This window comes from Haliotis rufescens, unplaced genomic scaffold (assembly GCF_023055435.1).
Source record: "Haliotis rufescens isolate VD_foot unplaced genomic scaffold, xgHalRufe1.0.p SCAF_10, whole genome shotgun sequence".
NCBI lineage: Eukaryota > Metazoa > Mollusca > Gastropoda > Lepetellida > Haliotidae > Haliotis > Haliotis rufescens.
In genome coordinates this window covers 27677096-27815981 of record NW_025963780.1, presented here as the reverse complement: position 1 = coordinate 27815981, position 138886 = coordinate 27677096, and the positions used below count along the sequence as shown (strand labels likewise).

The window sequence follows — 138886 nt, the reverse complement described above, 5'->3', positions numbered from 1 at the left end:
CATCATTCTATTAATCCTCGTGAACATTTCAAAACGTCATGTACATATATAGGCCCTATATTTTAACTGACGTGGTATACTTTCCAGGCTGCCTTGGGTGCGCTGCGTGCATTATTCCTGTCGGGTTTCTGGACCACGAGAATCGAACTCTGGCTGTGATTCTGTTGATACTTGGTTTGTCCCTGCAGAACTGTACATCTGTCGCCTTCAGAATCAATCACCTCGATATAGCACCAAGGTTGGTGCTACTTCTCAACTTTTATAATAAACTGACGTCCAAAAGAAACTTTACCAGAGTTTGAAATTACTCTTGCTCAAAAACAACACAACATACATGCATGAAGTAAAGTGTATTAAGAAGATCAATATATCAACATAATCAACACTGAAAATGACAATCATACCGCAACCGAGAATGACGCTTTCAAAATCATGGACAATAGGCAGAGTACATAAACAATCGCTCACGTTCAATAACAAGGCATTAGTAGCGTGTGTGACCACCAAATGCCTCAATACACGCAAAAAACTCTTCGACGCACAGAAAAAGTCAGTCGTCTGATGAGGTCACGTTGGATTTGACGCCATTCTTCTTGGATGGCCAAGATCAGTTCTTGCCGGTTGGCTGGAAAGTATGGACGTTGTCGAATACGACGATCCATCAAGTCCCAGAGGTGTTCTATGGGGGACATGTCGGGTGAGCGTGCAGGCCACGGCAGGGCGTTGACGTTGTTGGCTGCGAGGAAGTTAGTGACAGTTCAGGCTGTATAGGCTCTAGCGTTGTGATGCTGATAAATGACACCACGTGGCTGCTGTTGGAGAAATGGTAGGACAACTGGACGAAGAATGTTATCCATGTAACGCTGAGCTGTCAAGTTTCCGTCAACGATGACCAGCGGTGTCCTCTCCTGCCCACAGATCCCTCCCCACACCATGACACTCCCTCCTCCATATGGTACGACCTCCTGCACGCAACACGTCGCCGTTCGTTCACCCCTTCGGCGGTAAACACGTTGTCGTCAATCAGCCCTAAACATACAGAATCGACTTTCGTCAGTGAAGATAACCCTCTGCCAGTGACGTCGTCTCCAACGTCGTACAGTCCGGGCTCATCTCAATCGCAGACGACGATGTTGCGCTGTCAATAGCTGTCCTCTGTATGGTCTAAAAGCCCTGATTCCATGAGCCCTGAGTCTCCTGGCCACTGTCTGTCGACTAACCCTGTGACCTAAGGCATTTGCGCCGATGACGTCACTGTCAGGAAGCGATTTCGGAGGTGCAAGGTACGCAAGTACCGGTCATCATGGGGCGTGGCCACCCTGGGTCTGCCTGTTCTTGGCCTGTCAGCGGTCCGCCCTGTCTGTCTGTAACGTTGCATCAAGTTGGTAACGGCAACACGGGAGCGACCGGAGGTTCGTGCAATATGGGCGTGGGTGGCTCCCATCTGTACCATACCCAAGGCTCGTTCACGTTGTTCGGCATTTCTTTTGTGTGTTTTTTTTATGTCTGACTTGCCGTTGCAATCGTTTTTTACCCTTACCCGCACGTGCATTTGCAGTTGTCCGTTGTGCACGTGTTTTTCACTTTTTCGCGTGTTATCTCGCAAACATGTTACAGACGATTAACATTTTCTGCATCCACTATTGTTGTATTTAGGTTATGTGTTTTAGATAGACTTCATCGAAAAAAAAATTATACTTTGTCTGAAGTTTATATTTTCAGTTGGTAAAGTTTCTTTTGGACGTCAGTTAATTATTTATGTATATCTTCTATTGTGTGGAACATCAGGCAGTGGTAGGTGAGGTGAGGTGAGGTGAAATTTGGTTTAACGTCGCGTCCAATATTATTGCACTTATATAGCGACGTGCATGCACGTGTGTATGTGGCTGCTTGTACTAATCCGGACTGATGCCGATTTATAGTGCTAGCCCACTGAGATACCATGCCGCAGTTTAACATGAATATCCCATTCAGACACAGTATACTGACTACGAGCCGACCAGTCCATATTTTAGCCCAAAATGCCGAGCGCCAGACAGACTAACGACAAGTACCATCTTTTAACGTCTTTTGGTATGACGCGGCCGGGGATCGAACCCTGAACCTTCCGCCCTCCGGGGGGACGCTCTACCACTCTACCGGCGGTCACAGGCAATAGTGACAATAGCGGTAATAGTAGTAGGTATTGAAGTACAGATCTGTAGTAATGCTTATTACAAAATGGACTCTTTGTATCAGTCGCAAACGTTAGTGGGTTTTGTCTAACGTCACTTAAACGCCTGTCTGTGTCAGCTGAGAGGTGAGAAGAATGCTCTGGAATGCTTAATCTGGACGAATATGGATTCGAACCCACGATCATAGGTTATTGGTAGCCTAACGGTAGCATCTCGCTTAATACGGCGCCCTTAGCGACAGGGCCACTCATTGGTTACGGTCACGGTTGAAGCAGCAATAACCATGGTAACGTTGGGAAGAGAAACAGATGTGGCAATGGCATCAGCTGTGACAGCAGATGGTGTAGTAACAGTAAACTTCACATACTAAGAACTTTGTTGGTTCACACTGATGCACACAAAACGTGTGGTTCACACAGCATGGAAGTTATCTCAGGCAAATCCCTTGTGCAGAGCTGAAGTTTCTAATTCATATCTGTGTCTCTTTAAGAGATCTTAACGACGTGACATTCCCCTGTGATACTTGTGGTAGAACCTACAGTGACCATGCGTCCATGCAGTTCACTGACCATAATGATATACGGGATCTTTGGCAAAGGGCAGTAACTCTCGCGGACAGACCGGTGGATTGCCGCGAAAGGCAACTGAAGTCAAAAACAATTTCTGTAGGCAATTGTTGTTTTGTGTATATGTTGTTTCGCCGCCACTGTATAAGAAACAGATTTCAGTTGGAACTATATTGGCTACTGTCACTGTCCGACTGTCACATCACTAACCGTGTGACTATATATACAGTAAACTACGGTTATAACGAACTCAAAGGGACCACTAATTTTAATTCGTTATAACCGTAGATCGTTATAAGCAAATGTACGGAATATACACAGCAAATGGACAGGACCAAAAAAATAGTTCGTTATATCCTTCAGTTCGTTATAAGCGTGTTCGTTATAAACGTAGTTTACTGTATATTAATGCGCACATTCCAGGAAAAATTGCAATGTTTCGGTAATGTTTGTGAGAGATGCAAAGCGATTTTCAAGCACAGAATTTAGGAATGACATTATATGATTAAGAGGTTATCACGCTTGTGTGTTTGGGGATGGTAAATATCCTGTATTAGGAATAAACACTATGTATTTAGCTCGCCAAGGCTCGCTAAAAACAATGTTTACAAGTAACACATATGGTAGTAGTAACAGAAAATGTAGAAGTAGTGGTAACAGAATGTGTTGGGGTGATGGTAACAGAAGGTATAGAAGTAGTGGTAACAGACTGTGTTGGGGTGATGGTAACAGAAGGTATAGAAGTAGTGGTAACAGACTGTGTTGGGGTGATGGTAACAGAAGGTATAGAAGTAGTGGAAACAGAATGTGTTGAGGTGATGGTAACAGAAGGTATAGAAGTAGTGGTAACAGAATGTGTTTGGTGATGGTAACAGAAGGTATAAAAGTAGTGGTAACAGAATGTGTTGAGGTGATGGTAACAGAAGGTATAGAAGTAGTGGTAACAGAACGTGTTGATGTGATGGTAACAGAAGGTAAAGAAGTAGTGGTATTAGAATTTGTTCGGGTGATGGTAACAGAAGGTAAATAAATTGTGGTAACAGAATGTGTTGAGGTGATGGTAACAGAAGGTATAGAAGTAGTGGTAACAGAATGTGTCGGGGTGATGGTAACAGAAGGTATAGAAGCAGTGGTAACAGAATGTGTTGAGGTGATGGTAACAGAAGGTAAAGAAGTAGTGGTAACAGAATGTGTTGGGGTGATGGTAACAGAAGGTATAGAAGTAGTGGTAACAAAATGTGTTGAGGTGATGGTAACAGAAGGTATAGAAGTAGTGGTAACAGAATGGGTTGAGGTGATGGTAACAGACGGTATAGAAGCAGTGGTAACAGAATGTGTTGGGATGATGGTAACAGAAGGTATAGAAGCAGTGGTAACAGAATGTGTTGGGGGTGATGGTTACAGAAGGTATAGAAGTAGTGGTAACAGAATGGGTTGAGGTGATGGTAACAGAAGGTATAGAAGCAGTGGTAACAGAATGTGTTGAGGTGATGGTAACAGAAGGTATAGAAGCAGTGGTAACAGAATGTGTTGAGGTGATGGTTACAGAAGGTATAGAAGCAGTGGTAACAGAATGTGTTAAGGTGATGGAAACAGAAGGTATAGAAGTAGTGGTAACAGAATGTGTTGGGTGATGGTAACAGAAGGTATAGAAGCAGTGGTAACAGAATGTGTTGGGATGATGGTAACAGAAGGTATAGAAGCAGTGGTAACAGAATGTGTTGAGGTGATGGTAACAGAAGGTAAAGAAGCAGTGGTAACAGAATGTGTTGAGGTGATGGTAACAGAAGGTAAAGAAGCAGTGGTAACAGAATGTGTTGAGGTGATGGTAACAGAAGGTATAGAAGCAGTGGTAACAGAATGTGTTGGGGGTGATGGTTACAGAAGGTATAGAAGCAGTGGTAACAGAATGTGTTGAGGTGATGGTAACAGAAGGTATAGAAGTAGTGGTCACAGAATGTGTTGATGTGATGGTAACAGAAGGTATAGAAGCAGTGGTAACAGAATGTGTTGGGATGATGGTAACAGAAGGTATAGAAGTAGTGGTAACAGAATGTGTTGGGTGATGGTAACAGAAGGTATAGAAGCATTGGTAACAGAATGTGTTGGGATGATGGTAACAGAAGGTATAGAAGCAGTGGTAACAGAATGTGTTGAGGTGATGGTAACAGAAGGTAAAGAAGCAGTGGTAACAGAATGTGTTGAGGTGATGGTTACAGAAGGTAAAGAAGCAGTGGTAACAGAATGTGTTGGGGTGATGGTAACAGAAGGTATAGAAGTAGTGGTAACAGACTGTGTTGAGGTGATGGTAACAGAAGGCATAGAAGCAGTGGTAACAGAATGTGCTGTGGTGATGGTGACAGAAGGTATAGAAGCAGTGGTAACAGAATGTGTTGAGGTGATGGTAACAGAAGGTATAGAAGTAGTGGTAACAGAATGTGTTGGGTGATGGTAACAGAAGGTATAGAAGCAGTGGTAACAGAATGTGTTGGGATGATGGTAACAGAAGGTATAGAAGCAGTGGTAACAGAATGTGTTGAGGTGATGGTAACAGAAGGTAAAGAAGCAGTGGTAACAGAATGTGTTGAGGTGATGGTTACAAAAGGTATAGAAGTAGTGGTAACAGAATGTGTTCGGGTGATGGTAACAGAAGGTATAGAAGCAGTGGTAACAGACTGTGTTGGGATGATGGTAACAGACGGTATAGAAGCAGTGGTAACAGAATGTGTTGGGGTGATGGTAACAGACGGTATAGAAGCAGTGGTAACAGAATGTGTTGAGGTGATGGTTACAGAAGGTATAGAAGTAGTGGTAACATAATGTGCTGTGGTGATGGTAACAGAAGGTATAGAAGCAGTGGTAACAGAATGTGTTGGGTGATGGTAACAGAAGGCATAGAAGCAGTGGTAACAGAATGTGTTGGGGGTGATGGTTACATAAGGTATAGAAGCAGTGGTAACAGAATGTGTTGAGGTAATGGTAACAGAAGGTATAGAAGTAGTGGTAACAGAATATGTTGAGGTGATGGTAACAGACGGTATAGAAGTAGTGGTAACAGAATGTGTGGAGGTGATGGTAACAGAAGGTATAGAAGTAGTGGTAACAGAATGTGTTGATGTGATGGTAACAGAAGGTATAAAAGTAGTGGTAATAAAATGCTGTTGTGGTGATGGTAACAGACGGTATAGAAGTAGTGGTAACAAAATGTGTTGGGGTGATGGTAACAGAAGGTATAGAAGTAGTGGTAACAGAATATGGGTGTCGCATTAACCAATATTCCAACTATGAGTGCAGTCTGTAAATATTAACTCTGGACCAGATAAACCAGTAGTTGACATTGCGTCCTACATACAAGCTCAAGGATGACACCAAACTAAACGAGTCACTGAGAATGACCCCCCTTTAATCCTCCAACATTAATCTCCCTCAGATTCGCCGGTGTAATTGTCGGCATCTCCATGACATGTGCAATGGCTGCCTCTCTGTCTGCGCCAGTGATAACGTCGTACGTGGTAAAACAGGTTTGTACACAGTTCCCGACTACCCGACACGAGTATGTAATTTATGAAGCAATGTACTCTTCGGGTGGTCCGTGGCACGGTGCTCCGCTAAGTCATATTTTAGTGTGACTACTTTATTTTTGTTGTTGTTGTTCAGTGATTGACACCATGAGCATCGATTAACACAATTGGGGTACGATGACATGCATCAACCAAGTCAGCAAGCCTGACCCCACGATTTCTTTTGTCGCCTCTTACGACAAGCATGGTCGCTTTTAAAGCCAGCATGGGTTGCTGAAGACCTATTCTAACCCGTGTCTTCATGGGTCTTTTGAATAGGTATTACTGTTGCTTCGAAATACATACTAGTACATAATTACAAATTGATAATCAAAATAACTTAATGATAGCAAATGTTGTCTAATTAATAAGTTACTTGAAAACTTTAAATGCGTGCAGCGTTTTTCATCATTGTTTATATATGTCCTGTTATCCCTACAATGGAAGAGGTCTGGTTTATTTCCAAGAAATGGGTATCTCATTGGCTGAAGACCAACCCGGATGTTTACGGTTGTGACTACTTCAATTTACCTCGTTTGGGGCCGAACATTGAATATTTATCAAGCAAGAAGGAAAACTTGTTATGGCCTTAATATGCTTTTCAACGTTAACCTATTACTGGGAATGAGCTGCTGCGCAACATTGGCAATTAAACCACCGTGAAGTATAGCTGAATAGCACCGTTTTTTGAGTTGACGACAAGTCGACATTGCTTGACATGATGGATTGTTCACTTTCGTAATGTTTCATGATTTCACGACATTCGAGGTGAGGTGAGGTGAGATTGGGTTTAACGTCGCGTCCAAGATTATTGCACTTATATAGCGACGTGCATGTACGTGTGTGTGTTTGTGTGGCTGCTTGTACTAGTCCGGACTGATGCCAATTTATAGTGCTAGCTCACTGAGATACCATGCCGCAGTGTAACATGAATACCCCACCCAGACACAGTATACTGACTCCGAGCCGACCAGTCCTTTTTTTAAGCCCCTTAATGACGAGCGCCAGACAGGGTAACAACAAGTACCATCTTTTAACGTCTTTTGGTATGACGCGGCCGGGGATCGAACCCCGGACCTTGCGCTCTCCGGGCGGACGCTCTACCACTAGACCACGGAGGCGGTCTACGACATTCGACACCAGCATGCGAAATAAATGTGACTGTTGTGGCACTGACATAGTGGTTCGTGTCTGGTTTGTTTAATTCTACGTGTTCTGAAAATGATTCAATCATGTCGAATTGATTCCATCATGTTGTGTGTACCTTGTAATATCGGAAATGCGTTCATGTGTTTCCGTGGTCTCTGGAAGAGAGCAGTGTGTTCTGGGTGTAAATTGGACAGATACAATTTAAACGAAGCAACATGGCCGGAAGGAATAACAGTAGCTTATATGCTTAGTTTAGACTGGTTTGAATCGTGAAGGGTATCGCGTTGGGTAATTTTGTCACCTCATTGTGTGACAATGATAAACTCGCACCCTACATTGGAATACGGGAAGGTCATGTTGATTTGGTGACCTCCTGCCTGACAAATCCTAACTTTGTATCAAGGCTAACTTGATCCTCTACTGATTCATTCTTTCTGATGACCAAATCTCCCTCCAAAATACGTTCACAGTGAGTCGAAACTCCAACCCATTTTTTTCAATTTTCGAGACATTTGCTCAAAGAAACTCTTGGTCATGCAACATGGTGAATGGACGTCAAATGGTGGTTTACGGAGATAGCAAGTGTAGGTCACAAAAGGTTTCTTAACAATATATTGTCACGAAAAAGAGATGGGTCTTTTTAACATTTTCTAATCTTTTTATTTAATCTCAAATCGAAATTCGATACCCCATTTAATACCGTTTTAACCAATCAGTATCAAGCATTCTTCAAAGTCATGGTAGAAATGCTCATAGAACGTTGCTCTGGCTTTGCAGAATCAGGCTGATGCCTCAGAATGTGTACTTTGATTCATCATCGTGTCGTGAAAAGCAACCTCAATAAATATTTCGTTGCTGTAGAACAAATTGATATTGTCAATTCAGGAAATGTCCAATGGCACTTAATCCATGTGAGTCAATAGTTGGGCATATGTATAATACAGTTCTGTTTCATGTCTCCAGGGAACAAGACAAGAATGGCAAATAGTTTTCGGCATCGTAGGTGTCTTCAACATCGTCGGAGCATGCGTATTTGCGGTGTTAGGTAAAGGAACGGAACTTGAATGGGCAAAGGAAGAAGCTAACTTATTAAACTGAATGCGATGAAAAATGCAGGGTCTGACGATTACCCCGCCTCTCACACGAAGGTTCATGCGCCTATAAAGCACTTTGGCCACGGGTCAACACTTTTGCCATGTACACACGTCCTTGATTATTCGGGAAATGACTGAAATGTTGCTGCCTGACAGAGTTTCTGAAATCAGAGTGGTATTTTCAGTCGTGTTCAGCTTCACAGACTTCCAGGATTTAAGCAAGACACCACAGCTTAAGCAGGATGTGCGAAAACATCAGCTAATGGGATTTTGTACTCTGACTGTGTACTGCAAAACGTCTGTCATTGTTACACAGGAACGCCCATCGAAAGAAGCAATTACACAGATGTGACAATCTCAAGGGTCTTTCTTCTTTATATCTTCAGTCTGACAATCTGCATGGTCTAACTATCTGCATGGTCTAAATGACTGCATGATCTAACTAGATGCATGGTCTAACAATATGCATGGTATAACAATATGCATGGTATAACAATATGCATGGTCTTACTATTCGATGGTCTAACTAGCCGTACGGCCTATCTGCATGGTCTAACGATCTGCATGGTCTTCTGAAGACGAATTCTAACCCGGATCCTCATGTCCTGACAATCTGCACTTTCTGTATGCATGGTCTATCCATCTGCATGGTCAAACTGTCTATATGGTCTAAAAATATGCATGGTCTATTTCCACGGACTAATAGATGTCATTTATTTCGCATTGTTGTCTACAGTGTTGTGTTTATTCTTCACTTACTTATTCACGTGGATGTACACAGTGTGTACAATGGGTATTTTTAACATTTATTCCTCAATAAACGCAAAGTATATTGAAGTCAATTCTTAAGGATACACTGAAGGATAGTTGCGTTCTCCTTGGGCACGCCAGAAACCTATGATTATGGGTTCGAATCCTGGTTCGCCCCGATTATGTTTCTAGGTTTGTCAGCACCATACCCGTGCTCGTGGGTTTCACCAAAGTGGAATAAACGTCTGAGACCTGCATCACTTCGGGCTTTCCTCCCACATTAAGCTGACACGCCATGATATAACTGGAATACTGTTAAAAGCGGCGTTACATCCTACTCACTCACTCACTATGAATTAATGCTCCTACAAGATGAAGGACGGCCGTGGGAACGAGGATGTTTGTAACACGTATTTCCGGGCCGAGTTTTTCAAGTCTACCCAGTCTAAAAGTGAATTTACAGGCCCCCAAGCATGGCCTCACTGACGGACTTACATAACAGGTATTTTCAAACGTATAAAATGTTAACTATCACGTGACCATGTGTGTTGTAAATAACGGAATGTGAAATATAAAGCTTTCAAGCGAGTTCAGCCTTGCATTGTTAATTACGTAGACTAGCGGGAACCACTTATGTACAGACCAGATTTCTAAACAGGGTTATGGAAAGAGTTACAGAATTCCTGTTATATAACGACGTGTCAGCTAGATGTGTGAGGAAAGCCATAAGTGATGCAGGTCTTAAACGCTAAACATTTTGGTGAAACTCACGAGAAATAGTATAGTGCTGATGAATCAAGCAACATAATCAGATTGAATCTGGAATTCGAACCCACAAACGAGGGTTCCTGGCGTCTCCAAGGGACGCAACTCTGCACTGTGAATTGCGGCGACCTAGACGTTTGGGTGGCCACCAGTGCCCCCCAAAAACACGAGCAAGTTTGATGACTAACCATTTTATTGAAATCATTTTAAGGAATTATTTATACTGTGATGATCAGGACCCAGCACGGTGAACCAGTGGAAGTTTGACAGCAGAGGCTTGGGTGATTTAACTAACTTGACATGTTTTACTGATATACATGTCAGTTCAAATCATTGCAATTATCTCTAAACTTTCTTATGGGTTCAAAACGTATCCTTCCGAAATTTTGCGACTAAAAAACTCCTGTATCAAATGTGATTATTCTCAGTTTACAGTTCACAGTGCCTTAGTTTGAGGTACTCTAACTGTATATTTGATACCTGTGACTGTAATTTGGAACCGAGGGCTTTAGCGTCTACCATGACGACAAAGACGCTTTGGTGGTAAGGTACTCTCTAGGAACACGTACATTCGCATGACAAATAGGCCAGCTGAAAGGTATTCCTCAAGTTCAAGATTAAGTTCTGATATTCTTGACTAGTTCAAAACAATGGTTACAAAATATGTTTTTTCAAAAAGAATTGATGAAATTAGCCATTAGCAATTAGAAATAAATAAGACTTCGTAGGTGTGACAGGACATGTAGAAACAATGATGTAAAACGCTGAAGGGATTCAAAGGTTTCAAATAACTTATTAATTTTGACCACAGTTACTTTTATTAAGTTATTTTGATTATCAAGTTGTACTTATGTACTAGTGGGTACATGGGCGGATACAGAGGGGAGGGGGGGGGGGGGGGGGGGGGGGGTTGCCGGGGTGCGCACTCCCCCTTTTTATTTCGAAAAAAATAGATCTTAGTTATGCACCCCCCCCCCCCCCCCCCCTACCCCCCCTTTTCAAAAAAGCTGTATCCGCCTCTGGGGTATTTCCAAGCAACAGTAATACCTATTCAAAAGACCCGTGAAGATCCGGGTTAGAATAGGTCTTCAGCAACCCATGCTTGCCGTAAAAAGCGACTATGATTGTCATAAGAGGCGAAGCCTATTTATATTACAGGCTTCACCGGTCAATATGTTTTAACCTTCTGTGTACATAACAGGCTTCTCCACTCCAACAGTGTAACTGCATATTAACGCTACTAAACTGTATAAACACTGCCTTCTATCCTGTATATATACTTGTCAACCATACTCTGTACATCACTTGCTTGATAACGGTTTTAGAACCTACACCGAAACGTCGCTCCTAATAATAATAAAGAAGTTGTTCATCCATATATCATATCCTTATTTGGAAGTGACCTACTTCCATTCCCGCGCCACTGTCCATAGCTACCAGTAGTTTCACGGTGACAGTTGTTTGTGTGTGTTTTACTGACGGTAATTGTTTGTGTTTAAAAAAAAAATCATCACATTTAATTAGCTGTTGTTCTAAAATCAACTTATACGATTCTGTTTGGTTATCGACAGCCATTGTTATATGCATCAGTGCGAAGACTATCGATAGTTTGATGTTTTCATACGGAACGTTTCTTTGTGTGGAAAGGCATGTTAAGTATGAGGTGTCGAATGGAATTACATATGTGATTGTAATCAGAGGTTGATCGATCATTATCAGACATTCTTCACTGTCATGGTAGAATTACCGTTATGACCTTCCTGGATGGTCAGATAGTGACGATTTGCTGAATGCCTTTGAGAATTAATGATCAGTTCCATCTAAATTGGTATCGGCGGTTTGGAGGTTTTACGAGTGCTTCTGATGGAACCGATTTTGCACACTTTCAACCGATATCGCCTCAAAAAGATCCTCAAAGGGCATAACGTGACAGATCTTGCGACTTGTTCTTATTATTAATTGCAAGATCTAACGTTTTGTACTCATGTTGCCCAGGTTGTATACATAATTACTGAAATACGTCTTCCAACGACAGAATAAAACATCGCTGATGAACACTTTTGTATCATCATTTTATTTGCGCAACATAAAACTACATAACTGGGAAACGTTTGACCCCTGAGACATACAATACACTATTCACTTTGTCAGTCTGGAGACATTCTAATCAGAGTAGGGGGCACGGGTGGCCCAGTCGTCTAGGGCGCCGCGATTCGCTGTGCAGAGTTGCGTCCCTTGGGCACGCCAGAAACCTATGATTGTGGGTTCGAATCCCGGTTCGCCCCGATTATGTTTCTAGGTTTGTCAGCACCATGCCCGTGCTCGTGGGTTTCACCGAAGTGGTAAACGTCTGAGACCTGCATCACTTCGGGCTTTCCTCCGACATTAAGTTGACACGCCGTGATATAACTGTAATACTGTTAAAAGCGGCGTTAAACCCAACTCACTCACTCACTCTAATCAGAGTATGGTTCCACAAAAGGATCTTAGCCCGACAACAACACACATACCTTAGCTGGGAAAGCTGCTGTTAGCGTGGAACACTCCGTTCCTTCACTCAATTAGCCGTGTGGCTTATAGCTAATGCTCGACTGTCTCAGGCATCACTGTATAACGAGGTATAACGGCCTTTTTCGACTAAGCACGATGTGGATGGACATTGGAAAAAGAAGGACCGATATTGGAAAATATAGAGATGTCATGGGGAAATATAGAAACAACAAAGGAAAATATAGAGATGCCATGGGGAAGTATAGTAATGACATAGGAAAATATATAGATGTCATGGGGAAGTATAGTAATGACATAGGAAAATATAGAGATATCACAGGGAAGTTAAGTAATGACATAGGAACATTTTTAGATGTAACCCGGGAAACAGAGTAACGACAAAGCTAAATAAAGAGATGTCATGGGGACGTATAGTAATGACATAGGAAAATATAGAGATTTCATGGGGAAGTATAGCAATGACATAGGAAAATATAGAGATGTCATTCGGAAATGTAGTAACGACATAGGAACATTTTTAGATGTCACCTTGGAAATAGAGTAACGACAAAGGAAAATATAGAGATGTCATGGGGAAGTATAGTAATGACATAGGAAAATATAGAGATGTCATTCGGAAATGTAGTAACGACAAAGGAACATTTTTAGATGTCACCTTGGAAATAGAGTAACGACATAGGAAAATATAGAGATGTCATGGGGAAGTATAGTAATGACATAGGAAAATATAGAGATGTCATTCGGAAATGTAGTAACGACAAAGGAACATTTTTAGATGTCACCTTGGAAATAGAGTAACGACATAGGAAAATATAGAGATGTCATGGGGAAATATAGTAATGACATAGGAAAATATAGAGATGTCATTGGGAAATATAGTAACGACATAGGAACATATAGAGATGTCATGGGGAAATATAGTAACAACAAAGGAAAATATTTAGATGTCATGGGGAACTATAGTAGCGACAAAGAAAAATGTAGAGATGTCACCTGGGCAACATAGTAATGACATAGGACAATAAATAGATGTCATAGAAACACGGGTACACTGTATTCAGTTCGGGGCACATCGTCATCAGTTTGGAGTACATATATCAGTTCGGGGCACATCATAAGCGGGTCACATTGTCTTCAGTTTGGGTCCGCTCGTCATCAATTCGGGACACATCGTCATCATTTCGGTGCACATCGTCATCCGTACGGTAAAGAGCGTTATCAGTTCGGGTCACATCGTCTTCAGCTCGGGTCCCATCCTCATCCGTTCGGTGAACATCTTCATCAGTTTGGTGCACATCGTCATCAGTTCGGGGCACTTTGTCATCAGAAACTGTGTTCCTGGGACTTCTTCTCGCCATAGCATTATTATTTGAAGGAGTATTGTTCTCGTCGTGCGTTGTATGTGTTTCTGTAGTAACTTCCCTTGCCCAGTCAAGTTCTGTCCCTTTTCCAAATAACACAAATACGCCTGCGCCGACAATGTTTAAACCACCAACGATCGAGAAAATTATTTGCCATTCTTTTCTAGTTCCCTGAAGAATAAACCCAGAAGTATATTAGTATGAAATAACGACAAACACTTTAAACACTCACACTCACTCAGACAACAGAGGGGCGGTCGGGTAGCCTAGTGGTTAAAGCGTTCGCTCGTTACGCCGAAGACCCGGGTTCGATTCCCGACATGGGTACAACATGTGAAGCCCATTTCTGGTGTCCCCCGCCGTGATATTGCTGGAATATTGCTAAAAGCGGCGTAAAACCATACTCACTCACTCAGATAACAGAACAGATAACGAAAACAGACTACAGCCCTGATGATCACAATATGAATATTCCTCTTCTGCGTCTCCATAAAGCCTGCCGTTAACAATAATTAACTAAAACGAATAACACATGCCTATCAATATCTGACCAAATTTGTTATCAACAGGTTGTGTTAACCTGTACGTGAGATCATGGCATCACAAAAACAACTATATAAGAATCACTAAATTCTGAAAACAGGATAACCATCCGTTTAGTTATGCCTGACTTGCCATAAACAAATAGAGAATCTCACCCGAGTGTCTTTATTTATCATCCAACATCATTCTTCAAACTTTTTCAGTTTGTAGACAGTAATAAGCAGTGTCTTAAAGGGGAAATGTACACGCAAAAATTACTTTCTTTCTTTTTCTAAACAAAACGCAATTTTAGAATTAGTTAGTATCTGTGTTTGAAAATATACACTCATTTTTTTCACAGTGAAAGTAGGAAGCTCACAATAGTGTGTAAATGATATGCCGTTATGAGGCCTTCGTTTTTCGAGCTAAACAGGCCTGAGTTATCTCCCTTGGATTATGACGTAATTGGTGCCAATTCAACTGGGTCCCTGTCTATTCTCAACGCAAAAGATATCAAGTACAAGTTTTCGGTAAAACAACATGGCCTACGACACACTCCGGCGCAGTGGTGACTCAGCATAAAACTATGCTGGCTGGCATCTGAGACGCTTGAATCACACACCTGTACCTACACCACGTGAAGCGGCTCTAACAAAGCATGATGACGTCATAATGTTTATCAATTGGCACCAATGACGTCATATTGCAAGGGGCATAAGCCATGGTGTTTTTGTTATGGAATTAGAACACTTGGTAAATGTGAAAAATATAAATCGTTTTAATGCAAAACATATGTTGATTAATTGTGATATTTTTATATTTTTGTCTATGACACTTCTAGGTTAACACTTTTATTGTGGAAAAAGTACAAGAAAATTAGGTTCATTTCCGTGTGAACTTGCCCTTTAAGTGTAAAAAGTACTGCTAACAGCTTCAGTAGCAGAGCCATTAGTGATGTCATTTGATTGTGACGTCATGGTAACCAATGACGTCACAATGGTCTGCAAAGCATTGTGATGCAATTTCATTGCAGCGATATCTACAGTGTAGATATCTCCTGTGGGAGCCAGTTTTGGATGATGAATGTCACTACACGACACACTATTTGGAATTTGTGCGGGTACGAGATGAAGTCACTGTCATCAACTTTTTATGACTCAATCCATTCGCGTACCAACACGGGAAAGTAAGTTTCTCATCTTCACTCACAACGCACAAACTCGAAGGTTTTACGGGTCTTTTTTTACATACATGTGCTATATAAGGGCGTCTGGATATATTTATGGAAGTGGACTATTCGACAGTGTTTCAATTTCAATTTTCAAGTTGAATAATATTTGAAACCCTGCTCGGCTTAAATGTGTTTCCTGTTAAGTATCAGAGGTACTGTTCGCAGTTTCACAAGGTTTTGTCACAAATTTACCATTCTTAAAGTAGCCAGAATAACGCTTTTGAGAACATGTAGTTCTTGACGTTGACGTGCGGTTAATTGCTTCAAAGTCCGCTTAAGTTACCCACGGGTCAAGCCTTTACTGCCTGAATCTTGTCGGTGTCTTATACCAAGACGATGGACACGGGTAACGTCAGATGTTTTCCATATTTTAGACGCAAAGCGTTCATTACAATTTGACATCATTGTTTCCTAGCATGCCATTGATCTCTTGCCATCTGCTCTTGGCGCACAACGGAGAATAGCATTAACACGTCAACCAAAAGATTCCAGATTCATCAGTCTTAGATATACTTTCACGACACGTTCAATGTCATCAGAAACAGAATCAATATCAGTACGTATGAAAATCTCATTAGGACAGGACATCCAATTGCAGATCATTTCAGAACGACCTTCCAAAATTTTGAACCGGCCAATAATATGACCAGCAAGAAGTTGCCATTAGCCAATCAGTTTAGGTCTGGTGGCTTCCATTCAAGACTACGCTTTGAAAATATCGATTCATAATTTGAAAACTAAAAAATAGTAAATGCTGGAATGACAGAGATCATATGGCAGTACTTCACACGGGGATTGCAATGTCTCTTCCCCCACTGAGGCGAGAGACAGACGATGATTTTGACGGAATAACTCGTACTGTCTGTAACAGCCATGTGTTAACCTTTTCGAGGCTGCATGATTAGAAAACATTCCGACGTTCACTTTCCCGATCTGGAGACGCTATGATTGGTCGGAGTAAAGGTCGTTCTGGCGTGATCCGTAATGATTTTATTTAGTGGTAGCGAGAACTAAGATCTGATTTAAATACATATAGTCGTTCATATCAGATTAGATTAATATTACTGTCACCTCAAGTTGACCACATTTAGAGCTGTTAGTTTTTTAATGTCCAATGTAACTTTGACAAGATAGCATCTCTTAATTCTTCTAGAGAAATAGGTCCTGGGTTAGTGTCAACGTCGGGATCTGTGTGATAATCTCCACGGGCAGTGCATCCCATCTTCCAGGGGCAAGGGAGTTAATTGACTGTAAAAGTCCAGTTTTCACCCTTGCCGAACTTGGCTGGGATTTCGTGGATCGATCATTGCGCCACCAGTGGCTTGTACGAGTTATGTCCTTTCTATGTCCCTCCTACTGACCTATGAGATTCCACCCCTTGTGTCACATGCATTTGCTTCAAACAAAATGCCGACACCCAGTCAAGACGATATGATCGATAATCAAGATCTATTTTGTTATAAAAAGGGTGCGTCAAATCATTTAAGCACTTTGATTAAAAACATTAAGTTTTGTAAATTATCTGTCGACGCCCAATTGGCGGTATACACCAGATCCTGGTGTCATCACTGATTTTCAGATGTCCATTCATATAATTTCCACAGCTAGTTTGCTCTTTACGCCAAGAGGAATCTGTTTCGGCGGATAATCTATACTGATTATCATCTTGCATTGACAAATCCTGCATTCGACCGTAATCTGCACGGCAGTCGCCATGTGGTTTACGAACCGGATGTCGATTTCGTTACGTGATAGTTTTATTTTGGACTATGGATGGACTCATTAGGCCAGCCAAACTATAACTCAGAAATTTCGGCCTACTTTGGCAAAGGAGGAAACTGGACTGTTTTCGTCAGCTAACTCCCTTGCCTGTGCGTAGAAACTAGATTCTTTTGTAATCAGTTAACGTCCATGCTGTGGAAGATGGGTGCGCCCAAACCAAGAGAACATATACCATGTACAAGCTGATAGACAAAACTGGGTCACAATCCTAGTAAATGATCGCGTCTCTTCGGTATGAAGACTTTTATCTTTACACCCAGGGCTGTACAAACCTGTTTTATCACGTACGAAGTGATGAGCGGTGCAGACAGAGAGACGGCCATTGCGCATGTCACGGTTATGCCCATCATCACACCGGCAAACCTGTAGGAGGAAATAGAGGAAGAATTTGTTAATGATTGAAAAGAAGTATTAACCAATGCATCAGTCAAAAGTACTGTAGACGTTCACCAGTACTGACCATGAACGGTTAATGGAATATCACATGTGAGGGATGGGCCAATTGTGTGATCAAAGTGTAAATGCATTCAGAATGAACCTGCGAAATGGGCTACATGGGAAGCGCTCAAATCAACAAAACAAACCGTTTCAAATCGTCCCTCATCTGGTATCCGAACAAGAGAGGTTTCCCTGACGCAGACACCACACACTGGACTATCAAACAGTCTTCGGAAGGGGAAGACCTTAACGCTGAAGGTACCGCAGTGTAAGATGGCACACCCTCTTCTGTGTCACTACGGTTACCACTACCGTTTCGGGAAGAGTTGCAGTAATGGTGAGATATAGAAGTTTTGAGGCGGTTGAAGAAGAAGTAAATACCTCGCTGCCTAAACCCTTCTTTCACCTATGCTTCCCCTGTTCCAACACGTACTTCTGTTACAACAGCCGGAGTTACGTCCCTTGGGCTGTCAGAAACCTATGATTGTGGGTTCGAATCCCGGTTCGCCCAAATTATGTTTCTAGGTTTGTCAGCACCATACCCGTGCTCGTGGGTTTCACCGAAGTGGTAAACGTCTGAGACCTGCATCACTTCGGGCTTTCCTCCCACATTAAGCTGACACGCCGCGATGTTACTAGAATAATGTTAAAAGCGGCGTTAAACCAAAACTCACTCACTCACTCATTATTTATATAGAGGTACAGCCCAGCGATCGGGTATAATCTTCAAGGGCGCTGATTTGGGTTTATGGTTCGCAGGTCTGGGATGAAGTACAGAGATGATGACTTGGTGGATAATTGTTGAGGTGGGTGAAGAAATAGAAAAGGACAACCAACTACCCTTCCCGGATGTCCTCGTCGCCAGAAGCCCAACAAACAGAATCCAAACTAGTGGCTACCGGAAGCCCACCCACACCGACCAGTATATCCACTTCAACTCCAACCTATGATTGTGGGTTCGAATCCCGGTTCGCCCAAATTATGTTTCTAGGTTTGTCAGCACCATACCCGTGCTCGTGGGTTTCACCGAAGTGGTAAACGTCTGAGACCTGCATCACTTCGGGCTTTCCTCCCACATTAAGCTGACACGCCGCGATGTTACTAGAATAATGTTAAAAGCGGCGTTAAACCCAACTCACTGACTCAGTCAGTCACTGTTCCCAAACGTTTAACATGTATTTCTGTTACCACCTTCATTTCCTGTTAATACTGATGCCAGCACTGCAACCAATCGGCCGCAAACAGGAACCTTATGTCACTGCAAACACTAATTACTTCCGGTAGTTATACAACAACATCTGCTACCGCCGCCAGTACCACCCATGCCTCTTTAAAGACAACATGCAGCTATCCTTGCCAAACAATGACCGTGACAATGTACCACATATATTACCTATTATTAGGTTGTTATGGCAGCATGATAACCTACCTTGGCGCTATATCGAGGTGATTGATTCTGAAGGCGACAGATGTACAGTTCTGCAGGGACAAACCAAGTATTAACAGAATCACAGCCAGAGTTCGATTCTCATGGTCCAGAAACCCGATGGGAATGGTACACGCTGCACAACCAACACAGCCTGAAAATCAAACAATATCCTTACCAACAGAAATACGTCATTATTTACGGCATGGTGACGAGCGATACGTAAATATAACTCCCGAGCAGATCTTGGTTTCACTCGGGTCTGATCAGATGACGATTATTGACTTGATTTATCTCTTATTTAATGTACGCAATTAGGATACGATGACATGCATCAACCATGTCAGCGCGCCTGGCTACTTGATCCCGTTAGTCGCCTCTTACGACAAGCATACTGAAGACCAATTCTAACCAGGATCCTCATAGGGCATCCAGACAATGGTTTTCTGACGATGTCATGGCAATGACGTCAATCATAACGTACATTTGTGACGACAGGAACACGATAATAATTGTTAACCCCAAGTAAACCATTTTCTATTTGACATACACTAAATACACCAGATAAGAAACATCTTGCCACTGACGTTACCATGACGTACCCACGAGCTGGAACATCTTCCTAATATTGGCTGTTGACAGAAGTCTCCTGGAGAGCACCCAGTCAGATACGTAGCCTGAAGCCAGGCCGACCAACAACCTTCCAGCAAATGGTGCTGACGACAGTATGCCATCCTGCAAGACCATGTTTTTCCATGTGAATTTGCACACATAACTCTGCATTATTGATTTTGTTCTCTATAAACATCTTCTTTTTAAATAGAACATGACAGTCATCAGTTGTAGTTATCGCAATATTATCATCCCATTATTGTCACAAAAGAGGCAATTATTTCATCCATCCGTGATCATATTCGTTGGTTCGATTCGAATACGTATGTGGGTTGGTTTCATATCGCTTTAAACAGTATTTCAAATATTAATCTTCGGGAGGAAAGCCCGAAGTACAATATATGTTAATTTACTTCTTTGAGAGGCATTTAGAGTGAGTGAGTGAGTATGGTTTTACGCCGCTTTTTAGCAATATTCCAGCAATATCACGGCGGGGGAAACCAGAAATGGGCTTCACACATTGTACCCATGTCGGGAATCGAACCCGGGTCTTCGGCGTGACGAGCGAACGCTTTAACCACTAGGCTACCCCTTGGGGGCATTTAGAAGTTTGAGTACTAAGTAATGATAAGATATATGGATGAGCAACTTCTTTATTACAATTAGGAGCGACCTTTCGGTGTAGGTTCTACATCGTATCGTCGCTACTAATTGTATCAATAAAGCTGTTCATCCACATGTCCTATCCTTGTTTAATGTTAATTTACTGATCTGGTGCTGTCATACAAGAACTAATATCATAGCCAACCTGGCATTCGGACCAAAGCTAATCGGATTGTGACATGGCTAATGGACGCAACTCTGCACAGCAGATTGCGTTGATGACGACGACTGGGCCACTAATTCTGGATTAAGTTTGGTCTGGTTTGTTTGTTGTTTAACGCCGCTCTCAGCAATATTCCAGCTATATGACAGCGGTCTGTAAATAATTGAGTCTGGACCACAGACAATCCAGTGATTGACATCATGAGCATCGATCCACGCAATTGGGATACGATGACATGCATCAACCAAGTCAGCGAGCCTGACCACCCGATACCGTTAATCGCCTCTTACGACACGCACAGTCGTCTTTTACGGCAAGCAAGGCTTGCTGAAGATCTGTTCTACCCCGGATCACGGGCAGATTGTGGCTTAAGTTTCAACCCTAATCATCACCTCTTCAATATCATAATGGAGTATCTGTTTCATATATTTAGGCAGGTACGCCATGACCCATGACGTCACCCAGGAGTAGGAGATGTGGGCGATGAGGATGGCCCACACCGCCGGCGACGTCAACATCTTACTCCATGGCGGCCGCGGCATCTACAAGGACAACGTTGACGTTGAATAAGATGATATAGAAAAAGTATTCAGTGAAACTCTGTTAAACCAAATGGTAACGTTCCACGGGAGTCATCTGCACAAACACATGTCCGGATTTAGAAGAAATGGTTTTATGCCCTATTGTAGTTAACAGTACCGGTTATCGTTGGAAGGTAAGTTTTCGAAACTGACGGGCTTTTACAGTGCACTAGACAAATATTGAATAAAATACCATTATATTATCTATATCGTTATAAAGAAATCATTTTCTTTTGGCCCATTCCCTTTTTTTTTGCATTTTGCCAATCCGAGCAGAAATTCTGATTTATATACAAAAAGAACAGATCAGCAAGAAGGGGAGAACAGTTGGAGCCAATTGGGATGCCTAGCTTGCACCTGCATGTCTTATCCCCACATTTGTCATAGATGTCATCGATGAGGAAGACCAGCATTTCAAATGACATTTACTTTTTTGGCAAACTGTCCTAAACATTTGAGTGGTCGAGTATGTTTTTACGCCGCATTTAGCTATATTCCAGCAATATCAACGCGGAAAATGGGCTTTACCAATTGTACCCATGTGGGGAATCGATCCCGGGTCTTCGGCGTGACGAGCCAACGCTTTAACCACTAAGCTATCCGATTGCCCCTTAAAACCTTTGAAGAAAGAGTAACTATTTGTAACTATCTATGGTCACTTCGCTTAGAGACAAACAAATCAAGGAATAACGTTTGTCCTTAGGTTTGTCGTGTGGGAAAAATCAAATGTTTTGATGTTCCATGAACTACCATAAACTATAGCGTAACTATAAACGAAATTAAACTTTGTCAAATATCGGTTACCAGGAAGACGTTTTCAATCAATGAGCAGTTAATGTCCTAAGTGGTCAGGTGAACTTTTGAAGTCCTGGCGGTAAATAAATACAGACAAAACAAGGGGAGGAGTAACTCGGAAAGGTTAAAAAAGGGTGGTCTTCTATTTATTTCATTGAAGCCTAACGCTACATAATCGCAAAAAATACATGCGGAAAAGATGCTGACATGATTTTGTCTCTGATGCATCACTCAGTAACGTAAGACGATGGGGAAAATTGCTTTGTAACGGTAGTTATAATGACGACATCTCACATGACAGTTACGCACAAATGGCAAGGAATATTAGGAACTATGCTTGCCGTAAGAGGCGACTATGCTTGTTGTAAGAGGCGACTATGCTTGTTGTAAGTGGCGACTATGCTTGTTGTAAGTGGCGACTATGCTTGTTGTAAGTGGCGACTATGCTTGTTGTAAGTGGCGACTATGCTTGTTGTAAGTGGCGACTATGCTTGTTGTAAGTGGCGACTAACGGGATCGGGTGGTCAGGCTCGCTGACATGGTTGATGCATGTCATCGTATCCCAATTGCGTGGATCGATGCTCATGATGTCAATCACTGGATTGTCTGGTCCAGACTTGATTATTTACAGACCGCCGTCAAATAGCTGGAATATTGCTGAGTGCGGCGTTTAAACAACAAAAACAAAAACACTCTGGCAGGTTACTAATGGCAGATTCATTCGCGTGACTTGAGGAGTTAAATGTCTATTTTATATTTTAAGATAAATATAATATCAGTATGTCATTACTCAATACATATCAACAAGATTACGTTTTCTTTAAATATCGTCTCACTTGCCTTTCTGTCCATTTTTCCAGCTGTCTGATCCCGGGTGAACAGTTTCATCTCTTTCTCCGTGATGCGGGGGTGGTCCCTTGGGGAGTCGGACACAAACACCACCCAGGGAAACACACAGAGCAGTGTGAAACCACCTACAAAGGGCAGACATAGTTCGTGCATTTGATTATAGAAAGGACAGCCCCACTGAAGTCTACTAGTAGGACTAATCATATGATATTTACCAAATGTGACCCACCAGGAAAAAAGGGACCGTTTGACGTAAATTTACTTCAGTGAAGATAGCCATGTGTGGTGTCATGTATCTCTGTAATAAATATGAATTGAAGCTTGTGAATTGTATTTTTGCGTTCCGAAGAAAATGTTGTTGTAAAACATAATGAAAAGTCAAAATGTGATTTTTCACCCAGAAGGTCCCTTATCTCATGGCTGGTCGTAATACGCGACTAACGGGATCGGGTAGTCAGGCTATCTGACTTGCTTGATGCATGTCATCGTGTCCCAATTGCCTGGATCAACTCTCATGATGTCAATCACTGGATTGTCTGGTCCAGACTTGATTATTTACATACCGCCATCATATAGCAGGAATATTGCTGAGTGCAGCGTTAAACAACAAACAAACAAACAAAAATGGTTGGTCACAAATTGTGTTCAATTCGGATGTTTCTTCACCTTATGTTGACGTTGTCCATCAGCGAATATCCAATTGAAGGGTCTTGGTATATGTCAGTTCACAAGCATTACTATAAAGGGCTTTTAACATTTGGGTTAAATTCAAGTGTTCGTTAAGGCGGTTATATAGTCCGTGGTTAAGCCTAATGTCCTTAAATTGGGATCGGCTGTTTGGGTATTACAGTGATCTGTGGCAATCTGCTAATACAACCACTCAGATTGTATTCCGTTGATATTGTCTGGTATCCCAACCTTAAGATCCCTACACACAGTATACACAAAGTGCATCTGTTTCATATTTAGCGTAAAGATTCAGAGTGTGTGACAAGAGTGGTGACTTTAACGTTCCAATAGTCAACTTTATCTTTAAGCCGAGCAATATTGCAGCTCTCCAGCCCTTGGTGTCTAACGAGGTACAAACGAGCATGCGCTCTTTCCACGAAGATGTCTAAGAGCGTCATACGACTCTTGCTCAAAAGTTGTTTGGTCAAGGTTGCAACATTCAATGCATCAGCAATGCAAAGTTTCAAGGCAGACATGTGGAGAACATTTCCGAATGGCAGAATGTCGACTTACCAAACACGTAGAAGATGAGAGGCCATCCGTTGTCCAGGGAGACGCCGCCGAGATATCCTGAGATGAAGAACGTCAGAATTCCGCCAATACTTACACCTGGGGAAACAGCATGTTTTGTGAATTCTGACATTTCGTTGGTTTCATGAAAAATACACCTGGAAAACTGTTCTTTCCGAACGTCCGTGTATTGTTTGGAAATATCCACATATGACACCGATCCCATTGCCATACATGTCTAAGATACCATCGATACGTGATGACAAGTTGGTATGTATGTTCCTCCAAGAGATCGCAGGAATCCGGTCGTATATGATGTAAGACACAGAAGAAGCAATTGTCAAACAACTATTGTCATGGAAATCGTCTTTGAGAGGAATATGGAACTTGGAGTACTAATTAAGGATAAGATATAAGGATGAACAACTTTTTTATTATAATTAGGAACTACGTTTCTGTGAAGGTTCTAACATAGTTATCAAGCAAGTGGTACCTACCATCAACTGCTTGATAACGGTGTTAGAGCCTACACCAAAACGTCGCTCCTAATTGTAATAAAGAAGTTGTTCATCCATATATCTTATCCATACTTATTATCATGGAACAGTAATGAAATATGTCATCACACAATCTAATTACGTTTCAGCATTTCATTACAATAATATGAATGTGTCACTTTGTAAATGCGATTTTTTTTTAAATAACTGCTATTTATTAATGAAATATAAGATCGCATTTGTTTGAGGTGCTTAATAATTTTCCAGAGTTGTATGGAAGACGTATCTATATGTGAAGGAGTTTTATTTATTAAACTATGTCTGTTCTTGTGTAGTGAAACCGACTACCGTCATCGTTTACGTTTTTAATACTTTTTTACCAGGGGAATTATACACAGCTTAATTTGAACAGCTTTTAAACTCAAACTGGAAAAAATATCATGTTCCATCCTGTTAATTCATGCTTTGTTTGTCAAGCGAAACGGCGATATTTTGTGCGAAACAATAGAGTACACATGTGCTAATGAGTAAACTTCAGCTTAAGCACATTTTATTCTACATGCCAGAGTAAGCACACGCAAGAATATATCAGTAAGATCGTAATCAAATACAAGTCGTAACTAAGCACGTTACGGACTAGGCGTACCTTGGAGTAAGCACACACCATTTTGAAAGTAAGCAGATACCAGAGTAAGACCATACCAGTATGAAAGTAAGCACATGCCAGCCTGAATAAGCACGTCATAGACAATTCGCAAATCAGAGTAAGCACAAGCCAGTCTGAAAGTAGGCGGATACCAGAGTAAGCACATAACACTCTAGCAGAAGGAACATGCAAGATTTATCACCTACGGGAGTAAGCATATACAATAGTTATCATTTCAACGTGGTAACCACACAAGAGTTATCACATACTGAAGTAGGCACATAAAACAGTTATTACATACTGAAGTAGGCACATAAAAGAGTTATTACATACTGAAGTAGGCACATAAAAGAGTTATTACATACTGAAGTAGGCACATAAAAGAGTTATCACATACTGAAGTAGGCACATAAAACAGTTATTACATACTGAAGTAGGCACATAAAAGAGTTATTACATACCGACGAAGGCACATAAACCAGTTATTACATACTGAAGTAGGCACCTAAAAGAGTTATTACATACTGAAGTAGGCACATAAAAGAGTCATCACATATCGACGAAGGCACATAAAAGAGTTATTACATACTGAAGTAGGCACCTAAAAGAGTTATTACATACTGAAGTAGGCACCTAAAAGAGTTATTACATACTGAAGTAGGCACATAAAAGAGTTATCACAAACCGACGAAGACACAAAAAAAGAGTTATCCCATATTCAAGTAGGCACATAAAAGAGTTATCCCATATTGAAGTGGGCATATAAAAGAGTTATTACATACTGAAGTAGGCACATAAAAGAGTTATCCCATATTGAAGTGGGCACATAAAAGAGTTATTACATACTGAAGTAGGCACATAAAAGAGTTATCCCATATTGAAGTGGGCATATAAAAGAGTTATTACATACTGAAGTAGGCACATAAAAGAGTTATCCCATATTGAAGTGGGCACATAAAAGAGTTATTACATACTGAAGTAGGCACATAAAAGAGTCATCACATATCGACGAAGGCACATAAAAGAGTTATTACATACTGAAGTAGGCACCTAAAAGAGTTATTACATACTGAAGTAGGCACCTAAAAGAGTTATTACATACTGAAGTAGGCACATAAAAGAGTTATCACAAACCGACGAAGACACAAAAAAAGAGTTATCCCATATTCAAGTAGGCACATAAAAGAGTTATCCCATATTGAAGTGGGCATATAAAAGAGTTATTACATACTGAAGTAGGCACATAAAAGAGTTATCCCATATTGAAGTGGGCACATAAAAGAGTTATTACATACTGAAGTAGGCACATAAAAGAGTTATCCCATATTGAAGTGGGCACATAAAAGAGTTATTACATACTGAAGTAGGCACATAAAAGAGTTATCCCATATTGAAGTGGGCATATAAAAGAGTTATTACATACTGAAGTAGGCACATAAAAGAGTTATCCCATATTGAAGTGGGCACATAAAAGAGTTATTACATACTGAAGTAGGCACATAAAAGAGTCATCACATATCGACGAAGGCACATAAAAGAGTTATTACATACTGAAGTAGGCACCTAAAAGAGTTATTACATACTGAAGTAGGCACCTAAAAGAGTTATTACATACTGAAGTAGGCACATAAAAGAGTTATCACAAACCGACGAAGACACAAAAAAAGAGTTATCCCATATTCAAGTAGGCACATAAAAGAGTTATCCCATATTGAAGTGGGCACATAAAAGAGTTATTACATACTGAAGTAGGCACATAAAAGAGTTATCCCATATTGAAGTGGGCATATAAAAGAGTTATTACATACTGAAGTAGGCACATAAAAGAGTTATCCCATATTGAAGTGGGCACATAAAAGAGTTATTACATACTGAAGTAGGCACATAAAAGAGTTATCCCATATTGAAGTGGGCACATAAAAGAGTTATTACATACTGAAGTAGGCACATAAAAGAGTCATCACATATCGACGAAGGCACATAAAAGAGTTATTACATACTGAAGTAGGCACCTAAAAGAGTTATTACATACTGAAGTAGGCACCTAAAAGAGTTATTACATACTGAAGTAGGCACATAAAAGAGTTATCACAAACCGACGAAGACACAAAAAAAGAGTTATCCCATATTCAAGTAGGCACATAAAAGAGTTATCCCATATTGAAGTGGGCACATAAAAGAGTTATTACATACTGAAGTAGGCACATAAAAGAGTTATCCCATATTAAAGTGGGCACGTAAAAGAGGTTTTCACGTACCGGAGAAAGCATATATCAGTTTTATCATATACCAGAGCAAGCATATATGAGATTTATCGCATACCGGAGCAAGCATATATTTGAGTTATCGCATACTTATACTGGAGGAAGCATGTATCAGTTTTATCATATACCAGTGCAAGCACATATTTGAGTTATCGCATACTAGAGCAATCATATATTTGAGTTATCAAATACCTGAGCAAGCACATATTTGAGTTATACCATTCCAGCGCAAGCTCATATTGAGTTATACCATTCCAGAGCAAGCTCATATTGAGTTCTCACATACCGGAGTAGGCACATGTCGTAAGGGATGCCTTCTCGTCTTTTGGTGCCCACTTTGACCACAGAGATTGGATGGCCGGATCTACGCCCCCCTGGAAACAGGTTGAGGGATAAGGGGATGCTGCAAGGCTTGTGTATTAGTGAATGCTTTCGTATTAATGAATTGAGCTGCATGCCAATGTTTTGAACTTGACGACCTACATCCTCGTTTATTCAGAGTATTATCTCTCTATTTACTAATAACCTCGAAATGTATCAGAAATTATGACAAGAAAAGACATAACACAATTATAAATATTAATTTGTTTAGAATTTCATTGTGAAAAATAGACTTGATAAAAAAGAAATATAAAAATCATAAATCGAATTTACCAAAAAGAGTCCGACGACAGCCCGAAGAACCACCATAGATATGGGACATGCCCGTGCTGCTACTGGAGTTGCTATGGTAACTATTGAACCAACGACGAGGGAGACCGTTATGACAATCTTCCCGCCATATTTCCCAGCAACATACCCACCAATGATCGGTGATGCTAGGAAACCAAATGTGTAGGCCGATAGAATCAAACCCTCGAATTCCGAGGTCCATGTGAATTCTGAGGTCTGGAAAATGATAATGACTAAATCATGTTAAATATTATCATAAATATCAGTTCAATTTGATCCTACTGATAGGATAGTCTTGTAGGTAATTAAATCCGCGGACGCACAATGAGTATGGTTGATATTTCTTAAATACTGCGGCGTAAAATAAGACTCACTCACTCATTATATTTGTCCTTTGTGTACTGTATAAGATTTAAGCCCTACCTTACCGATGATAAGGTTGCAATATTTCACACTTGGGCGTAAGTTTTATTCCATAATAATGACTTAATTCAGTCGAAGGAACAAGGGCAAAACACATCTCTAATGCCTCATGATTGAGTCGGCTACACTGGGGATCGGTTGGTAACGATTTCTCAGTGAGTGTGTGAGTGAGTTGGGTTTAACGCCGCTTTAAACAGTATTCCAGTTATATCAAGGCGTGTCAGGAGAAAACCCTAAGAGATGCAAATCTCAGACGTTTACCACTTTGGTGAAACCTACGAGCACGGGTAATGTGCTGACAAACCTAGAAAGAGTCTTGGGGCGAACAGAAATTCGACCTCATACGCGTCTGTGCTTATGCTTACACAGGTTGCTCTATTTCAGGTGTATTCATAACAAATTCTCTCTCTACGTATCTCTATCTTTGTAAAATCCAACACACTATAAAACACCTATATAAATAAATCAACATTCCTCACGCTGAAAACATGGTCAGACAACGTATTATTCTCTACGACGGGCGAACTTGACGTCACATCCGGTCCTCTGGTGGGCATAGCCATGACCACAATCGCCATGCCTATGCATTGTCGTAGCGTTGTTTGAGTGAGTCGGACTAAACAACACAAGTAACCAACGACCCATCGACAAGATGTGTACTTCTCACAGAAGGATTCCTGGTTGGTGCTGTCGACAGGCCCTTGTTCTGCGTCAGGTGTCGTTTCTGAAAAATGAAGGATCCTTATTATCATACTGTCAAATTGGTATAAGGAATTTTCTTTGCGTGATTGGTCTTTTCAAATGAGTTGCATATAATTCCGAACATTATTTCAGTTATATCATGGTGCGTCAGATGTTTGTGCGAGGAAAATCGGAATTGATGGAGGTCTCAGACGTTTACGGCCAAGGTAAAATCCTCGAGCATGGGTGAGGTGCTAATAAATCTAGAAACAAAATATGCGAACCGTGATCTGAACCCTCGATCACAGGATTCTAGCGCCCCCAAGGTTGGATGCCTCTATCACGTCAATACTTCCCGGTCTTGTTTACTCTAGGTTCCTCTATCACGTCAATACTTCCTGGTTTTGTATACTCTAGGTTCCTCCTTCTCGTCAATACTTCCTGGTTTTGTATACTCTAGGTTCCTCCTTCTCGTCAATACTTCCCGGTCTTGTTTACTCTAGGTTCCTCTATCACGTCAATACTTCACAGTCTTGTTTACTCTAGGTTCCTCCTTCTCGTCAATACTTCCCGGTCTTGTTTACTCTAGGTTTCTCCTTCTCGTCAATACTTCCCGGTCTTGTTTACTCTAGGTTCCTCCCTCTCGTCAATACTTGACGGTCTTGTTTACTCTAGGTTCCTCCATCTCGTCAATACTTCACAGTCTTCTTTACTCTAGGTTTCTCTATCACGTCAATATTTCACGGTCTTGTTTACTCTAGGTTTCTCTATAACGTCAATACTTCACGGTCTTGTTTACTCTAGGTTCCTCCATCACGTCAATACTTCACAGTCTTGTTTACTCTAGGTTTCTCTATAACGTCAATACTTCACAGTCTTTTATACTCTAGGTTCCTCCATCTCGTCAATACTTCACGGTCTTGTTTACTCTAGGTGCCTCCATCTCGTCAATACTTCACAGTCTTCTTTACTCTAGGTTTCTCTATCACGTCAATACTTCACGGTCTTGTTTACTCTAGGTTTCTTTATAACGTCAATACTTCACGGTCTTGTTTACTCTAGGTGCCTCCATCTCGTCAATACTTCACAGTCTTCTTTACTCTAGGTTTCTCTATCACGTCAATACTTCACGGTCTTGTTTACTCTAGGTTTCTTTATAACGTCAATACTTGACGGTCTTGTTTACTCTAGGTTCCCCCTTCTCGTCAATACTTCCTGGTTTTGTATACTCTAGGTTCCTCCTTCTCGTCAATACTTCCCGGTCTCGTTTACTCTAGGTTTCTCCTTCTCGTCAATACTTCCCGGTCTTGTTTACTCTAGGTTCCTCCCTCTCGTCAATACTTCCTGGTCTTGTTTACTCTAGGTTTCTCCTTCTCGTCAGTACTTCCCGGTTTTGTTTACTCTAGGTTTCTCTATCACGTCAATACTTCACATTCTTGTTTACTCTAGGTCAACACTGCACGGTCTTGTATACATTAGGTTCCTCCATCTCGTCAATACTTGACGGTCTTGTATACACTGGGTTCCTCCATCACGTCAATACTCCATGGCCTTGTATACACTAGGTGCCTCCATCACGTCAATACTCAATGGCCTTGTATACACTAGGTTCCGCCATCTCGTCAATACTTTACAGTCGTGTATACACTAGGTTCCTGCATCACGTCAATATACTTCACCGCCTTGTATACACTAGGTTCCTCCATCACGTCAATACTATACAGTCGTGTATACACTGGGTTCCTCCGTCACGTCAATACTTTACGGCCTTGTGTATTTCTATACACAAGGTGCCTCCATCACGTCAATACTTTACAGTCGTGTATACACTAGGTTCCTCCATCACGTCAATACTATACAGTCGTATATACACTAGGTTCCTCCATCACGTCAATACTTTACAGTCGTTTATACACTAGGTTCCTCCATCACGTCAATACTTTACGGTCTTGTATACACTAGGTGCCTCCATCACGTCAATACTCCATGGCCTTGTATACACTAGGTTCCTCAATCTCGTCAATACTATACAGTCGTGTATACACTAGGTTCCTCCATCACGTCAATACTTTACAGTCGTTTATACACTAGGTTCCTCCATCACGTCAATACTTTACAGTCTTGTATACACTAGGTGCCTCCATCACGTCAATACTCCATGGCCTTTTATACACTAGGTTCCTCCATCACGTCCATACTTTACGGTCTTGTAAACACTAGGTTCCTCCATCACGTCAATACTTTACAGTCGTGTATACACTAGGTTCCTCCTTCACGTCAATACTTTACAGTCGTGTATACACTAGGTTCCTCTATGACGTCAATACTTCACAGTCGTGTATACACTAGGCTCCTCCATCACGTCAATACTTCATGGCCTTGTATACACTAGGTTCCTGCATCACGTCAATACTTTACGGTCTTGTATACACTAGGTGCCTCCATCACGTCAATACTCAATGGCCTTGTATACACTAGGTTCCTCCATCACGTCAATACTCCATGGCCTTTTATACACTAGGTTCCTCCTTCACGTCAATACTTTACAGTCTTGTATACACTAGGTGCCTCCATCACGTCAATACTCCATGGCCTTGTATACACTAGGTTCCTCAATCTCGTCAATACTATACAGTCGTGTACACACTAGGTCCCTCTATCACGTCAATACTTCATGGCCTTGTATACACTAGGTTCCTGCATCACGTCAATAATTTACAGTCTTGTATACACTAGGTGCCTCCATCACGTCAATACTCCATGGCCTTGTATACACTAGGTTCCTCCATCACGTCAATACTACATGGCCTTTTATACACTAGGTTCCTCCGTCACGTCAATACTTTACAGTCTTGTATACACTAGGTGCCTCCATCACGTCAATACTCCATGGCCTTGTATACACTAGGTTCCTCCATCACGTCAATACTACATGGCCTTTTATACACTAGGTTCCTCCGTCACGTCAATACTTTACAGTCTTGTATACACTAGGTGCCTCCATCACGTCAATACTCCATGGCCTTGTATACACTAGGTTCCTCCATCACGTCAATACTCAATGGCCTTGTATACACTAGGTTCCTCCATCACGTCAATACTCCATGGCCTTTTATACACTAGGTTCCTCCGTCACGTCAATACTTTACAGTCGTGTATACACTAGGTTCCTCCATCACGTCAATACTATACAGTCGTGTATACACTAGGTTCCTCCGTCACGTCAATACTTTACAGTCGTGTATACACTAGGTTCCTCCATCACGTCAATACTATACAGTCGTGTATACACTAGGTTCCTCCTTCACGTCAATACTTTACAGTCGTGTATACACTAGGTTCCTCTATGACGTCAATACTTCACAGTCGTGTATACACTAGGTTCCTCCATCACGTCAATACTTCATGGCCTTGTATACACTAGGTTCCTGCATCACGTCAATACTCCATTGTCTTGTATACACTAGGTTCCTGCATCACGTCAATACTTCACGGCCTCGTATAGACAAGGTTCCTCCATCACGTCAATACTTTACAATCGTGTAAACACTAGGTTCCTCAATCACGTCAATACTTTACGGTTTTGTATACTTTAGGTTCCTCCATCACGACAATACTTTACAGTCGTGTATTACACAAGGTTTCTCCATGACATCAATACTTCATGGTCTTGTATACACAAGGCTCCCCATCACGTCATTACTTCACGGTCTAGTATACACAAGGCTACTCCATCATGTCACCATCATGCTTCTTACATCAAAGAGACGAGAACGTGAAGTATTGACGAAGTTTGTATGGATGGCAGCTTCATTATTAAATCCGTTGTGTCGTTTAGATGCAGACGTTGGTTGCATCTGGATGTTACTTGCCATCAAGCAGCATTTGGAAGTCATCAATAACAAGACAGACCTTGGATCTCATGAACAGAAAGTGGACACGTTTCGTGCAGGTTTGTTTCTATTTATGTCAACAAGCCACATTTTAAGAGCTGATCAATCATGTTTTCAATGGACATTTGTAGCATAACAAGCTGACTTTCTTTTTTCAGCTGCCGATCCCACTTGTTCTATGTAAACATCTCCGAGTTAAACCAGGCTTGTAACAGGTTCTTTGCGTAGTTCAAACTTCAACCTCAGCCTCCATCACTTGGAATTTAGACAAAACGTGTTTGGGATAAATTATGTTACAGTTTCTTATCCGTGCAGAATACGTCACAAGAATACGTCACAAGGACATCCGTGAAAGCCAAACAAAATGGGGATCGGGTGGCTTATTGCGTGGATTGTACCCGATAGCATGGATCATTGCTCATGCGTTCAGTCACTTGTATGACCATTACATAGATGTGTTATCTTCGGTAGCTACGGGTTACAGATAATTTTGAGTTCTAGAGCTTCAAAGATCCAGCGTTCCAGGAGCGGGTAGCCCAGCGGGTAAAGCGTTCCCTCGACACGCCAAAGACCCAGGTTCGATTCCCCACAAAGGTGAATGTGTGAAGCCCATTTCAGATGTCCCCCGCTGTGGTATTGCTGGAATATTGCTAAAAGCGGCGTATAATCATACTCACTCACGCCAGCATTCCACACCCGCGCAGAACAAACGCTTGTTCCCACAGACTTTCTAATTCGTGTTTCTTAATACGACCTTTGTCTTGAGCGCCCAGAGGTCTACGAGACGCGAAGCTTGTGGGTAAGGTGACAAATAGGGGCATCACTCAACATCAGCCCTATGCGGTGACCCCCAAGGGTACGTACCAAAAGTGAGTCAATGTCTGTCCTTCCCCTAGTGCAGAATAAATCCCAACTCACTCAACACACTCAATTATACATAAGCATAGGGTCCTATATCTATATGTCCCTAAGCCTACACTGTGGTGTCGTCTTTTGCAGTCTAAATATTTGCTGCCTGTGCTGGTTTGATACTTCGTTAAAACAGGTTTTTTGTTCAACAGCAGCGAATGCCTTCCTTGGAGGTCAATGACCGTTGCGGTCCTTCTTAAAGGGCAAGTTCACACGGAAATTAACCTATTTTTCTTGTACTTTTTCCACATTAAAAGTGTTAACCTAGAAGTGTCATAGACAAAAATATAAAAATATCACAATTAATTAACATATTTTTCGCATTAAAACGATTTATATTTTTCACATTTACCAAGTGTTCTATTTCCACAACAAAAACACAATGGCTTATGCCCCTTGCAATATGACGTCATTGGTGCCAATTGATAAACATTATGACGTCATCATGCTTTGTTAGAGCCGCTTCACGTGGTGTAGGTCTAGATGTGTGATTCTAGCGTCTCAGATGCCAGCCAGCATAGTGTTATGCTGAGTCACCACTGCGTCGGAGTGTGTCGTAGACCATGTTGTTTTACCGCAAACTGGTACTTGATATCTTTTGCGTTGAGAATAGACAGGGACCCAGTTGAATTGGCACCAATTACGTCATAATCTAAGGGGGATAACTCAGGCCTGTTTAGCTCGAAAAACGAAGGCCTCATAACGGCATATCATTTTCACACTATTGTGAGCTTCCTACTTTCACTGTGAAAAAAATGAGTGTATATTTTCAAACACAGATACTAATTAATTCTAAAATTGCGTTTTGTTTAGAAAAAGAAAGAAAGTGATTTTTGCGTGTACACTTCCCCTTTAAGGTTTTATACCACTTCTATGTTGACGCTGGAAGGCCTGGTTTTATGTACGAGAACAAGAAAGCATGTCTTTAGTGGATGGCAGCAGCTTCTCCAGATACAACCTATTGCATGTTCCAAACCTGTATTCACTGTGAACACATGGCCTGGAACACCGGAACGCGACATGTATTCGGCTTACGATTTCGTATAAGACGTTGGACAACCCCGTGCACATGTTTGATTGCCTATTTAAACGGACTTTCATCACTACTTTATGTGACACAAGTAGGTTTGTTTGTTTGTTTATTTGTTTATTTGTTGTTTAACGCCGCACTCAGCAATATTCCAGCTATGTGACGGCGGTCTGTAAATAATCCAGTCTTGACCAGACAATCCAGTGATTGACATCATGAGCACCGATTCACGCAATTGGGATACGATGACATGCACCAACCAAGTCAGCCAGTCTGACCACCCGATCCCGTTAGTCGCCTCTTACGACCAGCATGGTCGCCTCACAAGAAGGTAAATATAGGGAACATAGCAATACACAACCTGGATTTCAGCAGTACTTTAACTTGACAATCCATATTTTATTATGGATATTTTTTTTTATATAGACATTAACATAAGAAAGTAGATACAAGTTATGGATAACAACTTCTATATTTCACTGTATGAGCGACGCTCGGGGGGAAAACCTTATACCGTTGCTTAAGGATCTATACCGAAACGTCGACATTACGTACAGAAAATATAAAGACGTTTTTATCCATAAATTGTGTCTACTTTGTCATCCGTCAACTTCTAAGAAATGCCTATCAAACAATTCATGAACACAAATAATTAACATTTATCCCACATCGAATGTTCATGTTATTTTGTACTGATGTCATTTTTTAAACCAAGTTCTGGATATTCAACTTCAATCAGGTTTCTCTGTAGGGTTGCGTGACATGTTTTTTCTTCATTTTCTCTCTTAAATGAGTAACCTACTCGAAACTCGGAATTACAGATTATCTGTCCCCAGTGAATGAATGCTGCAAGTCCTTCACCAAAGGCCCGGCATTAACACCATTTATTCACAAGACAGATAATGAGTAATTCCTCGTTGGTTATTCTCTAAATCCTATCCAAAGGAAAACGAAAATTTGCCATATAAAAGATGTACAGTAAACTACGGTTATAACGAACACGCTTATAACGAACTGACGGATGTAACGAACTAACGTTTTTAGTCCCGACTATTTGCTGTAGTTATGCTGCATATATGCTTATAACGAATTACGGTTATAACGAACTAAAAGTTTACTGTAGTTTACTGTACCGTGGAAAAACGATTTCAGGGTTAGTTTCCTAGTTTAAAAAAACAGCTTTAAATCCACATTTTACAATTAATACTCCACCAACAAAAAGGTTCTCAAATGTTACAACGTGTAACGAACAGGCATAATTTCATGAGAGTTCTTGGTTGCCTACCTTTGAGACCCATGATTTGACTTTCACCTCCAGCTGTACCATCAACAATTTAAAGGAAGGAGTGATTAAAAGTTGAGATTTTACGTTATATATACAAAGCGGGGTGACGACTGGATCTTGAAACAGCCAATTTGCATATGACACTCCCCTCCCCTCCCCCGCGAGGAAAGGACATCCCGGCTCGCTCCTCTTCATCACCCGGATTTTGGTCACCGTCTCGCGGGACTTGTAGCTCCTGGTATGGTTGTACGACGTCATGTCAAATAAATCCTGTTACACTTTCCGTGCCATGTGTACTTGAAGATTAATTAACAACATAAGTTATATTTTTAAGGGTTTGCGTAAAAAGTCGACATTGAGGCATGTAGGCGTTGATCACCATGCTGAAACCCTCGAGGACGGAATAAGCGGAACAGCGGATCCTGGCGTGAATAAGGGAAGTCTACCGTGGTTCAGATGTACACCTGTACTTAATGAAATAAACATATAGTATATGAGATAACATTTGACAGTAAACGTTCACACCCTATCAACTATAAACCATCAGTAAACGTCACACAAATGTTGTGAAAAACATTATTCATTAAGTCTTCAACGAGGTTGCCGCTATCACAATACAGGATAGAAGAATCAATGTTATATAAATAAAACGTGATTTTAATAGCAATTGTATACTGGAGTTGCTATATCTATGACAACGTACACTATAAGACTACTCTTGTCAAATGAAAGACCGCCACGTAAGGATACTTTAGGTGAGTATGGTTTGACGGCACCTTTGACATTGTTCCAGTTACACCACGGCATGTCTGCTTAATGTGGGAGCAAATCCCGAAGTGATGCAGGTCTTCTGTGGAAGCTACATCATTGATACGGTGTTGACAATTCAAGGATCATAATCAGTGTCATCTGGAACCCACAGCTACTTGCGGCGCCTTACACCACTGATCTGCCCGTGTCGTCTCTAGGGTCACGTGCTTTGCAGAGCGGCTACATGAGTTTTCAATGGTAAATGCGCAATTAAAAAAACCACGAAGCACTAACACTAAATGGCCATAAACGCATAAACGTCAACATTGTTATTCGTATGATTCTAGAGATTGGGTGAGTATTGTTTTACGCCGCTTTTAGCAATATTCCAGCAAAATTTCATCAGAGATGTCATCAATCTCATTAAAATCAGATCTTAGTTCTCGCTACCGCTAAACAAAGATCTAAGGACATCCCATTACGGGTCACGTCAGAACGACCTTTCATCCGACCAATCAGAGCATCGCTTACCAGATTATGAAAGTGACAGTCGGAATGTGATTTCTTTTCACGCAACCTCGAAAACTTTAACTCCGAACGATAGTTAAGGGTTTAAGGACTGAATCCATCCAATCTAGACCATCTATCAGCCTTTCCAGAATGTTCTTTTGTACAGGTTTCAAATTTTTAATCGTGAATTTGTCAAAATATGTTTCGAAGCGTAGTCGCCAATTTGAAATTGGTACAGTAGAGCACGAGAAAGCTGCCTTCTGATTGGTCATTCCATTGGTCGGTCGGTGTTCCCATAAGGTCGGTCTGACGTGACCCGTAATGGGATGTCCTCAGATCTTTGTTAGCGGTAGCGAGAACTAAGATCTGATTTTAATGAGATTGAGATTTCATCTTTATGAGTTGGGTTCAACGCTACTCTAATCAGCCTTTCAGTTACACCGCGGTGTTTGCCAGCTTGATGTGTGATGAAAGTCAAAAGTGATGAAGGTGTTAGACGTTTACAAGTTTGGTGAAACTTTCGAGCATGTCATGTTCTGAAAAAAAACTGGTTCTTGTCACCATCCAAGGCTACCTCGGTGGAGCTCGGTACATTCGTAACGTCCTGAAACCAGTTGTGCCTCTGTGTACATGGATGACAATGCGAAGCCACATCGTTCCCCAGCAGTAACAGCTTTTCTCCAGAATGACGCTGTGGCGACACTGCCGCGGCCTTCCATGAGACCTGACCTGAACCCACTGGAGCATATGTGGGTCCTCTTGGGGCGTCGAGTACACGTCATGAACCCGCTGGAGCATATGTGGGTCCTCTTGGGGCGTCGAGTACACGTCCTGAACCCACTGGAGCATATGTGGGTCCTCTTGGGGCGCCGAGTACACGTCATGAACCCACTGGAGCATATGTGAGTCCTCTTGGGGCGTCGAGTACACGTCCTGAACCCGCTGGAGCATATGTGGGTCTTCTTGGGGCGTCGAGTACACGTCCTGAACCCACTGGAGCATATGTGGGTCTTCTTGGGGCGTCGAGTACACGTCCTGAACCCGCTGGAGCATATGTGGGTCTTCTTGGGGCGTCGAGTACACGTCCTGAACCCACTGGAGCATATGAGGGTCCTCTTGGGGCGTCGAGTCCACGTCATGAACCCACTGGAGCATATGTGGGTCCTCTTGGGGCGTCGAGTACACGTCCTGAACCCACTGGAGCATATGTGGGTCCTCTTGGGGCGTCGAGTACACGTCCTGGACCCACTGAAGCATGTGTTGGTCCTCTTGAGGCGACGAGTACACGTCATGAACCCACTGGAGCATATATGGGTCCTCTTGGGGCGTCGAGTACACGTCCTGAACCCACTGGAGCATATGTGGGTCCTCTTGGGGCGCCGAGTACACGTCCTGAACCCACTGAAGCATGTGTGGGTCCTCTTGAGGCGACGAGTACACGTCCTGAACCCACTGGAGCATATATGGGTCCTCTTGGGGCGTCGAGTACACGTCCTGAACCCACTGGAGCATATGTGGGTCCTCTTGGGGCGCCGAGTACACGTCCTGAACCCACTGGGGCATATGTGGGTCCTCTTGGGGCGTCGAGTACACGTCCTGAACCCACTGGAGCATATGTGGGTCTTCTTGGGGCGTCGAGTACACGTCCTGAACCCACTGGAGCATATGTGGGTCCTCTTGGGGCGCCGAGTACACGTCCTGAACCCACTGGAGCATATGTGGGTCCTCTTGGGGCGTCGAGTATACGTCCTGAACCCACTGGAGCATATTGTGGGACTTCTTGGGGCGTCGAGTTCACGTCCTGAACCCACTGGAGCATATGTGGGTCCTCTTGGGGCGTCGAGTACACGTCCTGAACCCACTGGAGCATATGTGGGTCTTCTTGGGGCGTCGAGTACACGTCCTGAACCCACTGGAGCATATGTGGGACCTCTTGGGGCGTCGAGTACACGTCCTGAACCCACTGGCGCATATGTGGGACCTCTTGAGGCGTCGAGTATACGTCGTGAACCCACTGGAGAATATGTGGGTCCTCCTGGGGCGCCGAGTACACGTCCTGGGCCATCCGGTACAAACTCTGGCCCAATTGGGGCAGCTCTCCATCGAGAATGGCTGCAGTTGCCCATTCAGCACATCAGACGACTTACTGGAGGGATGAAATGAAGGCTGGAATCTGCCATCCGGGCACGTGGCGGGTTTACCCGCTATTGATGATTTGTGTCATTTATCTCATCTTTGGACTGAAAAGGACATTTTTCATCATCAATCATGATGTGAAGTGTTCCTGACTCTGTACTTTCATTCTTATTGGGGCTACCGTTTTTTGTTGTTGTTTTTTTTGTTTGTTGGTTTTTGCGCAAATACAGTGCCTCTGAGTTAGAATTTGTTAGAATCATTATCAAATCTCAAAATAGGATAAACTTTTTGTTTTCTTATTGTCAGAGGTGTCTTCTTGCAATCACATTCGTTTTTCCGAGGGGGCACGGGTGGATCAGTTGTCTAAGGCGCCGCGATTCGCTGTGCAGAGTTGCGTCCCTTGGGCACGCCAGAAACCTATGATTGTGGGTTCGAATCCCGGTTCGCCCCGATTATGTTTCTAGGTTTGTCAGCACCATACCCGTGCTCGTAGGTTTCACCGAAGTGGTAAACGTCTGAGACCTGCATCACTTCGGGCTTTCCTCCCACATTAAGCTGACACGCCGGGATATAACTGGAATGTTGAAAGCGGCGTTAAACCCAACTCACTCACACTCGTTTTTCCGAAGTTGTGATAACAGGGTTTCATGCCACCGCTCGTCCAATGGCAAGTCCTTGTAAAATATACAGAGGGTGCTTATCTTTTCCTTTGTGTATAGTATTTATGGCGATACCGATTTTATTTGTTCATCTTCAGAGCACCTAAATATAAAACGTCGAAACAAATATTTCAGTACGTTCGCGAGGTTAAAAAAAACATCCTTGAAACTTGAAAATATTATACATAGCACTTGCAAATATCCTGCATCAATGAATGTTTCTTTGTTACGTTGAGGACTTCCTTGTGACATATCTTGTTAATTATCTCCTGTATTAACCTGTCACTATGCAGGATCTAACAACCGGCAAAAGGTAACATATCTACCAGGACAAGGAATACGTGCATAGTAACGGTGCGCCCACATATAGAAAAACATATTCATAACATTCATAATAGGTAAATATGATGTCTGTGTGTGTATTCTAGGACCTGTACGTTGTTAGTTGTTTTTTCTAAAGTGAAAGCGGAAATCACTCACACAGTCTGCCTAATGTTTTCTACAGTATACCGTCTGTTGTCAGCCAGCTTGCCTGTTGTAGTGAGTGAGTGAGTATGGTTTTACGCCGCTTGTAGCAATATTCCCGCAATATCACGGCGGGGGACACCAGAAATGGGCTTCACACATTGTACCCATGTCGGGAATCGAACCCGGGTCTTCGGCGTGACGAGCGAACGCTTTAACCACTAGGCTACCCGACCGCCCCCTTGCCTGCTGTAAGCTCCTACGACAGGTCAGACCTGTCGTCAACTTAAGATACCTTAGCGCTAAGACAGCTTCATAATCTTCTTTTACACGCGTTTCATTACTCTCTCTTTTTTTTATCCCAAACTGGCTTTCACAAGAGATCTTCCTTGGGAGAGATAAAGGGGATATCTATTATATACTTCTGTGTGAAAGACTGAGTTTTCAGAAGTTGAGAAAAGTGATATTTTCATTGCAGTGAACATAACACTTGATATTTCACAGCTGTGAACATAATACTTTGACGGAACAATTGTCATACAAGAGTTACCTCCCATCAAATATTCTCGCTTTATCGTAAGTGTCTGGTCCGTACACAAACTGTTCACTTCCTTTTTACGTTCCACATTGAAAGGCAAATGACAGATGGTCATTTATGGAGTTAATATGGCTTCATGCCGTTTGTTATTCTCTAGAAAATGTTTCGTTAAAAACTGTAAATATGCAATGAACTCGTCAATCGAGACTCCACGTTTGTTACTTAACCAGCGTGTTCTCTCGCTTCCAACAGCGGTCTCGTAGTTTTCAAAAATATTGTTTGTTAAAGTTGATTTTGTATATAATCATATCTATGTATGATACAGAATTCGTGACCTTAAATATCTTTGCTACTTTTGTTTATATTTTTTAAAGATTTTGCAAACATGAAACTACTTTTTTAGTCGCAAATACAAGGTGTGGTGAACCGTCCCTGGGTGATAGGTAGGGGGAATTTACGTTTTACGGTTTTAACATTTGTAATGAAATAATTTCATTTTCCGGGAGACAACTACACAAAATATATATTATAAATAGGATATACCATGTGTCGAGTGAAATATCATGTTTCTCGTTTTGCAGACCATTGTGACGTCACAATCAAATGACATCACTAATCACTGCCACTGAAGGTTGGTTAACTATACATTTTACACACAGGACACTGCTTACTTAGAAACTAAACGACGAGGGGGTGGGTTATCATACAATAAAACGCCGCAGGGAGAGACCAAGAGGGTGGCAGCCTCCTCCGATGTTTTGCAATAATCGTACATTTCTGTGGCCAGGAGCCCACAGAGTGGTGACGTCAATTTCTAGACGTCATGTATGTACCGGGACAAATGTCAGAAATCATAATGTGTCAACTTTCAGATTGTCATAATTTTTATCCTGGGAACATCTGGAGTTCGGCTTTATGCAACAAGTGTCCAAGACAAGTTTTATATGACAAGCCCTGTAAATTGTTGGCTGTAAATTGTGTGACGATTTCAGTTGCAAAGTTCAACTTAAATTAGGATATAATTATTGTCATAGACAACATGTTATTTGATTGGTCACTTGTCTGTATGAACATTTTGTGTCCACAGGATACATCCTCCCGAAGCAAGGGAGTTAACTGACTATAAAGCCCAATTTCCACCCTTGCCGAACTAGGCTGCAAATATTGAGTAATATTTTGGCTGGAATAACGAGTATATGCATAATCCAATCAAAATCAAGTAACAAAATCGACATCCGGTTCGTAAACTGCCATGCAGCTTTCAGACGACTGCATGATTTGCAAAGTATACACCTAACTCGTCCTCAACATATATTTTCTAGTTTTTAATCGAGGTGCTCTACTGATTTTATGCACTTCGCGAAGTGAGACCCGTCTTATCAAAATATAGATCTTGATTATCAATCAGATCGTCTTGACTGGGCGCCGCCAATTTGTTTGAAGGAAATGCAAGTGATATGAGAAGTGTAATCAGATTGGTCTATAGGTGGGACACAGAAGGGACATAACTCGTAATAGCCACTGGTAGCGCTACAAGCCCAGAAATTCCTGCCCAGTTCGGCAAGGGTGGAAACTGGACTAACATAGACAGTTAACACCCTTGCCTCAGGAAGATGACATGATAGTGCATTGATGACTCTTGTGATATTAATAGATCTAATAATTAATCAAAGACCCAAGGGCCTGTGTATGGAGCGGACAAACTAATGTACATAATCAGTGTGATTACGAAAATGGTACATCTGAGGGAACCAACCCTACTGTAGACCACATTCACCTCGTTTTGGGGAGAATATTAATCATTCTGGTGCTATTCAGGGAGCAAAAACAATAACGACACAAATAACACTTAACTTTGTTTTAATTCTTTAAATGACACATGTAATTGTCCAGTGATCATCAAAATGAATCTCACTGAAAACAATTACAGGTTCCAGATACATGAATTACTGACAACCGGTCACCCAAACAAGATCCTTCAAATCAAGACACCCTTTATAGGTACTCCACTACAGTAAGCATAATGTTCTTGTGTATTATTGACAACAGGACAGACACAAAATAACATGTTTAAATAGATCCTATCACCATAGTGGCCTAAATAATATCAGAGCTACGGATACTATAAACTGGCACAATAGTGGCATAAAGCTTCGTCAACAACCTTCCCAGCTGATATGTATGGGTAGAAATACAATGGAAACACTAAAATAAATTTGTTCATGAGGTACAATTAAATCGAATAACATTTGATTGTTATGTTCATAATGACAGATAATATGTACAACATAATTTTATTAATACAATTCCACGCACAGACATTGTAGGTAAAATGCAACTATCTCAAAGGTGTCTTAATTTGAATAACCAACCAGGGTCGACAGTGTTTAACTGTAGAATATCCGTACAGATCAGCACCAATGCTACATAAGGTCCTTAGTACAAGGATCTCTTGTGCAAACTCTCAGTCATCAACACATAGCACATACGATGCCTGGGTTCCTCAGTTTTGATTGTACTTGAACATACATCCCACTGAAGAAAAACAGAATAATCACCTCTAACAATCACTCTCTCACACAAAAGCAACAAACAAAACAAGTTTTAAAGGGAGACAACTCCATGTGGAACATTGGGCAGAAATTCTATTATCATTAATACAATTTTCAAGATGGCTATCCACAAAATATTCTTACAGATTTCTCTGTATAAACAAAGGCAGACATTGGTGTTGAGTGAGACATCATAAGTTTATTTCAAGGGATTGTCAAAAATGTGACATTGACGGTAAAGTAGGTTTAATAAATTGCGAGTTGATCTCCATTTTTATGAAAGTTCTGTCATTCAATCAGACATTTCCCAATGACTGAAGAAAGTGCCCATCACTGAAATGGTACGACGAAAACTGTTACCATGGTAACTGTTAAACAATATATACAAATGTATCTGCATAACAACCATAATCAATGTGATGACTGAAACTTTGCACCATTGGTTTTGCTTGTTCAAAAATATCCACCGATGTATGAAGCATGTGCTATTTCTTGCTAACATTTCTCTCTGATTCTCAAATTTCCTACCAGAGTAAAATGTCAGTACAGTAAAGCATATATACAAAAATCTACCATGAATGCCTAAGGTCTAATAAGTATGCTTTGCAAAATGTCATGTGAAATTGAACTCATCCTATTGTTGTACTCCTGCCTTGTTGTGTCAAACAAACCAAACCAATGTACTAACATATTTTCTTTTACTTTATTTTCGAAAAACGATTCAAACAAATGAAGAAATCAAAGATGTACAAAAGATACTCTGGGTTCCCTATAAAACGTGGCTTTTTTAAAATTCCTATAGTAACCAAATCAATCACTTGGCTCCAACTAATTTCTTCAGGCCTGGTGTGTCAAAGGACTTTGGTCTCTCTATGGGAAGCCCCAGCGCCCGATCCCAGATGAGTGACGCCATGCATCCTAGCGCTCGTGATACTCCGAACAGTACTGTGTAGTAGTTCATCTGCGTCAGCTTGTAGTACTGAAGAGGAAAATACACAACTCAATCAGCGATAGAATTGGCAATAGTTAGGGTATCATAAGGACCAGTAGAAATTTACCATTTGTAATAAGTATGGTTTTATGCTGCTTTTAGCAATATTCCAGCAATATCAAAGTGGGGGAACGCCAGAAATGGGCTTCACACATTGTTCCCATGTGGGGAATCGATCTCCGGCCTTCGGTGTGACGATACACAACTCAATCAGCGATAGATATGGCAATAGTTAAAGTATCATAAGGACCAGTAGAAATTTGCCATTTTTAATGAGTAAGTATGGTTTTACGCAGCCTATAGCAATATTCCAGCAATATTATACCGGGGACTCCAAATTGGGCTTCACACATTGTATCCATGTGGGGAATCGAACCCGGGTCTTCAGCGTGACGAGGGAATGCAATTTTTAAGGGTCTTGCTATATGTTATCATTATAAGGACTAGTGTAATTTTTTTCTGCGGTAGACAAAACGACTTTATTGCAAATGCTGGGTCTGTGTATGTTTTTCCACACTCGCCAAGAGACAAGTATTTAATAATGTTTTGTTGCATTTCCCAAATTTCACTCGCAGATGCAACAGATGCACTCGCAACTTGGAGCATTGGTTCACTCGAGAGTCCAATTATGATAATTTCCTGATATGACAATACTCCTTGCCAAGTTCCTTACATCTGAGTTGGTGGTACACCGTAACACTGACTAACTGCTCTCACCTGTAGAAGAACACCGCTGTGGGCGTCCACGTTCGGCCAGGGGTTCTTGGCCTTGCCTTGTTCTATGAGAATGTCAGGGACAACCTTGTAGATCTGAGACACCAGTTTGAAGAGGGGGTCATTAGGCAAGTGCTTGAGGGCAAACTCTCTCTGACAGGTGTAGCGGGGGTCCGTCTTCCTCAACACAGCATGGCCATAGCCAGGTACCACCTAGAAGGGAAGGTCTACATTAGCACAGCACTGTGGCAGGTAGCAGCAGTAACGAAATCCCCATCTCTACATGCAGCTTAGTATAGGTGTTGTCTCTTTTGATCATGGACACATAAAAATGTCGGGGTAGGATGACCAACAATAAACCAAGTACCAGACCACCTGATACATTGGTTGCCTAGTATGACCCGCATAGGTAGCTGGGGACCTATCCTAACCCGGAATCTCTATAGGGGAAAATATGGTAATTGAGAGTGACTCTAAAAGTAGGAGTGAGTGAGTGTGTGCGTGAGTAAGTATGGTTTTACACTGCTTTTAGCAATATTCCAGCAATATCACGGCGGGGGACACCAGAAATGGGCTTCACAAATCGTACCCATGTCGGGAATCGAACCCGGGTCTTCAGCATGATGAGCGAACGCTTTAACCACTAGGCTAACCCACCGCCACCTTTAGGTAGGAGGAGTCGGAACGTGTCTATAATTAGTTTTCCTGTTTATCTGACGGATCACAATTTTTGTCAATAGTGAAAAGAAAGGTCAATACTTTTCAATATGTGTGTCTTGCTTGAAGCCTACATCAAGCGATGACAAGACAGACTTATTCATAATGTGCCTATCATCAACTGAATCATAACTCACCCATGTACAATCTCTATCACAACCATCTAGCAATTTGCAAGGACGCAATATGTTAATGGACTGATATACTTTGTATATACAGTGTATGAGGAACTGGGCTCCGTTCTACAAAGAGATCTAAGTGCTATGACTTTTGTAAGCCTATGTTAAAGTATGGGAGTTACCATCATCTTAGCACTACGACTTTTGTAAGCCTATGTTAAAGTATGGGAGTTGCGATCATCTTAGCACTACGACTTTTGTAAGCCTATGTTAAAGTATAGGAGTTACCATCATCTTAGCACTATGACTTTTGTAAGCCTATGTTAAAGTATGGGAGTTACCATCATCTTAGCACTACGACTATTGTAAGCCTATGTTAAAGTATGGGAGTTGCCATCATCTTAGCACTACGACTTTTGTAAGCCTATGTTAAAGTATGGGAGTTACCATCATCTTAGCACTACGACTTTTGTAAGCCTATGTTAAAGTATGGGAGTTGCGATCATCTTAGCACTACGACTTTTGTAAGCCTATGTTAAAGTATGGGAGTTACCATCATCTTAGCACGACGACTTTTGTAAGCCTATGTTAAAGTATGGGAGTTACCATCATCTTAGCACTACGACTTTTGTAAGCCTATGTTAAAGTATGGGAGTTGCGATCATCTTAGCACTACGACTTTTGTAAGCCTATGTTAAAGTATGGGAGTTACCATCATCTTAGCACCAAGATCCAGGCCCAGGGGTTATGCTGACTGCTTTTAGTTTCATTAGAATCACCAACCTGTCCTGACTTCAGCGTGTTCCAGATAAAGTTGCGGAGCTGGTCATCTGACACTTCTCCTCCAAGCTCCTCCTGTAGCTTGGTCACCCAGCCAAGCACCTCCTGCAAACACCACATACAATACAATAATTGGTCACCCAGCCAAGAACCTCCTGCAAACACCACATACAATACAATTATTGGTCACCCAGCCAAGCACCTCCTGCAAACACCACATACAATACAATAATTGGTCACCCAACCAAGTACCTCCTGCAAACACCACATACAATACAATAATTGGTCACCCAACCAAGCATCTCCTGCAAACACCACATTCAATACAATAATTGGTCACCCAACCAAGCACCTCCTGCAAACACAACATACAATACAATAATTGGTCACCCAACCAAGCACCTCCTGCAAACACCACATACAATACAATAATTGGTCACCCAACCAAGCACCTCCTGCAAACACCACATACAATACAATAATTGGTCACCCAGCCAAGCACCTCCTGCAAACACCACATACAATACAATAATTGGTCACCCAACCTAGCACCTCCTGCAAACACCACATACAATACAATAATTGGTCACCCAACCAAGCACCTCCTGCAAACACCACATACAATACAATAATTGGTCACCCAACCAAGAACCTCCTGCAAACACCACATATAATACAATAATTGGTCACCCAACTAAGCACCTCCTGCAAACACCACATACAATACAATAATTGGTCACCCAACCAAGCACCTCCTGCAAACACCACATACAATACAATAATTGGTCACCCGACCAAGAACCTCCTGCAAACACCACATATAATACAATAATTGGTCACCCAACCAAGCACCTCCTGCAAACACCACACACAATACAATAATTGGTCAACCAACCAAGCACCTCCTGCAAACACCACACACAATACAATAATTGGTCACCCAACCAAGCACCTCCTGCAAACACCATATACAATATAATAATTGGTCACCCAACCAAGCACCTCCTGCAAACACCACATACAATACAATAATTGGTCACCCAACCAAGCACCTCCTGCAAACACCACATACAATACACTAACTGGTCGACCAGCCAAGCACCTCCTGCAAACACCACATACAATACAATAACTGGTCGACCAGCCAAGCACCTCCTGCAAACACCACATATAATACAATAACTGATCACCCAGCCAAGCACCTCCTGCAAACACCACATACAATACAATAACTGGTCACCCAGCCCAGCACCTCCTGCAAACACCAATATACAATACAATACCACTCCATAATCTTGAATTGCTTGACAAGCAGTACAAAACCTCATCACTCACACGCCCTGCACAGCAAACTCTGTTTGTCTGTAGTTTAATGCCGCACTCAGCAATATTCCAGCTATATGACGTCAGTCTGTAAATAATCGATTCTGGACCAGACAATCCAGTGATTGATATGAGTATAGGTCTAAAAATTTGCATCATGAGCATCGATCCACACAATTGGGATACGATGACATGCATCTACCAAGTCAGCGAGCCTGACCACCCGATCCTGTTAGCTGCCTTTCATGGCAGGCATGGGTTCCTTAAGACCAATTCTAACCCGGATCTTCATGGGAAAGCAACATCTGCAGTCTTTACCTGATTAGCAAGGCCATGGAGGGGCCCGGCAAGGCCATTAATTCCTGCAGCAAAACTGAGGTAGGGATCCGACAGAGCACTGCCTACAAGATGCGTTGTGTGGGCGCTGACATTACCTCCCTCGTGGTCACTGAAGGAAAGATACGATTCCTCATTGAAAACACAAGAAACACTGAACAAACAGTACTACATGCATGCCATGCAAGAAGACGAGACAAATAATTAATTTTATTTACACTCAATTTACGCTATGTTTTATGCTCAGTCAGCCAAATTCTAGCTATTGTATTTGCTTTGTATGCTCATTGACCCTTGTATTTTGGGGAAACTTGTTCACGAGCAAACTGTATTACCAGTACTAGCAATACTGACAATGATTCTTAGCATGAAAGAAGCTGTTTAATAATGTCATCTGGTTGTGTTTTGTCTCCTTTCACTCAGTGTTTCTTTACAGCATTATTCAGATGTTATCTCCGGACTCAATCTCTGGGGTTAATATTTAACGCAAATACTATGTATTCAATTGGGCTTTTAGAGATATCCTGGCACAAAGCACACGCAATTTTTGACACTGCTATCGGCAAAATTCCAGAAATATGGCAGTGTGTAAATAATTGATTCTGGGCCAGACATATCAGTGATTGACATCGTGAGCATCCATCCAGGCAAATGGGATACAGTGCATCAACCAAGTTGCTGAGACTGAACACCTGACCCACTTAGACGCCTCTTATGACAAACATGGGTTCCTGAGGCCCCAGAATCTCAATGGGCACTTGGAAAGTATAATGTAGTTCAGGAATCCTCAAAGTGTGACTGCAGACTGACCTGTGGATGGTGAAGTATAGTCTCATGAGCTCCACAAATGCTGGATCTTCAAAGCCAATCATTTTGACAAAGTTTGCTGTCCAGTCTTTGTTGTTGTCAATGGCTGCAGGGGTGGCACCATCACGGTACAGGTTGTTGTAGATAATGGCTGCAACGGTCGGTAGCTTGGCGATCATGTCCATGGAATCTTCGTATGTATACTGTCAACAACAAAAACAAAAATATCAAAATGAACAGTGAAAGAATGTTTTCAAATAGCATTCAGTATGGTCATACATACTCCATACATATCACAGCTGCCTGAAGATATCTTGATCTGGTTTGTTTGTTTCTTGTTTAACGACACACTTAGCAATATTCAAACTATTTGATTGATTCTTGTTTAACACCGGACACATCATTTTTCAAGCTATATGATGGCAGTCTGTAAATAATCGAGTCTGGACCAGACAATCTGGTGATTGACATCATGAGCATTGATCCACGCAATTGGGATACGATGACAGTGAGTGAGTGAGTGAGTGAGTGAGTGAGTGAGTGAGTGAGTGAGTGAGTGAGTGAGTGAGTGAGTGAGTGAGTGAGTGAGTGAGTGAGTATTGCAATATTCCAGAAATATCACGTCAGGCGGGGGACACCAGAAATGGGCTTCACACATTGTAACCATGTCTGGAATTGTACCCAGGTCTTCGGCGTGACGAGGGAACGCTTTTACCATGAGGCTACCCGACCGCCCCCTTATCCACCGAGGTACCATCAACCTCTCATATCACGAGCATTTGCTTTGAACAAAATGATCGGCCGAGTCAAGACGATCTGACCAATAACCAAGATCTACAGTGTAATAAACAGGCCTTACTTTGTAAAGTGCATCAAATCAAGTGAGCACCTTGATTAAAAGATTTGGAAAATATCTGTTGACGCCAAGTTGCCATAACACATGCAACTCTGCAATTGACCGAAATCTGCATGAACGTTGATTTAATAACACGATTTTGATTGGACTATGCATAGTCTCGTTAGTCCAGCCAAAGTATAACGAAGTATGGGTCGGCCTTAGTCTGTCAATATTTTATTAAATCCAGCATACTATATATATGCAGTATGACCATCACACATTTTGCAACAAGATTTATTTTTCACCAAACCAAAAAAGAAATAAAGTCATGAATTCTTCAGGGTCTTTGCTACACTTATCTATCACTGTGATAAATCTCACTTAAAAACCTTTGGTACATATTTTTGTGTGCTTTAATACTTTGATTAACAAGTATATGTCATTTTGTACAAATTCAAAGCTTTTCAAGCTCTTTTGGTGATTTTCAAGGCATTTCAAGGTTGACAAAAAAATCTCAAGAGGGATCTTAAAATTCGAGGCTTTTTCATGCCTGTATGTACCCTGAAGTAAATGCATTATCTTATTCATACATTATCAATACTGTTGCTTCTCTTGTATGTATTGTAGATGGGAATCAGCTTACATCATTATGATTTTATGATTAGAAACAAACAAAAGTGGATGATACTGCCATGTTTGAGAGAAGCGACCAACACAGGAACTATCTTACCTCCCAGTAGAGTTTCTTGTTGACACCTTCTGCGTATGCCTTGGCGAACTTACTCTCGGAGTTGAGAGCGGTGATGGCGGCCGAGAATTGGGACATGGGGTGGAGGTTGCTGGGGAAGTTGTTCAACATAGTGATCACGTGGTTTGGCAGCGCTGCACGGTTGTTCCACTCCTACACAACAAACAGAGGGGTCGATTTAACTCCTGGCCCATTGGCCCATGGCCAGTGTAAATTATGAAAGACTTGCTGAAATAAAGTAGATGGCCCGTCTGGCTAGTCAAAATTTCACCCCTTCTCTGTGTATGTTTATTTTTTTTTTATTAGACACTGCTCGTGACTCACATAATTTTGATGAGAAAATATTAAGGGCGGGATGAGGACGTGTGAATGGTTGGTTCAAAGATCATCTCAGTAGAATGATACAACCGACGGCCATTTCGTAATGTTCTATACAAGAACAACATCTATATTTGCTCATAAAATCACCACGAACTGAGGCAAATGCAAGCCAAGATTTAATCTCAGACTGCAGGAGTTGGGGTGAGGAGTTCTAAAATTTTCAGGTCCCCTGAGTAACTCAGTCATGGCCTGCAACATTTAGTTTTGGTCGATTTAGTTGTGAGAAGGGCCAGTAACTTTTAAATTGAACAAGCCCAGCTGGCTACATATGAATTTGTTGATAAAATCTACACCTGACATGCATGCATGCATATAGATTGCAATGCCTAATATGTGATTCCATACCATAAATATCAAACATAACACACAGAAATGTACGATCTTGTGAGCCTTGTGGCAGGCATAATACAATTTCACGGATGAGAATATATATTTTGTCAAAAACAACAGACAGTTAGCCAGGGGTCTGGGGGCCTATTTATAAGGCTTTTGTGTACATTGTAATGGCATGTATCACATGACCCTTGACGTAACAAAATCGGTGGAATTCTGTGGATCCGCAGATAATTAATGTTATGCCCCACCCACCTGTGTGATTGAGTCAGCTTGAGCTTGTGTGGGCACCTGCCCTGTCACCAGCAGCCAGAACAAGCCTTCAGGCAGGGGTTCCTCCCCCTTCCCTCCTGCTGTGGGCAGGATCTTCTGGCACTCAGGGATACTGTAGCCACGGAAACGGATGCCCTCATCAGGGTCAAGGACAGAGGTTTCTGTCACAAGACCTTTGATGCCTCTCATACCACCATACATCTGGAAGAAAATGAAAAAATAATCTGAAATCAATATTCATAAACTTTGTATGACGTTGACTTCCTAATTAATTTCATTTATTTTTATTCGCCTCTTGTGAACTTAAATCATTCCATGTACACTTAGTTATTGTTACTGTATGAAGGCTTTCTATTGACCCAGCAGACTTTCAGCAGAGTTGAGTTTTACACGGCTTAGAAAACTGTTTCAGTTTATCAGCGTGTCAGCTTGAAGTGGGAGTATTTGAGTTGTATTACAGCATGTCAACTTGAGGTGGGAGTAATTCAGTTATATCACAGTGTGTCAGCTTGAGGTAGTAGTAATTCAGTTATAAGACAGCATCTCTGCTTGATGTGGGAGTATTTGAGTTATATCACAGTGTGTCAGCTTGAGGTAGTAGTAATTCAGTTATAAGACAGCATCTCTGCTTGATGTGGGAGTATTTGAGTTATATCACAGTGTGTCAGCTTGAGGTAGTAGTAATTCAGTTATAAGACAGCATCTCTGCTCGATGTGGGAGTATTTCAGTTATATATCACAGCGTGTCAGCTTGAGGTGGGAGTAATTCAGTTATAAGACAGCATCTCTGCTTGATGTGGGAGTATTTCAGTTATATCACAGCGTGTCAGCTTGAGGTAGGAGTAATTCAGTTATAAGACAGCGTCTCTGCTTGATGTGGGAGTATTTCATTTATATCACAGCGTGTCAGCTTGAGGTAGGAGTAATTCAGTTATAAGGCAGCGTCTCTGCTTGATGTGGGAGTATTTCAGTTATATCACAGCCTGTCAGCTTGAGGTGGGAGTAATTCAGTTATAAGACAGCGTCTCTGCTTGATGTGGGAGTATTTCAGTTATATCACAGCATGTCAGCTTGAGGTAGGAGTAATTCAGTTATAAGACAGCGTCTCTGCTTGATGTGGGAGTATTTCAGTTATATCACAGCATGTCAGCTTGAGGTAGGAGTAATTCAGTTATAAGACAGCGTCTCTCCTTGATGGGGGAGTATTTCAGTTATATCACAGCGTGTCAGCTTGAGGTAGTAGTAATTCAGTTATAAGACAGCGTCTCTGCTTGATGTGGGAGTATTTCAGTTATATCACAGCATGTCAGCTTGAGGTAGGAGTAATTCAGTTATAAGACAGCGTCTCTGCTTGATGTGGGAGTATTTCAGTTATATCACAGCGTGTCAGCTTGAGGTGGGAGTAATTCAGTTATAAGACAGCGTCTCTGCTTGATGTGGGAGTATTTCAGTTATATCACACCCTGTCAGCTTGAGGTAGGAGTAATTCAGTTATAAGACAGCGTCTCTGCTTGATGTGGGAGTATTTCAGTTATATCACACCCTGTCAGCTTGAGGTAGGAGTAATTCAGTTATAAGACAGCGTCTCTGCTTGATGTGGGAGTATTTCAGTTATATCACAGTATGTCAGCTTGAGGTGGGAGTAATTCAGTTATAAGACAGCGTCTCTGCTTGATGTGGGAGTATTTCAGTTATATCACAGCATGTCAGCTTGAGGTAGGAGTAATTCAGTTATAAGACAGCGTCTCTGCTTGATGTGGGAGTATTTCAGTTATATCACAGCATGTCAGCTTGAGGTAGGAGTAATTCAGTTATAAGACAGCGTCTCTGCTTGATGTGGGAGTATTTCAGTTATATCACAGCCTGTCAGCTTGAGGTAGGAGTAATTCAGTTATAAGACAGCGTCTCTGCTTGATGTGGGAGTATTTCAGTTATATCACAGTATGTCAGCTTGAGGTAGGAGTAATTCAGTTATAAGACAGCGTCTCTGCTTGATGTGGGAGTATTTCAGTTATATCACAGTATGTCAGCTTGAGGTAGGAGTAATTCAGTTATAAGACAGCGTCTCTGCTTGATGTGGGAGTATTTGAGTTATATCACAGTGTGTCAGCTTGAGGTAGGAGTAATTCAGTTATAAGACAGCATCTCTGCTTGATGTGGGAGTATTTGAGTTATATCACAGTGTGTCAGCTTGAGGTGGGAGTAATTCAGTTATAAGACAGCGTCTCTGCTTGATGTGGGAGTATTTGGGTTATATCATGGTGTCTGCTTGATGTGGGAGTATTCAGTTATATCATGGTGTTGGCTTGATGTGGGAGTATTTCAGTTATTTCACAGTTTTAGAAACTGGCACTAGTCCTATAGTCCTTGCCAAGTTGCTTAATAGTTCAGGTATCCTAAGGACTAGTAAAAATTTGCCTTTCTTAAGGGGTTTTCAATATGTTATCATTATAAGGACTAGTAGACTAAAACAGTTAGTTTCTATCGCTGTTTCGTGTGTCAGCTTGATGCAGTATTTCAGATATATCACAGGGTGTCAACTAAAACTAATGCCTCATGCTTTTCAACCACCAGGCTGTTACACTAACAAACTATTTGATTATCAAATTAAACCTGGGAATCGGGTGCTGACGATGAGAAACATCAAATGACAATTTCCTAATATACAATAGACATGCCATATGGCTTTTACAATGCAGTTGGTAATACATTAATGTAAATACACATACATTACAATTTTTTGTCCTCCATGTGATTAGCATTGAGCATGCATATAAATAACCATGTGGGATATCTGAGTAACAAGGCAATTCCAGATCTCATGTTTTTTTGATGGAGACAAACTTTACCGATCCAGTTCTATCGGCTGTGTATTGACCTGGATTTTGTATTGCAATATATTGCCATACTTTAACCTCACACTGCTCCCACCACAATATACTGGTGTACCGGTAATACCGCATACCCTTACAGTTCTACATCTTAAAACTCTCATAACTGTACCTGTTTGAAAGGAGTATGACAACAGGAACCATAGCAGATTTGTTGGTTTTTTAACCGATCCTTCACTCAGCGTATTCCAGCTGTTACGATCATGATGATAGCAGCCTGTCAATAATCGAGTCAGGACCAGACTATCCAGTGATAGATATTGTGAACAATGATCCACGCCATCGGGGTACGATGAAATGAAAACCTTGCAAATCAACCAAGTCACCGAGTCTGACAACCCGATTTATACAGTGTTGGGACCAAGTCTCACACCAAATTGCCACGGGAAATAAACATGCCAGACAATGTCATCATGCATATGATTTTGTTTGTTTGTTTGTTGTTTTACGCCGCACTCAGCAATATTCCAGCTATATGAAGGCGGTCTGTAAGTTATCGAGTCTGGACCAGACAATCAAGTGATTGATATCATGAGCATCGATCCACGCAATTGGGATACGATGACATGCAACAACCAAGTCAGCAAGCCTGACCACCCGATCCCGTTAGTTGTCTCTTACGACAAGCATAGTCGCCTTTTACGGCAAGCATGGGTTGCTGAAGACCTATTCAACCCCGGATCTTCACGGGCCATCATTCACTAAATTAATTCATTAATAATTATTAAAAGTAAACAGCTTCATTGTTGTCACACTGACCATGTTCACGTTGACCTCTCCCACTTTGGTTTCTCCATACTTTTTCCGAAATTCCACAACTTCCTTTTGTTTTTGTGGAATTTCATTAGCAAGGAAATCTCTTAAATTCTGAAATGGAAATGCAGACATATTAAACATACTTAAATACTGTCAAACAAATAAATGTACACTCAAATGATTAGCATTAACAGTGAATGAGGGCATATTGCAGTATCTATTCCTGTTACCATCTGCCCTTTGGGCATATGTTGGGGCCTCACATGACAAAAAGCAGGGTCACCCTTAAAAATAAAGGGGGGTTTTCAAAGCAAGGCAAGTAAATAAGGACAACTTCCTTGAGAACAACAGTAAGGCCAAGAGGCTAAGGTCATCATGGCCTTCCCAAGTGTGACCGACAGGCCATCTTTTTCTGTAATTTGATTTGAATTTAGAAAAGGGTATCTTAAACAAGTTAAACCCTAGTGCTAATTTCTATCCCTGCCCTATGTTGTTTTCAATAACCTGACATAATGATAGAGGACTTAACCAAGTTAACCCTTATTATCCCTGCTAACTATTTGGTTTCGTTAATATCCTGGCTCAGTCTGGTTGATAGTCTGGTTCATACAGGAAGCGGAAGTACTTCCAGTAATGTATGCTAATGAGTGATGGATGGAATCAAAAAAGAGAAAGCACAGAAACATTGGTTAACAACCGATTAACAACCTCATGTGTGTCAGTTAACCCTTGTTATCCATGTGTGTCATCCTGTCAAGTGCTGCAATCAGTACATCTAGTTCAAAGCCTCGGGTTGCCTAGTGGTTAAAGCGTTCACTCGTCACGCCGAAGACCCGGGTTCAATTCCTGACATGGGTACAATGTGTGAAGCCCATTTCTGGTGTCCCCCGCTGGGATATTGCTAAAAGCGGCGTAAAACCATACTCACTCACTCACTCAAAGCCTCCTCACAGTGACAAATCATCCCTGCATTCTATACTGTGAGGAAAATGAAGGTGTCAGACAATGCGGTGGAGCCTCATTAAAATCAAGACATATGCTCAATGATCACTTTCAATGTAGAAATACCCAAATGTAAAGCTTCTTGACAAATGTTTGGCCTGAGCCGAAAACTATCGGTGGATCGCGATATTTTACATCACGATACAAGTAGCGATCACAGTCACACAAAAAGTAAAAAATACTGATTCATACCTCAAATGTGTACTTTAATGACTGTTAATGACTGTTACACCAAGCACTAATAAGTAGTGAAATTTAGAAGGGAAAAAGTACATATTTTCATCCATTGCACCATACTTGACACTGCCAACTGTAAATAGTCAGTGTGCCAGGTATTTGACAATCCTGCCTTTGAAAAATATGGCTTAAGGACCACAGATAAGAGCACATGCAAGTTTCGTGATACGTATTGGATCATGGCCAAGGTATCATTGATACATATCAGATCGCACAATTGCTGTACAGTCCCAGCCCTAATAATAAGCAGTTCTTTCCATGTTTACTAAAGTTTAGTTAAAACCAGGGGAAATTTCACTTGACTTGGGCTTCAGACTAATGGCTAAAGTTCAGAATTTTATCTATTCAACTATTTTCAAACTAAATTTCCAAACAAGTCCATGGCAAGTGAATCAGGCAAAATGCATCATCATCATCATCATCATCATCATCATCTACAAAATTGGTGGTTTGAAAAGTTATTTTATATCAAATACAGGTTTTTCAAATACTGCATTAATGCAAAAGAAAAAGGTAATTCTTACTGGCAAACCACTTTTTTCTATATCATCATATATCATATATACAAGTCACCTTTGAAAAGCTAAATCATTCGGAAAACATTAACTGGGAAATTTTGAATTTGAATTTGGGAAATTTAACAGTATTTTACACACATGTTGAAGACAAAGGGCTGAAATACAGACTGCATATTAAAAAAATTATAAACTTGAACATTATGTGTGTCAAAATCACCATAATAAACATAGACCATCTGTTTGTAGAGTTGGCTAAATATAAGATGGTAAATCATTCAACTTAAGTATCATGTGTGAATAATCACATCAAGAGTCTGATCATTCTATACTCTAGTCGGCAAAATGTATGGCCAAACACCATCTCTAAATACTAAGTCACAAAGGTAAATCTTTGTCAGCATCGAATCTCATGCATAGCAAGGGTAAGGGAGGGAGAGAATGTCAGAGAATGTCAGAAACACATTGAGCATGTTGAGACTACTTGCTGAATATTTCACAAGGGCTCCAGATAATTCTTTGAGCCACTGAGCATAAGCACTTGGAGTGTGGACAGTTTTCTCAGGGTATTCAATATGATTATACTACCTTGGGTCCAGTCTTTTTGGTACATTTACATCAATGAGAAAACTTTATTTAAACAATTTTAAGTTAATGCTGTTTCAGATGACTTCTCATCGTCATCTCTTCTTGTTCTTCCTCAAGTGTGAAACATATTGTATAAAGTTCAAGGTGCCATACATGTCTAATTAAAATAAGACATACCGTATTCGACGTAATAAGCGCCCAGGGCGCTCTCAAAATTAGAAATAGGGGGCTCTTATTAGAACATTACTTGGGGGCTCTTATTAGAACATTACTTTGGTGGAAAAAACAGAGTTGAAAGATAAATTTCGTGGTTTGTGCTGATAGTCTGAACTGTGTATATACGACATATCCATTTTTCCAGAATATAAATGCCCATACTTAAAGGTGCATATAACACAGGAGTGCGTATTATACACGAATAAATAAGTCTTGTCTTCATTGATAAATCGGAAGGGGGGCTAATTGGGATTGTTCACTAGCCAATATATTAGCAAATATCGCCGTGGGCGCTTATTAGAGCGGGGCGCTTATTACGTCGAATACGGTAGTGCCTTTTTATGCATTATCAGGGAATTGTCTTGGCCAACAAAAAGGGGTCCAGATAACCCCAAATAAATAAATTCAAGGGTCCTTTAAATTAATTTAATGGTGTAGTGTACTGTACTATTAGAATTAACAATTACTTTAATAATTAAAGCCCTTATATTTGTCGTCAGAAATATGGTATTTTTGGGGGTCCATTCTATACATTTCTAAGTCCTCGATGCACATTTATTAGGGCTGGGACGATACACCAACTGTGTAATCTGACACCTATCACGATACCTTACTCACGATCCGATATGTATCATGATACTTGCATGTGCTCTTACCTGTGGTGCGTAAGCCATCTTTTTCATAGACAGGATGGCCAAATACCTGGCACACTGATGATTTACAGTTTGCAGTGTGAAGTATGGCACAACAAATGAAAATATTTATATTTTCACTAATAACTTGCACTTCTGATTAGTGTTTCCTATTAAATCAAACATTTAAGGTCAGAATCAATATTTTTTTACTTAGTGTGTGACTGTGATAGATACTTGTATCGAGAAATAAAAAAATCGTTATCCACCAATGCATCGGTGTAACGTCCCACCACTAACATTTATGCAACACTGCAGTTCACATATATATGTGTTCAGCCTGTAAATAGTGATCTGAAAATATATTCAAACCCTGTAACACTATACAAGTATGCCACGCAGTCCTAGTAAGTCATTCTTCACAACTGCAAGCCATTAAATTATAATCTCGTATTCGACGTCATAAGCGCCCTGCTCTAATGGCGATATTTGCTAATAAATATGCAAGTGAACAATCCCAATAAGCGCCCCTTCATATTCATCAGGGTACACAAAACTGACTTATTCGAGTATAAAACGCACTCGTGTGTTATTATGGTTATGCGCATCATTAATTACGGGCAAATAAATTCTGGATAAATATATCTCTCCTGTATAATATGCACAGACTTTTTCTTTAGTATCATTTCAGGCGGTCGTATGACTTTCATGATCCGTCATTGGAAATAGAATATCAACAAATCCGCATTGAATTACGCAAGTTAACCCCTTTCTTACACTGTTTAAGTGTTAATTGTACATCTGGACTTATGTTTGTGATCTATTTTATTAATTTTATTCATGATTTCATTCAAGAATGTTTACATAATAATTTCGGCAAAATTGTGTCCCAACGATACTTCCGACTTCCGTTCACCCCGTTCCATAGAACCCGTTTTACCACATACCGAGACACTGTCAACTCATATTTATCAATGCAACAATGATCTTATAATCTTCTGTTTTATTTTTTTTACGAGTCTATATGTCAAGATTTGTCATGGCTAACTTTCAGTGAGAAATTATCTCAAAACTCCAAGAACTATTTGAGTAGTTTTCATTTGTATACATCACATGCTGTCATCGAAGCCATACGGAGAGGTAGCAATACGGTCACATTGCATAAATACATAGTCGTGCACCTCACAGTCATTGTTTTAATAACAAATAATTACTCAAAACAATATGTAAAGAGTCAGTCTGTTCCGATGTCAGTGCTTGTTTAAAGAGAGAAAAGTCCGCTCACATGATATGAAAATTAGCCTTTGGCAGTGCTGTTATGGTACTTCTGAAAATGGTGATTAATTAAAAACTAGATGTGCGTTTTTGGATATTTGTATTTATAAACTTATCTTGGGTAGGTGGTTGTAGTATTTTTATTCACTAGCTGGATATCTCGATTGTTAAACTGGTGACTTGCCATGACAAGCACCATAGCCGACACAATAACAACAATTAACATGTTTTGAGAAAAAAATATTCAAGCTGATTTTACCAAAAAAAGGTTGCTGAAAAAGAAGTGGTTATGAACATTAAATACATCATCCTTCTCTCATTTCTACTCATCGGTAATGTGGAGCTAAGTTATCACAAATACATAGCCAGAGCTCCAGATAAAGTGCGTATCTGCGTGAAATACGCATCAGAAATGCAGAAATATGCAGTAAAATATAATCCAAGCGTATCAAATACGCAACGAACATTACAGATACGCTCAAAAATAAAACTTGTGCGTATCATCAAAATATTGTGAAGTAACCCTGCGTATTCGATTAGCAAATCAGCAACTTATTTTGAAATTATAAACGGGCATTCCGTCAACCTTGCCAAACTCCACGATGACAGTTACATCATGATCATTTGCCATCACACTTTCTTGTGGAAGTATCGTGGTATTTTTGAGTCCTATAAAGCTCTCGAACCCACACGACACCAGTTTGCAGGGACTAGATGAATAGTGTTTTTAAATATTTAACTTAAATACCCACATGTGTAAAAACTAGTGGGTAACAGATATTTCAATACGCAGATAGAATTACTGATACCCAATGATTTTAAAATCCATGGGTAAAATACCCACAACACCAAAAGCTTATCTGGAGCTCTGCATGTTAATAGGTAGGTTGCATAATTTGTAAGTGACATATATCTGAAGGAGTAAAATACTGAGAGCGGTTTGTTTTCTGAGTTCGCCAAACAACAAAATTAACGATTTTTCAATTCTGTTTTCTTTTTTACCAAAATTATACTACAATTAGCGCACCCTATTTCTAATTTTGAGAGAGCCCCAGGGCTTATTACGTCAAATACGGTAACCATAACTACTAACCAGATAAACATACAATGCCTGTCATATAATGATAAAATTCCAATTACACAAGGCCGAAAGCACAACTAATATTTAATCATAATATACTGTCACATGGAAAAACAGAAATTACATTTTCTGAATCTGATATTAAAAATCCTTTTTGTGTATGTAGCCATACCATGGATAACATTAACCATCAACACTTCAGATTTATAATCATTATTCAAGAAAGAAAGATATGTAGATCTGAAATTGGAATACTGGTTACACTTAAACAAGATTTGACATTCATCTTCAAATTCTCCTGAATTTCAGTTTGAAGATGTGACCTTAAATTTACTATAATTGCTAAGATAATGTGAAAATTAAACAGTTTCATACCAGTTTTGTCAAATACATCTTTCACTCACTTAAATATTCCCATAAACACTTGAACATTACCAACACCCTGTGCCCAGTTAACTCATGTTTGCCATTATCATCCAACTGCTTTAACAATTTATGACATTGAAGAGGATATCTGCATTCTTCCATTTTAAGTTAATACTTTATCTAGTTTTTATCCAGAAATTAACTACTCTTACCTGGCTATGTACAAACATATCCCAGCATCAGTTTTTCCAAGAACTGCCTATTTGAGGCATATTTTTCAATACAAGAAAACGTTTGAAATATGTGGTATGTACATTTTCCCTTTTCACCACATACTTTGTTCCTCAATGTATTGGCTAGTGAACAATCCCAATTGGCTACCTTCCGATTGATCAATATACACAAGACTTATTCATTTGTGTATAATACGCACTCGTGTGTTATATGCACCCTTAATTACGGGCAATTAAATTCTGGAAAAAAATATATCTGCCGTATATAAACATTTCAGGCTGTCAGCATAAACCACGAAATTTACTATCTTTCAACTCTTTCACCAAAATTATATTCTAACAAGCATGAAATACTCACATCCACCGCCAATATGACATGTCGGGTTGTGTGCAATGTAAATGGCCTAATTGCAGCAGTAAAAAAAGTTATTACTGGTGTTGTTTTTCCATCTGCAGTTTATGATAGAATATGTAACTGAATTTGTAATGAGCATGATGAGTAAGGATGAGACATATGGACGAACAACTTCTTTATTACAATTAGGAGCGATGGTTTCGGTGAAGGTTCTGACACCGTCATCAAGCAAGTGAAGTACAGAGTATGGTTGACAAGAATATATAGTGTTTATACAGTTGAGTAGGTTTAAGATCAGTTACACTGTTGTATTTGTAATGGGTTGTGTTTCTGCATGAAGTTAGTCAGTGAATGCAACAACTGTGTCCAAGACACTTTTGGAGGAACATACACTCAAGCAATGCAGAACTTACCAACAAGAAAGGTAATGTATTCAATACTGTGAGATGGCATTATGTGCCAAGTTTGGTGAATAAATATGGTACGGTTTTCAAGATCTGATCCGGTAACGAGGACTACGGCCATTTTCAGTCTAAATCAAAGTCGTTGCCATGGAAACTCCAAAAATATATTTTTTAGATATCCCAAACTATCAAAAGGCACCAGTTCACCACTAGATCTATCTATGTGCCAAGTTTGGTGAAGAAATATAGTACAGTTTTCAAGATCTGCTCCGGAAACGAGGACTACGGCCATTTTCAGTCTAAATCAAAGTCGTTGCCATGGAAACTCGAAAAATATTTTTTTTTAAAATCCCAAACTATCAAAAGGCACCAGTTCACCACTAGATGTATTTATGTGCCAAGTTTGGTGAAGAAATATGGTACGGTTTTCAAGATCTGCTCCGGAAACGAGGACTACCGCCATTTTCAGTCTAAATCAAAGTCGTTGCCATGGAAACCTCGAAAAATAAAAAAAAATTAAATCCCAAACTATGAAAAGGCACCAGTTCACCACTAGACCTATCTATGTGCCAAGTTTGGTGAAGAAATATGGCATGGTTTTCAAGATCTGCTCTGGAAACGAAATGTGACGGACGGCACCCATTCCTATATCCCCCTTCCACTTCGTGGCGGACGGACGAATGTGACGGACGGACGGAAGGTCGGCACCCATTCCTATATCCCCCTTCCACTTCGTGGCGGGGGATAATAAGAGCCCCCTATTTCTAGTTTTGAGAGCACCCTGGGCGCTTATTACGTCGAATACGGAAAAAGTGTTACCAATGTCATCTAAAAAAAGCATGTAACTAAAAATGCAGTAAGCCGTGAGATGTGATTAGTTATTAGGTAATAATATACTGCTACCACCATCAGCAACAGGCCAGCTATATCACATTGGCATTTATACAAAGAGTGACAAGGCACATCACTGGCTGAATGCATGGGCAGCCATCCATACCATTATGGCACAATGACACAGTCACTGAGCACTTGATCCAATGGAGAGGTCTAAATGTTAGCTGCTACAAGCAATAGAGACATGAGGGGTGCAGCCCCAAGTGGTTTATTCTCCCTGCAGTGTTTTATCAGATAAATGCCATATTGTCTTGATAAAGGAAGGCTTGGGCTGTAGTACTAGCAAATATGATTTAATGCATTCAAAAGTGACCTGTACAAAAAGTTATTAAAGTACTCACACAAATGAAAAAAAACTGTTTTTCTGAATTTAAAAATCGACACAAAGTGTTACGTAGCTGTAAATACGAAATAACAAAACAACTCGAAAAGTACTAGTCTGGATTTGCTAGTTTGATCTCAGTGAACAATACACAATGTACTTTACCATGTTTACAGGAGGTAATTTGTTGGCACTTTCAACATTCAAAAATAAAACTAAGTCCAAATTGACATAGCAGAAACAGACTATAGGCATTATGCACCTGTTCTCACCTGTCGTCAAGGTGTCATTGGTCACCTTGATCTACTTACACCTGGTTATGCCCTGTTTCACAATAGTCTGTTTTATTCACATTTTTACACGCTTTTACGTGTAAAAAGGCATAAAAACATTTGATACGTTGTATTTGTGCCACGGCCCAATTAGTACTAATTAAGTTGTTTGAATATTTACATATTTTGTATATTAACTGCATTAATTTAAGATCTGAGGTCGAAAAAACAGGTTTTTTTCATTTCCGTGAGTACTTTAGTAATATGAATCAAGAAGTTGATATCCCTAATTACTTGTGTTGGGAATTTACTCTTAATTTGTGATCAACAATACTGACATCAATCGATCAATAATCAATGCTTTATCGACAGTAAATCAGAAATTGAAGTGTTCATAGATCAATGACAATAGTGACATCCGTACATAGGTCTAGCATAACTATTCAGTGTGGGTGAGTATGGTTTTACGCCGCTTTTAGCAAAATTTCCAGCTATATCAATGCGGGGGCTTCACACACTGCACCTATGTAGGGACATGAAGAGCAAAAGGCTTTAACCACTAGGCTACCCTGTCGCCCCCATTCAATGTGAACTTAGTAACCAAGTATAACAAAACAGGTTGTTTTTTTGTAGTTGGCATTAAAAATATACATATTGAAGCTTATGAATCATTGAACATGTTGAATGAAACACAACCATACTCACTGTTGTAGTTGTGGCATTGCGTGCACCCACAACAGCTGGCAGAACAAGGCTCTGAAACAAAAACACCGCAAGGTCATTGTTCAATTATGTTTATGCACATGTATTCTAACCATGCTAACATTTTGTAAAACCTAATTATTACAATATGAAATACTAACATGCCCTGCCAAGTCTTGCCAGGGGGCAGCGACAGTAAATGAAAAGTCATTATCTGATGGTATTTGAATCCTGTGATCCCTAAATAACTGGTAGGGTTGTGATGTTCTGACAAGGACTCCTTGACTTTCATTTTAAATTCAAACACTGTACATGCTTAATAATGGCTTCAAGTACCACCTAGTAATTGTTTTCACCAATAAGGGATTGCCTCCCCTTACACACACACACCCCCCTCAAAGGATGTGTTATGATGGGCAGAATTAATAATGCAACTATTGGCTGAACAGGCATAGCTGAACAGGCAAATTACCATGATCACCTTGTGGATAACAAAATACATGCATGACGAGATAGACACCACAAGCAGTGATAAGTTGTTCAATCACGTGAAACACGTGTTGCCAAACAGGACCAAATAGCATAACACGACAGGGAAGCAACTTAGCGCAAAGGCCTGAGTTGGTGTGTCTGATGTTATAGATATCAGGGGTAGAAACTAACATTTTTAGTCCACTAGTCCTTATAATGATAACATATAGCAAAACCCTAAAAAATGGCAAAATTCTACTAGTCCTTAGGATAACTTAACTATTGGGCAGTTTGGCAAGGACTACAGGACTAGTGCCAATTTCTAACGCTGGATATCCTGGGGCGAGTAAATTTCTAAGCTTTTCCTGATGCCCCTTATATATTACAGGTTAAACTAAGGAGCCAAAAGTTTTTTAGGAGCCAATATAATATCTTAAACAGATAGTGTCGCTAGTTATGTTTACATTTTGGTAGCCAAGCGCTGAACAGTAGAAAAATGTAGGTCGCCAATCACAGATATAAGTCACATTTGGCCAACAAAATGGTCGCTACCTAGAGGGCTGCATGGACTGAATTTTTATGTAACTTTCATGGTACCCTACACCATTTGAACATGCCTGATCTTCTCAGTACGAGTAAGATAATCATTCTGAGAAAACAGTCTGATATTGCATATACTGGAACCGAATGCATTTATATTGCGAACAGAAGAAACACTATCGCATTTGACAGCGGTTGTTAGCGGAATATGTGCACAGCCACGATGGGAAACTCGATCAAAGGCAGCGGAATAAGCCCTGATGCAACCGTCAAAAGCCGATCGTAGTTAACTGACAACACCCTTTCCGGCAAAAACAGTGTGCGAGAAATGGCTGTGATAGACAAATAAGCGAGAAGCGAAGTAATTTCTTTTGGTACAGCTGACTCAATGTCTTCACTATAAAACATAAAATACATGGCATTGAGCAACTAGTATTCATATGCATCAGAATTTGTTATCAAAAGCAGGAGGCATGTTTTCTTGTATCAGTTATCTCAAAAATGGGCAGTAGTCAGGTATGGTCCCCGAACACGCTGAAGATGTCTGACATCTCGACCATCTGCCCACCAGATCCCAGCAATCTTGATAGCTGTATGGTAGACAAAACACACATATCGGGACTTGGTAATGGTATAGTTAATGGTAATTGTATATATGTTAATAAAATACATACAAATTATACAATATTGTTGAAGCACCCCTCAGCCACAGACAAATACCTTACTGTTGTTACTGACTAACATTAGCTTCTATTTGCCCTGATGTATCAATAATTATTGGGCAAAGACTAGATCTAGGTCTCAGGACGTAAACAGTAAATGAAATTATGGGTAAAGTAGGACAGATGAACTTTCCATTTGACACCCATCAAATTACATTGATACTGTCAGCCATGTTTTGTGTGAAGTGGCGACAGAAAGTGTTGTAGGAGTTTGCGAAATGCGACAACGGACATGATATGACGGAATGTGCTCGTTAGCCGATGCTGTCAGTTCCAATAGCGACTGTGAGGTGATTCCAATGAGAATCGATGTTACGACGATAGTTACTGCATTCATATCGCATGATATTGCTTACATTAATTCCGATAATGCTTCTTTTCAATAGATAGGAGGGCCTGTAAGTAGGTAATATTGATATAGGCTGAGTTTGTCCATCTTGAATTAGGGTTGGAATTTATGTGTCACAATGTAGTTACCCCCTGCAATACTGAACTATATTTATCAGAATGTATGTCACCGTGTCCTTCGTTACCTACTTATTATCTAGCGTGTGTGTGAAATGGGTCCCATTGATCATTTGACAGCTGATGAGAATTTGACCTTGACAAACATTATCTTTCACCTAGTTTTGGGAGGTTTACGGACGCTAAATACGCCAACATACATTGAAATATTGCACAAACATATGTGTGATGTTCAAGATGAATCAATGAACGTGACATGAGTGATTTCCGAACCAATCAAAGTAAAATGTGAGGTCTGTCGTCGTCACTATAGCCTACAGGTGAAGCTCAATATCGAGCTCGCGGCTGAATCAACACTTCACACGCCGCGTGTGGCCAACATATGTGCAATGGACATCAAATTTACAGGCTAAACTGTTTCTGATAGTGTTGTCCTCATTTACCTTGTTCTGCAGCAGAAGTCTGAGGGTAGCTGTACGTGAAAGTGACATTCTTCTGCTGAGTCAAGCCGGCACTGTGTGACTCCACGAGTTGGGGAGAGACCTCGTGACGTCACAAAATGTTACTAGGCATTATGGGCCGGTCACGTGATGCGGGGAATCACGACGCTTCAACCAGGACAGGCAGCATTGACCGATGCTCAAAATGTCGCAATTTAAACAGGTTTTTTTTTGTGCTGTTAAAAAAATAATGTCTGTATCCGTCATGCGAAGCAATAACACAGGTGCTGATATATAAGAAAATAATTTACGTATTCCATGTAATGATAAAACTTGTTTTTTATAAGGCAACTAATTCGTAGTGTTAATTAATTGTTGACATGCAAATTAATGCACAATACTAATATGTGTGTGTGTGTGTGTGTGTGTGTGTGTGTGACAGTCATGAGACATTTCAATTTTCAGAGACACCACTATCGAGATATTTTTTAGTTTACGGCAGAGACCATATAATCTATTATATGGTCTCTGGTTTACAGAGATATGTTTTTGTTTTGAACATTTACTAGCGAAAAACAGAATGATAACACACTGGCCAATCGAGAATGGTAATTGTACATCTTGTTGTCAGTGTGAATAGCATATGTCCGCTCTAACCCCAGAGCAGGTGAATGTATAGCGATGTCTCAGCAACAGCAACAATATGTGTCCGCGCATGCATGACTGACGACAGGTTTTGCCCACGGGGGAAAGTACTATATAGTCCACATGGTTTCCAGACCGTGAAATATACAACCAAAGGTCGTTATGAGGAAAATATATACATTTTGTTTACTTTCGGCCTCCCTAAAATTGGATCAAGATAAACACAAGCACTACTTCTTGACCCCGTAACATTTGTTTCAAAAACAATTGCAAAAAATGTTGATGTTAGCCTAACCAACTAAACACAGTTACATTTAATGCCTGTAAAAAACGCATGTACTATGCTGGACTGACGCTTGTCTCTCCATGTGGCTCCTCAAATGATTACACGAACACTTAGCACGAATTTTTACAGATTAGACCTGTGAAGGTCCGAGCTAGAACCCATGCTTGCCGTTAGAGGCGACTAGTGAGTGAGTAAGTATGGTTTTACGCCGCTTTTAGCAACATTCCAGTAATATCACGGCGGGGGACAGAATTGGGCTTCACACACTGTACCCATGTCGGGAATCGAACCCGGGTCTTCGGCGTTACGAGCGAATGCTTTAACCGTCAGGCTACCCGACCGCCCCCTTAGAGGCGACTAAAGGGATCGGGTGGTCTTCCTAGCTGACTTGGTTGATGCATGATATCGTACCCTAATAAAATGTAAATTCATCGCATTATTTAAAACAATTGAAAAAAAAACACGAAAACTAAAACATTGTTTTTTAAAGCTTATAAAAGGTTGGTTTATTTAGGCATTCGAAACACACCAGAAACGAAGATGAAATATGACTTGGATTTATTTATTGTTTAAATTAATTTCTAAACTAGAACTGCTTCCAGTGAAGATTTCATGCACCACACATAAGGTTCATATTGACCACGTGAAAATATTTTCATTGCTTCACAAAATATTTCACGTCAAGAGACGACTTCGTGTGTTCTGTAGTGGACGACCTTGGAAGGACGTTTTTATCAAACAGTACAAAGTCATGTCTCAAGAGGCAGTGCTACAAATCACATCTACTTGTAAATACTTACAGGGCAGGATATGACCCACAGCTAGACTTGAAGAAGTATTCTCTCTAAAATAAATTGATAAAGTGATTTTTATGTCCGATGTATATCTTTTTTCTGGTTCCAAATGCACTGAATAATTCTTATGTTTTGGAAACAAAAATGGTTCCGTTTTACTTGTTGCCGTTGTTTGATAAATTAAAGGGTATTATATCTTATCATAACGAAACAGAGCCCGTCCAAGTCTACATCACAGCGTATCGTTTATGCATGTACAAACGCCTCCCAACCATGTCCGCTCAGTGAACTATTCTCAGACGAATTGGCAGACAATGCACATTTGATTCAAGTCGTTAAAACGTCACGTTATTAACCCGCTTAATCAAGTGTAGTTATGACAAAAATCAAACAGAGAATGAAACCCAAACGAAAATGAGATATGATATCTCAGTTTCAAACATGGTACTATTTTATCTTTTCGGCGTTGACAAGAGCTAGCAAGTTCGAGTGTGTGTCGTGTTGAACTAGCTCCATTGTTGTATTTATGCCTACTTATATATAAGCCTTTCTTTTTTATTAGCTGTGTTACGGATTTTCCACTCATAATCTTTGGTAGTTTAGTTTAGGTTTTTTTTGTGGTGTCTTTTATAAAACCCTAATGTTTTCATTTGTTTGTAAAAATATTTGGTCGGTATAGGGTGAGATTTGTTTTTCAATTTGTATATTTTCCATTTCGCATTTTTTTAAAAATGAAACAAGGATGTTAAAATTCATTATTCATTTTGATTTCGATATATCAATGACACAGCGCTAACACACAAAATTAACATTAAAACTAAGGTCATGAGCGAGAAAATTGTGTGCTAAATTAGTGATAAGCCACATGGAGATGATTATGTCATGTCTGAAACGAGAGGGGGCACGGGTGGCCCAGTCGTCTAAGGCGCCGCAATTTGCTGTACAGAGTTGCGTCCCTTGGGCACGCCAGAATCCTATGATTGTGGGTTCGAATCCCGGTTCGCCCCGATTATGTTTCTAGGTTTGTCAGCACCATACCCGTGCTCGTGGGTTTCACCGATTTTCCTCCCACATTCAGCTGACACGCCGTGATATAATGTTAAAAGCGGCGTTAAACCCAACTCACTCACTCTGAAACGAGAGTGTGATGGCGAATAGGGCCAAAGAATTTATTAAAACAGAATGAAGAAGCAATATACTGGAAGATTAAGGACTATATAGTCTTTATATTGGAACAAAGCGCTGCCTGGAGGAGCTATGAGCATTTTAGCGAACATTTACGGGTCATTGAACATTCGTCAATTATTCGGCAGGGAAACCATTTGCAATTATTTATTCAAAAGCATAATATGTCATCATGCATATCGTTAATTGAAAAGAAAAAACCTTTATACTGGATTTTATTTCTTGCTACATTATTGATGGTTCGCCGGATCCGTAAACCAAGCATTACAAAATAAAAACGCAAGGTTTGTATGTTTTGTTTGTCGTTTAACGCCGCACGCAGCAATATTCTAGCTACATGACGGCGGCCTGTAAATAATCGAGTCTGGACCAGACGATCGAGTGATTGATATCATGAACATCGATCCACACAATTGGGATACGATGACACGAATCAACCAAGTCAGCGAGTCTGACCACCCGACCCCGTAATTTGCCTCTTACGATGAACATAGTTGTCTTTTGCGTGTACGGCAAGCATGGGTTGCTGAAGACCTATGCTAACCCAGATCTTCAAGGTATAAACGCAAGGTATAAAGGTAAGTGTACATACTAACACTCGAAACGTCCCATTCCCGGGGCCTTGTCCGTTGTTGGACATGCATGGGTACCCGCCCGTGCAAAATAGTTTTTCTTGAAGTGCCTGGTCAATAAACTGTACAGGACAATGGGCACAAAGGGACTCTGTCTCTGACGGAGGGCACTCAGAGGCCAGCCATTTGGTAAGTGAGTGAGCATATTAGTACTGAGAGAGAGAGAGAGACAGAGAGAGAGAGAGACAGAGAGAGAGAGATTGAATATTGCTGAGTGCGGCGTTAAACATACAATCTAACTACATGTATTTCAATATGCCTGTTTTACATTCCTCCTGACCCGTGAAGATTCTGGGGTAGGATAGGTCTTCAGCAACCCATGCTTGTCGTAAAAGGCGACTAACGGGATCGGGTGGTCAGGCTCGCTGACTTGGTTGATACATGTCATCGATCCCGATTGCGTGGATCGATGCTCATGATATCAATCACTGGATTGTTTGGTCCAGACTTGATTATTTACAGACCGCCGTCATATAGCTGGAATATGGCTGAGTGCGGCGTTAAACAACAAACCAACCAACCAACATTCCTCCTCATTTTATTTCTGAGCCACTTTTATCTTTTCAGTATTGCAGCTTTAGAGAATTTATAGAGCGTAATAATAAATGGTCGGTCCTTTGTAGAAAGGTGTCATGCGTTACAGGACACGCTACACTTGGCACAAGCTTTAACGATGCATGTACTCTGAACATTCGATGTGTATTGTACTTGTTCAACAGATTACCTATACCTGGATATAAGCCTCAAATTTGCATAAAGTCCCACTGCGCGGGTGCACGAATCAAGGCACATAACCGGATCTGTTGTGTAGAGGGATACATGTTGTGGTAACTTGTAGAGTATTATCCATTAAAGCCAGGATAATTCCTCCATAAGAGCACGTGAGAAGATAAGCTTGTTTCTCATTACGGGTTGGAGACGGTAAACTTGTTGTAATGGCGGCCTACTTGTTATAATATTGGGTTGTTAGATCGAAGTCCGAGTTCGAATCCAACCATGAGCACAATAGTGTGCATTCGGCGTCATATTTCATACTCACTCACTCACTCACTCACTACATGATTGTATTAGACAAATCTAATGATAACTTCTGTGATAGGCATTTAGAAGTTGGAGTTGGAGTTGAAGTTGTTCATCCATAAATGCTTATCCTTGCTTAAATCTAATGATGTTGTAAGTGTAAATGTGGTATAGAGACATATCATATATCTTACTGGGCAGCAAGTTGTTTTACATTAAATCAGTTCATTATCTCATGCCTTTTGTTGTTGATTTGGTCAATATTGTTATTCTCCAGCGTAATGAGGGGCGGTCGGGTAGCCTAGTGGTTAAAGCGTTCGCTCGTCACGCCGAAGACCCGGGTTCGATTCCCGACATGGGTACAATGTGTGAAGCCCATTTCTGGTGTCCCCCGCCGTGATATTGCTGGAATATTGCTAAAAGCGGCGTAAAACCCCACTCACTCACTCACTCACTCCAGCGTAATGTATTCTTCAGTCCTCATACTATCCTTTAAAGTTCTAATAGAAGCATTAATACATTGGCCTTTGCTTACTCTGCTATTGATTTAAATATGTCTCCTAGCTGGCATCGGAAATTTAACGAGTGATATTTTCTTTTCTTGAAAGACAAAGTAGGAGGAGAACCCTTTTTGGTCCACTCAATCATTTATAAGTTAAAATGTTCCGGGATGCAACTCGGCGCTATGAATTATGGTTCCCTAGACAACTAACCCAACGCTGGCTCTGCTCAATATGTGAGTGAGTGAGTATAATTTTACCCTGCTTTTAGGCCAATCTGAATGTATTCAAAGGAGAGTGGGTACTTCAGCCAATTAGATGTCAGTTTTATAAAACAATTCGGCTTCATTCCTTTACCACCTCGATTCGGACATTTCGATCTCAGCAAAAGAAAACCGCCATATTACACATATATACCCTCGATAGTACACCCTTTGGGGTTTAGATGCCATGGCGCTCAGAAACGACAGGATGTATAAAATATCCACAACAATATAAAAGCGTGGCTTTATCTTTGGCATTCGGAAGTCCCCGATTTTATTCCTTTTTTAGATGAAAATTACTAAATGCGTTCATATGAAAGAGAATAAGGCTGTGTATTTTTCAACACCTCGATGTTCAGGACTTCTATCAGCAGCACCAATTACTGTGTAAAGGCTAGACTTTGCCCCAAAAGCTGGTGCCTGGGTTGTAGGTAAAGATAGTACAAACTAATGCATGCATACGGATCTTCCTTGGACAAAACTTTTTTCTTGACGTTAAAAAACCCAACCTTTTCTTACTCATATATGCCTGTACATTTACTAGATCTTGTCATAGTTCAAATCATTCACGTAAAAGAAAGAGGTGCACACTTGTCCCATCACCTACCTAACTGTGTACACCTGCACAGCTCCAAATGCACTCCGCTGATGACGTTGTACAGAAAATACAAAAGTTGAAATTCATTACGTATCTTGTGTTTCTACAAACCACCAACTTCAAATGCCCATTGAGTTCAAAAGCAAGTCATGTATTGAATACATACACAATTCTAGAGCCACAGATGATAGGATAGCCAAGGAACTGCTTCCCACGTGCATGTGTATCCATAAACGAGGGTTCCGCCCCCCTTTTGGTAATCCCGATGCCGCATTGTAGTACCCTCACTAACTGCATAAAACACGTTCCAGAAATCGCTTGTTGCATTTGTCAGATTAAGATGTATAACGCAAGTTGGACAGTGTGCAGCCACAAGAAAGACAAGGCGAAAATAAACGAAGAAATACAGCAAGGCAGTGTGGCTTAAATGGTATCCCTGGCTTATAACATTGAGATACCTGTTCTTCAATCTCATCAAAGCAGAAAGTTGGGTCCACAACTCTTTTATTCGAGATTTAGAACAAATACATAGCTGTAATAGTACATTAATGACCAGGCGCCATCTTGGAGGCGTTGGTCAGACAACCTGCCAAACCGTTTGCCGAGGGTCAAGTCTCAACTAATCCGAAGCATTCTATATATTTAACCCAAGGCAAATCTCTGTCAGACTGCCACGTATCGCACGTGCGATACCTGTGAGGTCAGCCTGCAGTATCTCGAACCTCTGACATGTTTCATTGGTCAACCGACATTTTTCAAACTTCAATGACAGGCAGCTGACCCGCACATGACTCGTGGGCCGCTGTCCATGATAACTAACCAAGCCGTTGCTATCAAATTAATATATATGTATGTATTCTGAGAATACATAAAACCTCCCTATAAAGTCCCTGTTATGATCGACATCCCGCCAAACTGCCTGCTGTTGTTTTGTGTACGTGAGTTATTTAGATGATTCTCTGGGACACATCCAAATCAGCTGCGTGCACTGAATTTGTTATTATTTGTATGTTAATATGTAAATAAAATTCGGCATGATGAATCAGTGTCAAATGGGGGATCGCGAACAGGTGAGCGTATCCTGCCCCATCGGTTGCATCTGTCACAAACACATGCAAAGGCAAGTGAATTGTTCACCTGAAAAAGTCAAAAGTCAAAATAGGGAATTGCATCGGACTTCAATTTTTCACTGATGTGTCAAGTTTAGAAATGTCCTCATTGTGTTTACCATGAACCGTTTGAAAGCTTTGCTGAGGCATTAAATGTTATAATCTTGATCAAACAACTTTTTAAAGAAGACTTATAAGACGCTCTTTGATATCTTCGTAGAAAGAGCATGCTCGATTGTAACATAAAAGTTGTGAAATGTAGACACCAAAATATGGAGCTGCAGGATTATTGCTCGACATATACGGAAACTTGACAATTGGAAAGTTGAAGTCATCTATATTGTCTTACAGTCTTGTTTTGATTTTTCCAATCCGAGCAGAAAATCCGCTTCGTATGCATAAGGAAACAGATCAGCAAGAAGGGGAGCACAATTGGTGTCCATGGGGGTGCCTACTTATTACCTAAATCCATGACCCCCACATTCTTCACATAGATGTTATCAACGAGGAAGTCCAGCATTTCAGATATTAATAAAACTTCAGATGTCATTAGCTCTGAATTTTGACAAACAATCCCGAACCTCTGAAGATGGAGATGTACCAACAACGATGGTCACCACGTATAGTGACAAATGCCCCATGGATCAAGGAATGAAGTTTGTCGTGTGGGATAGTGGGTACAAAGTTGAAAAATCAAACCTTCAACTGAACCAGATACGATGAAATCTGGTAAACCCGGACTCGCTTGAGTCCGCTTTTAGCGCCGCTTTTAACAGTATTCCAGTTATATCGCGGCGTGTCAGCTTAATGTGGGAGGAAAGCCCGAAGTGATGCAGGTCTCAGACGTTTACCACTTCGGTGAAACCCACGAGCACGGGTATGGTGCTGACAAACCTAGAAACATAATCGGGGCGAACCGGGATTCGAACCCACAATCATAGGTTTCTGACAGCCCAAGGGACGCAACTCTGCACAGTGAATCGCGGCGCCATAGACGACTGGGTTACCCGTGCCCCCGGGCTCGCTTGAGACAGTTTTAACGTCAAGATATGATTCAGGGAGGTGAATCAGGTACTCATTCCGTCCTGGTATCACCCCGAAAAGACAAGTTTGGGGAAAGCTGGCACCTACTTTGACCCAGAAAAACAACCCTGACTAAGAGTTTGAGGTACCATTGCAGGTTCTATTCGCGAGTGTCACATCATACAAGAACGTGAACACGTGTTGTTTTCATCATAAGCTGACAGATTCAGGAACTGTCCAATCAAATCATATTGCGTTCAACTTTACCCTTGATATTTGGACGAGATGCAATGTTTATAAATGGAACCTCGGGCACACACATACGGATGCTAATTGTTCAAATTACAATAACATTGAATAAACATTTCTCAACTCAATCTCATCTGAACAGACGCACTACTTTGAATAAAACTAATGGTTTTGTCACGTTCAAGGTCAAGCCATTTCCTCCATACACCCTCAGTGTACCTCACTCCGAAACATGTTTAAAAGTAAGATGCTTACAATTCTTCTGTTAACTGATCATTTCATCTAGCTGATGTTTTCAAAGATCTTTGAAGTATTTCTTTGATAGCCATTGTGACTGTCCCTTCAAGGATATGATTAATGGTCATAGCGACTACACCGTCAAGGATGTCATTCTTAGCCAGTGGTACTGCCCCTCCAAGGATGCCATAGATAGCCATTGCTACTGCCCCTCCAAGGATGTCATAGGCATCCATTGCTACTGCCCCACCAAGGATGTCATAGACATCCATTGCTACTGCCCCACCAAGGATGTCATAGACATCCATTGCTACTGCCCCTCCAAGGATGTCATAGACATCCATTGCTACTGCCCCACCAAGGATGTCATAGACAGCCATTGCTACTGCCCCACCAAGGATGTCATAGACATCCATTGCTACTGCCCCACCAAGGATGTCATAGACATCCATTGCTACTGCCCCTCCAAGGATGTCATAGACATCCATTGCTACTGCCCCACCAAGGATGTCATAGACAGCCATTGCTACTGCCCCTCCAAGGATGTCATAGACATCCATTGCTACTGCCCCACCAAGGATGCCATAGACAGCCATTGCTACTGCCCCTCCAAGGATGTCATAGACATCCATTGCTACTGCCCCTCCAAGGATGTCATAGACAGCCATTGCTACTGTCCCTCCAAGGATGTCATAGACATCCATTGCTACTACCCCACCAAGGATGGCATTTATAGCCATTGCTACTGCCCCTCCAAGGATGTCATAGACATCCATTGCTACTGCCCCTCCAAGGATGTCATAGACATCCATCGCTACTGCCCCACCAAGGATGTCATAGACATTTATTGCTACTGCCCCTCCAAGGATGTCATAGACAGCCATTGCTTCCGCCCCTCCAAGGATGTCATAGACATCCATTGCTACTGCCCCACCAAGGATGTCATAGACATTTATTGCTACTGCCCCTCCAAGGATGTCATAGACAGCCATTGCTACTGTCCCTCCAAGGATGTCATAGACATCCATTGCTACTGCCCCTCCAAGGATGTCATAGACATCCATTGCTACTGCCCCACCAAGGATGTCATTTATAGCCATTGCTACTGCCCCTCCAAGGATGTCATAGACATCCATTGCTACTGCCCCTCCAAGGATGTCATAGACATCCATTGCGGCTGTCCCACCAAGGATGTCATAGACATCCATTGCTACTGCCCCTCCAAGGATGTCATAGACATCCATTGCTACTGCCCCTCCAAGGATGTCATAGACATCAATTGCTACTGCCCCACCAAGGGTGTCATAGACATCCATTGCGGCTGCCCCTCCAAGGATGTCATAGACATCCATTGCTACTGTCCCTCCAAGGATGTCATAGACATCCATTGCTACTGCCCCTCCAAGGATGTCATAGACATCCATTGCTACTGCCCCACCAAGGATGTCATAGACATCCATTGCTACTGCCCCTCCAAGGATGTCATAGCCATCCATTGCTACTGCCCCACCAAGGGTGTCATAGACATCCATTGCGGCTGCCCCTCCAAGGATGTCATAGACATCCATTGCTACTGTCCCTCCAAGGATGTCATAGACATCCATTGCTACTGTCCCTCCAAGGATGTCATAGACATCCATTGCTACTGCCCCTCCAAGGATGTCATAGACATCAATTGCTACTGCCCCACCAAGGGTGTCATAGACATCCATTGCTACTGCCCCTCCAAGGATGTCATAGACATCCATTGCTACTGTCCCTCCAAGGATGTCATAGACATCCATTGCTACTGTCCCTCCAAGGATGTCATAGACATCCATTGCTACTGTCCCTCCAAGGATGTCATAGACATCCATTGCTACTGCCCCACCAAGGATGTCATTGATAGCCAGTGCTACTGCCCCACCAAGGATGACATTAATAGCCATTGCTACTGCCCCTCCAAGGATGTCATAGACAGCCATTGCTACTGCCCCACCAAGGATGTCATTAATAGCCATTGCTACTACCCCTCCAAGGATGTCATAGACATCCATTGCTACTGCCCCTCCAAGGATGTCATAGACATCCATTGCTACTGTCCCTCCAAGGATGTCATAGACATCCATTGCTACTGCCCCTCCAAGGATGTCATAGACAGCCATTGCTACTGCCCCTCCAAGGATGTCATAGACATCCATTGCTACTGCCCCTCCAAGGATGTCATAGACAGCAATTGCTACTGCCCTTCCAAGGATGTCATAGACATCCATTGCTACTGCCCCACCAAGGATGTCATAGACATCCATTGCTACAATCTCATTAACATCAGATCTTAGTTCTTGCTACCGTTCAGCAGTTGCAAGAACTGAGATCTGATCCTAATGAGATTGTGATATCACAGGCTGTTGACTTGATGTGTGAGGAATAGCCAAAAGTTCTGCTTTAGGTCAGAATTATTTTTTAAATGTATTGTACATTATTTTTCATTTTAAAGTTTCTTTTGAATCACTAAGTCGATGAAAAGGAAAAGAAAATAAGTACAATTTATCTTCAGAAGAAATTCTGTAAGTCACATAAAAATGAAAAATCTTTTGGAGTAATTTGGTCAAAGGGATCGTTATCATCAGAGTTATAAGAAAACAACCTGTCATTCTGGTTTTATTTCTTTTCTGAAGTTTTAACGTAAACGAAGCCAAAAAGCAAGCAAAACATTCAAGGCCTTACCATCATGGGAATACAGAATTTTACCCTAGCTTAGCAATATATGGCTGGAGCCTGAACAAGTCAGTTGTACAATACCTGAAACTTGCTAGTATGTTGACTAGTTGACCAGTTTTAACTTACAACCATGTCTTGCACATTGTGGAACCCATATGTCCACTTGTGCCAAGCTTAGGTTCTGCTTGAGGTTGGAGGCAAAAGCACAATTCATCTACAAACACCATTACGGTGCTGCCTGACCAATGATCATCACCTGGACCAGCATCATCAAAATCAGATCTTTTACTCAGATTTAATCCTTTTTTTGAGTGATTTGTTTGTTTTCTTTGTTTGTTGTTTAAAGGGGAAGTGTACACGCAAAAATCACTTTCTTTCTTTTTCTAAACAAAACGCAATTTTAGAATTAATTAGTATCTGTGTTTGAAAATATACACTCATGTTTTTCACAGTGAAAGTAGGAAGCTCACAATAGTGTGAAAATGATATGCCGCTATGAGGCCTTCGTTTTTCGAGCTAAACAGGCCTGAGTTATCCCCCTTAGATTATGACGTAATTGGTGCCAATTCAACTGGGTCCCTGTCTATTCTCAACGCAAAAGATATCAAGTACCAGTTTGCGGTAAAACAACATGGCCTACGCCACACTCCGGCGCAGTGGTGACTCAGCATAACACTATGCTGGCTGGCATCTGAGACGCTAGACTCACACACCTAGACCTACACCACGTGAAGCGGCTCTAACAAAGCATGATGACGTCATAATGTTTATCAATTGGCACCAATGACGTCATATTGCAAGGGGCATAAGCCATGGTGTTTTTGTTGTGGAAATAGAACACTTGGTAAATGTGAAAAATATAAATCGTTTTAATGCGAAAAATATGTTAATTAATTGTGATATTTTTATATTTTTGTCTATGACACTTCTAGGTTAACACTTTTAATGTGGAAAAAGTACAAGAAAAATAGGTAAATTTCCGTGTGAACTTGCCCTTTAACGCCGCACTCAGCAATATTCCAGCTACATGATGGCGGTCTGTAAAATAATCGAGTCTGGACCAGACAATCCGGTGATTGACATCATGGGCATCGATCCACACAATTGGGATACGATGACATGCATCAACCAAGACAGCGAGTCTGACCACCCGTTAGTCGCCCCTTACAACAAGCATAATTGCCTTTTACAGAAAGCATGGGTTGCTGAAGACCTATTCTACCCGATCTTCAAGGTTTTGGGTGAGGAGATATACAATTAGAGTAAAAGATCTGATTTTTTCAAGATTGCTGTTTTAAGGCCACTTTGAACAGTATTTCAGTAATTTCACAGCGGTGAAAGCAGGTGAAACAGGTGTTATCACTTTACAGAAAGTCATGGCTGCAGTGTCAACAAACCAAGAAACATATTCAGGAACTGTAATAATTCAAACCCACTATCATAAGTTCTGGCATGTAAAAGACACAACTCTGCACACTACATTGCAGCACCTTAGATGATTGTGCCACCTGTGCCCCCTGAAAGTACCTGGATGAGTTTGGGAGTGGAATCACAATCAGTAGATCCTGGCATGGCTAAGGGACACAACTCTGCACAGTAGTTGCACTGAGCCACACTAACACACAGGTATACAGGAACTATGACATGGGATCTTTTCCTACGGAAGATAACATACATACAAACACAGTCGAGTCAGGAAATGGTTTTATTTCTGTATCTTCCACACAAGCATCTTGCACACATAGTTCAGGGTTCCATTGTCTATGAGCCACGAGTCTTCCAGCACAGCAGAAAGAACATGATTGCTCCTTGAGACGTCAATCTGATCACTGCCACAGCAAGCTGGGGAGAGAAACACATCCAAGGTTACAATAGAGTCTTCTAGGGACACAATGAGGCTACAACAATCGCCACAGTGCTTTACGTAAACACAGCACTACGTAAGAGTGAGTGAGTGAGTGAGTATGGTTTTACGCCGCTTTTAGCAATATTCCAGCAATATCACAGCGGGGGACAGCAGAAATGGGCTTCACACATTGTACCCATGTTGGGAATCGAACCCGGGTCTTCGGCGTTACAAGCGAACGCTTTAACTACTAGGCTACCCGACCGCCCCGCACTACGTAAGAAATGGGTGCCAAGACAGCACTACGTAAAGTATAGGCGTTAAATCAGTCAGGGCACAATGTAAACCATGGGTGTCACAACAGTCGTAGAACTACATAAGGGATAGGTGTTACGACAGTCACAGCGCTACATAAAGTATGTGTTTGTTTTTTTTTTCGTTTAATGGTGCACTCAGCAATATTCAAGCTATATGACAACTGTCTGTAAAAAAAAATTGAGTCTGGACCAGACAATCCAGTGATTGAAAACATGAGCATAGATCCACGCAGTTTGGATACAATGACATGCATCAACCAAGTCAGCGAGCCTGACCACCCGATTCTGTTTTGACAAGCATAGTCACCTTTGACGGCAAGCTGAAGACCTATTCTAGCTCTGGTCTTCACAGGTCCGTAAAGTATGTAAGGTAAAGCTTGATGTCTATCACTGGGGCAACTGTTCAGGTGTTAACACTTATGTATATTGTCTTCTTGAATAAAAATATAGAGCCGGGGCACTGTAGCTCATCTGGATATGTAGTCAACTATCTAAAATGTCAAGAAAGACAGCCACTGTATCAATATTCATATTCAAATATTCAAACATATGTGTTGAATCCTCCAACAAACTAAACAAATCCTACATTTGATTACATTTTGGAGACAAATGACCGAGCAATGTCCATAATTTTTCAATATGGCGGGCATGGTGAGAAGGAGAATTTCATCTTCATTGATTCCCTAGTTTCTGAGATGTTGTTTACAACTGTCAATACATGACTGATGGACAAATTCATTTGTGACACTAATCTAATTGTCAGTCAGACTTGTGTAAATCATGCCATTATCATTCACTTGTATCAAACACTGTTACTTACCAATATGCGGCTACAACTCTCTAATCAGGGCTTGTATTATATGCGAAATCACTTCAAACATGACAACATAATACAGTGTTCCCTCGTTATTGCGCCCTTCAATATAGCGCTAACTCAGTTATAGAGCACGGTAAAGCATGGCTCCCAAAATTTACTTACATTTTCAATAAACACGAGGTTTTCCCCACCTGTATATTTAAGTGACATGTCAATCTTGTATTCAGAATACGTGTGATGGGATCTACTGATCATTTCTGATAGTGGAGTTTTGTAATTAAAACTACCTACTTTGGGAAATCTTCCATGTGCTGTTGAAATGTTTTAATCACTATCTATACCTCTGTATGCTGGAATCCAGTATTCCAAGATCCAGATATGTCAGCTAAATGTGGGAGGATAGCCTGAAGTGATGCAGGTCTCAGATGTTTATCACTTTCGGGAAACCCATGATAATGGGTATCGGACTGACAAACCTAGAAACAGGATTTGAACCCACAATCACAGGTTTCTGGTATGCCCAAGGGACAAAACTCTGCACAGTGAATTGCGGCGCCTTAGATGACTTCGCCGCCCGTGCCATCAAGTGTTAACATATTTGTGCTCAGAGTGAGTGAGTGAGTGAGTTTGGTTCTACGCCGCTTTAAGAAATATTCCAGCAATATCACGGTGGTGGACATCAGAAATTGGCTTCACACATTGTAACCATGTTGGGAATTGAACCTGGGTCTTCGGGGAGACGAACCAACGCTTTTACCACTAGGCTACCCCACCGTCCCCTTGTGCTAAGATAATAGTGGATTACCTCAGTAGTGTCAAATCTGGTGTGCCTTCATCAGCCCCTTTTCTGAAACCTACAATTGAAACAAAGAAATTGAATAATTTCAGTGATGAACACATTTAAAGATAAAATATTACGCTATTCAAAAGTTGAGTGTTGTCTCTGTTTGTGGAAATTTCAAGATAATAATCCAAATGTAGGTATGCGCTGACAATAATTTACATTAGGTTTTTGTTTTTACATATAGTCTTGCAAAGATTTATATTTGATAAGCTTAATGGACATAACAGAGATTTAGGAGTTTCCTTAAATGGGACCAGGGAGTTTTCTTTTACTAAATGATTCAAGTACAATCATGACCATGTGTAGGCCTACGTTTGTTTGTTGTTTAACGCCACACTCAGCAATATTCCAGTTATATGACAGCGGTCTGGAAAATAATCAAGTTTGGACCAGGCAATCCAGTGATTGACATCATGAGCATCGATCCACGCAATTGGGATCGATGACATGTATCAACCAAGTCAGCAAGCCTGACCACCGGATCCCGTTAGTTCCTTTTACGACAAGCATAGTAGCCTTCTACAGCAAGTATGGGTTGCTGAAGACCTATTCTACCACGGAATTTCTTTTGCATTTGTTCATCATGTTTTACATGAGTATATCATGTTCATTGTTTTTAGAACTAGCACCAGATTTCAAGGTCTACATAAATTTCAATGCTGCTCTCAAACTACTGGGAATTTGTCATATATTGACCACTCCTGTGTCATTATGGTTTGCCTTAGGCTTGGAACATAATCAGCTTGTAACACCTTGTATATCTACAAAATATCACAAAGTTTTGTTTTCAGCAAATAATGCCTAAAAATTCATCGCAATGGGACATCAGAGGATCAACATAAACCAATCAAATCATTTCCTTGAAGGTGAATTAAATCTCTGGCTGCCATATTCAGATCCATTTTTAAAATTAGAGAAATAATAACACATGAGATAGCATTGGAGATGAATACAGAACACTTTCCATTTTGGCACTCTTCAAGTTGCATTTAACAGAGAAAATGTTTCTGAAAGTTTTCTTACACTCATAATACAGCTATCATTTTGAAAATACACCATGGGTTACCTCCCTTGCGTTGTGATTACAAAGTGTATAGTGATTTGTGTGTAACTTGTAATTTGAACGCATCACTGAAATCTCAAGGCAAAGGTGCCAATAAAGAATTATGTCCCTTTGAAGAAGAGTTACCATTCTTTTCGCATATGTCAAATAAACCTCAATACACCCAGTAATCTGACTGCAGCATTGAAATTTGTGTACGCTTGAAATCTTGTATTAATTTTGACCTGATTACCTGTTACAGTTTCTAGCATGTCTACTGGTCACCGACCAGTTATTGCCATTTTTTCTTGTTATTTCTAAAATATTCTGTGTACAATGTTAACTGTGCCAATAACTTTGATTTGTGTGAAACTATGAGCAAATGCGAGTAAAAAGTTTCAGTAGATTTCAGTTATAGCGCGACGATAGGGAATCAAAACAGTGGAAATAGAATTTCCCTTTGACCAACTGTACCAGTTATCTCGATCATCACTTGCAATGTGATCATGCTCACCCTGATTCAGTTATTCAAATTTCAAGTTTCTATTTTCTCTGGCATCGCACTCAATTTTTATATTCATTACAATTAATAAGAAATGCTTTTATCAACTTGTCATCTGCAAAATGACTCACATCAATATATATGGATTTCATGATATATATACAGGGTTATGCATTTTGGAAAAATAGCTCCAACAGGTTTTAGTGAGTGAGTATGGTTTTACGCCGCTTTTAGCAATATTCCAGCAATATCACGGCGGGGGACACCAGAAATGGGCTTCACACATTGTACCCATGTCGGGAATCGAACCCAGGTCTTCGGCGTGACGAGCGAATGCTTTAACCACAAGGCTACCCGACCGCCCCCCAACAGGTTTTAGAATTGTAATAGGGGGAAGAAATGATGGACAGATAGTAAGCTATGACAGAACTGAATGTACATTATCATATTGTTTGATTTATCTTTACACATGAATTAGTCTCTTCTAAAGTTGTATCTGAGCAATGGTTTCTTTTTGAATATTTCTTCACAAGAGTCAGTTTTGTTCATCATTTTTGTATAATGCTTCTTTCTTCTAATGAAATCAAACAAAAGTAAAACAAGCTGCAATCACATGTGCGCTATAACAGGGAATTGGCGATAATTGGCGATAATTGGTCCTTGTGATAACTGGTCGCTACCCAGTAGGCCTATAGCAAGACATGTGTAGGCCTATTAAGCAGGGCCAAATTAAGCATCTTGCCATGATGATGACTTAGACATGCATTTAGAAGTTGGAAGAACATGATGTTTAATAGAAAACATCATATTTGTTGTTTTTAAACGTTTCAGGGCTACATCAGGTAAAGAAGTACGTGTACTGAGTTAACATGGTTAATATACGTATTCTGATATATGTTTACATGGAGGTCATATGAAATAGCATAGAACAAGTCAGTTACCTAAATAAAGAACAGTTGGGATGAATCCCCATTGAAAAACAACTCGTGTTACATTCAGCAACGATGTAACTCTTTGCTTGGCACCTGGGCTCAACTTCACCATGATTCTGTGTCGGTTTTCTCTGCACTTTTAGTCTTGTCGAAATATATTTCGTCAAACTTGGCAGGAACCGGAACTACATGGTTTTAAGTATAGTGCGTCTTGATTGGCTTGCTTCTGGGTCAAACCAATCAAAACAGTCGTTTTATACAGGTCACGTTAGACTGTAATGGCGACGACCATGCCGCACGTGGATATTGTTGACGACAAGCCTATCGTGTGTTTACGTGCTGGTGAAAGCATCGTTCAGACAAAACCTGTATTTTCTCATGATACAAAGTTAGTTATTTTTATGCACAACTTGTTTCTAGTGACATTGTGTAAATATGACTCGACATTGATATATTTTACGAATTGTAATCACAGTCTACACTTTTCGCGCATGTGTTTTGCAAAAAATTGACATGATCCATTCCACATTATGGAGACATTTCTGTAGAAAAAAGCTACTTTGGTTCTTCTTTGAGACTAAGTACCCCTTTACCATCCATGGGGTTATTTGTGAGTCCATGTTTACCGTAAAACGGGATTGGGTAGACAGGCTTGCTGAATTGGTTGATGCATGTCATCGTAAGCCAATTGCATAGGCCTATGCTCAGGATGTCAATCACTAGATTCTCTGGTCTAGACTCGATTATTTACAGACCGCTGTCAAATAGCTCGAATATTCCTGAGTGCAACGTTAAACAAATGAGTCAGGCTGCGTTTGCTATCTCATATACATACATATTCCGAACCCGTGGTACCGCAGTCATTCATGGTATCACAGCATTTGTGATTTTCAGTAGTTCATGCGGGACACGCCCCTTAGCGGCTGTCTATTAATGCAAGTCAGTAACCAGGAAGTACTCGCTTCGTAAACAATTTCAATTTCCTCGGTGGCGCTATATGATCGAGCCCAGGAATTCCAGCCCAGTTTGGCAAGGGTGGAAACTGGACTTTTAAAGTCAGTTAACTGCGTTGCCACGGGAAGATGGCATTATACCAGCTAAATTAAACCAAGCACAAACATGTTTCAGATTTATGTTACACAGACTGTCTAACAAGGACATCATCACACTACTATTACAGAAATATTATCCAGATTAGTAGTTTTCTTGCATACTCTATCCATAATAGCTTGGGAATCACATCAACAAATGTACAGTGATAATAAGAGAATAGAATTTGCGATACACATGCTGATTTGAACAATCATTTTTGCATGTTTTTGTTCTGAAAGTTGAACATAGATCTAGTGCTTTTGGGGGTAAATTCTCTTTTAACATTAACACTTCAGCAGCCTCAGATCAGAATATGAGATTGTTTGTTTTTTTAAAACCACCCAGAACAGTATTCAATCTATGTAACAGTGGCCTGTAGATTTAACTAGATAATCCAGTGGTTGATATTATGAGCAACAATCGGCGTCAGGGTTTAATCACACTATCAGACAAATTGCCAAGCCTGATCTCTTACAACCAGCATAGGTTGCTGGGACCTATTCTAATCCGAAATCCCCCAAAGGACAAAGCAAAATTGTGTACATTGAATGTTCTACATTGCAGATGTCTGTTCTGTGGGTCGGGCAGCGCAGTAAAGGTGTACAGCACGGAGAGTGGGGAGTGTGTCCGCGAGCTGCAGGCTCACACAGACAAAGTGACATGTCTGATGCTGAATCCAGCCAACAAGCTACAGGTAATAATAGGCCATTGATACTGTGCATATTTCCACACCAGTCAGGGGCATGCTCAAAGCGCTATTATTACCCTGGTCACTGGACCAGTGTGCACTCAAGAAACATTCTCTGTTGGAATATTGCTAAAAGCTGCGTAAAACAATACTCACTCACCAAATGCCTTTCAAAGGATTGAAGGTTATGTAACTTTTCACAAGATAGAATGATTTTTAAATGTTTTATGCACAAATTGTGAGTGATGAATATATAGCAAGTCAGTAGCCCTATCAATTTATCAAAAGTCCTTGTCTTTACCTTTTTAAAAAATGTAAAAAATATTTTTGCTTCTGTTCAGCTAAATGACCCCTGATGATTTCTTCTGACTATTTCACTTAGCTCTCCATTCAAAGCTCTCTAGCCATGCTGATTTCAGTATTTGTGTTTCTGTATTATCTGCCATGTTAACATATCGGTCAGTTGGATTACTTATTGGTGCTGGTCATGTTTCAGCTGATCTCAAGTGGCCTTGATGCCCAGGTGTTCTTCTGGGACTACATCGATGGCGTCATGCTCAAGGTCAGTGTGTGTAGAATGTGTCCCCTACCCCATTGCTAGCCGTAAGAGGCAGTTAAGAGGAAACCCATGGGACCAGGTTAGAATGTGTCCCCTACACCCAAATGCTAGTTGTAAGAGGCAGTTAAGAGGAAACCCATGGGACTGGTGATAGAATGTGTTCTCCACCCTATTGCTAGCCGTAAGAGGCAGTTAAGAGGAAACCCATGGGACCGGGGATAGAATGTGTTCCCTACACCCCATTGCTAGTTGTAAGAGGCAGTAAAGAGGAAACCCATGGGACCGGGGATAGAATGTGTCCCCTACACCCCATTGCTAGCCGTAAGAGGCAGTTAAGAGGAAACCCATGGGACTGGTGATAGAATGTGTTCTCCACCCTATTGCTAGCCGTAAGAGACAGTTAAGAGGAAACCCATGGGACCGGGGATAGAATGTGTCCCCTACACCCCATTGCTAGCCATAAGAGACAGTTAAGAGGAAACCCATGGGACTGGGTAGAATGTGTCCCCTACACCCCATTGCTAGCCATAAGAGACAGTTAAGAGGAAACCCATGGGACTGGGTAGAATGTGTCCCCTACACCCCATTGCTAGCCATAAGAGACAGTTAAGAGGAAACCCATGGGACTGGGTAGAATGTGTCCTCAACACCCCATTGCTAGTTGTAGGAGGCAGTTAAGAGGAAACCCATGGGACCAGGGATAGAATGTGTCCCCCATCCCATGGCTAGTTGTAAGAGGCAGTTAAGAGGAAACCCATGGGACCGGGGATAGAATGTGTCCCCTACACCCCATTGCTAGCCATAAGAGGCAGTTAAGAGGAAACCCATGGGACTGGTGATAGAATGTGTTCTCCACCCTATTGCTAGCCGTAAGAGACAGTTAAGAGGAAACCCATGGGACCGGGGATAGAATGTGTCCCCTACACCCCATTGCTAGCCATAAGAGACAGTTAAGAGGAAACCCATGGGACTGGGTAGAATGTGTCCCCTACACCCCATTGCTAGCCATAAGAGACAGTTAAGAGGAAACCCATGGGACTGGGTAGAATGTGTCCCCTACACCCCATTGCTAGCCATAAGAGACAGTTAAGAGGAAACCCATGGGACTGGGTAGAATGTGTCCTCAACACCCCATTGCTAGTTGTAGGAGGCAGTTAAGAGGAAACCCATGGGACCAGGGATAGAATGTGTCCCCCATCCCATGGCTAGTTGTAAGAGGCAGTTAAGAGGAAACCCATGAGACCAGGGTAGAATGTGTCCCCCACCCCATTGCTAGCCATAAGAGACAGTTAAGAGGAAACCCATGGGACTGGGTAGAATGTGTCCCCTACACCCCATTGCTAGCCATAAGAGACAGTTAAGAGGAAACCCATGGGACTGGGTAGAATGTGTCCTCAACACCCCATTGCTAGTTGTAGGAGGCAGTTAAGAGGAAACCCATGGGACCAGGGATAGAATGTGTCCCCCATCCCATGGCTAGTTGTAAGAGGCAGTTAAGAGGAAACCCATGGGACTGGGTAGAATGTGTCCCCTACACCCCATTGCTAGCCGTAAGAGGCAGTTAAGAGGAAACCCATGGGACTGGGTAGAATGTGTCCTCAACACCCCATTGCTAGTTGTAAGAGGCAGTTAAGAGGAAACCCATGGGACCAGGGTAGAATGTGTCCCCCACCCCATTGCTAGCCGTAAGAGGCAGTTAAGAGGAAACCCATGGGACCAGCATGCAAGAGTGAGGATAGATGTCCAAGATTATTGCACTTATAGAGTGCAACGTTAAACAACAAACAATCAAACTATCTCAGATTAAAGTTGGTGCATTTGCCACATTTGTATTCCAAATGCATTAGATATTGTGATGAGTAAGTATGTTGTATAACTCAGCCATCAACAATATTCCGGTATATATGACTGCGGCTTGTGAACAGTCTGTTCTGCACCAGGCAATCCAGTGACTGAAAGGATGAGCAATCCTCATGCAAGTCACAGAGTTTGATCCATTTTGGTCGACTCTCATATGACAAGCATATTTTTTTATGCATTTTATAAGTTTTCATGAGAACTAAAGAATATGTAATGGTCAGTCCTCCATGAAAACTGTTTTGTTTCCAGAGCTATACATTTCCGCAGCCATTGTTTGGTCTTGTGAGTGTGAAGATCAGTGGAGGCCAGTTTTATTTCCATGTACTGCAGTCCAGTCCGAGAAAACAGTGTTTCAAAGGTAACATTTTATGTATAAAATAAGGTGGTTGCACAGTGTCTAAGGGGCTGCTGCTGTGAAGAGTTGTCTGGATTAGCTGTGCCAGGATCTGCTGCTTAAGGGATCAGTGGTATTTCAGGGTAGTGCACATACGCCAGTGGTATACAGGGTAGGGCACATAAGCCAGTAGTGTGACAGGGTAGGGCACATACACCAGTGGTATACAGGGTAGGGCAGATATGCCAGTTGTATGTAGGGTAGGGCACATACACAAGTGGTATACAGGGTAGGGCAGATATGCCAGTTGTATGTAGGGTAGGGCACATACACAAGTGGTACACAGGGTAGGGCACATACGCCAGTAGTGTGACAGGGTAGGGCACATATGCCAGTTGTATGTAGGGTAGGGCACATACACAAGTGGTACACAGGGTAGGGCACATACACCAGTAGTGTGACAGGGTAGGGCACATAGGCCAGTAGTGTGACAGGGTAGGGCACATAGGCCAGTAGTGTGACAGGGTAGGGCACATACGCCAGTAGTGTTACAGGGTAGGGCACATATGCCAGTAGTGTGACAGGGTAGGGCACATTACATCAGGTGGCATTACATACAGTGATGTTTAACATGTTTTCTGCTCTTGAAATTAATGGTATACGTTATTGATTTCTTTGAAGAGGGTCAAGTTGTCGGGTACAAAGGAGTGTCGAAGGACCTGAAAGCCACAATACAAGGTGTCATCTTCGAGAGTTGTGCCCTTGACGCCAAGACCGTGGACATGGGACAGAAGGTGGGTGTTTGCTCGAGGTGCTCGAGGTATTAGGTATCGATGAATGTACATACAGGCTGAAACACTTCATAGCTGGTATGAAAACAAGTAAAAAGATCTCCTGAATGGTCGCTAGTCTCTATTAAAAGACCTATGATAGGTTGTCAAATAGCATTGTGGTAAGGTAGAGTTATTAACTAAATCATCATAAAATTATTTTCATGTCCATGCTGTCTGAGTGGGAACATAAGGGGTTAACCTCAATAAAACATATGTCCATGTCAAGTTCTCATTCTAATGTTTTTGTGTTTTGTTCCTTTCAGGATGACTATTTTGCTGGAGTATCAACAAACAGAAAAGAACTTTTAATTCACTACAATAAGAAATGTATCAAGTAAGCACTTTTTACCTTCTTTCAATGATATTTGTTTACAAGTTAACTGCTTTCAGAAGTATCCTTTCATAGATGTATGATGTTTCTTTGTTTGTTTATTTATGGTTTAACGCTGCACTCAGCAATATTCCAACTATATGACGACGGTCTGTAAATAATCAAGTCTGGACCAGACAATCCAGTGATCGACATCATGAGCATCGATCCACGCAATTGTGATACAATGACATTCATCAACCAAGTCAGCGAGCCTGACCACCCGATCCTGTTAGTCGCCTTTTACGACAAGCATAGTCGCCTTTTATGACAAGCATGGGTTGTTGAAGACCTATTCTACCCCGGATCTTCACAGGTTTCGAACACATTCGGTCATATCATATCCGTTATCACATTTTGCCTCATAGATGTGTGAGGGTGGTCGGGTAGCTTAGTGGTTAAAGCGTTAGCTCGTCATGTTGAAAATCCGGGTTTGATTCCCGACCTGGGTACAGTGTGTGAAGCCTATTGCTGGTGTCCCCTGTCACGATATTGCTGGAATATTGCTAAAAGCGGTGTAAAACCATATTTACTCACGTACTCATAGATGGATGATGTTAGCATATTCAGATGGGGTTGGTGTGTCTTTATTATGGCATACTAATGTGTCCGTTTCTGTGCAGGTTAATTTTATGATTCTATTCACTTTTATTGGACAAGTTTGTATGGGCTGTAATTTAACGTCTCTGTCTGCACTTTGGGGCGATGGGGTTGGCTAGTGGTTAAAGTATTTGCTTGTCACGTTGAAGACCTGGGTATGATTCCCCAAATTGGTACAATGTGAAACCCATTTCAGGCCTCAAAGTTGCAACTAAAATGGTCGCCAATTTCAATTTGTCTACTCTCTAAAATTCAGAGGTAGCCAAATGACTACCTTGAAAAATATCTTGTGGCGACTAAATTCTATTGCTACACATATGTAGACACAAAAATAAACATGTCTGCTACCAATTATCCTCTCAAATAATTCCTCCTAAAGTCCGAAAACCGAAATGCATAAATATTAATGTAATTAGTATTTTAGTTTAGTTGATAGTTCATTGGATAAGCAAGAATATACCTATATAATCTGGTAACATAAATTGCATCATTGTTCGAGTCACAAATAACAAAACTCAATTTCAGTTTCCACTAATATACAATTCCATATTGTACATATTATAATAGTTATTTGATAAAAGATAATTTCAAATGCTTTTGGCTACCTACACTATTGGCTTGACTTCTTGATTTTACCACTGGCTACCTGCAAAAAATACTTCTAGCCATATAGCTACTCTGTAAAAATTTAGACTTTAAGGCCTGTGTTTCTGGTGATCCTTGCCGTGACATTGCTGGAATATTGCTGAAAGCAACGTAAAACCACACTCTATCTGTCCTTGAGTATAGTGATGTTTGCCTTGTTTTGACAGATACAAGATGCAGTATGTTGAGATCACTTGTGTGTCAGCCCACCCCACAGAACTGTCCCTGGCTACTGGCTGCTCCGATGGCAAGATATACTACTGGTATGTTGCCCCCCGATCATGACCATGATAACCGATGATGAGTGTCCTTAATGTGAAGGTGCTGGTGACATTGGTTGCACTCACTCATTCTTACACTTTTGCTCGACTCACACTCACTCACTCACTCACTCACTCACTCACTCACTCACTCACACCATGCTTCTATCAATTCCATGTCAACTCCAATACCAGTGACATATCTGGAATACTGGTGACATTGGTCACACTCACTCATTCTTACACTTTTGCTCACTCACTCACTCACTCACTCACTCACTCACACCATGCTTCTATCAATTCCATGTCAACTCCAATACCAGTGACATATCTGGAATACTGGTGACATTGGTCACACTCACTCATTCTTACACTTTTGCTGACTCACTCACTCACTCACTCACTCACTCACACCATGCTTCTATCAATTCCATGTCAACTCCAATACCAGTGACATATCTGGAATACTGGTGACATTGGTCACACTCACTCATTCTTACACTTTTGCTCACTCACTCACTCACTCACTCACTCACTCACTCACTCACTCACACCATGCTTCTATCAATTCCATGTCAACTCCAATACCAGTGACATATCTGGAATACTGGTGACATTGGTTGCACTCACTCATTCTTACACTTTTGCTCACTCACTCACTCACTCACTCACTCACTCACACCATGCTTCTATCAATTCCATGTCAACTCCAATACCAGTGACATATCTGGAATACTGGTGACATTGGTTGCACTCACTCATTCTTACACTTTTGCTCACTCACTCACTCACTCACTCACTCACTCACTCACTCACTCACACCATGCTTCTATCAATTCCATGTCAACTCCAATACCAGTGACATATCTGGAATACTTGGATGGTGTGACCCTCCTGTCGGTGTTGTTGCAGGTACAGTTTCACCAATGAGAGGCAGATGGTGAAGTCTGTCTACCACTGGCATGCCCTGGCTGTTCTGGACCTCACATTCTCACCTGAAGGTAATGGACGCTGGGAAGAACACTAAGATGAGGATGAGTGAAAACTGAAGATTCGCGTTTGGGGACTGAACTTTACTAGACGGGGAATACATGAAGGGAGTGATCTGGGATTAGAGACTAAGTTTCCTTGACAGCCAATTGGGGAAAAGAGAGAAAAATTTGTACTCGTCCCAGCCCTAGTTTTATTCATGTTATTCTTAAAATGTCAGTAAACTATGCATTGAATAACCTTCTCGAAATCTGTCCTAAACAGATTACCTTCCCTTGTGAATGACAGCTCAAAATCCCCCCTCAAATGTTTGGAACTGATTCCGTTCATTCACCTGGAACAGATATTCCGTAATTCCTCCTCGTTCGTTGGTTGTTCTCTGTGTATTTGTCTGATGAGTGGAGACACAACTTTGTATTTGTATCAGGCTCCTTCTTGCTGAGTGGAGGCCACGAGTGCACACTGGTCAAGTGGCAGTACGAGACTCACTACAAGGACTTCAAGCCCCGGCTGGGATCCCCCATCACCCACGTCACATGTGCCCCTGACAACCTCCTGTACGCTGTGTCACATCAGGATAATGGTATGTGTGTGTGTCTCTCTCTCTCTCTCTTCCTCCTCCTACTCCTCCTCCTCTCTCTCTCTCTCTCTCCTCTCTCTCTCTTCCTTCTCTCTCTCTTCCTTCTCTATCTCTCTCTCTTCCTTCTCTCTCTCTCTCTCTCTTCCTCCTCCTCTCTCTCTCTCTGTGTGTGAGACTGTGTGTGTGTGTTGGGGGGAGAAGGGTGCGTCTGTGATTCCTTTTCTGCGTCTGTGTATGTGTGCATCTCTCTGTGTGTGTCCTGTGTCTGTCAGATGTGTGTGCTTGTGGGTCTTTGTGTGTTTCTGCATCTGCGGGGGCATCAGATACATTTGTGATGAAGCTGTGTGACAAATTATCAGATTAAAGTCATTTCAGCTGTGTTGCGTTAACTGTGAACAGACTTTCTTGCACCAAAGTTGAATACATCTAAAAAGATGTATGGGAGCAAGGTAGTGACTCCAGGTGTGACCAGCTTTACTTTCAAGTCACAACATGTCAGTATTGTTGCCATACATCCCCCATGCACCCACCCAACATCATCTGACTGCCTCAAACCTGTGGTTATACCGGGTGAGAACATAGGTCTTCAGCAACCCATGCTTGTCGTAAGAGGCGACTAAATGGATCAGATGGTCAGGCTCGCTGACTTGGTTATCCCTAAAGGGTAATCGAAGAGAGTAGCCAAGACCATCACTGAGACACCTCCACTAAAGCCTTATATGACCAATCATATAGCTGGAATGTTGCTGAGTGTGGTGTTAAACAACAAACATAGCTCACTATCCGACTGTTTCCCAGGTATCCATCTGTTGAGGAACACCCTGGATATCTGCCAGATCTACCAGGGGCTCACCAAGACAAGCTTCTCCCACGGAAACCCTGTTGGCCTGCTCTGTGACCCCAGGTCCAGGGCTCTAGTGACCAATGGAAGACCAGGACACTTACAGTTCTACTGTCTCCATAACGACAGGCAACTGTTTAACGTGAGTTGAATGGATGTTAGGATAATATGATGTTATTAGCTCAACTGATATATGAGATGCTACTGCTAATATGATATTTGGTCTGTCAGCCTGTTTGCTAAGATCATTTGGTCCACTCACTGAGCTAGCCGAATTTGTTGTTTAGAGTTATGTCCCCTATTTATGCTAGGATATGCTGATCAAGGGTTTAGATCCAAGGCATATTTTGATTATTACCATCACTACAAGTGTGCTTGTGGGTTTCATAAAAGTGGAATATGACTCCATCACTTCAGTCTCTCCTCCCATATTGTAGCTGAACATGCATGACATCATAAAAGCCAACTCACCGTGCTCTTTTGGCCCGTGGAGATCGTGGGTAGAATAGGTCTTCAGCAACCCATGCTTGCCATGAAAGGCGACTATGCTTGTCATAAGAGGCAACTAACGGGATGGGTGATCAGGCTCGCTGACTTGGTTGATGCATGTCATTGTATCCCAATTGTGTGGAATGATGTTCATGATATCAATCACTGGATCATCTGGTCCAGACTCAATTATTTACAGACCGTTGTTGTGTAGCTAGAATATTGCTGAGTGCTGCGTTAAACGAGAAACAAAACATACAAACCTTGCGACTATGCTTGTCGTAAAAGGCGACTAACGGGATCGTGTGGTCAGGCCACTGACTTGGTTGATGCATGTCATTGTATCCCAAATGCAAATATCCATGCTCATGATGCCAGTCACTGGATTGTCTGGTCCAGACTCGCTTACTTACAGACCGCCGTCATATACCTGGAATATTGTTGAGTGGAGCGTTAAACAACAAACAAACAAACACCATGCTTTTATGTTTCAGCTTGATATTGTTCGTCAAAATTACATCTCCTCGGAGAATCTGGAGCAGCCTCTGACAGTCACCCAGATCACGAAGGCCGCAATAGACGAGCGTGGTGACTGGCTGGCCACTTATGAACTGTGGGATGACGGGGAGATGTCGCCCGAGATGCAGCTCAAGTTCTGGCATTATGATGAGAAGAAGCAGAGGTGGGCACCACATTCACTTGGTGTAGATGTGTTTGTGTTAAAGTGAACCGCCTCCGTGGTCTAGTGGTAGAGCGTCCGCCCGGAGAGCGGAAGGTCCGGAGTTCGATCCCCAGCCGCTTCATACCAAAAGACGTTAAAAGATGGTACTTGTTGTTACCCTGTCTGGCGCTCGGCATTAAGGGACTAAAACAAGGACTGGTTGGCTCGGAGTCAGTCTACACTGTGTCTGAGTGGGGTATTCATGTTAAACTGTGGCATGGTATCTCAGTGAGCTAGCACTATAAATCGGCATCAGTTCGGAGTAGTACAAGCAGCCACACACACACACACACACACACACACACATGTGCATGCACGTCGCTATATAAGTGCAATAATGTTGGACGCGACGTCAAACCCCATTTCACCTCACCTTGTGTTAAAGAGGAAGTGAATTCAACATAGCAACTTTGAGAACACTTATGGGGATACCTAATCACAAATGGTTGACGGAAATTAAATTTGAAAAAGGGAAATACCGTAAAACGGACGATAAAAAACGACAAGCAAAGTCGTTCCCCAAACAAAACATTCAGACAAGAATCAGTATTCCATTGGCACCACCGTAATATAGCTGGAATATTGCTGAGTGCGGCGTTAAACAACAAACAACAACCAAGTCAGCAAGTCTTACCACCCGATCCCCTTGGTTATCACTTTAGGCACTGAATCAATAGTTTTAGTGTGCATCCGTTACGTCATCTTACATAGGCCTTAGCATAGATATCCTGTCACAGATCTAGACACACAGTCAAAATTTATCTGATGATACACAACAATTCTGTATTTATGCTGGGGAGTTCACAGGGGTTTCCCTAAGAAGGTGGAAGTAGTTTGTCAGTGTTTACGTCATTCTAGAATACAGTCTCCTGAAATATGTATGAAATGTTTAATACATAGACATGTGTGCATCGGTTTTATGGTCATGTGATTGGCCTCTCATCCAATAGGAAATCCATATATCATGACAGATCATATATACTTTAGAATCAATTTTGTTTCATCATACACAAGATATACACAATTTGCTTCATTTCAGGGGCGGTGGTGTAGCTTAGTGGTTAAAGCATTCAGTCGTTACGCTGAAGACCCGGGTTTGATTCCCCACATGGGTACAATGTGTGAAGCCCATTTCTGGTGTCCCCTGCCGTGATATTGCTGGAATATTGCTAAAAGCGGCGTAAAACCATACTCACTCACTGTACACAGCGAATCGCTGCGTCATAGACGACGTTTGTTTCATTTTTTGTTACATTGTGCGTGAGCTTCATCAAGTGACGACCGCCTCCGTGGTCTAGGGGTAGAACATCTGCCTGGAGAGCTGAAGGTCCTGGGTTTGATCCTCGGCCGCGTCATACCAAAAGACGTTAAAAGATGGTACTTGTTGTTACCCTGTCTGGCGCTAGGCATAATTGGGCTAAAATCAGGACTGGTCGGCTCGGATTTAGTATACTGTGTCTGAGTGGGGTATTGATGTTGTCTCAGTGAGCTCGCACTATAAACCCCACGTTGATCAAGTGACATTGTTGTTCATGTACTTTATTTCTGGTATTTGTTGTCAGCTACGAGATGAACACGGTCGTGGACCGACCCCACGATAAGGCGCTCTGCTCCCTGACATTCCGCCCCTATAACTCCTCCATCAGGTCTATGCTGCCACTAGTCGTGTCCGGGGGACAAGACTGCAGGTTCAAACTGTGGACGCTTGTGGACGACACCGATATCTACAGTAGGTTCAGTCCAGCATCTAAACATAGAGTGACATTCAGCCTTCAACAAATATTACAGATGATACCAAAATATAATTTCTCTTGATATAAATATTTCTACTATTAATTTTTTTGTTACTTCCTGTGACGACCTTTCCCAAATCTCTGAGCTGGTTGCATGGATTGAAGAAGTGGCAAGATTTACTGAAATCACCACTGGTATTTAACCTAGAAATGAATCCAAATACTCATCTAAACCCTGCATCACTTCTTTATTCCCCCCCCCCCCCCCCCCCCCCCCCACACACACACACACACACACACACATTAAGCTGACACATCGTGATATAGCTGGAACAGAGTCCAAAGTGGCTTTAGACCCAACTCACTCACTCACTCACTCACGGAATAAATATAACAAAAATATCCTATATTTGTGAAAGGGTTCAACAGCAAGTGGACGTGTGACTCGGTCGGCTTCTACCGTGAGATGGATACCGGAGCGACAGCATTCGCAGAAGATGGATCCCTCCTGGCCGTGGTGTTCGGCTCCACCATCACACTGTGGGACCCGGATACTAACGTCCTCAGGACTACTTTCAGTAGCAGCTTTGACAAGAAGAATGTCAGGTGGGAGAAGATTGTTTTCTTTAAAACAATGTGTTAATTGTCTATTGATTTGTATAATTTTTAGAATTTAATGCTACATTTCAGGTCTGCAGTACATGAAAAGGCCCTACTCTGTGTTATTTTTTAATTTTTTTAGCTTTCTATGTTATTTTTGATAAAATATTCAAAATGAATGATGACAGTCATCATGAATACTCACTATTCAAAAGAAGTTTAAGATCACACACAATTGAATGGCCCTGTGATGCAACATCCATCAGCCATGACAGTAGTCATATAAAACATTGGGTGTTCTTTAAATTCTTTATTAGCTGTGTACATAAATTTTTTTGTCTTTCTTTGGATGAGTTTTTGCTTCTTTGTCAACCAAAAAGGTAGACATGTGTAAAAACAGGTCTTGAATTCCAACATGGAGTCGGAACACCATGAGGTCACCTGACTGTTTCATATCTGAATTCTTGAAAGTCGTTGTGAGCAGCTGTTAAACACAACAGATCGGTTGTTTCAGTTCGGTTGATTTTATAAGACATTGACTGATAGTCATCCAAAATGTCCTAAAGGTATATTTCAAATTCGGTATTATAGTGATTGAGTGGGTGGATGAGTGAGTGAGTGAGTATATGAGTGAGTGTGTATGGCTTTACGTTGCTTTTAGCCCTTATCTCAGGTCAACTTATCCTAACTAACACGGGATTACAATGCATGATCAATTTGCTTGGGTGGTGATCATGGTGATGCTGGGATGTGTTCGGGTGAATTGTTTTTTGAAAGCTGGAAACTTTGTTCAAGCATGATTCCACATAAGGATCGAAAGATGAAGGAAGAAATGCATAGTGTGAGATAGGATAAGTAATTTCAAGTAAAACTGACAATACCGCAGCAATATAATGACAGGGACTCCAGAAATGGGCATCATACATCGTACCCATACCGGAAATCAAACCCGGGTCTTAAGCATGAAGAGCGAATGGTTAAACCATTAGTCTACCCCAACTCCCCTGGTAATAGAGAAGAATTTGCCATCAAAAGATAAAATTATGAAATGTCCTCATGCCATTTGTCTCCAACAAAATGGCCGTGTACATGGTTAGAACCAGGGTGTAGACTAGGTGTCCAGCATGATGTTGGTTGCAGCCATCTTCCCGAGGCAAGGGAGTTAACTGATCATATAAGTCAAGTTTCCACCCTTGCCAAACTAGGCTGGAATTATGGAGTTATGTTTTGGCTGGATTAATGAGTTTATGCATAGTCCAATCAAAATCGCGGAACGAAATTGTAAACTGCCAGGCAGATTTCGGTTGATTGCAGGATTTGCAAAGCATGTGTACAGTAAACTTGCCATCATCTGACATTTTTCTGATCATTTCATGTTTTGAATCAAGGTGCTTACGTGATTTGATGCTCTTTGCAAAGTGAGACCTGTTTTATTACAATATAGATCTTGATAATCGATCAGATCGTCTTCACTGGGCGCTACCATTTTGTTTGCAACAAATGCAAATGTTATGAAAGATATCTGATTGGTCAATAGGAGTGACATGGAAGGTATATAATTCGTAATAGCCACTTGTAGCGCTGCCATCGAGCCCAGAAATTTCAGCCTAGTTTGGCAAGGATGGAAACTGGACTTACATAGACAGTATTGCCCTTGCCTCAGGAAGATGGTTGCAGTGAGAGACGGCTAAACTGGATCAGGTGGTCAGGCTCTGTGACTTGGAAGGCTGCCTATTGTATCAACCATTGGTTTACCTTGCGGTGATTCGATTAGTTACAGATCGCCGCGATATAGCTTGAATATTGTGAACTGTGGCATAACAACAACCATACAAATCAGATGGCTTCCTGCTTGGTCTTCATGAATTGTGGTCCCAACCATTGTTTTCACCATGTCGTGGAAGGAGTTTTGCGAAGAATGGACATTGGTGTTTTGGACAACAGTTGAACAGAGAATGTAGTTCCCCTGTTCCCAATGCTTGTCTCTTGAACTGACTAATGACAGTTACAATATGTGGTCTGCGTGATTTTTGTCCTGAGAGCATACCCGTGAAGACCCGGGGTAGAATAGGTCTTTAGCAACCCATGCTTGCCGTATAAGGCAACTATGCTTGTCGTAAGAGGCGACTAACGGGATCGGGTGGTCAGAGTTGTTCTTCAACAACCCATGTTGTCGGACACGCTGACTTGGTTGATGCATGTCATCGATCCCAATTGCATGGATTCATGCTCATGACATCAATCACTTGATTGTCTGGTCCAGACTCGATTATTTACAGACCGCTGTCTTATAGCTGGAATATTGCTGAGTGCGGCGGTAAACAACAAACAAACAAACAAACCTGATAGCATGCATCAATGCTCATGGTATCAACCACTGGTTTGCCTGACCCAGACCCAGGCCACTATATGACTGGAATATTGCTAACTGTCAGGCAATACACATGATACATCATTAACTCTAAAGCGTGCATCAATTTGCTCATGCTGTCAACCACTGTTTGCTGTTTGCTAAGTAAGTGGTGTTTCAATCAATGCTGTTGTGTTTCAGGCAGGTGTTGTTTGGCCGCAAGTCCTGCTGTCACCTGCTGGTCGCCACCACGGCATGGCAGCTCACAGTGTGGAACCTTCTCACATGCTCAGGTAAGAGACAGTTGGAGGTGGAATTATTTTATTTTTTAAGTGTAGGATAAAAGACGTCACAGGGTTTTTATGAGATTTAAAACCCGAATCTAAGGGATAGAACCAGGCCCCGATGTTTTATGCCAAGGATGAGGCTTTTACATCTCATAAAAACCCGAGGGTAAGTGTTTTATCTTATAAACCAATAAAAGATACTTAAAAGAACATTTGTCAACATGATTATGTTTCAAACATACTTTCCATGAACCTTAGGAAACGGCATAAAATATCTGTTTCTGGCATACAGTTGCTTGAAAAGACATTCTCAAAAGCACTGTGATTTATTATCACCTCTGTAGCCTAGGGGTACACTCACTGGGCTACAGATCCCAAGGTTGCATGTTCGAAATATTATATAAAATCATGGCGATATTATAACACATTAAAGGGGCACGGGTGGCCCAGTCGTCTAAGGCCCCACAATTCGCTGTGTAGAGTTGCATCCCTTGGGCACGCCAGAAACCTATGATGGTTGGTTTGAATCCCGGTTCGCCCGGATTATGTTTCTCGGTTTGTCAGCACCATACCCATGCTCGTGGGTTTCACCGAAGTGGTAAACGTCTAAGACCTGCATCACTTCGGGCTTTCCTCCCACATTAAGCTGACACGCCGCGATATAACTGGAATACTGTTAAAAGCAGCGTTAAACCCAACTCACTCACTCACTCACTCACTCACTCACTCACTCACTCACTCACTCACTCACTCACTCACATTATGCCCAGTGATATTATGACATTTAACTCCACTGGAGAACAATAGGATGATGTCATTGGAGGCTTATAATGTAAATAATGTGGTTTGAAAGGTCTTGTGCTTTCAGTTGTTGGCTTGTTTTCCCATTTACTGTATACCATTTGTTAAAAGTTGGCCTCTATCAGAATCTCTGGGTAAGATTTTGAAATGAAAGCAAGGCTTTTTATAAAGGCCAGGTCGGCCACAACTAATGACTACTACCTCATACATTTGAATACAACTAATGGTTTCTCCCTAACATCTCTGCATACAGGCAGTGACTTCTTCCCATCACGTTTACCTACAGCTAATGACTTCTCCCCATCACATGAGGTACACTGAATAAACAAGAGCGGACTAAATCAGCTGTTGAATGAACCTAGTCACAGTACTGCTGTGTAGCGCTAACTTGAGTGATGTTCTGTTCTTTGTTTCAGTCCAGTGGAGTGTGTCTATAGGGGCGGTGGTGCTGGTTGACGACCCACTGACCAAGTATATGTCTGTGTTTACACACACTGGGGATCGTAAGTATCACACCTTGATGGTAGCAGTGTTTGAAACAGATGCTGGTCCGTTGATGCAAATCTCGTAAATTTTCTGAAGAACTTCTGGAATGAATTAATTGATGGCCTGACCCATGAAGATCCGGGGTAGTATAGGTCCTCAGCAACCTATCCTAGCCGTGAAAGGCGACTAACGGGATCGGATGGTCAGGCTCACTGACTTGGTTGATGCATCTCATCGTATTCCAGTATCAAGACTTGTTACTCATGATGTGAATCACTGGATTGTCTGGTCCTGACTTGATTATTTACAGACCGCCATCATATAGCTGGAATATTGCTGAGTGCGGAGAGAAACAAACAAAAGAAACAAATTGATGGCCTGGCTGTTTATTAGGGGCACTGTTGTTTCTCTGTCGGAGGGGAAACAGACAAAGCTTCAAAATGTAATCATCAACCTCGCATTGATGCTGTCCATTCTACATTGATTATGAACACTTTTGGGACAGATCTAGACTGTCTGGCCCAGACTCAATTATTTACATGAATATGTCACATAAATATACTACTCAAAAGAAATTAAGGATCACCTGATTCTTTCATATAACAATAGTTAATGTCTCATGCCATGACAGATTAACTTTACCAATATGAAAGAATCGGGTGATCCTTAACTTCTTTTGAGTAGTATATATCCCTAAAATGGCTCATTTCTATGACCCAATTCACTTTGGGTTTTCATGTACTTGAAGCAGATATGTTGTGATATGATTGAAATATTGTTTAAAGTGGGCGTGAAAAGAACCCACTCCTTAACTCAAATGGCAGTCTCAGAGTCATTCAATTTTCTCTTCCTAGTTCATGTGTTCGAGCCAGCCAATTCCCAGCCGGTCTTCACTCAGACTCAGGTTTCAAAGAACGACGTTGTCAGTGCTGTTTTTATACCTCACAAAGAGGAAAGTCCATTCAGTGCCAAGGGGAGACTACTATGGCAGAGACAATCACAGCTGTACTTCATGACAAAAGAGCAAGATCTCCTTACAGTGCAGTATGACGCCACTGAGAACAGCACTGATGGGTATATAAAAAAGGTAGGCTGCAACAGGCACAGTTTTGAGTTTGTGCACATAATTGGGATCGCAATATAAGTGTTACTATTCCAAAGATCAGATTAATCTTCTTATTGTAAATAAACTCACCCTAAATTTTTAGACAAGTACAAAAAAAATTAAAGTTGAATATATGCATTGTCAGCATTACTGTGTTAACATTTACTTCATATTACCGTATTTGACGCAATAAGCGCCCCGCTCTAATAAGCGCCCACGGCAATATTTGCTAATATATTGGCTAGTGAACAATCCCAATTAGCACCCCTTCTGATTGATCAATGTACACAAGACTTATTTATTCGCGTATAATACGCACTCGTGTGTTACATGCACCCTTAATTATGGGCAATTAAATTCTGGAAAAATGTATCTGTCATATATAAACATTTCAGTGTGTCAGCATAAACCACGAAATTTATATTTCAACTCTGTTTTTTTTCACCAAAATAATATTCTAATAAGAGTCCCCTATTTTTAATTTGAGAGCGCCCTGGGCGCTTATTACGTTGAATACGGTATTTAAGAAGTTAACCACAACAGGTTTATCTAGACTGATATTCCTGCTTTGAAATAAAGAATGACCCTAATAGCACGACCAACATGAAAACAGCATTATCACTATCCCTGCCGTGGGACATATTTGAATTTTGTTTGTTCATATAGTAGTGAATAATAGGAAGTTAATGGTGAAAAGTATGGAGTAAGGGCCTCAACTCAGTAAGAATGATATTTATGAAATTGTGAACTCTGCCTTGGTAAGTATCTCTTAAATAACCTTGCAAAGTTTCATTCATGTAACTTTGGTAGTTTCTGAGAAAACGTGTCCCCATTGCAGACATGATGCACCAAGTAAAACAAGGAAACACATTTTTTTTTAAAATACCAAGACATCAAAAGGCAGAAGTTCAGCATGTGTTTGATACATAGACAAAGTTTCATAATAAAATATTAAACCGTTTCCAAGTTATGCTTTGGAAACAAAACATGAGGGATCGACGGACGGCTTCCTAGCATAGAATGATAAGGAGATAGAGGCTTAACTGCTTTGTTCTGCTTTAAAAGATTGCATGCTGTGTTAAAATATCTCTGAATTAAAGAAAATAAGAATATAAAAATCATAATTTTTCAAAAACTATGCCTGCCAAGGGAATTTGTTTGGTATTCTAGAGACTCCCTGCACAAATATATTTTTAGGTCAACATTTTATGTTTGGGGTATCATATACAAGGTGATATTGTTAGTAACCTGTAGGGTCTCCAGCAACCGGTCGTAAAAAGCGACTATGCTTGTCATAAAAGGCAACTATGCTTGTCATAAAAGGCAACTATGCTTGTCATAAAAGGCAACTATGCTTGTCATGAAAGGTGACTATGCTTGTCGCAAAAGGCAACTATGCTTGTTGAAAAAGGCGACTATGCTTGTTGTAAAAGGCGACTATGCTTGTCATAAAAGGCGACTATGCTTGTCGTAAGAGGTGACTATACTTGTTGTAAAAGGCGACTATGCTTGTCGTAAGAGGCAACTATGCTTGTCGTAAGAGGCGAATATGCTTGTCGCAAAAGGCGACTATGCTTGTTGTAAGAGGTTACTATGCTTCTCGTAAAAAGCTACTATGCTTCTCATAAAAGGCGACTGTGCTTGTCGTAAAAGGTTACTATGCTTCTCGTAAAAGGCGACTGTGCTTGTCGTAAGAGGTGACTAAGTGGATGAGATGGTCAGGCTCAGTGATTTGGTTGATGTATATCATCGTTTCCCAATTGCAAGGACATGACATCAATCACTGGTCATGTAGCTGGAATACTGCTGAGTGTAGCATTAAACAACAAATAAGACGAGGTCATTTTGTAAGTGTTTCTTGTGGTTTTCAGACCCCAATAAAACAGAACCTGCCCCAGTCAGCTCTCAGCCTGCTCATGTCCAAACACAGGAAGTCTGGCGCCAAGGATCGGAAACATGAGCACATCGACATGTCTGTGGGCATCAAGGAGACACAGTTCATTCAACAGGTATTTGACAGTCATAGACTCATATAGCCTTGACTCTTAAGTCTGCAGTCATACCACTCACCATGCATACCACAGGGTTCAAATACCACAGGGTTCAAATACCACCAGGTTCAAATACCACAGGGTTCAAATGCCACAGGGTTCAAATACCACCAGGTTCAAATATCACAGGGTTCAAATACCACAGGGTTCAAATATCACAGGGTTCAAATACCACAGCGTTCAAATACCATAAGGTTCATCTTGGTTTTAAAAAATTGAATTTAGATTCTGTCATCGCAAACCTTGAAGAGTGATATTGTGGTTTGATAACCTTCTCTTTTTTAATTCCTTTCTTGAGGACATTACCTAAAATATATCTTGTCATTGTTTGAAATAGGTTAGAAAGACCTATGTCAATTCTATGAATATACAATGCCTTTTAGAGAGTGGTCAACATGTGGAAGCCTCATCAGTGGCTGAGTGTGTTAGATTGCTGACTTTGTGTGCTGGCGATTAGGTGCCTCACTTTGAGAGTGTAGGTTGAAATCCCTAATGGACCTCATCCCCAAAAGTACTAGAATTTGTACTTTAGTAAGAAAGTGTAGTCCCAAAATATAACATTTGTTCCATCAGTTCTATTTTTCTAGGGGCGGTCGGGTAGCCTAATGGTTAAAGCATTCGCTGGTCATGCCGAAGACCCGGGTTCGATTCCCAACATGGGTACAATGTGTGAAGCCCATTTCTGGTGTCCCCCGCCGTGATATTGCTGGAATATTGCTAAAACAGCGTAAAACCATACTCACTCACTCACTCACTCTATTTTTCTAAGTTTCTGAAGTTATGCTTAAGAAAATACTTTTACTTGTTTGACTTGTTCCACAATTATGAATTTTTAATCAGCATACTTGTAAATGAATCAATTGAAATAAAAATGGGGTTTGGGCCTGTGTTTCCCTCCACTCTAGATGTGCAGTATGTCAGCAACTGCCCAGCCTCCACTACCAGACTTCTGCCAGGCGTTCCTGGAGACCCGGCTGTCTAAAGGAACCGCACCCAGGTCAGTGTAATCAGTAAATAGAGATGGCGTAAAGAGATTTTGAGCCTAAAATTACGCTATTACGCTTGTCCACTCCAAATTATGATTTTTGATATTTCTCACACCAATTACTTAAATGCATGAAATATCATGGCAATCAAATTGTTAATGCACCAGTCTCGGGACGGATTCTACAAGGAACTTATTGCATGTTCACCGGTTTTTCTTTCGAGTACTTTTTCTATATTGATGTCCAATGTTTTTTATGTTTATTAATTGCTTTCATATTCAATTTCGAGGTTTATTCATATTAAACCATTCAAACGCAAGCAGAGTAATTTCTATAAGATGTTAACTCTTTGAAGCGAAAACCGTAAATTACGCCTTTTTACCCCACTGGTTACTCCAAAGCTTCAATTATTTCTGCCGTGAACATGTTAATTTGTAGTCAGTGTTGATAATCACAGGGGCTCAATTGGTTTGTCTGATTCACTGTGCAGAGTTGTGTCCCTCAGTTGCATCAGGATCCGATAATTATGGGTTTGACTCTCTGCAGTGCTTGATTACGCATTTTTTCTTCTCACCTCCATACCCATGTTTGTGAATTGTAAGCTTCACCAAAACGTAAATGACCTGCTCTCTTTCCACATTAAGCTGTTGGATATACAAGATGTATTTAATTTATAGTCTAATATTATTTATATATTTCTTTTTTTCTAATGGGAATGGCTTTGGAAATGGTAATTAAAGTTGAAAGTATCCCTGTCCAGAGGACCTTTAGTGACAAGTTTACAAGTACACTGACCTTTGCCAAAGTTTGTTTTCTCCCACTCCCTTCAGGATGGAAGATATGCAAAGATTGCAGTGTTTACTAAGCTGGAAGACCCGTGAAGATTCCGGGGTGGAATAGGTCTTCAGCAACCCATACTTGCCGTAAAAGGCGACTATGCTTGTCGTAAAAGGCGACTAACGGGATCGGATGGTCAGGCTTGCTGACTTGGTTGATACATGTCATCGATCCCAATTGCGTAGATCGATGCTCATGATATTAATCACTGGATTGTCTGGTCCAGACTCGATTATTTACAGACCGCCATCATATAGCTGGAATATTGCTGAGTGCGGCGTTAAACAACAAACAACAACAACTATGCTGAAAACCTTAAAAAGGCATATGCATGATACTCTAGACACATGGTCCTTGGTCCTTTTTCAAATTTGTCTTCAGCAACCTTTACTGGTTGTTATAGTAGCAATAATTGGATTGTCTTGGTCCAGACTCGATTATTTACAGACCGCCATCATACAGCTGGAATAATGCTGAGTGCGGTGTTAAACAACAAAAAGCAAACAAAAGCAACAAATTTATGGCCTGGCTCTATTGGGGGGCATTGTTGATTATTTGTCTGATTTGAAACAGACATGTGACAAAGCTTCAAAGTATAATCAGCAACCTTGCACAGATGCTGCGTGTCCCCTGTCAGGATGTGTGCTGGCATCATTTCCCTCCTTGGCATCTGTGTGGGGTATCCATGTTAAACTGTGGCATGGTATCTCAGCCCACACCCACACCCACACCCACACCCACATCCACACAGTCAAGTCAAGTCAAGTCAAAATTAGTTTATTTGTGTGTAGACCTTTGGCCCATATACAAGAAATGCAGTGCCAATAATACAATGTGAAGCACATTACATAGATTTTATGACTTTATGTCTTTGTTTATACGCATAATATACAAAATATTGCAGACGTTTTAATAACTCATCCTGAGGTGTACACAATAATTTTTTGAATTTATATATAGTTGGAAACTTTCAATACAATTCTGGCAAATAAACTTTACACAGCTCAGTATAGTGTTTACAGATCAGTCAGTCAGTCAGTCAGGAATCAGGAGTTATCCAACAAGGCAATGTATTTGTCGGGAAATGATACACTTGTGGGTGCCGTTGTACAAAGCGATCTTAGCGCTAAGGTGATCGTAACGCCAATACCTTAACATAGACTTACCACAGTCGTAGCTCTATGGTTGTTTTGTACAACGGCACCCTGGTCTCTAGTTATTTCGTGACTTGTCATCTGTGTTATTATAAATGATGTTTGTCTGTTCAAGGGCTGAAGCGATGGTCATAGATGACGAAGATGATGATATTGATGATATTGACAGTGGACTACAGTTGAACATTAATGCTGATTCAGACTCGGACATGGAGGTCACAGAAAGGTCAAGGCCACCTTCCAGAAAAAAGGAATCTAGTGAAAATTTATCACATTCAGATGTGGACACGAAAAAATTGGATCTTGCTTTGGGTAAAGAATACCGATGGTTTGAAAGTTTAGTCAAGCCATGAAGAATATGAACATACAATATATGGAGATATGAGAGTAAATATATGAATAAATATTGTTGGTCTATCATTTGAGGGTGAGTGGGTGACCCAGTCGTCAAAGGCACCGCAATTTGCTGTGCACAGTTGCGCCCCTAGGGCACGCTAGAAACCTAGGATTGTGGGCTGAAATTCCGGTTCACCCCGATGATGTTTCTAGACTTGTCAGCACTATACCTGTGCTAGTGGATTTCTAGAAAATGGTAAGCATCAGACATACATAAAACATTTAAGTTCTGCCTTACATTGCATGTCCGGTGGCCAAGTTGTCTAAGGCGCCGCGATTCACTGTGCAGAGTTACGTTCCTTGGGCACATCAGAAACTAATGATTGTGGGTTCGAATCCTGATTCGCCCCAATTATGTTTCTAGGTTTGCCAGCACCACACCCATGCTCGAGGGTTTCACCGAAGTTGTAAACGTCTGAGACCTGCATCACTTCGGGCTTTCCTCCCTCATTAAGCTGACACGTCGTGATATAACTGGAATAATGTTAAAAGCAGCGTTAAACCCAACTCACTCAGTCATTGCATGTCCCCACAAATTATACTGACAAAACTATTTAAAGTGTAGCTGCTCAAAGAAACCTGGATAATTTTATGTCCTTGAAAAGGAAGGATTGCTTTTGTTTGATTCTATAAGGACGTTAGATCAATGTATTAATGTTGTCATCAAACGTAAGAGGCAACTAACGGTATCATGTTGTCAGGCACGCTGACTTAATTGATGTATGTTATCATATCCTTATTGTGTAAATTGATGCTCATGATGTCAATCAGGGGGCACGGGTGGCCCAGTCGTCTAAGGCACCGCAATTCCCTATGTAGAGTTGCGTCCCTTGGACACGCCAGAAACCTATGATTGTGGGTTCGAATCCGGGTTCGCCCCAATTATGTTTCTAGGTTTGTCAGCATCATACCCGTGCTCGTGGGTTTCACCGAAGTTGTAAACGTCTGAGACCTGCATCACTTGAGGCTTTCCTCCCCCATTAAGCTGACACGCCACGATATTACTGGAATAATGATAAAAAAAACTGTTAAACCCAACTCACTCACTCACTCATGATGTCAATCACTGGATTGTCTGGTCCAGACTTCATTATTTACAGAGCACGGTCACTTAGCTGGAATATTGCTGAGTGCGTCGTTAAATTTCCTGATGACTCTTATCTTACTGTTGATCCTTCAGATTACTGAAAAGTTCTTGCCATTGTGAAAAACCCGGGTTAGTATTCAGTGGCAGGATAGGTTCCCAGAACACCATGCAGATTCAGGGCACAATCTCCTGGGGGTGTTGTGCAAGCTGGTAGCGACCAGAGATTTGCCTCACCCAACACTTATCAACAGGCCACTGTGTCTGTATCATGGCTGATTGCTTGGCATACCACCATTCATACACTAAAAGTACAGGGATAACACTTCGGTGGGTGGTCAGTAGGGCTGGGACGGGTACTCGGGTGGGTGGGTACTGAGTAGGACCTGGGTACCCACAGGACTCCCCGGACCCTTGGTTAGTCATGTGATATATTGTTTTGATGATTAAACATTTCTAGAACCCTGGTTACATTACAAGTCACTTATGTTCGCATTTCTTTCTGACTGAGCACTATTGCTTCTGACCTTTATAGGTTTGAATAAAAATAACACTTCAGTCAACTTCAGTGTATGCATGACCAGATCATTTGATACATATATTTAAATACATTTTTCCAGGGCTACGCTCAGACTATTTCCAGTCGGACATTTTGTACCAAACTCTTGAGACCTGTAGGGTAGGGTCGGGTAATAGCGGGTTGGGTACCCGGTTAGTAAATTTGGACTCGTCCCAGCCCTAGTGGTCAGGCTTGTGACTTGGTCACTGTCAGTCATCTTCCCCACAGAGAAGCCTATTGCCCCCACCAACTGTTCATATTTCATTGTTTTGAGGGATGGTGGGGTGGCCAAGTGGTTAAAGCGTTCGTCGTCACGCTGAAGACCTGGGTTCAATTCGCACATGGGTACAATGTGTGAAGCCCATGTCTGGTGTCCCCGCTGTGATATTGCTGGAATATTGCTAAAGCGGAGTAAAACAATACTCACTCACTGATTGTTTTGTGTGCATATGTATATTGTGTATATAATGTGAATTATTCATGTACAGAATGAAGAAGAGAAAAGAAATATGAAAATAAATCTGTTATGTCAAAGGTTAGAGAGGTCTTTGTTATTGTGACCAACTGTGTCAGGATTGTGTCAGAATATGTCTCTGTATCCTGTTCTTGTTGAGGAGCTGATTAAGATAAGGATGGTGGACCACATGTTTCTTGTAGGTGATCCTGTAATCCTGACCACATGGACTATTCTCGCTCAACCACTTACCCGGTACTCAACAACTCACTCACTCAACCACTCTCACTCAACCACGAGACCACAGACTCAACCACGAGACCCCTCACTCAACCACGAGACCACTTACTCACTCAACCACTCAACCACTCACTCAACCACACACTCAACCACTTACTCACTCAACCACGACACGACACGACTCACTCAACCACTCACCCATCCACGAGACGACTTAACCACGAGCCCACTCATCTGGTTGATGTCTCATACATATAGGGGCCGTCAGGTAGCCTAGTAAGACAAGCATAGTCGCCTTTTACAGCAAGCATGGGTTGCTGAAGACCTATTCTACCCTGGATCTTCAGGTGTCACACCGTTATCAAGCTGGAGTGACTTTAACCACGTGATGAGAGGTATTTATGCATGGCTTGTTGTGATAAGCAGCAGATTAACACTGACAACAATGGAAATAGATAACAAGTAGCATACAGATAATACCGGTTGTTGTCAATGTTATTCTGCTGTTTAACACAACATGTCATGCATATACCTCTCATCACTTGGTTGTGGGGCGGCCGGGTAGCCTAGAGGTTAAAGCGTTCGCTCGTCACCTGAAAACCAATTCGATTCCAACATGGGTACAATGTGTGAAGCCCATTTCTGCTTTCCCCGTGATATTGCTGGAATATTGCTAAAAGCGGCGTAGAACCATACTCACTCCTCATTCATATAAGGCAAACGTGTTGCTCATTAGTTGTATATTGTAATCCTTTTCCCTCATTCACTGAATAGCCTATACACTTGCCTGTCTCATTGTGTCATGTCACGTGGAAGACCTGGGTTCGATGTCCCACATGAGCAAAATGTGTCAAGGCCTGTTTCTAGACAAGATATAAGTTGAATATTGCTAAAATATGGCGTAGCAAACTCTCCCATTCACTCAACTGTATAACCTCAGGATTAATTCTGCAGTCTTGCCATCGTTCTCTGGTGTGATTAACCTGCTTCAGTTGTTATATTGTAATATTATGTGCAGACTGACTTCTGTGCAGACTGACTGATTGCTGTCGTCTGCTCTGATAGCTTGGGGCGTTGATTCCTTTCAGTTGTGGGCACGCGTGCCCCAGTCGTCTAAGGCGCAGTAATTCGCTGTGCCGAGTTGTGTCCCTTGGGCACGCCAGAAACCTATGATCCCGTTTCGGCCAGATATGATGTTTCTAGGTTTGTCAATATCATACCCCGTGCTCGTGGGTTTCACCAAAGTGGTAAACGTCGTAGACCTGCATCACATCAGGCTTTCCTCCCACATTAAGCTGACGAGCTGTGATATAACTGGGACACTGTTCAAAGCAGCATTAACACAAAATCAGTCACTTCTTTCGTCCCATAAGATCCGGGGCAGAATAGGTCTTCAGCAACCCATGCTAGTCCAGACTTGATTATTGACCGCCGTCATATAGCTGGAATATTGCTGTGTGTGGCGTTAAACAACAAACAAAACTCTTCTTTCAGTTCGTGGTATGTATGACTGGTCTTGACTTAATTATTTACAGATCGTTGTATATTGCTGGTCGCCGCTTTAAACAACATTCAACCACACACCGTTGGGATTCAGGGTAAGAAGAGGTCCCCAGCAACCTACGCTGGTAGTAAGGGGCGACTTAGTGGATCGGGTGATCGGATGGGTGACTTAGTGGATCGGGTGATCGGATGGGTGACTAAGTGGATCGGGTGATCGGATGGGTGACTTAGTGGATCGGGTGATCGGATGGGTGACTTAGTGGATCGGGTGATCGGATGGGTGACTTAGTGGATCGGGTGATCGGATGGGTGACTTAGTGGATCGGGTGATCGGATGGGTGACTTAGTGGATCGGGTGATCGGATGGGTGACTTGCAGTTGGTTGCCATCGTAACCCGACGACGTGGATCGCTGCTCTCAAAGCCAATCACTGTATTGTCTGATCCAGATTCGATTATTTAACAGGCCGCCGTCATACAGTGAGTCCGGTGTACAACAACAACAACAACAACGACAACACACACACACACACACACACACACACACACACACACACACACACACACTTGGCTTGAACTGAACCTTTTCCTTCAGCAAACAACAATGGCAACATGATTTAATTTCTTATGCTTTATTGCTCACTCTTATATGCTTACAAACAGATATGCTTGGGCTGAATGTTTCTACATTTGACAGAGAATGGCTTTTCTCATCCAAAGAGGAACGACCTTTTATACTTTTTGCTGCGGAAGAGATGGATCAGCTGGACGTTAACATGAAATGTCTCTCAATGACATTAGACCCTCGCCATACACAACGATGGCATGACCGGTTAGTTCATACTTCGTTGGATGTCGGGGTGAAAAGTTGGAAACTGTCGAGGATTTCTGTATAATATTTTAGAATTCCTAATTAAGTTAAGAAAAAACAAACAAAATCATGCCTGGACAAATTTCCCTTTTTCTGGCTTCATATGTGCCACAATATAAAAATACTACTACATATTTAAAGAAAGGACGATGCTATTGAACAAATACATTTTTTGAGGGGGCGATTGTGTTGCTAATATCAATTTTCCTAGATACATTTAGTCAATTTCAGACAGAGAAATATTCATAATATTCGTTGGAAGTATTTAAATCTCGAAGTTAAAAAGCGGAAATCACTCGCTCCGTAATCGGCTTCCACAACAGACGTATTTTGGAGCGTGGTCTTAAGCTAACGGCAAGTAAGGAAGCATTGTATAAAAATTTTGCCCTGAAGTCTTAAAATCTGCAAAGTGCTATGTTGAGTTAGCTTGCCCTTTAAGAGTAAATTTCTCCATATTAAATCTAGAAATCAATTTGTGACTTTGACGTTGACTGTCAACGTGGGTTAGACATTGTACATCAATGTTAGGCCCTTGCACTCCAATAGCACCAGGTAGGCGTCCGATAATACTATTTATATATGGTTGTGACCCACAACAGTTTTTATGAGCAGCAAGATGGGAGTCTTAAATGCCAATTACTGATACTTATACTAATACTAATAGAAAATATGTACATGTGAGTAATACACATTCAATTAAGATACATGACACTTAATTACGGTTGTCTAGACATAGATCAAGTCTAGACACTAGAATGGGGATTAGTCAGTTCCCGGTTAAAAGGGGACCGCCATGGCCATGCAGCACACGATAGATTTGTTAACTGCACCGACATTACTGCAGCGTCTTTGTTCATTCTCAACAGTTCTGAAATTTTGATAGCACTATCAAGAATATTGAACAATAATATCATTGCGCATTTTGAAAAGTAAATAGACCTGAGTGAACTAGGATAAAGTTCTAGCATTAGAATTAGCAGCGACCATATACCGATATATATCTGGAATTATTTGCTGGCTGAGCCGGATTAATGCCGCTTTCTACAGGTATATCATGGTGTGTCAACCTAAAGCGGGAGGCAAACCCGGCGTGATGCGGTTGCTAGATGGAACCCACGAGCACGGGGATGGTACTGACAAACTAAATGTCATTACTGGAGCTAATCGCGATACGAACCAACCAAAACACGATACTGGCGCGCCTAAGGGACGCAACTTTGCACAAAGAGTTGCGGCGCCATAGACGATCCTGACCCGTTCCCCTGTATAGTTGTCACAATTTTGAGGATATAGGACGTTCTCGAAGTTCAAGTGGATGTTGGGGGCACAATTCGCCGTGCAGAGTCATTTCGGCACGCCAGACACATGAAGGGTTCGAATCCCGGTTCACCCCGATCATGTGTCTAGGTTTGTAAGCACCATAACCGTGCTCGTGGGTTTCACCGAAGTAGTAAACATCTGAGACCTACGTCACTTCCGGCTTGCTCCCCACATTAAGCTGACACGCCGTGATATAACTCGAATACTGTTCACGGCGCCTTAAGACAACTCACTCACTCAAGTGGAGATTGCAAATACGGGCCATCTTCAGGGGACTAAGCAGATAGCCATAAAGCCTTCGGATCCGACAATCTGCGTCAGTCTTCGATGTGTCGAATGGTCGTTTGTTCTTCTCACAGAGCCAACAGAGTGGATGACATCGACCTCCCCGCCTCTGCTGCTCCCAACGTAGAGGCTGCCATTGTAGAACTGGAACGTGCGTGCCTTGAAACCCAGCTGGAGTACCTTCTTGGCCCGTTTTGCTACCTTGTTGGGTCGTAGTTTCATCAGATGTTCATCTTCATTGAAATATAGGACGTTATTCTTTACATCCACAGCCACTGCATGCGTTGATTTTCCCATATGTTTGTTTGATACAACATTCGCGCTGCCAGTTCCATCATACCGTAAACTCACGATATTTGAACCGTCGGTAGCGTATATCATTTGCCTGACTGGATCGACAGCGATTGATGAAGGAAAGTCGCCATTTAGTTTTGTGAGCACTTCAAACTGACTACCATCCACTTTCATCCGACATATAGACATAGAAGGTTCGTGTGTGGTCATGAACACAAGTTGTCTCTGTTGATCGACCGTCATTCCAAAGACAAGAACGTCACGTCTTGCAACCGTCTTATTTTCACTGTCCAGATCGAACGCTAGGATTTGTGCAGGTTCCAACGTGGACACCAATATTTTCCTTGAGGTTGATGCAAACGCTATGCTTAAGACATTCTGTTCATCAATATAGGGATAAGGCTGGACCGTCTTCGAATCAAGGAATATTTCCTGAGGCGCGGCGGAGAATGGTGAAACGAGAAGTCGTCGTTTCACTTCCTCCTGTGGAATAGCCAGTGTTGGAGCTGGCGTCGTCGATAGGGACGGCCGTGGCGGTAACGACGCCTTCCTACATTTGCACAACTTCATCTTGTTTTGTGTGATGTCTAAGCGATCGTTCAGTGTCATGATGTTAGTATGTTGTTCTACCGCCTGGTGTTCGTTGTGAAGCACCTTCTGCTTCAGATCCTCCAAATCTATCTCAGCCGTCATGAATCTACTTTCTATCTGGTTCTGCATTCCTAGGACAGGTTGATACTCTGCCAGTTGTTTCGTCAAAGATTCGACCTTTCGTTCCAAACTACTCAGTCCGTCTTCTAACCGCCTGACCTCGTTAAGAACATGTCCGCTTACGGCGGAATCCTCCATAATCACCTCACTCATCGCTTGTCGAACTAAATCTTTGATTAAGGGAGGAATAAAGTCAGCCTTGAGTTCTTCTTTCAGAGAGAGTTCAGACATTTCTAAATTGTTAATCATTTTTGTTTCAATATCAGAAACGGTACCTTTCATCCTCTGAAATTCGCCGTCGAGAAGTCTCAGCTGGCGGGTGAACACAGACATGATTCCTTCTCCAACACCATCCCCAATGCATCCTGGGGTAGACTTCAGTACCAAATAGACAACACACACAAGCGGGACATAGACCATGTTTATGCCTTGTCAAGTCTGCGGACTAAACACAACTGCACATATTCAGTAACACAATTAAGCCCGCTGTGCCCTTCACGTTTGTAGTTGACCTACTGAATTCGGTAAACGAGTTGACCTGGCATATAAAAAAACACTTCCGAAACACTCATGCGTTGATTTGGCAGCTGTTCGTAATTTGACACTTATTATGCCATAGGAAAGGTAACCTTTTAGGTTTGAGACATGTTTAAGAGCATGTTTTCGTAAACCGTGTTATGATATACAGACGGGGTCCATTTTTCGATATGTCACGGTGATTCAGCTTGATGTTTTGGAGGCAAGCTTGATGCAGGTCTTAGTGAAATCCATGGGAAAAGATGCTTTGCAGACCCAGTATCATGATTAAGGTGACTAGAAAAAGGGTCTTAAGATTCTGACACGCCAAAGAGAGGTAACTCTCCAGTCAAACGAGGAGCCTTAAACGCCTTGATGACCCGTGTCCCCAAAAGGGTTTAGAGACGTATACGAGATATGCTAATATTAAAACTATATATATGACATATATACTACTCAAAATAAGTTAAGGACCACTCTATACGTTTATATTACTATAGTAAAGCTGTCATGACATATTAACAAGAGTAAGTTATTTTGAGTAGTGTATATAGCAAGACTGATCGATGAGTATCATTATCATACTTATTATTTTAAAAAATGCATTACTTCTACCATCGATCTTTTAACTGTCTATAAAAGTCCAGTTTCCACCCTTGCCGAACTTGGCTGGAATTCCGGAGTTACATTTTGGCTGGACTAACGAGTCTATGCATAGTCGAATCGCGTAACGAACTACACATCCGGTTCGTAAACCACATGGATTTCAACGTGCAGATTTCGGTCGACTGCAGGACTTGCATAGTCGACAGATATTTTGCAAATGTTTTCATGTTTTTAATCAAGGTGTCCAAGTGATTTGATGCACTTCGACGGGTAAGACCCGTTTTATTACAATATTGATCTTGATTATCGATCAGATCGTTTTGATTGGACGCTGCCATTTTGTTTGAGGCAATTGCAAGTGATATGAGTGATGGAATCTGATTGGTCAATAAGGTCATCCGAACCTGGAAATTCCATCGTAGTTCTGTTGTTTTGTTTGCTGTATACACCTTATTGTTTTAAACCACGGTGAATATAATCGAGTCCAGTCCCGCATCAATTTTTTATATGTTGCAATGAAACGTCGCGAGATTTGTACGAGAGTAGATAATCTGGGCTTGTGGTGTCTGTCATCGGAACGATGTGCATGTGTATGCCAATGATATGATATTAATACAATTTGTATTCCTTGAGAAACTCCACATGCTCACCGCACATACAAAGTTAAAGTCACAAGGTAATACCATCATTGGTTGAAAGTGATTTAAAAATAAAACACTAAGACTCAACGCGTAGCAGGGCGATCACCAAGGCACCAGGGTATATTATATATAAACAACGACCACGAGTCGTTTATTTTTTATTTGAGCCGGATTAACATTGTGTACAACCCATTTAAGGAGGATATTAAAGCTTTAAAAGTATTTATCCCTATTTAAATAATGATGGCTCACCTCCGGCAATGTCGGACAAGTCCATTTTATGCTCGTGTGAGTATTTCCCGCATATTCTCACAATCCTCACGTCGATTACCTGTACATAATCTCCCATTACCGATTGTCATATCTCTCCCATTTTCGTATGCAATCGCTCGGCCATCGCGTTTATCTTCTTTGGGGGAACAACTCACTAGACACTCCCCTCTAAGAAATAATGTCTTCCAACGTTTGACGTCATCAAGTTGCGAGCGCACTTTCGAAAGTCATGATAGAACAATGTTTCATCGTAGATGGGTACCGTCCGGATTAACGTGGCCTACCAGCTTACACACACACGCACACATACATCCACACACAACACTCACATGCATCCACACACTCACATACATACATATATCCACACACGCACAGACACACCCATACATAGTACATTGTTTGTGTAGTTCATTGCCCCGCTTGTGTGTGTAGTTGGTCTGTTGAGGCCGTCTGTATATTAGTGACAGCCAGTTGAACGTGGTAGGGGTCCAAATTGACACAGAAATGGAAAAGAACGTGTACCGAGCATCAAGATTTTGACTTTAGAGAACAGTACTCCCCAAGAAATTCATGACCGCATGTCACAAGTTTATGAGGATAAGTGCCCTAGCCATTTCACTGTTGAACGTTGGGCAGCTCTGTTTAAGGCTGGGAGAGCAAGCTTAGTCTTGATGGTGACTCTAGGTCCATGAAGAACCGAGTTAGAATAGCTCTTCAGCAACCCATTCTTGCCTTAAAAGGCGACTATGCTTGTCGTAAGAGGCGACTAACGGAATCGGGTGGTGAGACTCGCCGACTTGATTGATGCATGTCAGCGTATCCCAATTGCGTAAAGCGATGCTCATGATGTCAATCTGCAGTCATATAGCTGGAATATTGCTATTAAACAACACACACACACACACACACACACACACACACACACACACACACATTGCCAAAGTCGTTTACTTTATTTCGCAGGTACTAGGCATAATATTTGTACAATTTCTGCGGAATGTGGTCCGTGAGATCATTAAGGATAAAACTGAACTTGTGGAATCGCATATTGTTATCCACAGTCCACAGAATTATCAATGGCAAAGCGATCATAGCAAAGATACCGAACAATCATGATAGGAAACGGATTTTGGAAGCTGCAAAGAAACTTAAGAGTTTCAATATGTCGATCGCTGATGATTTGTCAAATTGGTCAGAGAAAAGCGGAAAAGACTTAGACCTATGATGACAAAAGCCAGGGAAGAAAATCGTAGAGTTGTTCCGTGCTTTGATAAACTGATTATTGAGGATCAAGTTTTCATATATGATGTGACCGCCTCCGTGGTCTTGTGGTAGAGCGTCCGCCCTGAGAGCGGAAGGTCCAGGGTTCGATCCCGGGCCGCGTCATACAAAAAGACGTTAAAAGATGGTGCTTGTTCTTACCCTGCCTGGCGCTCGGCATTAAGGGGCTAAAACAAGGACTGGTCGGCTCGGAGTCAGTATACTGTGTCTGAGTGGGGTATTCATGTTAAACTGCGGCATGGTATCTCAGTGAGCTAGCACTATAAATCGGCATCAGTCCGGACTAGTACAAGCAGCCACACACACACATACACGTGCATGCACGTCGCTATATAAGTGCAATAATCTTGGACGCGACGTTAAACCCAATTTCACCTCACCTCATATATGATGTCGTCAAAGATAATGTGATACAATTAGAACGGCGACGGGGTTCTCGATCAACACAGTCAGCAGAATGTCAACCCGGATTCACGTGACACAACAGCGATATTGACAACGATGATGACGCTGTATCTGTGAATGATGACGTGAGTAACGGTCAATTTATTAGACACTTTGGTTTAAGGAGTAAGTTGGATAATGCCGCACTAATTCTTTTTTGTTCACAGTTTGACGTTTTTGTTTTCTTGAAGTTTTGAGAAACTGTGAGAACGATATGATTGCAGCAATGTCCCCCGGTTACTGTGTTTATGTACATTACAGTGACTACAATCCGCGACTACAAACAGGCGGGGTGGCTGTATGTGTTCGGTTTGAATTTTAGCGCTATGTCAAGTATATTTGTTCAGATTTCACTGATATTATATGGGTAGTTTTTGAGAAAAGTTTATTTAGTTCAGTGTATGATAACATCTTTGTATTTACATATATACATCTTACTGGCTCCTCTGTGGTAAAAGATGTTAGACCACTGCAAGGTAAAGAGTATCTGGGGCGAAGCCTTTTTATATATTACTAATCGTTTCACAAATGGTAAGTTTATATAATATTTGGGGATCTTAACGCCAGGTGTAGAAATCAGTCCGATTTTGTTGTGCATGATATTGCAGTCACACTTATCGGATGTCCAGAAACAAATAACTGAATTTGACTGTACAGCAATGTCATATCCGTCGTACTACAACAAACATTTTGGGGGAATTAAATCACTTGAAATAGGTCAAAATACAAGTTTCTTTGGTGGGAAAATAATTTGTGCACATTTTTATTTCAGTCAGCTTATATGTATGGGCGTGGACTTCTTTTCCTTTATTTTGATGCTTTGTCTTCACACCATTCAATGTATTACTGCGCAAAGTACTAAAAAAATGTTGAAAGCCAGTTACCCTTGAAAATACGCACATATCACCTTGACCTAACCAAGAACATTCATTAAAGAGTGATAGTCAGAAATGGACAAATCCAACCTGTTGCTGCATGAAGACAAGTATTGCTTACATTATTAAGATGGCATAGACTATTCTTGATACGCACTTCGTCCAGCATAGTAAAAATGGTTGGGAAGCTTACCCGTGAAGACTCCGGGGTAGAATAGGTCTTCAGCAACCCATGCTTGCCGTAAAAGGCGACTATGCTTGTCGTAAAAGGCGACTAACGGGATCGGGTGGTCAGGCTCGCTGACTTGGTTGATGCATGTCATCGATCCCAATAGCGTGGATCGATGCTCATGAAATCAATCACTGGATTGTCTGGTCCGGCACCGGCACTGTTACTTGAAAAATTGCAACTAGATGCGTTGAGAACCATATGCGGCGCTGTTCGCTGTAGGAATCATGAAACGAATTATGAGGAAACTTGCTTTCGACCTTTGGCAGAAAGAAGAAAGTTTTTTAAATTGGTAATTTTTTTATAAAACGTATAATCAACTTGTACCAGAATATCTTTCGGAGCTAAATACCTGGAACAGTGTCTGATATTAGTAGTTACAGTCTCAGAAACTGTAATAATTTGCCAAACATTAAGTGCAGAAAATCAAAATCCTTTTTAGTCAATACGGTCAAGATTTTGATTTTCGCTTCCAGAGGAATACAGAAATGCTCGTTCTCTAAATGAATTTAAGACTTTGATATCAGACCCAATAGTTTTCGACATTAACTTCGATTTGAATCTTGTTACTCGTATGTGCCAAGTTACTCATTGTTTCCTCAGGCTTAGATGAAGTGATCTAAACGCTGACAAGGTTAAGAGACATATATCAGATACATTAGATTGTTCATTAGATGCTACTCACTATCTGCTAACCCGTAAAACCATTCAAATATTTGGCACGATTTGAAATTTACTACCGTATATATTTTACAAACAGTTCTTAATGGTAACCCAAATATGAATAAGCTGACTAACAATAACATCGTTGAATCCGTTTATAGCTGTACATAAATTATTCCTTTCTATTATATTGTTACCTTAAATATGTATTTTTGATATATTTTTGTTTCATGTATTAAAACTGCCAGTGTATATATGTAATCATCGGGAGCGGTATTGACATAAGCATTGTTGCTAGTTGGCCAACCACCATTTCATTGTACATTGATGTGATGAAAATAAACATATGTTTAAACCATTTAAACTCGCAGCACACCTCCACACCCACACACCTACATACTCACACTCACATACACCCACCCACACTCGTACCGTAAAGATCCGGGGTACAGGAGGTCTTCAGCAACCCATGCTTGCCGTAAAACGCGACTATGCTTGTCGTAAGAGGCGACTAACGGGATCGGGTGGTCAGGCTCGCTGACTTGGTGGATGCATGTCTACGTACCCCGATTGCGTAGATAGATGCTCATGATATCAATAACTGGATTGTCTGGTCCAGACTCGATTATTTACAGACCGCCGTCATATAGCTGGAATATTGCTGAATAAGACGTTAAGCAACATACGAACAAATAAAACACACACACACACACACTAACACACTAACACACTAACACACACTCATACTAACACGCATACACTGGGAAACATACATACTCACACATACACATGCTCACACCTAAACACAACAGACAGAAAGGGAATACTACAAAATATATCTCACAATATAAGGACGTGGGTTCGAGGACTACCGCCTCGACCGATATGGCTGTAAGTTCGTTGACTCAGGAGCAAAACATGACCCAACATCGCGTCCCTAATCTGATTATCGTTTGCCTTAAACGACCGTAAACACGTTAATCATACCAACATAAGATATCAGGCTGTGTGTGTGTCCGAGTTTAGAGATGCGTTCTTGGAGCCTTACAGGGAACAGAAAAACGGTTAAACAACGCCTCATCGGACACGAGTGAAAGTTATTATCTATAACGTGTATCAGTAACCCTCTGACATGGTTGCTACATTCATGAGTCCACCATTGATCTGATAGCAATGAAGGATGGAGGTCATATGCATGCTGCTATGGAAGTAGCAGAACGAGGTGAAATGGGGTTTAACGTCGCGTCCAAGATTATTGCATGTGTGTGTGTGTGTGTGTGTGTGTGTGTGTGTGTGTGTGTGTGTGTGGTTGCTTGTACTAGTCCGGACTGATGCCGATTTATAGTGCCAGCCTACTGAAATACCATGCCGCAGTTTAACATGAATACCTCACTCAGACACAGTCCTTGTTTTAGCTCCTTAATGCAGATCGCCAGACAGGAGTAGCAGAACGAACATACTGAGCCTTATCACCTTAATATAATGTTTCAACATTTGTTTTTTTATAGGTTGTGTGCAAGGTGTCATTCGTTGCACATTAATACAGTATGCATGTACATGTACGTGTACTCTTGAGACGACCCGTGATGATCCGGGTTAGAGTAGGTCTTCAGCAACCCACGCTTGTTGTAAGAGGCGACAAACTTGATCGGAGGTCAAACTCGCTGACTTGGCTGATGCATGTCATCGAATCCCAATTGTGTAGATTGATTCTCATGTTGTCAATCACTGGGTTGTCTGGTCTAATCATTGGGTTGTCCGGTCCTGGCTCGAATTTTTTACACACCGTCGTCATAAAGCTAGAATATTGCTGAGTGCGGCGTTTAACAATAAACAAACACTTGAGACTGACATGGATGTCAACGCTTGTGGGGGTGCTAACCTAATTACACCAGACCCGTGAAAATCCGGGGTAGCATAGGTCTTCAGAAACCAATGCCTGCCGTAAATAGGTGACTATGCTTGTCGTAAAAGGCGACTAACGGATCGGGTGGTCAGGCTCGCTGACTTGGTTGATGGATATAATCGACCCCAATTGCCTGGACCGATGCTCATGATATCAATCACTGAAATGTCCGGTCCAGACTCGATTATTTACAGACCGCCGTCATATAGCTGGAATATTGTTGAGTGCGGCGTTAAACAACAAAACAACCAACTACTTACACCACGTTAGCTACGAACACGATGCACTCTATAGAATAATGCAGAACACTGAACCAAGGCTTAACCCCAACCAACTCCAACCCCACACATTGTACCCATGTCGGGAATCGAACCCGGGTCTTCGGTGCGACGAGCGAACGCTTTAACCACTAGGCTACCCGACCGCCAAAACAAAAGACACTAGCACACCCTGGCTTTTTCTTTGAGACACATTATTTCAGATCATCCAGCTTTCAACGAGTTTGTTTTTAAGTCGGATGGACAATTGTTCTTTGGGATTTTCGGGAACAATTTTTTTCATTGCAACAATAAGATGAAGACACCGCTTTACTGGGGATAGTAACAGTGTTTAAATACCAGCCAGCCCGACAGCCCGACAGCCCGACAGCCCGAGAAAGTCTTTTTTGCTGACGGGCGTTGGGGTAGCCTAGTGGTTATAGCGTTCGCTCGTCACGCGGAAGACCCGGGTTCGATTCCTCACATGGGTACAATGTGAATCTCATTTCTGGTGTCCTCCACCGTTATATAGCTGGAATATTGCTAAAAGCGGGGTAAAAAACATACTCACTCACTCACTTTTTTGCTGACGGACGGTCAGTTTTGAAAAGGTGCACGCCCGATGGTCGGGCTATTATTGTATTCCCTAAATTACCTAAGCATTCTAGTTGTAATTCGATGCAAGAGGTAAATGAACCGTAAACATTAAACACATTATTCAGTCACTACCGCGTATGTTGATAGCACGTTTCTGTCCTCATTTTCTATTGGCCAAATGTTCGGAATTATCCAATCAGAAAGCACGTAGTTAATGTTTTAGTCTCTTGCATTGCTCATAACAATGCGCTGTAATAGTATCCTATAAGAGTGCGATGCCTACTCCGTGTATGGAGCTCTGGTTAATGTTGCCAAAATGGCGACGCCCTAGAAATGGGCATGTGTTCTATGTCGGTAGGTTATCGGCTGTTCTGTAATTATGGATCTGAGTTTTCAGATATGGTTGAATCTGACATGGAATTTGATGAATAAAATTTTCAATGAGTTAAAGTTACTAAGTTGACTTATTATGTTCTGAGAACTAAGAACTAAGATTTAAACAGTACTTTCCCCATGGTTACCCTTTTGTTACTTGTGTTCGTTTGTCTAGAAAATACTGGACTGGCAACATTTTATCTGGTCTGGTCTGGTAACTTTGCAATGTTGTCAGGCCGGTTGTCTGGCTGAAATTTTGGGGACTTGTATGCACTGGTAGTGATATCCGGAGTTGTTCAAGAGTTCGCTCGTCACGCCGAAGACACGGATTCGAGCCTCTACATGGGTATAATGTGTGAAGCCCATTTCTGGTATCCCCGCAGTGAATTTGCTGGGATATTGCCAAAAGCGGCGTAAAACCATATTTACTCACCCCTTCGTGTCAAAGGAAAGCAGAAAAGAGAAGCAAGAAAAGCAAAGAAATCGAAACAACATGGGCACTGAGTCATCAGAAACCTGCTTTCATAAATCACTCGTATTACAGACATCATTATGAGACGTTGTTTTACCTCCTTCGTTTCTGCATTTTCTACCTAACCCGTGAACATCCGGGGTATTATAGGCCTCCAGCAACCCATGCTTGCCGTAAAAGCGACTATGCTTGTCGTAAGAGGCGACTAACGGGATCGGGTGGTCAGGCGCGCTGATTTGGTTGATATGGATGCCATCGTATCCTAATTGCGTGGATCGATGCTCATGATGTCAGTCACTGGATAGACTAGTCCAGACTCGATTATTTACAGACTGATACACGTTATAGATATTAACTTTCACTCGTGTAGTATTCTCTATATATCATTCACTGTTTTGTCTGGTCCTGTATCGATTATATTCTACCGACATGAAACTGGAATATTCCTCAGTGCGGCGTTAAACAACAAGCGTACAGTGCCCTCCTCGTTGATATCCCCATCTCCTTGTGTGGAGGTGTGATAACCGAGCAGTGACCATCTTCACCATCAGTGTACATGACTACTATTCATAAGTGTAACACGCACGCTACACACGAGGCGTCGGCATACGTACATGTACACTGATAATTCTTTAACAGCTGGGAAACTGAGATATGTATCTAGTTGCAGCCCGATGTTCAATGGGTTTTCCTTTCCACGATGTCAGTGTCGTCTCACGTTCTGATATCAGCAGTGTTTTTCGTTATCTACACATCGGGGTATATTTATATGTCCGATTCAATATTTGATAGCATAAGGGTAACGCTATTTTTCAGGGCATTATCATTTGCAGAAGCCCTCGGTCTTTTCAACTGCCCTCCTTCGTCGGGCAATAATTGGAAGACCTCGGGCTTCTGCAAATGGTAATGCCCTGAAAAATAGCGTTACCGTTATTATAACACATGCTTGTGATATGGTCGGAATCATCAATCGACGGCTATGGTGTAAATAATTGATTCGTGACAAGACAAACCGGTGGTTGATATTCAGAGCAACGTCCCGCGCCGTTGTGATGCGATGACACAAACTCAATAAAGTCTCCGAGCCTGATCAACCAAACTTTTTAATCACGACAGGCAAAAAGTCTTTTTTAAACCATGATGGTTTCCCCGTCATTAAGCCTTCACGCTGTCATATGACTGCAATGATGTTTAAAGCGGAGTTACTTTTTGTTTCCAGTGTTACCGGTGGAGCAGGATACGCTTCCCTTTTCGTGAACACCAAGTATCATCACTCTTTGCAAGTGATTCATAAACACACGTTCATGATATTGTCCAAATCGAACAATGGAGATTTCTTTTTTTTTTTGAAAGGTTTTTGAAAGGTTTTTGTCGGTTATATTTACAGCCGAGTGGCCGTTTTGACTCCAGATCACGTCAAGACACATGAAGGTATGAACAGGACAACTTGTGGCCCAGTTTTCGTGAATGGCGTTTATTTTCATATACCACTCAACTTTCGATAGGGATATTTGTTTTATCTTTCCATGACACACACAACAGATTTTCATTAAATGTCAAGAGTATATTTAAAATAGAATGACACATCTGATAATCCCTATCAAAAGTTGAGTAGTATATGTTGGCCTCTGTCATGTAGCTGGAATATTGCTGCGTGCGGCGTTAAACCACAAACGGTGGAATTGAGAACAAAACTCGACATTAATCAGCCTCGTGTTATGACTGGCAAGTGTGGACCGGGTTGTGTTTAACTGTCAGTGAAGTTGACGGTTTATAAAACGTCTTAATGCACTTAAATATAAAATATCATGCACTGTAATTAAAAATATTTCTCGCGTGAGGCTTCAAACTGAAGACACCTATTGTCCAAGTAATTAAAATTCTGTCATATTTGAAAGGTTTCAAGATATTCGCGTAATGCTATACTTCTTCGTCTCTGCATTCTTGGTTTGTTCTTCAGAAACACTTTCAACTATATTTTAATGTCAATCATCTGCCCAGATTATGTTTAAAATTACGGAAACGTATAGTCGCTGTGGTATAGGTGACAAGGCTTTTGCGTGAGTAGCACCTGCTTATATCTATTTCTACATGACATTAACAGTGAAGCTGATCCAAAATGTAAAACATTAAACAATGCTTCCTGAAAAGTTCTTCAATCGGTCTTTAAAATTAAATGATCATTTTGAGTTGTGCAAAACACGGAGGTGTTGTACAGATCTCTTTTACACTTTCATGATTACATCCGATATCTTTTGGTAAGAGGGGTCACGGGTGGCCCAGTCGTCTAAGGCGCCGCGATTCGCTGTGCAGAGTTGCGTCCCCTGGGCACGCCAGAAACCTATGATTGTGGGTTCGAATCCCGGTTCGCCCCGATTATGTTTCTAGGTTTGTCAGCACCATATCCGTACCGAAGTGGTAAACGTCTGAGACCTGCATCACTTCGGGCTTTCCTCCCACATTAAGCTGACACGCCGTGATATAACTGGAATAATGTTAAAAGCGGCGTTAAACCCAACTCACTCACTTACCCATTCTTTTGGTAAGAAATTTTATGAATTTATGCAGGTTTACTTGGCACTGAAGCATTCCCGTCATATTCCCATTATGTTAAGGAAATAGGAAATGGATGAGAAACATGATCATATTGTGCATCATCATGTACAGATTAAAATTAGAAATGCAGCAAAGAGTGTTTGGGTGATCCTGGCACATTCAGGCTGGTGAGGCTCATTATCAGCTCAGGGCCCTTGCCCCCTCTACACGCAGCCCAGACAGCGAATGGGACTTCTTCCAGGAAGCGCTGCCTAGTCAAACCCACCCAGAACTTTTCGGGGAATCACACTTCAGCCTTCTGCATTACCCAAACTGTCAGAAGGGCTGTGTTACTGGCAGCAAACCCGGGTACTCTCCCAATGCCAGTCAACAGATTGGGAGGTACCAAACCTAAGGCACCGAGAACAATGGGGAGTCGGACAACTTGGTACATGGGATTCAAGCGTGACATTTCGAAAGCGAGGTCTACATATTTGCCATGTTTTTCCTCAATCTTGTTAATGCCATTGGTGTCAAAAGGGACCGAATATTAAAAAAAATAAATGATGTCATTGGATTTCTCAAAAAGGACAAGGTCAAGTTTGTTGGCCTGGATACGTCTGAGGCTGTATACAGGCCTATTCCAAAGAATTTTGTATTTATCATTTTCCATGACGCCCTCTACATATTCCGGGTCGTACAATGGATGGACCTCTGTGTCAAAACCTCGAACATGGCGAAGACGGTAATAAAAGGATCGAGCCACTCCATCATGTCGCTTTAGATACTGTGTCTGTGCCAAAGCTGGGCATCCACTGACAATGTGTTGGACAGTCTCATTTAATTCATTACATAATCTACATTTCATTTTTACAATTTGATGCACAATTGACGGTTTCGAGAGGGAAGTGACTGGCCCTGAGCAGCAAACAGAAAGCCTTCTGTTTCACTTTTCAGGCCAGCCGACCTCATCCAAGCGAAGGACTCTGCAGGATTGCTGATCCTCTCAACACACTGCACATAAACTCGATGCAGTGGTCGTTCAGATAGCATCTCCTTGAAAAACTGAGTCTGGGCCGATTTGATGTGGCACTTCGCTTGGTTGACACTCATTTCTGTACCGTTCAGCAGTACAGAACCATCAACATAATCAACACTGACATTGAGATTATGTCCCACATCATTGGTCTCGTGGAACTCAGTGTCCATCTCCAAGATAGATCCGACACTGATCTTGTCTGCAGCCTCCTGTCCTGTCAGCCTCTTGTTTCCCTGTCCTATGAGGATCAAGAACTGTTCCAAATATCTGTGATAACCAGACTGTATGATATGTGCAACTTCTAAAGTGACGCTTAATCCATGTAAATTCTCCCCTTTTCCCTGTTAACTTATAACATGTTTTGTACTCTTCTATGGGGGGATAAAAGCATATATATAAGCCTATATATATATATATATATATATATATATATATATATATATATATATCATGAAGACCCTCCACATTAATCAAACTACGCCCTCCCAATTTGGTATATATAAGCGATTAAGGAATAGCGAGGGTGGTGGGATCTATTGTCTGACATGATTCTTCGTGTGAGGGTGTCAGTACCCTGAATTTCTTGTTTCGCCGAATCAACAACACCAAAAGAATACGAAAGGACGGGCACAGCATAAGTTTTTGTTGCTTTGACTGTATTGCGAGCGTTCAACTCTGAACTCCAGATTTTCTTAAGTCTACATTTGTACTCTGTCCGAAGTTTTTCCTTAAAATGGGCATTCTGGAGTTGTTGTTGTTGTTGTTATTATTATTATTATTATTATTATTATTATTATTATTATTATTATAAGACTGTTGGATCACCAGCACATCACAGATACACAGCTTAACGGTGACGCTGTTACTTATCGCCTGGGTGATGAGTGATGGGTCTTATGCACACGAGTGGAGCACACATTGATTCACACGACACGGAGTGCACCCGAATTATTCAAGCATGAGTGTAAAACCTGTTATATATATAAATACACACATCGTACTGTTCTGTCATAAAGACATACGTCAAATTTATACCAGGATATTTGTGTGAACGGAACAGCTAGAGGAAACAGAAAAGCCATCGTCGGCATTGGAGACGCTTTTCAATTATGCCTGAGAGTAAGTATGCCAAATGATTAAATATACTTACATGTATTGTTTATATCCATCCTGTGTTTTTTACTTATATTTGGTATAATTTAACAGTTTTTAACTACATTTTACCTGTACGTTAGTCTACTTGTCACTATTTTTCATATGTACATTTTTATTTCTTGCATTTCCATGGAAACAAGTTAGATTTAAAAAGTTAAGGAGGATGTCTTGTCCATGAAGAACTCCATGTAATAAAGCGTTAAATATTTCTCTATGAAATTACTCCTCTATTCTGTATCAACCTGGAGGTGACTTTGTTCTTGTTTGCTATTTGGGCAACGTGCTAACATTCAATATTTTTTCGTTACCAAGGATACAAGTTGGATCTAAACTCACCTGAGTGTATCAGTCAAAGAGTGATGTGAGACTGACTGTCCGCATTAATGACTACCTGTAGATGATCTAATTTTTTTAGTACATTTACGATAAAGTTGTTAATGTGAACTTTAGTTACACTTTTCTCGATATAATTGTATAATTTAATTTGCCTTAGGAGTTGATGATAAAAATGTTCACGATTGAAGTTTAGTACCAAGAAGAATAGCGGACAAGTTACTTGCATACCACGGATGTCGTGCGCGTTGTTTCATGCGCTGAGATGATGGACAGCTGTACATACAGATAAAGGTGTTAACGCCTTAAATTTGTTTGCCTATCTATATCGGACCATCACTACAAGATATATTTGTTCTGTACGATATCCGAATCGCGTTATATATTTGACCCTCTGCATGTTTGAGATATTGGATCGTGTTCGGTTATTTTATGATATATTACCATATTTCTCACTACCCTCGGTCCTAACATATCGCATGTACCGATATACATGTAGAAGTTTGTCCATTTTCCCCATGTTGTTACATGTTACGAAATAGTGACTAGGTTATTGTTTTAGCAGAGGAGTGAGTGAGTGAGTGAGTTGGGTTTAACGCCGCTTTTAACAGTATTCCAGTTATATCGCGGCGTGTCAGCTTAATGTGAGAGGAAAGCCCGAAGTGATGCAGGTCTCAGACGTTTACCACTTCGGTGAAACCCACGAGCACGGGTATGGTGCTGACAAACCTAGAAACATAATCGGGGCGAACCGGGATTCGAACCCACAATCATAGGTTTCTGGCGTGCCTAAGGGACGCAACTCTGCACAGCGAATCGCGGCGCCTTAGACGACTGGGCCACCCGTGCGCCCGAGTCCCCCTTTAGAGGAGTAATGTCAGTCTAAATTATACAACATCATAAACTCTTTACTTCGAGTCAACGCCAGAGAATAAGCAGTCTAGATGATCCGACGAAACAGCTTCAATCGGGCGTAAATACAAAGTAGCCGTGGAAAATTTGTGAATAGATCACTGAAAATCAGTGATGTCACCAGGTGTTCGCGACAAGGATAAGCATGTCCTTCCCCACCAGTAGCACCCGCCACTCCACAATTGTTGTTTACGACTCCAACGACTGGGCATGCATGTTCAGATATATCTTTCACAGTGCTTGTCCATTTCTCTTTTGGACTGGATTGCATAGCTCCATAAAATTCCATGCCTCAAAGATTAACCATACTCCTTAGTGCAATCAATTTAATGACGTTTGCTCTATTCTAGAGTATTTGAATTAGGTGGAATTAATAACATGTGATTCTCAAAAGTGTCACATGACGCTCGGTGAAACCTTCGTAGAAAAAGCATGCTCGATTGTGCCTCAAAACTTGAATAGAAACGGGAATAGTACTCGACATATAGGGAAAGTTGAACAATGACTAATACGCTTCTAATCAGACTGGTTTCTTGCCCGAGAGCGCATGCGCGTCTCGCCTCACTGACTTTGGAGAAAGATGTGGACCGTAGGGCAGCGAACGCATCTAGTTCCTTATAGCCTCGTAATAGTCTCAACGATGTGGCGTGGCGTCAGTCATTGAAAGAATCCATGAATTATTTTGTCATAGATTACTGATCATGAGACACTCTCATGTTTTACTTGCATGAAGGAAGACAGATGATGGCTATAAAGGATTCCCCCTGACTTGAAGTCTTATGTGTAGGCATACAATTATCACATTCCTGTTGATATTGTGATTCACCCCGTGGTGTAGTGGATAGAGCGTCTGCCTGGAGACCTCGCCTCACTTGTTGTTTCCCTGCCTGGCGCTCGGAATTAAGAAGAAGGAAGTTTTATTTGTTTGTTGTTTAACGCCGCACTCAAAAATATTCCAGCTATATGACGATGGTCTGTAAATAACCGAGTCTGGACCAGTCAATCAAGTGTTTGATATCATGAGCATCGCTCCACGCAATTGGGATACGATAACATGCATCAACCAAATCAGCGAGCCTGACTACCCGATCCCGTTAGTCGCCTTTTACGATAAGCATAGTCGCCTTTTACGGCAAGTATCGGTTGCTGAAGATCTATTCTGCCCCGGATCTTCGCGGGTCCTTTGTGGAAGAGTAAGAGTTACTTGTAATAACGCTAAGGTCGCTTTGTTGAATGGGGACAAGGAACTGTTCGAATTTGTGTTCACCATTTATAAGCTGATCTGATTCCACCGGTTCGCGCAGAAAACGTTTATCCAACATACGGGGCCTTGTGAAACTGATAAGTACCATATCCGGTGCGCATGCGTAAACGTCCGTAATTACGAATCGAAGTCTGTTTTGGGGATAAGATTCAGTTATCATAACTCATCTCATCAAATGACGCTCGTTTCAGCGTTAATAACGTTATTCTCGACGAATATCTCGTGTGAATTCATGATTACTTTAAGTGTTAACTAATTGATAACAAATTGCTGGGCTCAGGACTATTTTATGAGTCATGCTAATAATCATACTACATGTTTTTATATAACGCTGAGTCACCGTTAGTGCTTATCTCGCGTTTTAATGTTTCATTGTCTTATTGAACAATGTTTCCGTTTTTTGTTAACGTTTGTTTGGCTGTTTAAGAGCTTTGAGACATTATTTATATTATTATAATGAAAAGGAGCTGTTCCAATTTTGTACCATTTTTTGTAAATGCACTTGACGTTAAAGAAAGGCACCTTGTCTCATAGTGACGAAAATAACCAAAAACAATGTCTCCAGTGACATTATCCGTCTTGTTGACGAGTTAATTTTTTTCAATGAGAATATTAAATTAAAACTAGATGACAACTTACATATGAATGCCATATAAAGGTTCAGTCTGGGGTCATGCACTAACGTGTCAACGCCTCATTTTAGAATTTACGGTCGCACGATTTGCTATGCATGTATTTTCTATCGAAAATGATAATTCTTCTCATTAAATGGGTGCATGCCCCCGTATTAAAATGGTTTAAGTTTTATGGCAAGTGACTGAATTAGTTGGGTTAAATCCGCTTTCAACGATAAGTCAGTTTTGTCATGGCGTTTCAGGTATAAATACAATGTGTGCGCTACCCGTGCCCCGAGTTTTATGGTGATTATTATGACTTGAGTACGAGACTTTTAAAATTCAAAAGATACTATTTTGACTTCGCATGAAACTTTTAAATTTCTCATGAGACTTTAAAACTTCGCAGGCTACTTTAAAACTTCGTAACATACATTTAAACTAAAATGCACGTATTCGTCTTCACCCCTCACGCTGGCCCGTGTTACCAATGACATACCTAACGTGTATACAGTAAACTACGTTTATAAAGAACACGCTTATTACGAACTTACGGATATAACGAACTGTTTTTGGTCCCGTTCATTTGCTGTACATACATGTATGCTTTTAACAACGAACTGCGGTTATAACGAACTAAAATGAGTAGTCCCTTAAATTTGAGTTCGTTATAACCGTAGTTTACTGTATATCAAGTGTATTACGGGTAATTTAATTGACGAGAATTTCGATCCTCCCCTTTGTGTACATACTGGCAAAATTATCAAAATGATGTTGCCGATAATTGTTTTGTTTGCGACTGAAATACATTTGTGACAATACTGGTAGGACACTGCTAACTGAATCTCATCAAAACAGTCATTAAGTCATCACTCACCGCGCTGTTAGATAAATACAGCCTCAGCAACATTGTCATTTGTGTTACTGTTACATCAGCTGTCCATGTTTGAGTGAGTGAGTGAGTATAGTTTTACGCCGCTTTTAGCAATATTCCAGCAACATCACGGCGGGGGACACCAGAAATGGGCTTCATACATTGTACCCATGTCCATGTTTGAAATTCGAAATGATATATGTAACCGTGGAAGTGCGTTTAGACACGTGTATAGCTGATCTGTATTATTTAAAAAAATAATTAAAACGTTTATAATCTTTCTGAAATTATAACATTTGTTTATATGAATGTTCCTTTTATTCATTGCATGTTTTGGACTTTCAACAACGTCACATGCTGAAGTAACATGGCTAAAAGCTGATTATTATCTCTGGTATTCAGAGGGGGCACGGGTGGCCCAGTCGTCTAAGGCGCCGCGATTCGCTGTGCAGAGTTGCGTCCCTTGGACACGCCAGAAACCTATGATTGTGGGTTCGAACCCCGGTTCGCCCGATTATGTTTCTAGGTTTGTCAGCACCATACCCGTGCTCGTGGGTTTCACCGAAGTGGTAAACGTCTGAGACCTGCATCACTTCGGGCTTTCCTCCCACATTAAGCTGACACGCCGCGATATAACTGGAATACTGTTAAAAGCGGCGTTAAACCCAACTCACTCACTCACTCACTCTGGTTTTCAGAAAATATTAATGGAATACTTTGTCATGTCTCTTAAGGAGAAGAATTATAAAAATAAAAAAAATGGGAAAAAATAGCTTCTGTTACGGACTAGATTAGCTTCATCGTGTTTTTATCTTCTTGTCTACTCCTCGTTATAGAAGCCGTGCATATTATAATTCCAACATTCCAAATGATAAAATTGTAAATTAAATCAATTTTTTTATATATGAACATTTATATAAACTTATATATGGAATTTGACATTTCAAGTATGCCAATATAGGATCTTGTCGTAAATGATTATTGTTGTGTGTAAAATACAAGGCTTATTGAAATGAAACGTGTCTATTTCAATGGTTAAGACAATCACATGTTATATTATCCGTTCAAACGTCCACCATCTTGTTTTCTTCTTATCAGAAGCAATCGAATCGGGAATCGATGACGACAAGGAGAAAGGTTTGGCGGAAATCAAAGCCCAATCGTTCTTTCAGAAGTATGGGTCATGTCGCTGGATTATTGCCTACTTAACATGCTTGGCTCGGCTGTCCCAGACTGCACAGCGACAATTTATTGGCATGTCCGTTGTGTGCATGCAAGACGGACACACCAGTTTCCTTGGTAACGAAAGTCTTAATGGAACTGTGACCATGGAAACGCACATTGCAGAAACTAATCGGACACATTTTCAGGTAAGTACATAAATATATGAAAAATAATGCACAGTTTGGTCACTATTTTCTATACAAATGCTACGGAAACGGTTCTAACATTTAGATACTTGGAGACATATTAAAAACGACACATGCGCCCTATGCTCCCAAGCGATTTAACCTTCATGGGAAGAGTTGCGTCCCTTGTAGTTGCGATGATCCGTTTGTGATGGGTTTGAATCCCAAACTGACACCGAATATCATCCTTGATCATCCACAAAATTAAATCACTTCTGCATTACTTCGGGCTTTCCTTACACATGAAGCTAACACACCACGATATATTAACGGCGTTAAACCAAAGTTACTAAATAACTCGCGAATGTTTCTTAATAGAACCCGAATTCGAAATGAGGGTGTTGGTGTCAGTGTCCAGACAATTAATGTAAAGTCATGCAGTTGGGAAACGTAATGGACAATCTTCTGTTTAAATATGATTTTGAGAATCGAACATTTAGACATGATTAAATTTTCTTTATTTATTCTTGATTTATTTTTTTAGATCGCCGAATTTGATTGGGACTCTGAGTTTGAAGGCCTGATACTGACGTCATATACCATCGGCTTTATTTTCACGCCAGTTGTCGGTGGATATGTGGCGGGAAAGTTTGGCAGCAAACTTGTAATCGCAATATCGGTGGCAGTGGGTTCCCTGGCGACATTGTTGACACCCATTGCAGCGAGATGGAATGCAGATGCCTTGATTGTACTGAGAATAATTGTCGGGTTCTTCATGGTGAGCAATGTAACCATTATTAATATTATTATTATTATTACAGATTCAAATAAAAAATGCAGCAAAGAGGTTTTAGATGATTTCGAAAGCGAAAGCGATGTCTGCATATTTGCCATGTTTTTCCTCTATCTTGTCAATCACATAACTGTAAAAGGGACAAAAAATTCAATGATATAAATAATTTCATTGGATTTATCAAAAAGGACGAGATCAGGTTTGTTGGCCTGGATACGTCTGAGGCTGTATACGTGCCTATTCCAAAGGATTTTGTATTTATCATTTTCCATGACGCCCTCTTCATATTCCGAGTCGTACCATGGGTAGACCTCTGTGTCAAAACCACAAGCATGGCGAAGGCGGTAATACAATGATCGAGCCACCCGAACATGGCGCTTAAGAAACTGTGTCTGTGCCAAATCTGGACATCCACTGACAATGTGTTGGACAGTCTCATTAAATTCATTACATAATCTACATTTCATATTCACTTTTTGATGCAAAATCACACATTGACGGTTTCGAGTTGGAAGTGACTGGTCCTAAGCAGCAAACAGAAAGCCTTCTGTTTCACTTTTCAGGCCAGACGACTTCATCCAAGTGAAGGACTCTGCAGGATTGCTGATCCTCTCAACACACTGCACATAAACGCGTACGGTTATAATCGTCCTGTAGTATTATCTCGGACTTTAATTGTATTTAAATATCAAAATCTCTTTCAGGGCACTATTGATCCTGCTATTCAAGGCCTATGGGCAAAGTGGGCCCCGAAGTATGAAAAAAGCCAGCTCACAACAACCTCTTTTTCGGGTAATTTTCCATAAATTTGTTATTTGCTCCTTGGTTGTGTGTAAGTTGGCAATATTCCAGCAATATCACGGCGGTGGACATCAAAGCTGGGCTTCACACATTGAACCCATGTTTAAAATCGAATCCGGGCCTTTGGCGTGACGAGCGAATGCTTTAACCACGAGGCTACCCCACCGCCCTTAACAAAATAACATAATTAAGACAAACATAAAATGTGTACTTTAAATCTTCCTCATTGTTTTGGGTTGTTGGAACGAACAATAAATATCTAGGAATGATTATTCCCGGTTGAAAACATGATAATGTAATGGCGAAAGGAAGTGGTGGGATTCATATCCTAGGTTCCGTACTGATGCTGATGTGTAGATTTGAAGTCACGTAGATAGTTGGTTGGTTTGTTGTTTAACGCCGCACTCAAAAATATTCCAGCTATATGACGGCGGTCTGTAAATAATCGAGTCTGGACCAGGCAAGCCAGTGATTAATATCATGAGCATCGATCCACGCAAATGGGATCGATGACATGCATCAACCGAGTCAGCAAGCCTGACCACCCGATCCCGTTAGTCGCCTCTTACGACAAGCATAGTCACCTTTTACAGCAAGCATGGGTTGCTGAAGAGCTATTCTACCCCGGATCTTCACGGGTCCCTCTGCATAAGAAGGGCATCGATAATATAAATGATGTCAATAAGAATAGAATAGAATATGTGAGGTTTGAATTGTATGATTTGTTTATTCAGGAGTTGCTATCGCCGGCATCCTGACGTTTTTCATTTCCGGGTTTCTGTGCGACATCGACCTCGATAATGGATGGCCGTTCACCTTCTACGTGTTTGGTATGTTTATGCAATAACGTCTACTATCTAGGAACATTACATTCTGGAATACTTACAGTCAATTAATTACGATAGGGGCCTGTAAGCGAATATGAAATTTAACCTGTTATTTGGTCAATAAGAAACTTATAGGACAATATAAAATAAAGATAAGATAAGCCGCTATGTGCCAATGCATAAATAATAGTACATTAATCCTCACAACTGCCCCTCCGACCAATTAATCTAGCTGGTGATTGAGGACACGAGAAACGATTCGCCCCTTTACGGACGGACGATTCGATTTTCGTGGTGTTGGATGGGCGGGTGTTGATTGGTTAAAGTGTGTGCGTGTTTGTGTTTGTGTGTTTGTGTGTGTGTGTGTGTGTGTGTGTGTGTGTGTGTGTGTGGTGTGTGTGTGTGTGTGTGTGTGTTTTTAGGGGGTGGGGGGTGGGGTGTTAGGGTACCGAAAAATATAAATTGACCCAGTAAATGCTTGATAAACCTAATTCGGTCCTATTTAAGAAATATGACGTCGGCTGACACCAGAGTGAGTGAGTTTGGTTTTACGCCGCTTTTAGCAATATTCAAGCAATATCACGGCGGGGGACACCAGAAATGATCGAATCCGGGGCTTCGGCTTGACGAGCGAACGCTTTAACCACTAGGCTACCCAACCGCCCCACTGACACCAGACATGGGATTCTCACATTGTAAGGAATTGATAGGAATTGAACTCGGTTTGACAAGTGAACGTTTTAACAGGTGGGCTACCCCAATGCCCATGTATTCTGTCAACGTTGTGAATACGTCATGCATGAAGTGGACTCGTTGTAAGCGATGTTTATCTGTGTAGGTGGTTTCGCGGCTCTTGTGCTGCTTCC

General features: G+C 41.3%; 3 protein-coding genes across 3 annotated transcripts; 1 reads left to right on the top strand and 2 right to left on the bottom strand.

Annotated features, from left to right (window-relative positions):
- Positions 1 to 13681: 13681 nt before the first annotated feature.
- Positions 13682 to 36544, bottom strand: LOC125374640 (uncharacterized transporter slc-17.2-like). The gene is made up of 11 exons (XM_048385711.1): positions 36532 to 36544; positions 29213 to 29457; positions 28248 to 28526; positions 27925 to 28012; positions 24235 to 24330; positions 22984 to 23117; positions 21160 to 21309; positions 19932 to 20064; positions 19333 to 19483; positions 17738 to 17828; positions 13682 to 14101 (listed from the first exon to the last, which is right to left on the bottom strand). Exons 1-11 carry the CDS (start codon positions 36542 to 36544, stop codon positions 13682 to 13684), a joined length of 1800 nt encoding a protein of 599 aa, XP_048241668.1.
- Positions 36545 to 43432: 6888 nt separating this feature from the next.
- LOC124135043 (citrate synthase, mitochondrial-like) lies at positions 43433 to 67996 on the bottom strand. The gene is made up of 10 exons (XM_046500195.2): positions 67884 to 67996; positions 65246 to 65296; positions 56152 to 56259; positions 52484 to 52702; positions 51497 to 51667; positions 49932 to 50131; positions 49104 to 49233; positions 47466 to 47567; positions 45850 to 46059; positions 43433 to 45120 (listed from the first exon to the last, which is right to left on the bottom strand). Exons 1-10 carry the CDS (start codon positions 67929 to 67931, stop codon positions 44956 to 44958), a joined length of 1404 nt encoding a protein of 467 aa, XP_046356151.1. The 5' UTR covers positions 67932 to 67996; the 3' UTR covers positions 43433 to 44955.
- Positions 67997 to 85699: 17703 nt separating this feature from the next.
- LOC124135042 (WD repeat-containing protein 75-like) lies at positions 85700 to 109922 on the top strand. The gene is made up of 19 exons (XM_048389048.1): positions 85700 to 85809; positions 87078 to 87207; positions 87698 to 87763; positions 89870 to 89978; positions 90636 to 90748; positions 91051 to 91121; positions 92570 to 92665; positions 93575 to 93663; positions 94080 to 94235; positions 95031 to 95215; positions 96057 to 96244; positions 97846 to 98012; positions 98436 to 98622; positions 101168 to 101259; positions 102471 to 102557; positions 103395 to 103627; positions 105517 to 105654; positions 106602 to 106693; positions 108789 to 109922. Exons 1-19 carry the CDS (start codon positions 85700 to 85702, stop codon positions 109024 to 109026), a joined length of 2547 nt encoding a protein of 848 aa, XP_048245005.1. The 3' UTR covers positions 109027 to 109922.
- The last annotated feature ends 28964 nt before the right edge of the window (positions 109923 to 138886 follow it).

Excerpts from the sequence above, each read along its gene's own strand:
- LOC125374640 (XM_048385711.1), bottom strand. Across the intron at positions 24,331-27,924 it reads TACGACATGTGCCTACTCCG|GTGTAAGTATTGGCGGAATT; the intron begins GTATGTGAGAAC and ends CTGTTTCCCCAG. Across the intron at positions 17,829-19,332 it reads CACCTCGATATAGCGCCAAG|GTTTGCCGGTGTGATGATGG; the intron begins GTAGGTTATCAT and ends TTCCTCCTACAG.
- LOC124135043 (XM_046500195.2), bottom strand. The coding sequence starts at position 67,931 with ATGTCACTTTCACGTACAGCTACCCTCAGACTTCTGCTGCAGAACAAG. Across the intron at positions 51,668-52,483 it reads AAGCTGACTCAATCACACAG|GAGTGGAACAACCGTGCAGC; the intron begins GTGGGTGGGGCA and ends TTTGTTGTGTAG. Across the intron at positions 45,121-45,849 it reads ACAGCGGTGTTCTTCTACAG|TACTACAAGCTGACGCAGAT; the intron begins GTGAGAGCAGTT and ends TTTCCTCTTCAG.
- LOC124135042 (XM_048389048.1), top strand. The coding sequence starts at position 85,700 with ATGGCGACGACCATGCCGCACGTGGATATTGTTGACGACAAGCCTATC. Across the intron at positions 87,208-87,697 it reads ATCCAGCCAACAAGCTACAG|CTGATCTCAAGTGGCCTTGA; the intron begins GTAATAATAGGC and ends GTCATGTTTCAG. Across the intron at positions 90,749-91,050 it reads CCGTGGACATGGGACAGAAG|GATGACTATTTTGCTGGAGT; the intron begins GTGGGTGTTTGC and ends TGTTCCTTTCAG.